We start from the raw sequence: 144179 nt of genomic DNA, 5'->3' as shown, positions 1-144179 counted from the left end.
GCCTCTGACAAAATCTCTATTTTTAAAATACTTGGTGGTTGTCAAGATAAGCTTGAGGTTCTGAACTCTTCTCCCTCAGTGTTTTTTGACAAGTAGTCTCTTTAGAAGAACACCTTCAAAATCCCAATTTCTAATTTGATTATCAATTCTCACAGAAAGGTTTATTTTCATTATTCATTTCTGTAGGCTCCTGAGACTGCTTTTCAAATTTCCAAAGAAGCAGTGCTAGAATTCAAAAAAAGACCACACATCATCTAAAAATAATAGGAAGCATTCAGTTTTACAATAATTGCAGTAATTAAATAACCAGCCTTGCTAACCTCAATTTAAATGAGATTACTTATGGATGAGTTTTTTCCCCCCTCCTTGGTCCTATCAAAATAAGCCCCATGTTTCTTTAAATGAAGCTTGCTGATAATACTTACCTGTCATGCCATTTCTTTTGAGTGCTTGGGGAAATAAAAATTCATAGCAATTGATTGCCCTGTGTAGCCATGGATCCAGATGCTCTTTCAAATATTCATAAAGATCTTAAAGGGGTCCCTGTGGATCCCATTTGTCTGCTGTATATTTATATATCCCTCCAGTCTTCAGCAAAATTGTCAAACAAAAGTCACTTTTGCAGCTAGATATTATTGACTCTTTCTACCTTGTAGATTTTTGTATTCTCATGCTGTGTATTGTGAGTGAAGAATGGAACAAGATGAAGAAATGTTTATGAATATCATATACCAAGTCTTAAAAGTCCTTCATTAAAGCTGGGGGCTTGAAAGCTGTTAGTGATCATAAATGGATGAAAGAAAAGGACAATACTGTTAAAATTGGAGTCAAGTGGAGCAAAATCTGAGATAAAATTAAAGGACAAAAATGTCACATTTGCACTCAAAGTCAGACCACTAAATTCAGACTACATGCCTGCTGAGCATTCAAAACCTCTCACTGAGATCAATGTAAAGACTGAGTACAAATACAAAGCAATTTTTTTAAGTTTAACTCTCTTTTAGAAAATATTTCCATGGTATTAAGTGTGTGAAATATATCTTATTCAACCGGCAATTTAAAGGAATCTTCCTTTCCCCCATCTCCCCATTAAATTATCCATTTGCAGAATCCCAAGGAAGTTTGGAACAACATTTAATCCCTTCTGTAAATGCTTTGTCTTAACTGTTCTATTCAGAAAGTCATGGATCAGAAGGTGTTCATCCAGCCTTACAGAAAAATCCATACCAGTCTGCAGGATAAAATTCTGGCCACATAACAATTTAGGAGTTAGCAACCAGTTTCCATTTCCATCTTTCATACTTATTGAGATTTTCATCTTCTATTTGTTTCTTTTTTAAGAGACTATTCAAAAACAATGTGCAAAAAAGGTCTAAACAGAAGACGGTGGAAATGCAGAGTGATCCCTAAACTCTTCATTCCTTACCCTGTGTTCTGCAGCAGCTGCAATTAACTTGAACGGGCCAGCACTATTGACTTTGCTCCAGCAGACCATGACAACAGGAGTGCAACAGAGAGCTAGGACCTGGTCAGGAAATGAGTCTTGTCTGCCACTAGTCATTTCCATTCTGCTGCTTAGGTAATAACTGAAGTTCAGAGTCCAGGAGTTAATCTGAAATGTAGCAGCTATTGTATCACCTATGAAGTAATGACATAGGCTAAGCTAATGTCTGTAATGCAGAATACAAGTGAAAGACAGTTATCTATCATGATACCTGTCATGAATTCCCACCATGTACACCTCTGAGTTGAGACACAAAATTTTAAGTACATCACCATCACTATATATTAGGATAGAGAGCGGTAGAGTTATTCTGAGACATAGTATTGTTACCCATTGGATTCTGTGGGCTTTTGTCAAGTGTTTTTTCACAGTCTTCAAAAATATACCCACATATTTAATGATACATGAAACAGACTTCAACAAACTTTGATAGAAGGGGTGTGGTGATATTTGTTGCTGGTTTTAGCCTTTAAAAATATGAAAAGATGAAGTTATTGGGTTTGAATTAGAGTGACTAGAAGAGGAAACAAATAGTGTATATGACTAAGTTCTATGATATAGTATGAAAGTGTCCAATAACATAATCAATATGTAAAGTGAATGTGCTGTTGTTGTGTTAATGGTAGGAGTCTGAGGAGTGGCTAGGAGAGGCCCTACCATTGAGTCACGAGGTTCAGACAGGACCCCCTTGCTTTCTAACCTCCTTCTCCGAGAGGAGTCTAGGTGCGGCTAAGCCCAGTCTTAGTCTCAGACTTGGTCAATGGTTTATTTTCTAAGGGTAGTAGAAGTAACCACTCATCAGAGTATTTGTTGTTAGTAATTAATTTGGCAGATGTTCAGGCCAGTCACATTCAGTGAGAATGATCATGGCTAGATTAACAAATAGTGCAATTTATTAAAGAAACAGATACACAGGTTCTTCAGATTACTGGTGATAAGATTGCTGGTTACATGACACATATAAATGCCAAAGATACAAGTACACTGCTAGGCTACAAGTATTCTAAACGAATATGAAGCAACTCTAATATGAAGCAAAGCAAGTCTGATACGTTAGGGATTTAAAGTGACTCTCTAGATGTTTCCAATCTTACCCAAAGGTGTCCCAGTGGGGGGGGGAAGAGAGGCTCAGCCTGTCGACTGGTCCCAGAAGTCAGAGTGGTACGCAATGGTATCTTCCCCAACACCCTCTTTTTCTTCACACATTTTATACTATTTTTGTCTTTCAGGTGGAGCTTGAGTGACTCTAGTCATACATACCTTTATTATGATTGGTGTAAAATTTCCTCGCTTTACTTTTAAAAGCATAGACTAGAAGAAATCCAAAGCGCATGCCCAGTGAGGGGTGGGCGCACCTTAGAGGTGAGTAACTTTTGGGATGGAGGTGTGTTTTGGTATTATAATGATATTATAATGAGCAAAGTTCACCAAAAGGACAGCATTTTGTTGGAAGTATGACAGACTGTTGGCCCAGGGTAACAAATACACAGCTTACCAGCTCCATGGTACCTCGAGTTCCCATTTATCACAGAGCCTGGCCGTGATGCCTCCACACCGCTCCACCTCCGAACAACTCCTCTTAGAGTCAGTACGACAAGTTCTCCTGGTATTGCCGACATCTATGGTTACTAGGGAACTTCCGTGGAATGGAGTCCTCACCTATCAGCTGCACTTCACCCTGACAGCTTTTTCAATGCTGTACCTTTTCTAAAAACATAAGTTTAATTTCTAAGTCACCTCCAGTGATTATTCCACAGCTATGCACTTATTTTCAACTTAAAAAGCAGCTGTTTGCTTATGGATGTAAACGAGCATGAAGTGAATGTTTACTGTGGGCAAATTTCCTTCCATTCTTGGAGGATTGGATGATACCACAACAGCAGGAGGTTGGTCCTTTCTCACACCCTTAAGGAAAGTCACAGGAAAAAAGTGGAGAAAACAAATGTAACACTGTGGGGCTAATTTAAACCTGCAAAATAGGGAAATGAAGACACAAATATCTCCCCATAGTTTAAAAAAAAAGAGCAGGGGGTCACCATATGGACTGCAAAACATTTTGTACAGTGATTTAATTAAAACAGAATTAAACTATCTCCTCTTAGTTCTATTGCTTTTGTGAGTTTTGTGAGTCCACATAGCATTAGCAAAGAAATGTAAGACAAAAGGCTAACAGTGTTAATCATTATCACTTTATGTGTTGAGTATGCTAATGTCCCCCTCTATAACCTTAATGGGCAAAATCCATTTGCTGGAACCAAGAAAGACTTCCTTTCTTAAGGTTAAGGCTATTAAATATCATAGAATCATAGAATCATGGAATCATTAAGGTTGGAAAATACCTCTAGGATCATCGAGTCCAACCATCAACCCAGCACTACCATGTCTCCTAAATCATGAATGAAGAGAAACGGGAACGTTATCCATAACATCAAGGGCTTGGAAATTCTCTTCCAAGTGATACCTATAGTACTGAGATTTTCAGTAAAGATTCTGGGATACATGCTGCAGGAGTTACTTTTTATGATCCAGTTCACAATCCAGTGTGAAGTCCAATGGAAGAATGTGATCGTCTCTTCCTAATGCAAATTTTAGTGGAATTGTCTCTGTTAGTTTCAACAAGTTATCAATGATTCTTTGTAATGTGTGTATCTGCAAAACAATTATTTGTTTTCTCATTATAATAACTGTGATGAAAGGATATTTAATAAATGGCAAAAAAAAAAAAAAAGATAAAATACAGAATTATCAGCACATTTGATAGATTTCACCAGAAAGAAGAAAACACCAGTCTTCTGCACATTAAGTCATAGCTCCCCATTTCCTCTCTCTACTTCTCACTTTTTATATTGCAGAAATAAAAATAATTCTAATGAAACATTTGTTGTGTGCTAGGTTGGCCTTTGCTGGCTGCTGGGTGCCCACCAAGCTGCTCTATCACTCCCTCTTCTCTACAGGGCATGGGGAGAAAATACTATGAAGAGCTCATGGGTTGAGGTAAGGATAGGGAGATCTCTTACCAATTACTGTCATGGCAAAACAGACTTGACTTGAGGAAAACAGTGAGGCACTGGAATGGGTTGCCCTGGAAATATTCAAGGTCAGGTTGGACAGGACTCTGAGCAACCTGATCTAGTTGAAGATGTCCCTACTCATTACAGGGGGGATTGGACTAGATGACCTTGAAAGGTACCTTCCTACCTGAACTGTTCTTTGATTCTATAAATCTAAAAACACCTTCTCTCCACTGAAAGCAGTTCATAACGCTTTCTCTGCCACTCCTTTCTCCTCACACTCTTCCCCTGCTCCAGCGTGGGGTCCCACCCATGGAAGACAGTCCTTCACAAATTGCTCCAATGTAGGTCCTCTCCATTGGGTACAGTCCTTCAGGAACAGAGTGCTCCAGCATGGCTTCTCCACAGGGTCCTGCCAGAAAACCTGCTCCAGCACGGTCACCTCTCCATGGGCTGCAGTTTCTGCCAGGAGCCTGCTCCAGCACGGCCTCTCTGCAGGCTGCAGCTTAGGACACATCCACCTGCTCTGGCGTGGGGTCCTCCACAGGCAGCAGGTGGATATCTGCTCCACTGTTAACCTTCATGGTCTGCAGGGGGACAGGGACAGACTTCCTCACTATGGGCTTCACCACGGGCTGCAGGAGAATCTCTGCTCCAGTGCCTGGAGCACCTCCTCCCTTTCCTTCTTTACTGACTTTGGTGTCTGCAGGGCTGCTTCTCTCACGTATTCTCACTCCTCTCCTCCAGCTGCTGTTGCACAGCAATTGTTACCCTTTACTAAATACATTATCACAGAGGCACTACCAAGATCACTGATGGGCCAGCAACAAGTTTGTCTTGGAGCTGGAGCCAACTAGAACAGATTCTGTCTGACATGAGGGCAGCTCCTGGTGTCTTCTCAAAGAAGCCACCCCTGCAGCACCCCAAAACCTTGCTACATAAATCCAATACAGTTAATTTGATGCCACATTTTGACACACAACAGCTGGAGGGAAACTGAATTTTGATTTGGGTTAAAAAATTCAGACAAAGTCTTAACAGAGACTCTTCTGTAGATCAGACAGCCAGTACATGTGTAAATACACTCCACAATGAAATACATTCTTACTAAATTTCTAAACTTCTGATTTACAAAACAGAGAAAATATGTAGATAAGATTTTCTTCAAACAAGTCATGAGAGGGAAAAAAAAATAATAAATTGGTCATTCAAATTCCTTTGATTCTGAGAAATTGCAGATTAATCAATATTATTTGAAATCAGATTTGATTTTTGTATGCCAAAACATTGCCCCGTCCAAAAATGGAAGGAAAAATAAAAATTGCTTATATCTTCTGTAGTTAACAGTGTCAGCCTAACATTATCTTGAGATATTAGGCAAGTAAAAATTAATGCTTAATCAATTATTGTGATTTGTTCTACTTAATTGCATCACTGATGGTGCTCATCAGCACCTGCTGTCACTTTAGACGTGCTCCACAAAATCAATGAAAGGAATGTAAGGTTATGGTGAGTTCAGCAGCAGATCTCTTAGACCCTTGGTTTGGTGTGACTCATTCTTTTGTGACTATACAATTAGTTTGGAATGGTCTGTAAAAATGTATTGCTTTGCTAATCAAGTTGATTTAAAGTATTGCCTAGCAGCAGAATTACCCTATAAGGAAAGAAGGGGGGAAAATGGCAAGAAACTTTTTAAATACTTTCATCAAATAAATTGTGTTTGGCTGCATGTGTGCCAAGGAGAGTATGAAAAGATGTGAACTTGAATTTGAGAGCTCCTATACATAACAACCAAAGCTAAAGAATAGTTATGTTCCTTTGCTCCAGCCAAAATGTTTCAGAGGAAATTTTAAAAAAACATGTGTTTAAATGAATTGAGAAGTAGAAATGTATGCCCAATGCGTTTCCTATGCAATCAAATTTAAATGTACTGTATCTGACACTCCTCCAGCTCTTATGTGCTCACATACTAATTTTCCGGAAGCCGTGATTGATGCTTCATTCAACACATAGATTGGACTGGGCCTTGGAGCAGAATAATTTGTCACCAAAGGTGGCAGGAGCATATAGAATGAAGCAGGGATTAGAAGAAAAGAATCCATAGTCTTACACGATAGTAAGTTAACTGCTGCCCTGGAAAATTGCATGTTTTTCTCTAAATCTGCCACTGACGTACAGTTATTAGAAAAAAGTCACCTAAAATTAAAATTTACCTGGATGTCTGGTAATTGTATGCTTCTATATACTGAGAATTCTGAACCTGAGCCCCTAAAATGTTCATGCACTGAGAAAAGAAATTCTCTTAATTGTTAATTTTGAAAGACAGATTTCAAATTATTTAAATTAGACTGTTAATAGATACTTTTTATTTTAGTCTCCTTTTTATTTTCTATTTGTAAAAATGGTCATGTAATACCCAGTACTTGGAAACTGTGAAAATGAAGTCCATGACGTATGCCAGTATAATTCAATATCTCCCCATTTCTTGTGAGAAATTCATGACTAATCTTAGACCCATCATCTCCATACTTGATACCCTTGTGTTTATCACACTGAAGCGTTTACTTCCTTGGACAGATAGCAGACACCTCATTAGCATTACCTGACAGCAATAACTTCAGTGTGAAGTACCTACTGGTGTCATTGACAAATCTGTTTCCTTTAGCTAAGGAGGTGGCTGTAATTTTACTCTGCTGATCAGGGTATACCCAACAAAATTTTATTTACCTCTTAAGGCCCTGGTTACTGACACAGAAGAAATATCTTTATATCACTGTCATGTGACATTTCTGATTTATGACTATATAATATTAACTCTCTAAGAGATGGTAGTGGCTAAGGTGAACTGTGCTTGTTGCTGTATAATAGAGGCTTGGTACTGAGAATTGTTTAGAGCAGGACTTTTACAAGTACCCTGGTATCTACCTATCACTCATTTCAACACTTAAAATCCTTTGGTAGTTCAAGATATGAATGGGAAGAAAACTGCAGAGAAAGGTGGAAGTGCATGTCTACATTTTATAGAAGACTTCATAAGAGGTAACACAGAACAGAAAAGCAAAGATTTTAATTTCAGTAAGATGAGTATATTACTCACTAGAGTTGTCAGATTTTATTGTCAGAATTTTTCTGTGCGAGTATATACATTGATTTTGTGCAACATGGTTGGTTTTATTTCTTATTCTATTGTTAGTAAAACTTCTTGTACAAATGCTAAAACTCTAAAAAAAGATTTCATTTCTTTTGGTAAATCTACTGCGACACACCAGGATCTTCAGAGCACTTGAAAGAGTCAAAAACAAAAAAAGGTCTGATGTTGGAGAGGAAGACAACATTAATAAGAGTGAGTATTTAAGATAAAAAACTGAAGCAGGAATTGTTGCACTTTTTCAAAACACATTAAAACTTTTGGCATTTAATGTTCCAAATGCCTAAGAAAACAAGAAATTGATTTGGTCTTTTACTACTACAGCTCATCTTTAGGGGATGACATTAAAACACATTAAAGACAAAATAAAATTGAAGTAATCTTTTTAAAAAATGGACCACTAAAAAGAAAATGGAAAGAAAAATAAGTCCTAGAACGCCATGTTGTCAGATACAAATCCTGCACCAGGCATTTTTCTATAAATATAATGTTGATGTAAACAATCTCTTTCCCAAGCTGTTCATTTGGAAAATTATGTTCTGGGTCCAGTGAAATAAAATAATGTTTCTTAGTCAACAATTTCACCAGGGGAAACAGACAGTGCATCTGTATTCAGCCTCTGACATACTGACTTCTGCACATCCTGAGCAAAAATAGAACTTCTATTTCCATATTTGTTCCAATATTGTTCACAGGTAAATACAATGTCCATTGTAATTAATTGCTTTGGAACATCTACCATGCCTTTGAATTTATACTTCATTGTTGCATTGATGATATCTTTTAAGATTAAGTCCATCTGAGATGAAAATTTTCAATCTTATTTTTAATTTCATTATAAAGCAGAAAAGGCCAATACCAACTCCAATATAAGGCTCTGGTTCTTCATTACAAACAAGACCAAACCAAAGATACTTGGAATATTTGTTTCAAACTATTTTACTTAAATGGAGGAAGAAGCTCAACTGACTTTCAATGCCTTACACTAAGAACTTCCATACACAATCTGCCTTGGACCTGTTCAATATCTCCACCGATATGTCCAGTAGAACTGAATTAATTTCACAAAAATAATTTTATAGTAAAGATTTCACCAGGTATTAAATTCATAATTATTAATATTGGAATAAGTACTTGAGTAGATGTGGAATTTCCTTTACTGCAGATTTTTCTGAATACACAGACCTGCTTAGATAGTCTATGAATAGTTATCCTTCCTCAAACTATTGATAAAGAGTAAATAATCCCTCTCTAATGACAATATTATCTAGCTTTATAAGGAAAATCCATTCTTTCAGTTTGGAATTTCTTGGTTCTTTGAAAGCATTGTTCCCCAGGGCTGTTTGAAAGTGGTGTTCCCCAAGGCTCAGTCTTGGGACCAGTCTTGTTTAATATCTTTATCAATTATCTGGACAAGGGGATTGAGTTCAACCTCAGTAAATTTGCGGATTACACCCAGATGGGTGGGAGTGTCAATCTGCTCGAGGGTAGGAAGGCTCTGTAGAGGGATCTGGACAGGCTGGATAAAAGGACCAAGGTCGACTGTATGAGGTTCAACAAGGCCAAGTGCTGGGTCCTGCACTTTGGTCACGACAACCCCACACAAAGCTACAGGCTTGGGGAAGAGTGTCTGGAAAGCTGCCCAGCAGAGGAGGGGTGTTGGTTGACAGCTGGCTGAATATGAGCCAGCAGTGTGCCCAGGTGGCAAAGAAGGCCAACAACATCCGGGCTTTTATCAGGAATAGTGTGGCCAGCAGAATTAGGAACATGATTGTCCCCCTGTACTTGGGACTGGTGAGGCTGCACCTTGAATACTGTGTTCAGTTTTGGGCCCCTCACTACAAGAAGGACATTGAGGTGCTGGAGTGTGTCCAAGGAAGGGCAACAGAGTTGGTGAAGGTCTGGAGAACAATTCTTATGAGGAGCAGCTGAGGGTCCTGGAGTTGTTTAGCCCGGAGAAGAGGAGGCTGAGGGGAGACCTTATTTCTCTCTAGAACTACCTGAAAGGAGATTGTAGTGAGGTGGGTGTTGGTCTCTTCTTCCTAGTAACTAGCAAGACAAGAGGAAATGGACTCAAGTCACCCCAGGGGAGGTTTAGATAGAATATTAAGAGAATTTTTTTTACCGAAAGAGTGGTCAGGCATTGGAATAGGCTGCCCAGAGAGGTGGTGGAGTCACCATCCCTGGAGGTGTTCAAAAAAATGTGTACATGTGGCACTTCGGGACATGGTTTAGAGGTCATGGTAGTGTTGGGTTTACAGTTGGACTTGATGATCTGAGAGGTCTTTTCCAACCTTAATGATTCTGTTATTCTATTATTCTATGATTCTATGATTAAGTAGTATCAGCAAACTACAAAAAAAAAAAAAAATCAAAAAACCAGTCCATGCACAACTTATATTATTGAATTTGCACTCATGCAGGTAACAAAAGTTAAGAGGGTTAAGTGCTAACTCATTTCCTTTAACTGTGCCATAGCATGAGATATGTGGTAGTAATCTCATTTACTTTGGAACAGGTTAGTTAGTTCACATTATCCATACTCTTTATATCATGCTATTGTTGACCATGTTTTCAGCAATTTCTACTAGAGTAACATTTTCTATTATTTTAGTTCTCAAAATGGATGCTTAAATCTTGAGGCGCAGAAAGATTATCTTGCTTCTCTCATATTTGTTGTGGACATGAAATTTGTTATATATAAGTATATATATCAAGTGTATATATATGTATCAAAAAGTAAAAAAATTGTAATCTGTTTTTATTATATTTTTGAAAAATCTCTTCTGTTTTTGAATGACTTAAGTATAAGCTATTCAGATAAATATAACAAAGCTTCTCCTCATTCCTGACAAAATAAATTTTCTGAACACAGCTAAGCCAAGCGAGGGAAAGTTTACGAGGGAAGCTGAATCTCCCTTTCTTGCCCTTATTACATTTTAACATCCAAGGCCACAGAGTCCCTGTTGCTATAAACTTATGAATACCCCCTGTGGTCTCTGAAATAATATAAACCTTCTCAAAAGTGAAAATCGTGATCTGAGAAGTAGCAGACTCTTCTGTTAAATCTAAGCTCTAAAGTAGATACCTGTAAAGTTAGTCTTCATGGTCAAAGATATGTATTTCATATGTACATATTAATTATGTACATTGTACATAATGTACATATGTAATTACATATGTAATTAATTGACTTGACTGTAAGGGAAAGTAGGACTTGGCATAATATTTAAGAATAAAGTAACTTTCTGTTACTTGCAAACATTTTCAAAATGATGTTTTAATAAGTTAAGCAAAGCTGTGCACACAAGCAAAGCAAAATAAGGAATTTATTCACTCCACATTGGCAGGAAGATGCCCAGCCACTTCCTGGGAAGAAAAACTCAATAGCTACAAATGCCTCTGCTTCCTCTTCCTATGCCCAAGCTTTTATCACTAAATATATCATATGGTATGGAATATCCCTTTGGTCAGTTCAGGTCAGCTGTCCTGGAGGCACACTTCCAGCCTGCTTACTGGTGGCACAGAGTGAGAAAAATGAAAAAAAAAAAAAAAAAAAGAAAACCTTGATGCTGTGCAAGCATTTTTCAGCAAGAGCCAAAACATTGCTGCGTTATCAATACTGTATTAGTCACAAATCCAAAACACAGCACCATACAGACTGCTATGAAGAAAATCAACTCCCATCCCAGCCAGACTCAGTACACTGAACAAACAATTCTGAGAATATTAGGGCTCCAAATACATAAAGTGTATCTGGAAGTTCATTGTGATCCTGTACTTTTAAAATTTCCATTAAAGAAAATAAAATGAACAAAAATTTGCTTAGATTTACACAAGCGTTCTCAGCAAAGTTAACACTAAGCCAAATGCTGAGCTCACATAAAAGGGTGCCTCTAACCCATTCCAACCAAGCCATAGGGCTGATTAGCCCCTAAAGAAATCAGGCCCCAAACACTGAACTGCTGCACATTATGCTAAACATTACGAGACAGAGGCATAGATGAAATCCAGCAATAAATTGTCTCACAACAAAGGACATTTGTGAGTTAGATTTTCAATCTTAACATTCATCGCATGTTTTTCTGGATAGAATAACTCATTGGCAGTGTGGCTATGTGTAAATGGTCTAGAGCAATCTGTCGAAGGGCTTGCTATTTCAGTAGTGTACAGTGGTGGTCAGATTATAACATGATCTGTGCATTTTCATATCCTATTCATGTTGTGCTCTTATCCATGGTCAGAAACGTTTGGTTTCCTCATCATTAAAGTGAAAGATTGCCTCTTTACCAAGGAAAAGGGAAATGACAGTTCTGGTATGTAGTCTAGATTTAATTATTTTACTAAATATTCAACAGCTAATGCCCATAATTTAAAATCTATAGAATTCACCACAGACAAATATAGACAAGCGCATACACACACCCACAAAAAGAAAAAAAAAAGGGCAAAAATAGTTTCAAGGAGAAGAAGGGGTGCCCTCAGTATTACCTGAGAAGTAGTTAGGCTGGATTACACTGATGTTAAGTTGGTTTAAGAGAGAAAACCAGCAGAATCATAGAATCACAGAAACATTTAGGTTTGAAAAGACCTTTAAGATCATCAAGTCCAAGAGACAAGAGCAGCAGAATTAAAATGCTTAATATTCTTTAGTTAAATAAAATACAAATTTTCACTACTGTGTATTATATGTCATGATATAGCTTCTTGTGGTCATGGTTTAGCCCCAGTCAGCAACCAAGCACCACACGGCTGTTCGCTCACTGCCCACTGGTGGGATGGGGGAGAGAATCGGAAGAGTAAAAGCGAGAAAACTTGTGGGTTGAGATAAAGATAGTTTAACAGGTAAAGCAAAAGCTGTGGGTGCACAAGCAAAGCAAAACAAGAAATTGATTCACTCCTTCCCATGGGCAGGCAGGTGCTCAGCCATCTCCAGGAAAGCAGGGCTCCATCACGTCTAGTGGTTACTTGGGAAGACAAACACCATCACTCTGAACATCCTCCCCCTTCCTTCTCCTTTCCCCAGCTTTATATGCTCACACGATGTCATGATGTCCTATGGTATGGGACATCCCTTTGGTCAGTTGGGGTCAGCTGTCCCAGCTGTGTCCCCTTCCAGCTTCTTGTGCACCTGGCAGAGCACGGGGAGCTGGAAAAGTGCTTGACTAGTGTAAGCGCTACTTAACAACAGCTAAGACCTCTCCACATTATCACCACTGGTTTTAGCACAAATCCAGAACAACCCCATACTAAGTACGATTAACTCTGTCCCAGCTGAAACCAAGACACCTCTTTTGTACTCTATAGTTTAATCTAAATTTAAGCATATGTTTTCTTTTTGACAGCACTAAATTTGGATCTATGGAAAGGGAATTCTGCTGTTAAAAGTTTGTCTTATCACAAGAACACATTTCACTGCAATTGCTGTTAACTTCATCTGCTACCACATACACTGAACTCCAGAATTCCCTGCATTTGACAGATACTTAAGAAGGAAAAAATATCTGCACTGTTATAATCAGAGAACAATAACAAATCAGTGCAACAGCAAAAGTCAAATAATGTGATAAGTTATTATGATGATCATGTTTTCTGTTTTCTTACAGAAGTCTCAGATTGCTGTCATTTTGTGAAGAGTTGAGCCATCAAGTTACAGGATGTGAAATGTAATTAAGCTTCACTTTTCTTGAAGAAGTTTATTAATTATTCTTTTAATCTACTGCCCAATCTGAAAGCATAAAAAGCTTTTCAGTCCAGGAAAAAAAACCCAAAAGTTATTAAACAGCAATTGCTTATATTTTACTTCTCCTAGATCTACCATTTGTCTCTTGGATTTGTTGGTTCTTTTACAATTGCTTTAACTGTCCCTCACCTCAGAATATTCTTACAATTCAGAAAATTACTCTTCCTTATAGTGGCAATGATTCTTCTCTGGGTGATTTCTTGGCATTTTAGATTATGTTAGTAGGTCAGCCAAGTTTCAGGTTTCAGAAGTTATGAATCATATAAACACCATTTGTTATCATCATGTTTGAGAATATTGACTCATCCAGGCAAAGAACAGGAGCAATGCCTTAAGTGACCAAATATGCAGTGTGAATAGCAGCTACATAATACTGGAGTAAGCAGCTCACAAACACACTAAAACTTGGGAAAACTTCCTCTAAACTATATTGCAAATATTTTGAAAGCCTGTGTTTCTACATACTAAGTCTGCTTGTTAATCAAGAAAAATATGAATGTGTAAATCACAAATAATTAAAAAATATCATAAATAAGAACTAAGCAATTTGCTTTCAGAAACTTCATCATTCAAAACACCTCTGCAGAGGAACTATTTACTGTCAGGGAGGCACCATGAAAAGCATTTTGTATGTTCAACAGTTTCATGATACGCCCCTCTCAGCCTTCTGATATACAGCAATTTTGTTGTCACTTACAATGATTGCTTGCAGCTGTGCTGTGAGTTTTCTGCTTAGACAGAGTATGAACCTCCCTTCTTCATTCTTTGTTTCAACATCTAAATTCAGATTATATGAGAATCTTTCAGCTTCTGCCTTGGAAACCATCTAGTTTCTGCATACTTACTTTTTATATGCATATTTACTTTTCATCTGGCAATATTATCTAGAATATTATTTCTGAACATATGAATATTTTTCTCTTTAATATTTTCTATTGAATATAGATTTGTACAAGTGTTTTAATGTAAATATAAGTGTACTAGACCAATTTTGAATTCCATCTAAATTTCATATTATTTCACATCAGTGATGATAGTCATTCTTTATCATCTTGCTGGTGGATGCACTTAGTAGAATATCCAAGGAAAGAGTAGGCATTTGTTGACCAAACCTGGAGCCACAAGAATAGAAGATAGAAAGACCATGGGGAAGTATGTATTTGGGAAACCAAGTGTACAGGACAGTAAGTCACCTGGAACTATTAAACCTTACTTTAAGATAGAGGAAATGTACTCTGAGATACGAATCCCCTCTTTTCACTTTAAGAAATATCATAGTTATCTGTTGTGCTGTTGAAGGGGAAAAGTGGAAGTATAATGGCATAAATACCTACAAGACAGAGCTGATGCCATGTCTTGCAGCCTTTTTTTTTTTGTCTTTTTTTTTTAATAGTTATTTTTCCACTGTAATAACATCACAGATTCCCATTTTGGGGGCTCAGCTACTTATATCATCAATCCAGGAACCATAAACTATATGTGGGGAAGACACAATCATACCTATATTGGACTTGCTTGTCCCAAGCTACTCTCCAGCTACTAGGACACATGAACTGCAAGACTCTACAGTGATAGAGCACACCTGTGTTGAATAATGTATGCAGAAAGATCTCAAATGTTTCTCTCTTCATGTAGATATCTAGATCTACTGATAGCCATAGCAAGTATATGAGCCAATGTGATCATATTTTAAATCACTAGTTTTTCAAGAGCCAAAATAACCTTCCTACAGCCATGGCTGCAAATGCAGTCCTTTGTGACTTGCAGACTATATTGGTTTGTATCTGTGGAATTAATTTCCATATTCTGAAAGTGCTAGGTCACTCTTTCTATTAGAATGAAGGATGCGGTCATACAGTAGTGGCTCATCTAACTTGACCCTGAAGGAGGAGACACAACTAAAATCATACCATGTCTTCCTGAGCACAACAAAAAAACAAGTCAGGAGCACTAGAGGTGCCAGCATTATGTCAGATGTGGTCTCATATGAAGTTTGCCTTTTCACAGTCACCTGAGGAGGAGGCTGGAAAGGCCTGTGACCGGTAGATTGTAGATGGCAATTCCATTCCGTATAGCTCATATATTAACCACTTCATTAAAATATTGGGTATTGAATACTGAAACAGTAATAAAATAGATACCATTTGGGTGTGTTCCCTGTGGAATGCATGTTGGTTGGTGCATTCCAGAAATGGTTACCCTAGAGTAACGTGGATGCAAAGACTATATGAGAGTAGGACTGGTACCTCCAAAGCATAGGCATCATAAGATGAAGCCAACACAGGCCATAAAATTGGTTTCAACTGCATCTAAAGTGGGCTGAGTTTGCTTTGTTTGCAGTATGTCTAAAGATTACAACCTCAAGGACCTAGAGAAGATTTAAAAGAATACAAAAAACAAAGAGCTCAGTCAAACAATATTTCTAGCTATATTAGAATTAGAAAGGCTGTAAAATAATGAGATTTTAAGATATCAACAGATGTTAGAACATGTAATGGCTCTTTTATGATGCATTCTCTATCACACATTAAATACCTCTGTTCAATTAAAACAATGGAAAACTGAATATGTCAAAGCAGGGGATAATCACCCTGATATATCCAAATAAAGTCATTATTCTGTTAGGAATAGCTTTGAAATTCACACAGATATAGTTTAAAAAGTTAGTCAAAATTTAGTTGTGGCTCTTTTTCATTTAGTAAAACTAAACAGTTTCAAATGATATTTTTCTTTCTCAAAAACTGACATAATGACAACACACATTTCAGCCATTATTCTGTGACTAAAGCAAAAGTGGTACAGCTTAATAACAACCCAGCAATAACAGATAACAAATAACAAGGGGATATGTAAAATATGATATGTAAAATACAAGGATGACTGGAGTTAAGATGTTTTCTCAAACCAGAACTCACAGTTTTTTTAAGGAGAAAGCGTGTGGCAGCATCTTACAGGTAACCAACAAATTGCATAGAAGTAATTTGTAACACAGAAAGTAAATGTCTACAAATTGAAAAGTAATACAGGTAGTCTTTGGCCTAGATAAGACCTAACATGATAACTGTTATAGTATTTTTAAAAGTGAGAAATAGAGATACTCCCATAATAAGCTTTAGGGTGACAGAAAGCACACCGTACTACATGATTAATACATCAGAAAAGATAGCTCAGATTAGAAGGTAACTTCCATTTTTCTGCACAGTTGTAATTAATCTTTTGTCCATCAGAGATCCATACCTGTAACAGCGATGTCATTTGGGAGATGGCAAATATGTAGTCAGCTTTTATTTTCTCCCTAAAACAGGTAACTCAGAATTCAGTAGCAAAAATGAAAATAAAAGTTTGATGCATCAAGCAAAACTAGTTATGAGACACCAGAGTTATGTTGAGAGCTTGTCAGGAAACAAATTTGTAATATGGTCACTACAGGAAAACAGAAGAAAAGGAAGAAAATAGGTAATGGTAATAGATCTTTAAGTCCTGAGTTTCCGTGTTTGCTGGTTTTTGTTTGTTTGTTTTTGGTTTTTTTTAAGAGTTTTCATCTAGTTTCTGGTGGAAGAAGATTTGCCAGAAATGCAAGAGAGGAAAAAGACTAAAGGATTGGTAGCAGCAAGGGGATGGGGAAAAGTTTGTGTGTGGCAAGGTACTGACACAGATGGGGTAGGGAGCAAAGAGAAGCTTCGTGGACCTGAAAGAACTTAACTGGATTCAAAAAATGATCTGTCACTGAATAGGGCTTTCAGGATGGTGACCCACAAGATTAGATCCATTCAGTGTTCATCAGAAAGTGTTCTTTATACAGCATTTTAGCAAAATTTTTACTTTAAGTAACCAAGCTAGAAATGGGCCTTTGGTCCCACTAGTTTTGAGGAAAACCTGCATTGTTCCTGATAAAGGAAGGAGAAGGTGAAGCTATGCAAAGATTTGTGCATCCACAAAATGGTGTTCATTTGCAGATCTAGGAGACATAAATATATACAAGGTTGGAGTGAGATATGATTGCTTCATGTGGGTCTTGTACATGTAGGTCTTGTACATCTTCATGGTTAAATTGGAAGTGTTCTGAGCAGAGAGCTGTTCCTTTTTTCTGGCCCGTATTGAAAAACTCAGCACAGTCAAAGTAGAACCATTTGCATTTTTCATTATATTTTCTATTACAAAACCAAATGCCAGCATCTGTTAATTATGTTAGACAGCTTGTTCCACTGTAGAAATAGACCTCAAACCGAAGAAGTGTGAGAGAGAGATATTTCAAAACTGCATGTCAGGATGCTATAATATCAGTTTTTTGTAAAACAGCTATTTTTATTGCAAATAAAACGTTGTTTTACTGTAAAAAAGATTATAGGTGAACTATCTATATCCCTTCCCTGGAAAAATCAATTACAGAGGCCCTATTGATATGTGAGATTTTTTATAATATATTTCTCTGTTGCTAGAGACTGTGTTATTCTGATGTTATTTAATTAATCATTGTTTTATCGTGGCAGGTGTTATCATTTCTCATGTCTCAAATTGAGAGTAGTAAATTCAGCTGAGATTTCAACTTTGAAATATCAGCTGGCCACAACTGAGTAACACCACTTCAATTTTTTAGAAAAGCAGCAAATAACCTAATATCCACTGAGTCAAAGCATCTACTGCTCCACTGGTCAGAAGTGACCCAGGCAGTATACTTTCTATACAAGAATGGTTTAATACAGATATCCTTGTACATCCATGGCGCTTGCAGCTACATCATTTAATATTTGTGGTTGATTCTATGAGGTCCAGGTTTAAGAAGTGAGAAATCTTTGTTAGTTATCTGTACATGTCAACTGATTTTACTGTGAAACAAGTAAACCAGAAAAGGAGGAAAAAGGACTTGCTGGCTAGATTAGAAAATGACAGAAACAGTGAGCTGGGTGTGTTGTCATAGGAACTGCAAGAGACAGAAATCTCTGACTCCCTGATTCTGAATGCCCAAAATAGGAGTCTGTATTTTACAATAATACTAAAAGTAATAGCAAAAAAAGGTAAAAAATGATCTCAGGTTCAAAATTCAGACCTTAGTTAAGACTTGTCAAAACCAATGAGGCTAGAATTCTTACATTCATATGTTTCAATATCATCTGCAACTGTAGCCCGATATGCTGTTTTTCACACCTGTTATTTTTCTTCCATTGTTCAATATTATTTTTTTCCTAGTATAATATGTATCTCCAGACTAATTAAATATAGTATTTAAATCCTGAGCTGAGCATTAAATTATTTATTTCTTCACACATATTTCTCCTGTACTCTCACCATAGGAACTAACCGTTTGACAAGCAATAATATATTTCTCTTTAGCATATATCAATAAGGTAAATTTCTGACTTTATGAATAAGAAACTGAATCAAAAAGAAATTAAGAACAAAGTAATTTAAAATATGCAAGAATTTGTGGTACTTGGAAACACCTAGGACTTGATATTTCAGAGAACTTGGCACTTATACATTTCCTATGTAGCTTCATTAATGTAACAGTTTCACAAAATGTGTGTAGGCATCTCCTGTTGAAAACCCAGGAACTGGGCAGTGGCCAATTCCAAAAACTTTGTTTCGCATGAACTGAGTAGCCATCTACATGAATCCTGCAACAAAAGAAAGACAAAATCAAAGTTTAACCATGAGACCAGATTTTCTGTTTCTTCAGTTGTATAAAATGTGCTTAATACGTAATACATGATGTAGACTTCTACCGCAACAGAGCATATGTGATCAAACAGCCTCTTTCACTACATACCTGAATTTAGTCCCAAAATATTTAATGCTGGGTACTGAACTACACAAGGATATTTTTAAAATATATTTTAAAAATTATCATATTTATTAAGGAAAGTATCTTACAGACAGGCTTGAATAATCACACTAAATTCACAGGCCCTCTTTTTAAAGCAATTTTTGATTTTCAAAACCAGATGTACCAAATTAGTGTCTTTAATATTGCTTAGCTCTTAACTTATTTCATTCCAGTGTAGTGTCCTAATGCTTTAAATAAATAAATAAATAAATAAATAAATAAATAAATAAATAAAACCAGTTGTACGCAGTCATCAGCCTTTGAAACTTTTGCTTCTACAGCACAGAACTCAGTCAACTTAAAATAATAACTAGCAGCAGCAGCAGTAGGCCTTTGCCTTTCCATGGACTCTCCCATAAAATGGAGTGGAACAGAAATCTCAACATCCAACTTCACAAACAGGTGCTAGTAGCAGCAAAGTGTAGATATCAGCAGTCTTTTATTCTCTTCTAGATTTCGAAGAATTTACTGCAGTGATCAGCAATCATTCAGCCCATCCCATAGCTCCTTACGTTGCCCTTTCTCTCTTTTCTGTCTTCAGCTTCTGCCCTTACACATCATGCTTACTGACATCCTACAATCCCACCCCATGCTTCTCATCTTCTCTCCTTTTGCTCTTGTGTGTTCTCAGCCTCATCCTGATTTATATCATGCTCCACTGTTTGCCGTTGCTTACTTCACAACTCTTGTCCTTGCAACTTTTTCTCCTTGTTCCCTCCAAACTCTCCATTAATCCTTTCTCACCTTTCCCATCACATCCTTTGTCTTATTCTCTATGCTCATTAACTGCCAACAGCAGCTGTAACAATAAATGAAAACAGAGACTTTTCCCAACTCTTTTCAGCTCTTTTACCCCCAAACATGGACAATTACAGCTTAGAGGAACAACTGGAAGAAAAAGGCAGGAAGACAAAGGCCTGGAAGTAGCATGCATGTCTTCTACAGTCCTATCAACACTTACAAAATTATATTTTCTTGTATTTAGCTAAGACATAAAAAATCTCTGTGCAGGCAACAAATAATTTTTGTACCTTTCATAATGTGACTGAAGCTGATAAATCACATTACTACTATTAAAACGCTATATAATTTTAAGTTTAAAAAAAAAAAAGTTTCAATGTAAAATTGAACCCTTTTTTTCCAACATGGCTACAAGAATACTATTTCCCTTACCTTGTTCTCAGAAATGTAAAATTTTTTTTATCTGGACTATTCCTTGAACCCTTCTGCATATACCAGAAATCTCTTCTTGAAAATATCTGCTTAAATTGATTAAACTTTAACGGTTATAAGGAACTGAAATACCTACAGAAAGTATCTGAAAAGTTCAAATACAGACTTTAAACCACTTGCATACACTTAAAAATAATAGAAATGGTCATATAAGAAACAAACATCAACCTGGGAATGTTTCCTGTTATATTAGTTAGAAATACAATCAACAACAAATCATAAGCTTTATCAAAAATTTTTGCATGCTAAACATCTGTTAAAACTGTGAGTTTTCCATCAGCCAAGGGAGGGAAGAAAATGCCTCTGTGGTACTTTAACATTGTCTATATACACTTTTTACTTTTTTAGGTTTATATACACCTGAGAATTTAGTAAGACTTCAGAAAGTAGACTGCAATGGTATCTTTCAAATCTAAACAAGGTGCATCAATGAACCTTTACATTGACACTGGCAAAAGAAGTCTAGCAAATTTTTACACTGCCATAGGTTAAGATGGTAAAGTATTAGCTAAATCTTAATGTATGCAGTTATGTAGATGCCCTGTCATCTTTACTATTCAATATTGATCATTTTCCTATTGATTCTTTCTCTGGGGTTACCACTGCAGCTCTGACTGTGACTTTATTGGGTTCCTGCCCCCTGCTCCTGCTGAGCCCTATCCTTTCATATATTCAGGAGGAATAAAATAGGCTGTTCTTAAATTATTTGATATGGCAGCTTCATCTTTACCCTCACAGGTTTGGAGTTGATCTGTTTCTGAGTGCAGCCTCCAGAGAAGGAAATAAAATGCTCTAAGCAGCATTACCACAGAACCCCACGCTCATCCCACCCCTTCTCAATAGATGTGGAGCCCTAATCAATGTCTTAAATGCTGAAAGTAACCAGGCTATTACCAAGAGTGCTGCGTTTTTCAACAGCTTTCAGAATGATCAGAAGCGATAAGGAAAAGTCACGTAACAACGTGGTGCTTCAGGAACATGCCTCACTTCAAACTACATAAATGATTACCAATACAGGCAGGTCATCTACTTTCTATCATGTTCATTTAGCTAATGAAATGTTTTGGCAGCTAGTCATAGACTGGCAACACAAAACCTACTAACAAAAGATATATTATGAAATAATGGGATATTTAACATATAACTGATCAGCTGCACATTGTGTTTAATACACAGGAGTTTCTTCTGACTATAATCTCATCTTATTGAAAGGCAGTGACTTTTATAAATATCTAAATGTCATCACTGCTAACTGTTTTATTGACAACAATTTCATTAAGAAACACCACAGGTATTTCTAAACTATTTTTTTAAATAGCAAATGCCAGAGACACTGTGTGGTATTGGTAAGGTACTGTTATAAAAGCAGAACAAATTTGATTTGTTTAGTAGATTAAAAGCTTGCAGTGATAAGCAACTTTTTTTTCCAACAAAACTGACAAAAATTGCTAGTTTAAGACATGAAAGGTTTAAGGAAAGATAGTTCCTATAAAATCTGGCCCTTCTAGTACTTAAATCCATTAAAATTAAAAAAAAAATCTGCAATCACAGGAAAAATAGACAATTAGTAATCAGAACTCCCTGTTCTATTTCTGACTTTCTAAACCTTCATTGTACCTGTGAAAGACAGCACAGAAAGAGGAAAAATTCTTCAGGAACCTGAAGCAGACTTGCTTCAAAGTTATCCATTCTTCATCTGAAGAATGAATTATAGTCTTCCTCCGAACCTCTGCAGCAGATTAACTCCCCTCTTAAAGTTGTGCACCATTTTAGGTGGTGTTTACCAGATTTAACAGTCCTGGAGTGAGGAGCTGTATTTACAAGGAAATATGAAGCAAAGGAGGCTTTCAGACAGTCAATGGAGAAAGTGGCCCATCAGGATGGTAGTTTGGATCAGAAACTTAAACTAGACATTGTGAATGTCCTTATGGAAAAAACTATAACAGGACACTTCTGCACCGAAGATTGCTCTGACCTGTGCCATTATCCAGTGTTTATTTGTATCTGTCAGTCACCAACACGCCTAAGCAAGCCTCAACAACCTTTAAGGGAAGATGCATGCTGATTCTGAAGTAGAGCATGAATTTGCCGGCGTCCCAAGAGCACTGAAAAATCACTGAGAGGTCTCGCTATGACATCAGCCAGCTCTTTAAATACACTTGGATGAATCTCATCCGGCCACATCAGCTTATAGGATCTAGCTGGAGCAGCAAGTTCCACATTAGTTCAGGGTGGATTAGGAGTTTATAATTCCCACAGTCATGGTTCTCTAGCCCAGAACCATGCTCTCGGGGGTCCCAGAGCCCACCATTGGTGTTGAAGACCAAGGCAAGGAAAGCATTAAACGTCTCTGCCTTGCCTATGTTCCTGTTTGTGAGGTGACCATTCTCATCAAGTTATTTCTGGCTTGTCTTTTGTCATTAACGTATTTTAAAAAGCCCTTCTTATTGTCCCTCACAGTACTGGCCAGTTTCAACTCTAACTGAGCTTTAGCCTCACGTACTTCCTCCCTGCAGTGGCAAACAGCTTCTCTGTGGTCCTCCCATGTCACCTGACCTTGCTTCCACTAGCCATATAATTTCTTTTTTCTCCTTATTTCTAGAAAAAGATCCCTGCTTAGCCAAACCAGCCTTTTGTCTCACCTGCTTGACTTCCAACATTTTGGAATTGCCTGCTCCTGCACTCTTAGGAGGTGGTACTTAAAAAGTGGCCAGCACTGATGGACCCCAGCACCTTCAAAAGCTTTTTGCCAGGGAATCTTACTAAATAGTTCCCTAAGCAACCTGAAGTCTGTTCTCCTCATGTCCAGAGTTGAGGTCTTGCTGGCAGCTTTCCTCCTGTCAACATAGGTTTTAAACGTGACTGCTTCAGGGTTGCTGTAGCTGAGGCAGCCACCAATCTCCACTTCACCCACGAAACCCTCTCTGTTAATAAGCAACAAATCAAGGAAACCACCTTTCCTGATTAGTTCCTTTAGTACCTGTACCAAGAAGTTGTTGTCCAGATGGTTTAGGAACCTTCTGGACCTGTTTGTCCCAGCTGTGTGGTATTCCCAGTTGACGTCTGGCAAGTGGAAGTCCCCCATGAGGAAAAGGATGGATGATTTAAAGGCATCCCTTAGTTCCTTACAGAATAACTCATTGGTGTCACCCTCCTGGCTGGGTGGTCTATAGTAGACTCCTACGACAACATCCGCTTTATTTGTCTGTCCCTTAATCCTTACCCAGAGGCTCTCAGCTGTGCCATCGCCAACTGCAAGCTCCACATATTCCAGCTCCTCCACTATATACGATGCCATCCCCCAGCCTCGCCTGCTCCACCTATCCCTCCTGAAGAGCCTGTAAGCATCTATCATGGCACACGAGTCACAGGACTCATCCCACCAGGTTTCCCTTATGCCAATGATGCCATATCTCTTGGACTGGGACAAGGCTTCTAGCTCCTCTTGCTTGTTCCTCATGCTGCACACATTTGTGTAAAAACACTTCAAGCGTGGTTCATTGTGACCATTGCCACATGGAGCAGTCTGAAGAATCCCACTAGCATACAGCTCCTTGAACTTCAGTGTGTCTTCCTGTTGCCCATCGCTGACTAGCCCAGTATTGCCCCTTTCACCCTTCCAATCCAGTTTAATGCTCTATCAATCAGCCCTGCTAGCTCCTGAGCAAAAACCCTTTTCCTGAGAAAGTTGCCTCCCATTGGATGTCAGCAGACCTGGTGTTGAATAGAACATATGATGATCGAAAAAGCCGAAGTTCCACCAGTGACACCAGCCTTGGAGCCATGTGTTGATTAGCTAGGCCTGCCTGTCCCATTCAATATTCTTCCCTGCTACTGACACGATCGAGGAAAATACTACTTGAGCACCTGATCCTTCAACTGTCTGCCTAAAGGCTCTGAAATACCTTTTCATAGCCTTTGGACTTCTTGCTACCTCTTCTCTGCCAACATGGAGAATGTTACTGTACAAGGAATTATTAAAAAATATAAAGGGCACTGGCAAGGTAATATCTATTTTAGAGGCGTACTTTAATGAAGTAAAAATAGCCCCTGAGAAAATAAGTGCCCTTGAGTGTCCTAACATACCTTTAAAAATAATTTTAACATCCAATTTCTTTATTTTTTTAAGTCTTTTCTCTTTTATTTGGGAGTGTAAGAGATGATACAAACAACAAAGTCTGATATTTCAGGCACTTCTAAGTAACCTTACTCATTACGTTATTCCTCTGATATCTTGAGGAATACTTAAGTGAGTCAGCTCTTTCAGTATCTTCATTGCTTCTGCTACATCCATAAGGATAAAATCAAAATTAATTTTGATGTCAGAAGAAGAACTACTTTCATGCTTAAGCTAATCACATTTTTAAGCAGGTACTAGAGTGAATTTTTAAGGATACCAAAGCAATTTTACCAAAATGTGTGCCCTTAAGACTGTGGTTAATAGTTACTTCAGTTACACAAGCTTTATTTTCAAATGGACAATGGATGTGCCTCTGTCTCACAGAGACATAATGAATGTTCCTGCATCTCTGTTAAAGTCTCTGAAACTCAGAATAATTCTTGTATATCTTTTATTTAGTTGATAATTCAAAATTTTCACACACGATCTAAATTATCTGTTATACCTATCACATGCAAAATATATTATACTTTTTCTGATAGTGTTGTTTTAACAAGATACTAGACAGTGCAAAAAAACCCCAAAGCAAAATCAGAGAAAAATTGTGAATATTACCAGACAGAGGTATGGTGGGCTTTAGATTATAAGGCTTTAAGTAAGATTAAATTTGTCATAACATGTCAAGTCCTCTTTAAAATGAGGTATTGATGTCCTCCATGGACTGGATAATGTGCATTTATATGTGGTAAATGAACTGGGTTCTGCACATGCAGAAGAACTGAAATTTGCCTATCACAAAAATATATTCATTATTACAAAATATGTTGAAATAACTTTTCATTAAGTTATTCTGCCACCTGAGCAGAATTCAGCTATTTCTAAACTGCTGGGGACACTGAATGGGTGTTGCATTGTAATAAGAAGCACAGTCACATACAACCTGTCCTTTTACCACTCAAAATCACCACATGGGAACTCACAAGATCTTGGATGGAATCCAGGTAAGAACTAGTGAAATCTGCAGGATTTTTCCTGAAGGTCATATTTTTCCAAGTGAAGTCCACACTGATTCTTTTCCTTGTTCAGAGTTTAAATCATTGCAAGGAATATATGCGCTAAGTCACCATACTCTGCCATCTGAGTCCAGGACAGATTAGAAAGTTTAATATTAACTATGAATTTACAACAATAATAAATATAAACCAAATCAGAAAACAAAAAGTACATGTAGTGATTTTGTTCACAGAGGGCACAATTAATTTAGTATGACTGCTAAAGTGAATTAAATACTCAGATACGAATAATCACAAAATCAGTAGCATGGATTTGAAAATCATGGGCCAATTTTTGACCTCAGATAAGAATGTGCCAGTGCCAATGTTATCCATTAAAGTAGTTGTTACTGAGGGAATATTCCATACACTGTATCTCCAGAATGACCACATTCGTGTTACTGTACATACAGCGGTATACGTCCACCTTCTGGGAAAACAAGTTCAGGTGTTATGCACTGAATTATCCCTTCCAGTTAAGCCGTAATATTAAAAATCACATCTATTTTTCCCACAGACATAAGATGACTTTTTAAAAGAAAGATCTTATGCCTGCTTTCCTTAAGAATATAGTCTTTTTACAGATATCAAAAACTGTTATAACTCAATATTGTCACATCAAAGAACAGTGGATATTTTTTGATGTCTTAGTTTGTTCCTTCATGTTTCATTTCACTTGCAAGTTAATAAAGCATTATTTCAAGTAAAAATATCTCTTTTTTTTGCTCCAGGAAGAGCAAAACTGGGCATTGCTTATGCAATGATCCAACTTTGAACACCTTGCAAGATCCCTGTGTTCTTACACTAAATAAATAGATAGTTCTCTCTGTAGGTTGTTGAGAAGAGAAAATTAAATCTAAAACGAGATTTAGATTTCAAAAGACTTTGAAATGTAGATGACTGCTACTGATTTAAAATTTTTGTCTTATGCAGTTCTGTGGAGTGAATGGAGCTGTCTCCCTCTGTCCTGTTAATTACGTGGAAGAAAATGAAAACAAGGAGTGGTACAGCCATCCAGACAAATTCTGCAATACTTGCAACGCAACTCTTCAGATTCTACTGATTTTTTCACCAAGCAATAATCATATAATTTTGAAGTAGCATATAAAATCTGAAAGGTTAAACAAGATCAGAGAAACCTTTTTTCCCCCAGAAATGAATACCGTATCTGATTTAGCATAGGTTCCAGGAACTGGGTGAAAACATCTAAGGAGCCCTATTAGTATACTAGCAGAACTGCTTGAAGGACTGTGTGACAGCATGAAAACAATTTTTCTTTTTTATTTCAGACACAAAGATGAATAGTCCGTTCTGTGGTAGAAGCTGATCATGAGACAGTATTTGAGGCAAAAACATACAGAAGTCTATGAGGCTGGATGGGATCCACCCAAGGGTACTGAGGGAGCTGGCAAAGTGCTCATCAAGACCCTTTCCATCATTTATCAACAGTCCTGGCTAACTAGGGACATCCCAGTAGTCCGGAGGCTAGCAAATGTGATGTCCATCTACAAGGGCCGGATGGAGGATCCGGAGAACTACAGGCCAGTCAGCCTGATTTCAGTGCCGAGGAAGGTTATGGAGCAGATCATCCTGAGTGCCATGGCACTGCATGTGCAGGACAACCAGGGGATCAGGCCCAGTCAGCATGGCTTCATGAAAGGCAGGTCCTGCCTGGCCAACCTGATCTCCTTCTATATCAGGGGGCCCACCTAGTGGATGAGGGAAAGGTTGTGGATGTTGTCTGCCTGGACTTTAGTAAAGCCTTTGATACTGTCTCCCACAGCACCCTCCTAGAGAATCTGGCTGCTCACGGCTTGAATGGGTGTACTCTTCGCTGGGTAAAAAACTGACTGGATGGCCGAGCCCAGAGAGTTGTGGTGAACGGAGCTAAATCCAGCTGGTGGCCAGTCACGAGCGGACTTCCCCAGAGCTCAGTGTTGGGACCAGTTGTCTTTATCAATGATATCTTTGATGGGAACCACTACACCCTCAATAAGTTTGCAAATTACACCAAATTGGTCAGGAGAGTCAATCTGCTCGAGGGTAGGAAGGCTCTGCAGAGAAATCTAGGCAGGCTGGATCAAAGGACCAACGTCAACTGTATGAGGTTTAACAAGGCCAAGTGCCGGGTCTTGCACTTTGGTCACAACAATCCCAGGCAATGCTACAGGCTTGGGGAAGAGTGGCTGGAAACCTGCCTGGTGGAGAAGGACCTGGGGGTGCTGGCTGACAGCCGGCTGAACATGAGCCAGCAGTGTGCGCAGGTGGCCAAGAAGACCAACTGCATCTGGGCTTGTATCAGGAATAGTGTGTCCAGCAGAACTAAGGAAGTGATTTTCCCCTTGTCGTGGTTCAGTCTGTTGGTAACTAAACACCACGCAGCCGCTCGCTCAGTCCTCCCCAGCCCTGTGGGATAGGGTTGAGAACTGGAAGAACAAAAGCACAAAAAAAAAAAGACAGCTTGTGTGTTGAGATAAGAACAGTTTAATAATTACAATAAAAATAGTAATTATAATAATAATGATTATGATAATAATAACGATATGATAAAATGAAAAAGAAAAAAAACAGAAACACAAACAATACAACTGCTCACCACCCGCTGACTGATGCTGCCCATCCCCGAGCCGCGACTGCTGCCTTCCTCCCTCAGCCAGCTCCTCCCCGTTAACATACTGGGCATGACGTTACATGATATGGAATATCCCTTTGGCCAGTTTGAATCTGCTCTCTCAGGTGTGCCCCCTCCCCTCCCAGCTTCTTGTGCACCTGGCAGAGCATGGGAAGCTATAAAAGTCCTTGAGTAGTTCAAGCACTACCCAGCAACAACCCAAACATCAGTGTGTTATCAACAGTTTTCATACTAAGTCCAAAGCACAGCACTATGCCAGCTGCAGTGAAGAAAGTTAACTATATCCCAGCTAAAAACATGACACTCCCTGTACTTGGCACTGGTGAGGCTGCACCTTGAATACTGTGTTCAGTTTTGGGCCCCTCACTACAAGAAGGACATTGAGGTGCTGGAGTGTGTCCAAGGAAGGGCAACAGAGTTGGTGAAGGTCTGGAGAACAATTCTTATGAGGAGCAGCTGAGGGTCCTGGAGTTGTTTAGCCTGGAGATGAGGAGGCTGAGGGGAGACCTTATTGCTTTCTACAACTACCTGAAAGAAGATTGTAGTGAAGTGGGGGTTGGTCTGTGTTGGTCCCTTGTCCCAAGTACAAGTGATAGGACAAGAGGAAATGGCCTCAAGTCACCCCAGTTGAGGTTTAGATTGCATATTAGGAAAAATTCTACTTTAAACTGAGTTAATCAAATTTGGTCTAGCTTGGTGAACTATACTTCTTATGGACTTTGTTATGTGATCTATCATTTATTTTTGAATGCTAATATCAAGATATTGTTCTGGTTTTTGTCGTAACAGTATGGTTCTGTCTTGATAAATCAATAATTCTGTTGTTTATTTAGCAGAATTGTGAAAACAATTAGAGGAAAATAAATCTTATGAAGCCAACAAGCCTTCTTCATATTTTTAAAACAGCAAACAGGTTTTTGCAAATTCATAATAAATTTTAAGTATTTTAGTGCATAGAAATATCAAAGAAATGTAACCTTGGAATCGCGTATTGTGTATGTATGGCTTAAGCATCCTAATTTAACTTTTAAGTTAGGAGGGTTTGGACTAGATGATCTACAATACCTCTCACCCCTTTCCAACCTATTTATTCCTATGAATGTAAGCAGCAGAGAATATAACAAGGGACGGAGAAAACACTCAAATTTACAACATCTGAAGGCACTGTAATCTTCAAATGTGACATTGTACAGGTGACTTAATAGAGTAAGGTTACTTTTTTCAGATTGCATGAAATGTTTAGTAGTATTATTTTTATATATATATTTAAATGCAAATTGGAGTTTCTAAAATGGGTAATAGATATCCTAACTGTCATGGGCTCTAAGGCTTCCAGTCATTTCTCTACAGGAAACAGTGTTTCACTGTAAGGAATTTCTGTAAACATTCAGGAAAAACTTACTCCAAAACCCAAGTGAAATTAAGGCTCTAACTGAGATTTGATTGTCCTTACTCCTTACTTTATAGCAAAAGATATGCTAAAATTAAATTTATTAATATATATATTTAATTGAAATGAGATATTAATGTAAAATTTGTAGGCTTCTGAAATGACAGTTATTCCAGAGTTTGGGGACAGCAGGGATGCTTGTCAGTTTTTAAATGTCTAGGAAATGCCTTCACCTATCCCAGGATTCCATACGTAAACAAACATATTTACAGCTGTGGTATAATCATTGGCAGGTAATGTTTGTTAAATTGATAAGAAGTATCATATGCTCTATGTTATTCACAACATACAAAACATTGTTCCCTCCTACCAAGAGAACACATGACCTACACTCTCTGAAGCCATTAGTCTTCCTGATGTTGAGCACAACAAAATGACCACAACTTTAAACAAACCAACAACACCTTGTTTTTGTGCACAAGGTATTGTGACTCATCTCCTTTAGACTTTATAGATTTTAAACCTTTAGACTTTGTACATTTTAAACTACCTCTAGCTTGTCTTGATTAACATTGATCAGAAAGAGGCATTATCTTCTGTGCTATTAGCCCCTTAATTTAGAAACCTAAACCGAGTTGGGCATGTTCTCCTTCTGGAAGCTTTCAAAGGCATTCATATCTATTAACTACTTAAGAAATTTCAGCATTATTTTAGACGTAATACCAAATTTATGATGACATTTCTGTACTTGAGCTATGTAGACTAGATTTCTATTATAAATTCCTGAATCACATTTTAGAAGACCTCATCTTGTTCTATTTGGTCACATAGAGAGATTAGCTCTTGAACCACATTTCCTTAAAGTTTAGTAGTGGACTTGTCCCTTCATTATCTTCAGAGGTTCAGTTACTATGATCTCAGATTAATGAGGAACCATCAGTGCCACCTTGTAGATCATCAGTAGCAGGGCCAGAGTGGGAGATCCCTCTGATTCTAAAAACGCAAACCTTCAAATATCAGAGAGGAAAATTTCAGCTATACTTTCTGAGACAGAATTGCTCAGCACAGCAATCAATGTCTGTAAACAAATGTGCAGCTCCAGAAAACTGCAAACAAACCTTTACTGAAGAAAGAAACTTCATGAGATTCAAAACTATGGGATTTAGTATGTTTTATGAGCTCTGCCTGCTGAACTACACATTCTGATACTATATCCTTCACATTTAACTCAAAAGTATTAAAAGCTCCCCTTCTAAATATATACTTAAAGCAGTGAGTAGTCGAACAGGTGGCAAAATCCTTTGTGCAATATCAGCACAGATGAATAACCCATCAGAATGTTTGGTTGTAAATGGCTGCCAGATGGCCAGCCAAAGAAAAAGAGACAAAAAAAAAAGTCTTATCAGCCCTGTTGTACTGCAGTTCTGTAAACAACTTACTGATGTAGCTAATAATACTAGCACCATTCTAAAAGAAAGGCCAAAACAAACCAAGAAAAAAAAGTAGACATCTAATTTCTAACAGGATAACAAGAGTTGTTCAGTTTCACAGATTTCTGAATTATTAATAAAACAGAATCTTCCAAAGCTGTAAGTAATAAACATTAATATATATGTATATGTGTTAGGTTTATAATCAGAAGCAAATAATGTGAAGTCAGTCTGAGGGTGATGAACCACTGAAAGGGAGAGAATTCAATTTCATTTACTAGTCTTTCTAAACACTGAGTCATACATGCAATGTTATAGCAATATGTAGATAAAAAATGTAATTTCTAATAATATATCACACACAAATATTCTAAACCAAATGTTGATATTCATATAGAGCATCCAGGTTACATGATAACATTCCAAGAAGTGTATGGGAGACACTGTAATGTTATGACACAGAAGATCATTTAGATGAAAGCTTTTTATTTTGTTTTTCCCAGACACAAAGATATAAAAAAGAATAAAGTAAATGCTTAATATGTTCAATTTTTCTAAATGTATAATTATCTAGCTATGAATAACTAAAATGGTCTTTGGAAACTGGTACCCTGAGAAATTAATTTTACCTACAGAATTTCAAATTAAATATTTAGGACACTATAACAGGGATTTCATAGTAAGATGAGAATACTGATATTTTTTCCTGTTTTCTGTTCATGTGTTGCTCAAGTAAAACTCTGAAAACCTCTAGAGAAATACCCAAACCTTGCACATTACCCTCCTTGCTATATAACAGTAATATCTACACTTAAATATAATGCAGATAAAGGCAGCACTTGGATAGCATCCTCTGAGGACCTCTTCTACTTAAAGCAATTATATGTGATTCTAACCACTGATGTGAAGCTGAATAGGGTCAGCTGTGTGGATTCTGTGTGTTTTCCCTGAAAAGGCAGAACTGGAGAATAGTGTCATTGAAGATGAGAAATCATTTCTCTCTGTAGCCAGAGTTAGCTACAGAGTTAGCTACAGAGGCTACAGAGTCAGCCTTTTCTGAAAAATAGTATGAAGTAATCTTAATTTCATTGAACACTTGCTCAAAAACCAAAGTTAATTACAGTATCTTTATCAACAGATCCTTTAAATTGTTTTTTTTTTTAATCTTTTGGGTTTTGTCAGAAATTCAGAATCGAAAAGGAGTAAAAATTTTTAAGATGGCATAGTCTCCAGATGAGCAGCAGGTTAAAAAGTATTTTCACTCTTCCTCTGCAGGAAAACAGAACTTGATTGAAATTTTCATTTTGTTTTAGTAGCTCCAAGAGTTTAACTACAGTTTAAAGATCCATGATCTTTACACGAAAGGGATAACTCAAATGATCCAATATTTTTAATACAATTTATTCCGTTAATTAATAAATGCTTTTATGTTCTGAAAGATTACCGCAACTGCAAGCAACAGGGGAGAAATCCACTGTTAAATTACTTCGATAACTTTGTAACAAGTAGTAGTAGAATACAGTTTTCTCCCAAATTACAGTTAAGTTCTCAAGCATCTAGCACAGTGCTTTTATATCAATAGAGAAGTCCTTCATACTGATGAAGTAAAGCTACAAGTCTCCCATTGGTTCAACAGCATTTATTCCATTTTTAGTTTTTGGATGTTCATACCATCATATTCATCTAACATATACAAGTAATGACAAAGTGAAGTGTATTTTTAGGCCTTCTGGAAACTATCTTCTGAATTAGAATGACATACATGGAAATTATTTTCAAAAAGGCATTTCTAGAAAAGTGGTAGGTTATAGGTCACAATTTTACTCTAAAAGGTATGCTTAATATAAATCCAAATAATAAGGAAAGAAAACTTTGAGAAGAGAGATAAAATGCAGACCTTTCATAGTATCATCACTGAGGCTGGGTGGTAATAAAGATGTTTTATTTGTTATGCTCAGAATTCTCTGTTGTATGCAAGTTTACCTGGCTATACAAGCAAGCTCTGCTCTTGGAGGTAAATGGTATATCTTTGGCAGTGGGAAAGTGCTGAAGTACCAAAATTCTGCTGTGGCAAAAGATTACTGTCCTTAAGAAAGATATAATTACATTAAATGTGAATACAGTAGTTAAATAACTAGAAAAGCAATGAAGCTAAATCAAGTTAAACTTAATAGATAAAATTCAGCCTTCCCTGAGACACTTAGCTGAAACCAAGGACTTGAGCATTCACTGTTATGAACTGTTCTTTACTGTCTCTTCTGCCTGATGTTAGTGAAAAGAAAGCCCTTTCTTTAAAGAGATAAGTTAAAAAATACCCAGTGGGAGTAAACAAACTGTCTAGAATGGTAAAATCACAATGACTGCAATGATATCTGATCTTCAGAAGCAAGATAAAGTATTAACAACAGTGAGAAAGAAGAAAGGGATGACACACAAAGGTAGCAGGATTTTCGTCTTCCCCAATCCAAGTCCAGTCATGCAAGTGTGGAGAGAAAAACTTGACAACAAAGAAAATAAGCTCTCTAGAATTAAAAAAAGAATATCTATACCAGAGAAATGATATCCAGCTTTATCCAAGCAAACATGAATTACATACAATAAAGCCATCTTTCCTCTTGTCTTTTGAGACTCACTTGAAAGAGAATTTGGACACAGCTACAGGTACATGACCAACTGCATAAATTAAAGCAAGTTTGAAAAATAATTGACTTGTCACTCTTCCATCTCTTTCTCTGCCCTTTCATGTCTAATTAAAAATATTTCACATAAGTGTCTTTTCTTTGGGAATGTAATTTTACTTTGACATTACAAGGATTTAATTTGCTGACTTCAAAGGACTTCACATGCTGATTTGTAATGTAAATGATAGTTTTAGCCATAAAATATTAATATATCTCAGCATTTGCCTTCCACTGAAACTTTAGGATTTACACTTCCTTATCTTTTGTTGTACAAACAGCTGTTTTTGAAATGGAACAGGAGATGCTTGAGATTAATCTAATTGGTGACATTTTCATTAACTATATACTAATTTTAAGGGACTTCAAGGGCCCAGATTCTCAGCTGCTTAATGTTACAGAGATTTCAATGGAAGTGTGGAAATTTTAAAGATCTGCGGCTATAGCTATATGTATAATAAATTTTATATTTCATGGAAGTCTGTTTCTAAAGTAGAGCTAGATATTTTACAGATTTTTTAAAATAGGACAGAGTTAAAAGTTCTTACTGAAATGGGTAAAGAAGATTTAATTTGCAAAATATTTTATAAATTAGAAAACATTTTCTTAACATTTGTATAGGTTTCTATATTCCAATCTTGAATTGCATTAGTTTGTTCTTCAGTGTGTTTAAGTTTTATGTTAATTACTAGAACAAACTTCACTGTAAATTAAGTTTATGTAGAAATGCTATAAGCAGTGATAAGCACAAAAGTATTTCTTGTAAGTAAATATAAATTAACGTTGAAAAAGTACATTTTTGTATTGCTTTATTCTCATTTTCATTTTCAGAGGCTTTGTTGTATGCATTTACTTACCAAAATTCTGTAAAACAGGGTAACTTGGTAATTAGTGTAAATTACATGTTTCTACTTGTCCATGAGTTTGCTATAACTTTTCATAAGATATCATTCCTTTGAAAAAATGCTTTTATATTCCCTGAGACTGTACAAAATAGTTTGCAGAAAACAGTAACTATACCATTTAGAGTCAAACAAATACATATGTACACAAAATCCTGTAAATATTAGTTAAGCTATCTTCAGACTACTGTCGTATTTTGCTGCGAATTTATGTCTCTTTAAAGGTGAAATACATCTTGGATTTAAGAGCAGATAAAATATATCTAGGATTAAACATTTTCCTGAGCACTGTTGTCAATTTTAGAAAAATTGTGGCTAATTAAGAATTAATTAAATTACAATTTCTGTTTCAGCTACATATGAAGATAAGTGTGAGAAAAATACTCAGAATAGGGTGAAGACCCTTCTGAAGGGTTTAATGGATAGGTGTACCATTGTATTAGAATCACAGAACCACAGAATATCCTGAGCTGGAAGGGACCCACAAGGATCATCGAGTCCAACTCCTGACTCCACACAGGGCAACCTAAAAGTTAGGTTATCTCTAAGAGTGTTTTCCAAACACTCTTGAACACTGACAGGCTTGGGACCATGACCACTTCCCTGGGGAACTTGTTCCAGTGCTTGACCATAATCTCAGTAAAAAAATTGTTTACTCATAAGTCATGCCCTCTACTCCCTTCACCATCTTTCTTGCACAACGTTGGACACGTTCTATTTTTGTATTATACTGTAGAGGCCAAAACTGCACAAAGTACTCTAGCTGAGGCCACACCAATGCTGAGGTATAGTGGGGCAATCACTTCTTTTGACCAGTTAGCTTTACTGTGCTTAAGGCACCCAGGAAAGAGTTGGTCCTTTTGGCTGCCAGGGCATATTCTTGGCTCATATTGAACTCACCATCAACCAAAACCCCCAAATCCCTTTCTGCAGGACTGTACTCCAGTCTCTTGTCCTCCAACCTATACGTATATCCAGGCATCCAGGATTACCCTGTCCCAGGTGCAGAATCCAGCATTTGTCTTTCTTTCATGTGGTTATACTCTGAGGAAAAACCTAATGCTGCAATTAAGGAGAAACCTGAAAGAAAAGTGTTTTCAACTACAGGTCATACAAAACTGTTATTAGGGAGCAATTAAAAGCAAATTCTTTGAGTTAATTCAAGCACATATTAATGGGAAAATATTTTAGCTAGCTCATCTCTCCACTGAAATCAAAACTGAGAGGACTGCATTACTTTGTCAGCCAGACAGCTTCTTCTCCCAAAGGAAAAATTAGTAGCAGAAAAAAAAGTAGTCAATTACACAGGATAGATGGCTTCTAACTATGGGAAGCGTTCACAAACGTTTAGAAGCATTCATGTAATGCAATGAGCATTGTGTTGTGCACCAAGCCCTCACTACACCTGTGGATCGGTTACGAACTTGGGGCATGCTCTGGCAGCACTTAACCATCCTACTTCCTGGCAGCAAAACCACCCATCCAAAAAGATATTTTACAGAACTCTCAAGTCATATTTTCAAAGGGGCTATTTAATGAACTGTGTCATGAAAAATAGTCTGAAAATTGCTGTGAGTTAAAAAATAACTCAAACCAAACAAAACAAGCAAACAAATAAAAACACCCCACAAGAAGCATAAGGAGCTGAGAAACTCATAGAATCACAGAATGGTAGGGGTTGGAAGGGAGCTCTGGAAATCATCTCGTCCAACCCCCCTGCTTGAGCAGGGACACCTAGATCAGGGGGCACAGGAACACATTCAGGCCAGTTACGAATGTCTCCAGGGAAGGAGACTCCACAACCTCCCTGGGCAGCCTGTGCCACTGCTCTGGCACCCGCACAGGAAAGTTTTTTCTCATATTGAGGTGGAACTTCCTGTGTTCCAACTTGTGTCCATTGCCCCTTGTCCTGTCATTGGGCACTATTGAAAAGAGCCTAGTCCCATCATCCTGACTCCCTCCCTTTAGATATTTGTAAGTATTGATAAGATCCCCCCTCAGTCTTCTCTTTTCCAGGCTAAATAAACCCAGGTCTCTCCTTTCCTCATAAGGGAGATGCTCTAGTCTCTTGATCATCTTGGTAGCTCTCTGCTGGACTCTCTCCAGTAGTTCCCTGTCGTTCTTTTGCTGGGGAGCCCAGAACTGGACACAGCACTCCAGATGTGGCCTCACTAGGGCAGAGTAGAGGGGGAGGATAACCTCCCTCGACCTGCTGGCCACACTCCTTTTGATGCATCCCAGGATACTGTTGGCCTTCTTGGTCCCAAGGGCACAGTGCTGGCTCATGGTCAACTTGTTGTCCACCAGCACTCCCAGGTCTTTCGCAACAGTGTTGCTTTCCAGTAGTTCAGCCCCCAGCCTGTACTGGTGCATGGGGTTGTTCCTCCCCAGGTGCGAGACCTTGCACTTGCACTTGTTGAATTTCATGAGGTTCCCCTTGCGCTCTTGCCTAAAGCATTTATTTTCACCATCCTTGTCAGAAAATGGCTGCCAATTTAGACACCACCTATGTCTATAAATGTCTGTAAATGTGTGTGGGGGTTACTGTTCAGAGGTATTTGTCCAGTATCTAAAGGCAACATGGTCTATAGGGACTTAATCCCAAGTGAGTCTTTAAGATACAATGTAAGCATTACAAAAATAATAACAGAAAAAGGAATTACATTTTCACTGGGGTGAAATAGGTTTTAGGGCTAACATCTTACTACAAAATTCAAGTCAGTGAAGAAAGTATAAAATGATAACATTCTGGCTGCTGCAAGATGAAATGGCTCTTGGTCCAACGAATGTGGCACCTGTCAGTGTTGAACTCCAAGGTGAGCTAGGCCAGATACAGGTGAGGGCAACAAGCTACTACTTACATGTACTTTAGGAAAATCTCTTTCCAGCAATTCATTTAAGTGTTTAATAAAATGGAAAAAGAAATGTAGAGCATAACACAAGCGTTTGGAAGACCTTAAGATGTCAAATATGAGAAAAAGTCCTTGACAGAAGTTTATTTTCATTTTTTTATTAAATAATTAATATAGCTTATTGAAAATAAATGTAATTTTAGGAAAAGTTATGCACCTCAGAGAAGGATTTGACACTAGGGCTAGACGTTAAAAAACACTGAAGAACCTGAAGTGTCTTGCAATTTTACTCTTTTTTAGGAAGAGGGTGGAAAGGCACCCATTTAAGACTCATAAACACCTAGTCATTTTTGTCTAACACATCTTTTTTGACAGTAAAGATGGAATTATACCTTTATTGTAAAAAAGATTAAGAAGAGAGGTTGATGGTAATAGTGCAATACCTCACAAACACTCCACTGATCAGCTTTATTCTCAGTTCAAAGGCATTCAAACTCATATTGTCATGCTCTGGTGACTGTCCTAGACACTTGGTTACAGACAGTTCTGCACGCCTCCTTCTGTTGAAATTTTGCTATACTAAAAAAAAAAAAAAAACCAACACAAAAAAAACCCCTGAAGAGTTATTGTGTGGGAGAAAAGGAACATAAGGGTTGTCAATCTGTTAATGTCTAGTCTGCTCACTCACAGGGCTGAGAACTAGATTCTGGTAGAGTATGTCTATATTAGCAGGTAGTGTTGTATCAGGGTTACGGCTGTGAACTGAAACCCTCCAACATCTCCCTTACCACCCTGTGGTTCATGTCCTGCAGCCATCTCTGGCACATCAACTGGGTTCCTTTTGCTTCACTCTACAGATCTGCTCCTATTGTGCTATCCTGCTTGCTAATGAAGACATATCCAAATGTAACTCATAAGCCAGTTAATTTTCTTCACTGTGGCTGGTATAGTACTGTGTTTTTGACTTAGTATGTGAGTAATATTGATAACATACTGATCTTTTAGTTGTTGCTAAGTAGTGCTTATACTAGTCAAGGACTTTTCCAGCCTCCCAAGTTCTTCTGGGTGTACAAAAAGCTGGGAAGGGAGGGGGCACAGCCGGGATAGTCGATCCAAACTGACAAAGGGATATTTTATATCATATGACATCATGCCCAGTATATTAACTGGAGGGAGTTGGCTGGGGGAAGCAGCGATTGAGGCTCAGGGACTGGCGGCATCAGTCAGCAGTTACCATGAGCAGTTACATCACTTGTCTGGTTCCTTCCTCTTGAGGTTTCACACCTCTCTCTCTCTTTTTACTTTCCTTTTCATTATATTATTATTGTGATTATTATTAGTAGTATTAGTGTTTTATTTTCATTATTAAACTGTTCTTATCTCAACCCACAAGTTTTCTTACTTTGGCCCTTCCAATTCTCTCCCCCATCCCACTGGGGTGGGGGGAGTGAGCGAGCAGCTGTGTGGTGACTTAGTAGCTGACTGGGGCTAAACCACAACAAATATTTATTTGGAGAATAGGTTTCATTCCAGCCTGTTAGGGGCAAATTTCCCTTAGAGATGGAATGTGTGTGGTTGAACTCCTCAGGATGAGGCAGTGCTTAATCTGAATTCTCTTACAGACTTACGCACTCTCACACCTTACTTATGAGAAAGCAGCACTTCTTCAAAGAAAAGCAGTGGTGGATACTGTGTTTCAGTGGAATTTAATTCTGTCAGTTTGCCTTGGTGTCATACTCCTCCCTCCATGACAGACACAGCAGAATCAAAGAACTTACACACTAGGCCACATCAAAGGTCTGCAGAACCCAGCATCCTGTCCCCAACAGAAGCCCATGGGAAATGCCTTGGGAAAGAGTATAATTATAGGACAGAAGAATACTAGTTCTTCACTCACTTGAAGCTATTTTATACCTTTGATCGTTCTTACCGCCCTTCCCTGGACAATTAGAAAGTGTAATATTTTTGAGGAGAAAAAACCAAGAATGTTGCAGAGTATAATAGATGTTAGTGCACCATGATTTTAAATAAAGAGATAGGAGTATTCCCATCATGTTTCTTTTCCTTATCATTTCTGATATCCTGACTGCTTCCAACTGCTACTGGGCACACACTATTTATTACAACTTCAAGATCTCATTCCTGAATGGCTGGTTAAGCTACATCACTGCATAGGTAAAGTTAGATTTTGGGGTGGGAGTTCTCTGTACATCATTTCACATTCATCTATATTGACTTTCTTCTGCCATTTTGTCCCCAGCTGACTCAGGCAGCCCTTTCACAGTTTCTCACAGGCTTTTTATTACTTTGAACACTTTACCTTGTTAGGACACTTTTTTACCTTACTTCCCTTATTTTTTCCCAGATCATAACTGAATATTCTGAAAACCACAGGTTCAGTGCAAATATTTGTTGGAAAACATTAACATTTACTCCTATGCTTATTTTACAGGCTTTTATGTTGTTACTTATCCATGTAAGGGCCTTCTCTTTTATTCCAAGAAGCTTAGGTTCTTAGCTGTTAGTGACTCCCTGTGAGAGAACACTTAATTGCTTTATCTTCTTTCTTCAGATGAATCCAGTCTTAAGCTTTATGCACAGAAGCAGAATTTTGGACATTTGAAATACTTTCAGGGCTGACTGTAGAGATAGTTGAAGTAAGGAACTGTGTTTGTCAGCAGACTCATTAGCTCTTACTAATGGCAAAAACCTGGAAGCAAGATCTGTGGCTGCTGCCATTACAGGCTACTGAGGCAATAAGAGATGCAGAGCAGAGACTGTATTGGGGTAGGAGCAAGTGGAGTTTTCTCTCAGTGTCAGTCTCCTTTATGCCAGGGATACAAATGAAAGCCTGACTCTGCTCTGAGTTTTCTCATGATGCTAAATCTCTTCTTAGAGGTCACATTAGCAGCTGGACTAGGTGACAGTTGTAGGTCCCTTCCAGCTGAAACATTCCATTCCATTCCATTCCATTCCATTCCATTCCATTCCATTCTATTCCATTCCATTCTATTCACTTTTAGTGGTCACACCCATCTTTTTGGTGATTTGGCAAAGCACTGAGGCCTAATTCCTAGGTAGAAAAAATTAATTTACTCACTCTTCCTATGACTTCCAAGCTACTGCTTGAAAGCATGCATAGAAAAAAAAGAAAAATTGACTCTCATTTCACTTTATGCATTTGTATAAACTTCTCTCATGTCAGCCTTTTGCAAAAGACTAACAGCATCTCTTGGTTTATTGAGACAGCTCAGTATTATCACAACAAACTCCTTTTCCTACCTGTGCTTGTGAAATTTCATTTACCTTGACCAGAAATACTTTTCTGCAAGATTACACTTCTAAAAGTAAAAGGATCAAGAAAAGCCAGAATCCTCGGAGAATGGAGTCTGGTTCAATTATCAGATAATGGTTTGGATCTTAACATTGTTTTAAACCAAAAATGATTTTTCAGTCCCCTATGCAGATAGCATTTGTTTTATTTGAGAGAGAAATACAGCGTTTATTTTGACATGTAATCTTCTAGAGCATCCAGATTCATCTGTAGTACGGTCCATTAGTATCTAACTTACCTGTCAGTCTGTATCATTAGCAGCAGCAGCATCTGCTACCAAACTGCATAGAAGGGGCTACAGATTTAATGAACAGGTGTTTATTTAATACTGAGTTTATTTTAAAGGTGTTCTGTAATCTATTGATATGCTTCCAGCAACACCAAGATGCTTCAGGAATAAAAACATCAGGCACTTAATGAGAATTCTATCTATAATGGGTGAAAAGACTGCGAAACAGGTCAAGTTCACTCCTTGGCAACACTAGTTAAAAAAGTTTTCCTAGCAAATACACAAAACCAAGGCAGCAAAATTTATAGCTGCTAATAACAATAACCCTTCATTGCACACTGTCTCAACGTAACTCAAGCATGAGGAATGCCAGGGGGGAATCTGAACTCTTTCAAGGGTGTAGAATAACTACAGAAAGCCAAAATTATTATTATCATTCTTATTCTTATTCACCTCTGTGTAATACTCCTTTATGACTGGCAGCAGAGAATATACTAGACCATTAACTCAGGTGTATAACTGGATAAAATTTGCAGGCTAAACAACTCCAAAATTAAAAAAAGGAAACATAAATTGTCTTAATGAAATTTTGAGGCAGACTCATCAGAATCCCATGCACTTATGGCCCCTCTTTCTAAGCCAGGGTTTACTTTATACCTCTTTTGACCTGGTCAAATAATAATATGCTTCTCATGTTATACAATTACAATAAAATGTGTGGTTGCCAGCAAGATGATAGGAAAACTACTTCTTTTTAGCACTGCAGTTCACGTCAATAGGAATGACATATGAAATACGTGGAATATTATTCCTTCTTTTGTATATACTGGAGAGCACAAATCTACAGAATTCATCTATAAGAGATCTCCACCTTATATGGATTTATGCAAGAAGCTGCAATTATGGTGATATACAAAGATCCTGAATTAGAGGTAAGAACAATAATCTTCCTCTACTTAAATTTCCTTTGGTGGCCATTCTTTTGCTGTCAAAAGGAAAGACTGATGGGTATGTATGTTAATGACTGTGGTATGACAAGATATGAGGTTACTACATCTGATAGAATCTCATGGAATTCTTGATCAATTTTTTAATTAATATATGGAAACAAAGGTCTTTAGTTAAATATAACAATAAAAAATGCCCATTCAAAAAATTCCTGTTTTGTCCAGGGTATGTCACAGAGAAATTTACTCATCAGTGAAGTACCTGAGAGTATATTTGTAACAAAGTGGAGGTAAGGAGGAGAGCAGAGACAGAAATATTTTTAAGGTGCCTATTTTTTGCATCTTCCTCTTCTTCTAACAGTATTTCATCCTCAGCTTTTCTTTCCTTCACACACATTTCCTGATGTAAGTTTTCTCAATGCCAGCCCAAAAGATAAGCAGTAAATAGCTTTCTTGCAACAGGATTGTTGTTCATAATTTATAAAGCATTGACACTGAAAGATGTGGGGAGAAAGAGAAGAAGAAAAGAGAGAGAGGGAAAAGAAACAGAAAACTGAACAGTAGCCTGCAGTAAAACAGTCATTCTTCTTAAGCTAATGGAAAAAACAAGGCCATGGTTCTTGTAGCCCATTTTTTGACATTTTGACATAGGACATAGTAAGCGTTAGGGGGTTAATTTAAAATATTAATTGTAAATCGGGGCTTGAAGGAGAGAGGATGGAGGAGAGAGACAGGCTCAGGACTGACTTGTAGTACTGACAGCTGAGATGGGGACTGGGAACTACCCAAGCCACATCAGTGAAGCCAACTCCAGAATGAAACTACTGTCAACTTCACTTCATCCTTACCACTGTCAGCACTGCACTCCCTCCATTATACAGTAGCCTCCTCTTCTCTCTCTCTCTTTTCTGATTGCTATTGGAGTTTATACCTCAGGGAATAACACCACATTATTTTTCACTTTGTGGGTAATCACCTGTCTCTTTAAATCAACATCAGGTGACAGCTCAGGACCTTCACACTAAAAACCTCTTACTGACTTGGTGGAAAGTAAGACTTATGTCCCAGTGCTTAATCAGGTTTTTAGCAGCTACTTTATGAGAGCAGCCTAACAGAAGGCTTCTATTTTCACATGTTTCCCTCATCCTGACACAGTTGCTTTCTGTGCGGAAGCATGCTCCTCTGACTTAATTTGCTTTACTAGCACAGAGTGCACTGGAGCTTTTTCAGTTGTTACTGACTTGTGAAACAATTACTTGCAATCACAGCAGTGCTGCATTTCTGTGGGTTTTTTTTTCCCCCTAGGATGTATGGCTAATTCAGGTTGGGAAAATCCAATATCTTATTGTTGATTATGTCCAATCAAAAAAAAAAACAACAAACCAATAAGGACAAATTAAAATCATGTCATTCCATTAAAAAAGTACTTACAGGGCTATTATTCCTTTTCAGAAGAAGGGAAACCCAGAAAGTTCAAATCTGACCATTGAGGAATACAAAATGAAACTCTGCAGATGCAGCTAGGTAATTAGCAGACAGGAGTGTTAGGATTCATGCACTGCCCCTGCCTGAGGCAACTCAGTGAATCCCAAGAACTGGCCACAGCAACAAAAGTTCAGCCAAGAAGGCATGTATTCATGGCACGTAACTAGTCAAGGGCAAAATGCTTATTTTCTCCAGGCAGACAATGGAACCTTCTCTAGATCTGTATTGCACATCCTTTTTCCACCTGATGTCACTGGTGCACTAGTATTTTACATATTAAGACCTTTCTAGTCAACCCCCAATAGGTAATAGAGGTGAAAGAGTGTGATTTCTGCCTTTATTTCTTTAGAGATCCCAGACATTCCTCTGGAAAATGAAGAAGAAAGAGAAAAAAAAGGAAGTAAGAAGCAAAACAAATTATTAGGAGCAGGTTCAGCAATCACTGTTTCCCTTTTGAATGGGTCATGATGAGGTGTACTTGTCCCGTTTTCAGCTAAGGAGTATTTGAGGTGTCTGAGAAGGTGAAAGCGTTAAGAATATAGGTAATTTAGGTAGAAAAAAAAAGTAGCATCATTTCTGCAGATAAGAGAGAGACAAACTGGTGGTAGAGCTGATAAAGGAGGGAACAGAGGGGTCATAGCTGGTACAGACCAAAGGGAAGAAATCTGCAGGTAGAGAAGGGAATTGTGGTTAAAAAAAACACGGAAAGTAAGAAATGCCAGAAGAAATAAGCTAAGTGGTGAAAGATGAGAAAGGAGTAGCAAAATGGGAGGATTATGGCACAACGTGCCTTTGGTGGAGAGGGAAATATCTATTGAGTTAATCAAAAGAGTTGTTGGCCGCAGATACCCTGTTCTGTCAGAGGTGCTGGGCTGGGTCCATGGGGTGTCTGGTGGCACAGAAGAGGCTAGTGAGAGTCAAAGTGCAGTACTTCCAGAAAGCACACCAGATCCTGCTTCATTGCATGGGGGCAGATAAAACTGAGTAGAGAAATTAACTAGGCTGTTTTTAAGGAGAGATTATTGGCATCTTTTGTGGCCTCCTTTCTTTGGGCCCTATCTTCTCTTTTTTTATTAGGATGTAGGTGTCATGGCCCAAAACAGTACCAACTCAGGGAAATTTACTTAATTTAGTTTCCTGACAGTTAAAACAAACTTTTGATGACTGATTTTGGTACTGAGGAAAAAAACCCACCAAAATATAAACAATTAAACAAACACTTTCAGAAACACCCTCTGTCCACCTTCCCCAGGCCTAACTGCAGTCCAACACCTCTCCTCCCTCCTTCCTGTTCTCACCTCCCGTTGCTTTTGCAGCTTGTTACATTCAGTCCCTCTCAACCCCTATGGTGAGACAAGGGCCAGAGCAGGAGGCTGGGGCTGTGTGCAACACGGTTTCTTTATGCCACCCTTTTTACTTCATTTTCCTTCGCTGCTCATGGCTTCTTCCTTGTTTCCTTCTCCCCCAGTGTGGGTCACTCACAGCCGTCATCCCTCAACAGTCCCTACCCTGTCAAGGAACACATCCTTCCCAGCGTGTGTCTCCAGCCATGTCCCTGGCCATGACCCCAGCAATGGCCCATCCATTTCTTCTCACCTGTTTCCTCGTATGTTCCCTCCCCACAGTGGCTCCCATTCTTTCTTAAATATGCCAGGGTCGGAGCACCAGGGATCCCGGATGGGCTGTAGGCCTGTTCCCATTGGTACTGGAGCTGGCTGGGGCCATTCATGAGTGGCACATCTGGATCACAGCCTCCCATGCAGGACACCTGCAGACCTCTGCCCAAACCCTGCCAGGTGTGTCCAACACAAGACTGGCACAGAGCAGCACACAGAATGACAAGGATACTCAGTCAAGGACAGACCTTTCTTAGCATTAAAAGGCATTCACATATAGCTCAACTGATCTCCGAAGACATATATAAACAAGAGCCCACATTCATGAGGAATAAAATCAAAGGACAATAATTAACTGAGCACCCCCAAACCAGTAGTCATTACAAAAAATACCTACTTTTCACAGTCAAGTTTGAAATCAAGAACTCTTTTATACACCTACACCGTTTGCTGTTAATTACAGGTCTAAAATGGTTATCAGTGAAAAGACTCATTCATTTCAACAATAAATAAAGACTAAATTGCAGGTTTTACTGCAAAAACATTAAATACTTATTGTTGCAGTCTCAACCTACCTCTGTCCTATGTTTAACCTGCCAATTAACTACAGTAATTATAATTTATTTCGGTACCTACATTTCCTCTACAACTAGAATTAATCTTTCCACTCTATGCTTCTTAGTGAATAACCAGTATTCTTGAAAAGATTTTCCTGTTTGCTTACATATATCTGTCTTGACAGTGAAAAAGGAGATTCCCTGTACCATTTTTTTAAAATGTAACATCATACTTTTGCCCGTATAGGTCAATATCACAGGTGTTGCTTTGGAGGTTTAAGATGCTATCATTTTTGGAGTATTAAGACACTGTCATTGAACTCCACTTGGCACAAACAGCCTCAGAGATAGTTTGGATCTCTCACCTCAGCATTTAATTCTCAGAGTTTTAGGACCAGTTACTGAAGAAATGAGAAACTAAAGGTTTACCTAAGATATACTTAAGAAACAAATGTCCAAACTACTGACTTTAATTTATACACTTACTAAATAATTAAAAAGGAGAAACTAATACAATGCCCATGCGAACATGTCCCCTGAGAAAAAATAAAGAGGTGGTTTTTGAGCATAAAATCCTTTAAAAGTGCAAAACGTTGCCTAAGCAGGTGACACACTGCCTTCAAACTACCCTCAACCACAGGACCACAGGACAGCTAATGCAAGTAGAGAGATTCAGGTGCTGTGCTCTCCAAATTTCACGTGAAATATTGCATTTCACTGAATTAGTTTAACTTCTCCCTCTTAACTTTCTGAATTTATTTCCATAGGTGTTCGTGTAGAACATGAGGGGGTAGGGGTGAAAAGAAAGGCCGTGGTCTGCAAAAGTCAGTTCTGAGGAAACATTTTAAAATTAAATTTGTTATGCTGTGCAGCGCAGTTTGTTTAATTTACATGGTTGTTTTATTACCCAGGAAGATAAAAGACATCTGAATAGTAACACAAAGTAGAAAGTCACACAGACAAACAAAAAAAAAACCTACACCCTGTTGCCATGGAACGTCACTAAGGTTTGGAAGAAACAGATTTCTTTGCAAAAAATGTTGATGGACTTCCTTGGAAACAGACGTCTGATCTGAGAGGGAAGGAATTATACAGAAACTGGAGCAGAGAAGGTGAAGGAGAAGGAATATCAGAACCGAGCATAACTTCAGCACTGTGTCTTATCCTTTGGTTGTCTGAAGCAAGTTACCCCTGACTGAATTTACTTTGAGCTACTTAGGAAAAAAACATTACTGTATTAACATTTGAGCCTTAAAGGGGCAAGATGTGCTTTTAAGTTAAAACACAGTATAGATGCACTTATATTCCTGCTTGCCAAACTATTGCTGTTTAACCAGTTTGTTCACAGCTTCACCCACTGAACGTGAAAGAACTGACTGAAGTACATATACTGTCAAGAGTGCAGGGAGAAATACTCCACAAGTAACCAACATAAAACATAACCTTGGTTATAGAACCATATTAGCATTGCCTTTTGATACATAGCTTCTGATAATAATAGCGTTTTCAGTACCAGAGTTATTCCTTGATGCAGTTTTGAAAAGGCACATTTATCCACAGACAGAACACAGAGTCTAAAAAGAATAAAAAATTGTTTTAAAAGGTTCGTGGTGTCCTGCTGACAAACAGTACAAGTCATCCTTACTTGCCAAATGACCAGGTTATTTGCTGAATGACCAGGTGATGGAATTAGTTATAATTCTGCTTTAAAACGTGACTTGTCACCCTTGCCCTTTAATTGTCTTGACACAAATTGCAGATGTTTTAATTACAAATTTCTTAACATCTGTCCTTCCCCTTGGCTGCCCTACACTACAGATTCATTCCACAAATGTGTACTCCATCTCCTGAGAGATATGCAAGCTAACATTACCTTGCTTGAACAACTGCAGCCACCCAGTAGTGAAATTCATCACAGCCCACATTGATTTCCTCATTCTTACAGTTTGCTCCAGTCCTCCAATTCTCCATTAACAGTCACTTTGACCACCTTAAAATGAGTCCAGGTTCTGCATATTCATGTATAACAACTTATTTATGGTTACATGTCCCCTTCTCCATGAGCTAAAGCCTTCCCTTTCTACTTAGAGCATGATTCACAAAAGCTGAACACATACTTTTCAGTGTTTATAAGCAGGACAAAAAGGAAACAAATCAGAAGAGTTTCACTTGAACATAAATTCTTCTTTTTCTCTCTCTCTCTCTCTTTTTTTTTTTTTTTTCTTTCTTTTTTTTTGCGGGGTGGGTGTGTAATATAAATTCTGTGCCAGCTCATTATTACCCAAAAACTGAAACAAAAAACCCTGAAAACAGATAAAAAACATCACCCACACCCACACCCACAGAGGCAGACAGAATCACACCCAGTTTTAATAACAGCTGCCTCCTGTCCCCACCCATTGCCCCTGGCTTTTTTTAATGCACAACATTGACGGTCCCTCTTAACTCAGGAAGAAATAATAGAGCTCCTTTTTATTTGACATAGAAGGTCTTGCAAAACGAAAGTGGAAAAAGTATTTGGAAGGCTTTCAGAGTCTGCAGTGCTATTTTCAGAGAGCCTTTGGAAGTGTTTTCAGAGACGACAACAACAATCTGATTCCTCGTCCTTATGGCAGTAGGGAAATTCATAACTCTCTCCTCAGGCTTCCTGAGCGCCTGCATGGCTCCATTTCACAAAACATGGTGTATTTTTGAAATTTCAACAGTTAAAAAAGAGGTAACGTCACACAAAAGAATACCATGTTCTGCGTTTGCCCACTGAGGTGCCTTCAGTCCACTATGCCCAATTCTGACAAAGTTTAAAGTTTTTGTATTGCTTTCAAAGAGTACTGGAGAGCTTTTTAGATTATATTTTTTTTTCAGCTCAGGTTTTCAGCACAAGCACATTTAACATCAAGAAGACTTGGGGCATTCACACTTGTGATAAACACAGAAATCTAGATTTTTCAAGCAGCTAATGCTTCTGATTTAAGATTATAAAATTGAGATTCACAAAACATATTTTTACATTTCTCACTTAAAAACAATTCCTTAAATTTGTTTAAAGATAGGTAGTCAACTATTGGAGCTCCAGATGGGCTTGTGAAAATTTAAGTTTCAAAATTTTGTATGGCATTACACATGATATTACACTTCAGCACTATTTTTTCTGCTATAATATACTTTATATTTCAAAATGGTGAAATTCTATCTGTTATGGTATGAATATCCTCTAAGACCATGTGTTGACAGAAATAATGGAGTTCTGGAACATGCAACTCATGGAACATAGACATTTTTCCCTCTTTAAAGTAAAAATAATTCTGTTTAGCATACTCTTTGCTGATTAGCTTTTAAAAATACTCTAAGGGTGAAACAATTTATGTATTTTCATATGGCTTATTTTCTAAGGCTTTTCTTATTCAGTCCAGGCAGGATATTTTAATTGTTTCCCAAACTCTGTTCTTCTCATTTTTTCTATAAATCACATAAACAGAATAACAAATTTTCTTTCATTTTGTTCTCTGCATGCCTGTTTAAAGGTATGCTGTATTTTATTTATCTTAACACAGTTCTTCAAAGAACAGCAGTTTACATATATATACCATAGTGGCTTACTATGAGGAGATGAAAATTACATAAACCTCCTTCTCAAGTGAATTACAAATAATGTATGCAAAATACTTTTGTTATCTGCCACTTTTTTTTTTTTGAAGGCTTGTATCTATCTACCTACTTTGCATGTGGTGAAGTTTGATTTCTGCAGAAGCTTGATTTCTGCAGAAAACATCAGAGTTAAACCAAGCATACATACATTCACAGAATTTAGTAACTGTCAAAGTTTTGCCTCATTACAAAGGACCATCCAGATGCCAAAGCAATGGAACAGAGTCTACTAGAAGCAGCATCTGGCACTTTGGCAAACTCAGCTGGCAGATGGTTTTACATTTGCTTCTCCTGCTATTCATTTTACTGCCATACTCTTGTTTCTTTTCTTGATACTACTTCATTCTCAAAAATGAGCCACTGTTCATATAACTCTTCTGTTCTATATAAATATTTCATTACTTTTAAATAAATGCTAAAAATAATAGAGTACAATAAAAAAATTGTGTTTCTGCAACTATATTGCAATTACAGTGAACTTCATGTAGTATACATTTATTTATGTGTAGGCATTGAATCCTGAATTCAGACATCCTATTGATTTTTTTAAGCAGAAGTGATACGTGTGCCTTCATACACACAGTTCACACTCCACCTCACAATGAGTTTATATCTGACAAGCACAAAGTTCTAAAATGGGCAAAGTTTACAAACTTCTAAGTTTTCATACACTTGTAATAAATAAAAAAAATCCACTTTTATCTTCATTTTCAAGAATAAGCTCATTTATAGCTACAATGAACAACTCTAAACCAATAAGTTTGCTTTTGTCCAGCACTTCATAGTGAAAATACTACATATCTGATACTTCTGTTATTGATGTTCCAGAGCAAAAATGTAAGGCCTTGCCAATCACTATGAAAAGGGGAAAATCGCGGGTCTGGATTTCAAATCCAAAGCTTCATAGTGAAGTTCTACCTCTTCCAAGGAAGGAACAGCTAAGACAGACCCTAATGATGGAAAAAGTCTACATATAGTTTAAATTATTCCAGGTTTACCTCAACACTTAAACTCGCTGAACACTGAGGTTTGTGAGCATCTTTAATACTAAAGGAAAACTAAGTGTGGTTTGCATCTGCAAAGTGGTGTGGCATTTGCTGATCTACATTGATTCATCAAAAGTCATTTCATGATACCTAAGTATGCACCCTTACTACTTAAATAGGATTGTTTTGTGCGCTATGATTTATGTCATTATATGTACGTGTCTCTACTGCCACCTACCTGTGCTAGCACTAGGAAAGTTTTCTTTCCACCTTTGAAAAGCTGTAAAGAGAATACGATGAATTACAGATGGCTTTTCCAAACTTTCTATTTAAGTTTCATCTTAATGCTCTATAAAAAAATAAATCTTAACAAAACCTATAGAACCAATGGAGGCAGCAATACAAGAAATGCCAGAGATCTTCCAAAACTGTACAAAAAGGTAATGTTTTCTACTTTCTGCCAGAGAGAAAGGACCTGCATCTAACTGTATTGTTACATGAAGGTAAAATTATCTACCTTGGCTTGCCATAAGCCTTCAATGGTACATCTTCTCTACTTCTCAGTCCTTCAGCAAAATGACATCTGTATACACAGGAAAGGTGAGTTACTTATACATGTACTTATACATATGAGTAAAAGGTGATCTCAAAGAGGAATGTAAGATAAAAATTAAAAAAAAAAAAAAGACACTCTGCAATGAATGATGACTTAAGTGAAGTAGCAGGCAATTCTTATCCTTTCTTAAAAACAGAAAGCTTGAAAGACCGTGGTGAACGATTATAGCAAGGACAACACTGAGAAGGAAGCAATGTGAGAAGATAAAGTGAAATTCAGGAGAGAATTTGGAACACAAATGGGGAAAACAAGTGAGGAAGCCCTCCAGACTTGAGAGATGTTATTGTCATGATAATGATCTGACTTGGATTCACTACAGGGGTTGTCAAATATATGTTAATTCACTCTGACTCAGGAAGTCACAGGAATGAGCCTAAGCACCTGAGAAGTGCAGTCTGAATTATGTGGTAAGATATAGAAATACAATGTGGTCATTTGCCAAGGCCAGTGCCAGCACATTATGTTTGTTCAACATGTTTGCAGCATAGACTTCTGATTGCCTTCAGAATTTTAACTTTTCCTTTCTGTGCATAGCTGAGCTCTGGCGCCTGAAAAGTTGAATATCTTTGAGAGTTTTACCATCACTATACAGAGATGATGATTACTATACTGAGGTTTCTGCTAATACCTCTCTTGTAAATAGCTGACGGAAAATGTGTGATTTCAAAACACAGCAAGAACACCAACTGCAGTAAATAAAAAGGTTCTTTCTGCACAAAGGTTTTTTTCAGTGTTTTCCCATTTCACTGGGGAATGAATTAAATGACTATACTAAAGAAGAAAGAAAACATAAGAGAGAAACACTAATAGGTCCTGAGAACATTGTAACTGGCTGCAGATATTTCTATGTGTCTATGAGACCCTACAGTCTACAGAGGTTACAGCTGCAGCATCTCTGAGCAGACCTTGTGCACAGGCTGCAAGCTCCCTGGGGGTTGGAGAGGAGGTTGCAGAGGGGAGGGTTGCAAGAAAAGGACATTACATACCAATCAGGGCAATTTGAGCCTGTCATTGCCTCCAGAACCCTGATAGTTTGGGTAGTACCTTATATATTTACAAGAAATTGTGAGGAGGGAGGTGGAAGTCAGGACAGGCGCACAGCACAGTTGAGGTGGGATGAACTGATTGCTGTGAAAGCTTTGGTGACACAAGTAGGCCTCTGTACAGTCAGGTTCCAGGTGACACCCTCTGCAGGGTGGACACTCTTAGGATATTTAGGATGTTGCAGTTTGGACACAAAAGCATTTTCCAAATGAGCTGCTACTGACAGAACCATTTGGGAAACACAGTGGTGCAATAGGCAAATCAGAGCACTTAATTACGCAGACATATAAGGCAAACTAGTTATCTAGTTTATTCCTGGGGGGAAAAAACCAAACCAAACCAAAACAAAACATGAAAAACCACACACAGCTATGCCTCCTTGTCGTTTAAAAGCTCTCATTTGGAATTTGAAATACAGCATATGAATTCATAAAAGTTTATTTGGATTATGTCTGTTCCTCAAAGGTATATCTGTAGTTTTTCAGCAACCTGGTGTTCAAAAGCTGTCACTAAAATGAAAGAAAAACAAGCAAACTTTCTGCAATCCTGGACGGCCAAGTGTTGTCAACTACAAAAGTCAGACACGGTATTTTTGTGCCCATTTGCAGGCTACACTGCATAGCAATCCCAGCCTCCAAGTGCAGCATCCAAGACTTAGTGAGGAAAATGTTTACCTCTGTTCTCATTCCTTTACCTCATGGGGACACAGTGGCACCAGGAGGGACACTACAAATGTGGCCATCTGTCATAACTGAATGTTATAATTAATCTCTAAGGGAAAAAGTCAAGTAGCCCAAATAACAGTATCCTACAATTCATATGTAGTAGAATGTATATATTTTTTAAAAAAATAATCAGAAACTAAATGTTCTTTGAACAAAATGTAAGATTTTTAGACCAGCTTAAAATGTGTTTAGGGTCATGTCCATCTCTGCCTTTAATACACCACTGCTAAAGGAACATACTCTTGAATGTTCTGTCTCTTTAAAAATGAAAAGAAATCTAAGCATCTTACAAGGTTTGAAAATCCAGTTATCTTTGACTTTCAGTTATTCTCCTAGCTGTGACTTAGCTTCTGCACCCCACTTAAGCTGATTACTAAAGTACCCAGAACACACAGAATAAAGCGTCAAATATTCCAACTTCAGGATTCTATATCAAATAAAGCAGTAGCTTAAGTAATAATATTATTCACTACAAAACAAAACCTCTTGTTTAGTGTACAACATTATATAGTCAACAGAGTTAGAAATTCTAACTTGCAGGATCTATTAAGACTTCCACAAACTACAGTATCATAAAACCACCACAACATACATGTTAAACCAGCCATTTCAATTTTATTCGTAGCTATACTGTTCCACCAAAACATCCCACTCACATCAGATGTGCAGAAATCCCAATACGGTGAACACTGGGGCTATCTTTCTTTGAAAAACTTAACTAAATATTGAATAAAAAACTGAGCAGATGATTTGTTTATTCTGCAGTATTTTACTGGTCTAAAGCTGCACAGGGCTAGAAATCAGTTGATTAAGGCAGCTGTGAGTGCCCCCAGCAAGAAGGGGAATCTTAACATACACAGAATAACATACACATAACATACACAGAATCTTAACATACACAGGTCCATCGGACCTCCTCATTACAAGAGATGCTGGGCAATACTGCAAGAGTATCAGAGAATGCAAGCACCAATTCCAGGATGTCTCTAGCTGGTGAATGATCCTTGCAGAAGCTGCCAGCTGGCATGAGCTATAGGAATCAGAACCTGAACTGTCCTAAACAGTGCTGACGATCTGTTGTCAGGATTGGGGAACCACAACACATGCCATTAAGACCTTCTGCAGGATTATTTTTCTGGTCCAAATTAAACATTTTCAGAGTACAAAACAAAACTTCCAGTATTTCTCAGAATCCTTTTTATTTTCCCCATCTGCAACAATTTGTTTGTACATTTGTCCTGCAGTTGGCCAACCATGCAGTTTTTGTCTGAGAAGGGCATGGCAGCTGTAGCTAAAAGAATGAAAAAAACTCCACCACTAAACCTGCAGGATAGAAAGTACATGGACTTTATAGAGGAAACGGTGATGTCATATCACCTAACACAAGTTAGGTGTCTAAGTTAATATAAGCCAACAGGCAGCAAAAAATTCCTGCCTAGTGCCAAGAGGAGTGTGTCCTTCCACCCTGTTGAACAGTTAGGCATATAAAGATGGTACAGGCTGTAAGCAAACATCTGTCCTGATGCCTTACCTACTCCTTGTCCCAGCTCAACCACTCTTGTCCTTTCTGTGCACATAGCAGCCTTTGTTAGCCTGCCAAGATAAAGCGTACAGAAGCAAAGGGCTGCAGAAGCAAGCTTGATCTGTTCTTTCCTCAGAGAAAAAGGAAATTTTAAGAAGGAAAATTATAGGAGGGAGGGCTGCAAGTTTCCATAGTTAAAAGCTCTATGTTTATACACTGACATTTGGAGGGCTCTGTCTGTTGGAGAACTCCATAAATCTTTTTGATCTCAGCTAACAGGCTTGGCTAACCTTATGTTAAAATCAGATTTACACTTTTCCATTATTGGGTAAACTGAAAGATTAAATTCTGTGTTTACTAGGCAGAGTTGCTTTCCAATATGAGTGTATACACTTAAAATGAAACCAATTTATAGCATCACAAAATGGATATGTACAGATTGCATGTGGTTTGTGCATAGCGTGGTATGTAAACCCCATTTCTCGTACACTGCAAGAGAGAAGCCAATTCCAGAACTCCCAGCTGGGTCCCCAGTCCCTCAGGCGACCTTGTTAGCAGCCTCCCTGCTGACTCAGTCCCTCACCCTGCACTTCCCAGTCCTTCTCTCTCTGATAAATACCAGGTATCCTAACAAAACACCGATTGTCCACCAGCAGGGAATGTGAAACATTGCTTGTCTTCATTTTACACTTTAAACACATTGCTTGTTTCATTGTTTTCCTTCTCCTTCCCAGTCATTACCTGCTGTCATGTCATCCTGTCTGTTCTTCCCTGGTGCTTTATGTTTCATTGCTCTTCTTTCACCTTCTCTCCATGCTCCACTAAGCACCTTGGCTGCAACTAGCTTAAGGAGATGCTATCCCCTCTCTGCTAGCTTAATAACCACTATGCCAAGCCCTGCTCAGTTTCACTGGGTGCTTTGGGATTAATAACCATTTGTTGCCTCCACACCTTTTTACTCCATCACTGATTTCATGAAGAAAAAATATTTTTTACTGGAAGATAAAAGCTGTAGTAAATTACATAATTTCTTATGTATATATACTCAGGTATAGCATTTCACTCCATTAACTGCAAAATATATTCTCATTTCATTTCACATCTGCGCAAAATGTTCTGTGTTAATGTGCCTTAAAATCTACATTGGTCTTAGGTTGAAATATATAGAAAATCAGGGATGAAGATGATAAGAGTGGAGACCATTTTGAAAGGATAAGACACAGATTTTGGGTATATACATGGAGAGGCAAAAAATGAGGCAATATTTTGTTTGCCAGTTTTTGTTTCAACCATGCTTCCACCTTCTTCTTCTCTTGGCAGTACATCACACTCAAAACCGGACATGCAGCATGTTCAGCTTCTCTGCAGCTGTTGCTGATCTCCTATTTGATGACTCATCTCAGCTACCAGTCTCTTCTGAGTGGCATTTACATTCCAAAATAGAAGATATTTAATGCATGTCATGTCCATAAAATGGAAATATTTAAGGTGGTGTTACACCCTGTACTTCCTGATGCTTATAAACTTGCCTGGGAAAGTAATGCTAACTTCAGCCGTGCCTTGCTGTGCTGAGAGGGAATATTGACATGACCTTTTTTGTGTTGGCAGGGTGTTCCCAGTGTCTTAGATATCCAGTCTTGACACTTAATAGTTTCTTGACCTAATTGTATAGGTTTAAATGGTTCAAAAATGTACACCATATGTTTTTTTTCAGGTTTGCGGTTAAATGGTATATTATATATATGTATTACCAAATACTTAGTTTATTTTAGGTTCTTTCTCTCAAAAAGCAGTTAGAATAAGGAATTAATCCTGACAAAAATCATACAGGTTTGTGTAGCTCAGCAGTTATTATGACTGATAAGCCCTTAACTTGACTGAAATCATCTTCTCTTACTGGAGCATAAGCTCAATGCATGGCATAGGCAGTGCTTCCAGCTGGTGAATGAATATGTTTGTAGCATTTCTCAATGGTATGCTGAAAGGACGCAGCATGACACAGTCTGTTATGTGGAGGATTGATAAGGAAAAACCATGCCTACTCAAGCAGCCACCGACCACTGCTTCTGCAATCACAGTCAGCAGAGAACCTAGAAAGCGTTCAAGGAAAGATATATTTCATTCACCTAATATTTTGACATGATGTGAAGGTGACAGCAAAACCAAGTATGGACAAAGAACTGCCCAGCTGACTACAGGCAGGGGCCTTTGGGAATGCATTACCCTAGAGGGCATACAATGCCCAGTAGTGCAAGATCACTGTGTGATACATACACATATGTTTACAGCATTTTGGGTGCATTTACACTAGAATTATGGGACAGAGAGGTTCTTTTAAAGCTAATCTCTCAAATCTCAATTTTGAGCTTTGGTTTATATTTCAAAGTCACCTTAGAACAAATGAACAGCATTTCTTTTGGGTGAGCTGATGTGGAATAACAGCTCCACCCACTTACATGCACTATTGAAGCACATATTCTTGGGATATTGGATCCTCGGCATCAACTTTTCTGCTTTACAAATTCATTCTATTTAATTCCGTTGATATGTAGACGTACTTTTTAGAGCCAAGGGGAAAGTTAGTGGGCACAATGGTCTATACAGGTTGTACTCAGTGAAGCTTCTTCAGTACCCAGGGAGGTTAGTGTGCTTCTTAGAAGGCAGCTCCTGTTTCCTGATACCCCAGTACAGGTCTACCTGGAATAGGAATAATGCAAAGCATCAGTTGCTTTATACTTTTTTTTAAATTTCAGAGTTGCATGAAAAATTTTCAGTAGAATAGTTCATTTTGAGTAATTTTTAACTTACTGTTATATGTACTCTTGATTTGTCTTAATTAAATACCATTTTTCCTGTACTGGGTGACTGCAATTTTTATAAGCAGAGGAAGGACCTTGGAAAGGTTCAAAGATGGACACCAGATATCTGGACTAAGTTCATAATGGCATGGACATTCACAATAAATCCTTTCTTAAATATTCTGAGAATTAAAAATTGCTTGTAGTGTTGGTTTTTTCTGCATTTGTTTAAGAAAAATAGTCACAAATGTTATCCAAGTGACTCAGACTCACTTATTTTAATAATATTTGCAAATACTTCCTGCTCTCACTTGCCCTACACATTTTATTAGAGAAAGCATTCAGATTATTCTGACTACTTGCCTGCACACAGAAAAACTAAACATTTCTGAGGAGCATTCTTTGATGGTTTTATATATTCTATACAGTAAAACAGGCATATAAATTTCTAATTACATAATCCTATTTACTATGAAAACTGATATTAGTAATTCCTTGACGGAGAGTGGGGCTTTGTCTTTCTTATTTTTTGTAAAGAAATCTCCTATACTATTCAGGTAAAAGCCAAAACAATGAGTCAGACTCAGAGGAACGTTCAAATAGATGTTGTGGTGGTAAACACACTCATCAAACTCCCTAAAGCACAGAGCAGGCACTACCAACAAAATGATCTTTATGAAGCAGGACTGTTACTAACTGCATAGGTATCCTGCTGGAAAAAAAATAAAGCTGTAAGTTCTATTAAAGTCACAGATATTCTAAGAAAACAGAATAATACAATTATTTGCCTGCTGAGCTTCATTTCATGCATCTTCTCATGAATATGTGTCTATTACCAAAATCCATTCATAAATAAATAACAACAGGATCATTTTAGTGGCAACTATGTTTATCTAAATGCATTCCTCTACTATTCCTTCTTTTGTTCATTGCTGTTGTGTAAATTATAGAATTTATAGAATTCTCTAAATTATAGAACGGACCCTGACTACCATGTTTAAAAGGCGTAGCCTTACACAGCACTTTCATAACTATTTAATACGACATAAACCGGCTCAACCGTCAAAGAGTCATCCCACCACCCCCTCATTCCTAAGTGCCTATTTCTCCACCCACAACTGCAGGCACATGCAATCATACAGCCATGCAATGACCTACCTCAGGGAAGTAATCTGAGATAATTAACCTGGGGGGAAAAAAAAACCCAACAACAAAAAAGACATTTAAAACTTCCTCTCCCAACTGGGTTTTTTTTCAAAGAACCATCTTCAGCCATCTAGGTTTTTTTTTTACTTTTTATTTTTGGTAGCACAAGGGAAAACATTTTGGGCAAGAAAAAACTGCCAAGAATTTCAGGTAGCAGTGTCATCTTATGCAGATTTAAACTAACATAAAATGATGACATCATCATTCAGTCGATTCTGTGCACTCCAAAGAGCTGTTAACTAAAATGAATACAATGCTACTCAAAACAAAGAGAAAATAAACTGGCTTAAAGTAAACCAATAAAATCTGAAGTGAAAAAAAATGTGTCATATAAATTGCTTGTCAGATAAAATCGTAAAATACAATGACAACATACATATCTATGGTATAAAAAAAAAACAGGAGGAAAACTGTTAAGATTTCATATATGAAAAAGCAAATTAGTTGTGTGATTTTGCTAGCCAGCTTCTGTTTCCTGCATAAGTAAGGAAATAGAGTTAGGTATCTCCCATCATAGGAATTATCCTTAGCATTGGTTATTTTTTCCTAAAATAAAGGTGAATTTCACAATGGGTTTAAGCTCTTAAAGTGAGATATTGACAAATGCAGGCACCTACATGCAGAATTCCAAGGACTTTATCTTGGAGGCACTGTAATTCGGTATGTGCCTAGTTTGTTCCTTTACATTTGCCAAACCTTGCAGTTTGCACATCCCACTCTTGCTAGCTGAGCAGTGTAAGCAGCTGGTTTGTGCCAAAACCAGGTCAAGATCCACAAGCTAAACATTCTTTAGCACACTTGGTGCTGATCAGGTTGATCTTCCTATAAAGTGCAGCTACTGTTTTCCTTTAAGGGGAAGGAGATGACGTTATCTCTTTTATTCCATAGGCTATGGGTTAGCTCATCCTCACAGGAGACAGAAATATCCTGAACCAGCAGAATGTTATAGCACTTCATCATAGGTTATTTTGTGCAACATACCTTTCACTTCTTAATTTGAAATTCAGCTATTGAAATAAAAGAAATGCAAGAGCTATGAAATTTCTGAGCTATAAAGTGGCAATGAGTAACCAAATGTTTAGGATATTAACCTGGGAACAGAGAAGCCCTGTTTTCCTGTCCCCACTCCAAAACTGTCTTCTGTTTTTGCTTTTCTTATATACTTCAGCAGCTACCGGGTAAAATATAGAGGTGGTACTGAGGACCAGATGTCCCCTCCACCTTAACATCTACATTGTAAGATCATAGTGTATCTCAGTCTGAGTCACCTATAGTCCCCCAAAATTTGTTCTTCTACTCAGTATTTCCTACTAGATAGTTCCAGGGTCATTTGATACGCTGAGTTTGATGGGATAATTTTGAGACAAGCGATTTCCATTGCTCATTGTGTGGGAACTTACTTTATTGTTTTGGGTGCTTGTTCCGTTTGGGGAATTAGATCACTAAAAAATCAGCACTGAGGCAGTCTGTCTATCCAGGAAGGGTCTGTCCTTATTCTTGCTGTTTTCTGTAAATTATCTATACTATACATTGGGAGGCCTAAACTGCCAGATCATAGTAATTAATAATAATAGTTATTAAATAATAGCAATAATTATTACTGTTCTTATAGTCATAATAATAAAAGTAGTAACTGATTCACAATTTAAAAGCCTAACCATTACTATAGAATAAAGTTATGGAGGGACAGGAAAAATTATTTCTTTAGGAACTTCTTCCTTTCAAGCAGATAACTATATTGTTCAACAGAAAATATTTGTTATACAAGTATAGGTCACTTCAAGTATAAAATCAGCTTATTATTTTATCTCAAGTTCAGTCTTTCAAAAGTTCTACTGCATGCATTTTTAGTTTGATGCATATTTGCTCTCTCAATATTTATTGTGGGTAAGGCTGTGACTGATATTTATTCTTCACAGCCACACACAGAGTTTGAAAATTTATTGGAGGTAAGGATGTTAACATTTCATTGCCAAAGCTCTATGTTATCCGAATTTTCCAGGGATTTTGTCAGTAATTAGTACAATTCTGTGTCAATAAATCATTTGTATTTTCATTCTGAAAGATAATTTCAGCCCAGAGAGAGACTGTAATAAGTACTTGTTATGTACATGATATATTGCTAATGAAGATGATATATTGCTAATGAAAAAAAGAAGATGTATTTTGAAAGCCTTGCTGAAATATAGGTAGTGAATATTACACTTAGCATACAATTTTTCAGGTGCTCAAACATTATTTTTAGATTATATACCCCCTTCATACACACCAAGCTCATCCCCTAAAAATCCACAGGTTTCTTCCTGCTCCACTGAATCCAGCAGGACTTTGGAACACTGTCATCTGTAGGAGCCACATCAAGCTGTGGATTAGTTGAGGAAGGATATCTAACATAATTTTACATGTCAGCAGGTTGTTTCACATGATGCCAGGTGTGAAATAAAAGCAGATCGTCCAAGTAATATTTGGCAAAACCAGTTCTAGGAGAAAATGGGAGGAATTAAAACCCTGTATGGAGGTCAGCGTGCTTGTCACGGAGCTGTGAGGGAAACAACAGCAACAGCACTGCCAGGAGCACAGGGACTTCACCAGCATGGGAGCTGGTCCCACAGCTCCAGAGCAAGGTGGGCAAAGCAGGGCCAGAGCAGCTGTCACAGCCCCCGGGTGGCTGGGCAGGAACATGGGGATGGGGACGGGCTGAAGCCAGGCTGGGATGTCAGCCCATGGGTGGCAGTTAGGGTCAGGAATGGGGAGGTAGGAGGCTCAGGGGTACCTGCCACCTAGTTCACACAAGAACAAGGGCAAGAGCTGCAGCTCCAAAGCAGGTCCCGAGAGAAGCCAGGAAGGAGCCAACCTCTCTCTCTCAGCAACTTGCACGCAGCTCTACTTCATGGCTACACAGCTGCACCAGGCTGGAGCCCAGGCCAGGCCAAGCCCCTACAACTGGATGGGTGCGGGGAGATATGCACACAGGAAGGTTTTGAAAAGTTATTACTTCTTGGGGTTTTAGTCATATGGTCATAAACTATAAGACAACATTTCCAGAGTGAAAGACCAGACACTAAAACAATTACAGAAGGCCAGACAACTAACATCATCACTTATATTCATGTAATATTATACAAATTAAAATTTAAGATTCTAAGAATCTTAAGAATCTAAGATTCTTAGAAAGCAGAAATATTGCCAGTGAACATCTGTCAAAGGAAGAGTTTGATGCTCAGTTCAATAATATTGGAAATAAATAACATAAAATTAAGTAAGACTCACTTTTAATACAAAATCCTTAATCCAGCAAACTTAAAACCATGGATTTTAACATTGACAGATGTTAGCCAAGGTCAAAAATTGGAGCCCGAGTTCTGCATTAGCTGAAGAGCTCGAGCAGATTTTCTTAATGGTAAATCAAGTACTTTCAACACAAATTTTTACTCTTTTGAGAGTATGTGCACTCTACCAGCCATTGAAAGTAGATGACAAAATTTCTTCATTAAAAGAGGCTATTTGAGCATCATTGTATTCTCGTCTTTGAAACTAGGAATGTCCACAACAGGATGTCTGTTATTTCCTCCCTAATAGCTTACTTCGATGTTTTGATGAGGCTTCATTTTCAGGTCTTTCACATTCAAGCTCTAAATACTTTAATATTACAGTGTTATTCCTCAAAATGTTTTTAGACAAAAATACACATCTTGGTCCTGCCTCCCAAGTCCCTTGGACTTCTGAATCAACACAAAGGATGTTTTCTAGTTAGAGCACAATAAAAATACGTGAGTATGTTACCTTTTTTCTCTTTAGTGATTATTTCAGTCAGACTTTGTGCCATAAAAATTCTCAACACATGGCATTTTTATAACATACTATATTGCTTTTAAACAAAACCAAATAATATTTTCTTCCAATCCAATATCATTAGACACTTACTAATTTCCTTTCAATATCTGAGGCATATGGTTTAGAATTCGAATGCGCTTACTTCACTCTCTGTCAGATACAGCATTCACACTTTATTTACTAGGGGTTTTTTTAAGCCATGTGGTGAATAGCAGCATTACATCATGTAGTACTCAGTCAAATAATTAAGCAGTTGATGGATTTTTAATGCAGTTTGCAGTCCCAGTGAGACAGGGGAAGCTAATGCTTACTACCTTACTTAAACATTATCTTACTTAAGTGTACCTGACACAGATTTATAAGACATATATCCTGATTTGTAATAGCAACTCAAATCCAAATAGTTATTTGCTTAATGTCATTATCTTTTAATCAAACATAACATTGTGCCAAATAATTTTTTCCCTAATAATAATATAAGGGGTTTATCAGCTACAATATACTCTTTAATGGTTTATGACAAATCTATTTTGCACACATAAAAGCTTAGCAAAAGCATCTTAAAATTTGCAATCCAAATTAAGTTTGAATTTTCATTTTTTTTGTTTAATGCAGAAAAAGTCTATTTTTGTTAAATACAGGTTGTCAAATTGTCTGTTATTCCTACCTGAATCCCAAGATGACAAAAATTTACACTATATCCAATCTGTATTGCTGGACACTTGCATGTTCTTAGCTCTGAAATGCTTTAAAATGAACTGATAATAACAACAACAACAAAAAAGTACACTCTGCATTATCTGCTTTTATATTACAATTAAAATATTTTATTTTTTCATTCTTATTTTCAGATGTTTGCTGATTCACAAAAAAAAGTCAGATAATTTGACAATTTAAAATATTCTTTACAAATTTAAGGGGAGATTAACTGTTGAGGCAATACTCCATTGAAGAGATGTCAAATAATTCCTTACATTACAACAGAGATTATCATTTTTCAACTTTTAAAAATTTCTATGAAAAGGATTTTAGCTCCAATATACCAATATATGTGTGTGTGTATACTTAAGAAAGGAAAATCATCACAGCCTTAGCCCTATTACAGTTTATTTTCAAACTCAAGACCGAATTGAGTAGAACTAAACTTTTTAACAAAAGTTTGTTAAAAAAATAACAAGCTTTGAAATTAACTGAAAAACATCATCCACACATTCAGCAGTTGACCTACCTTGCTTTTATTAGTACTAATAGCATTATATACTAATACTCTTAGTACTACTAGTTCTACCAGAACAAAAAAACAGGTTAAAATTAAAGCTACCTAACTGTTCCATATAACTGAAATAACATGAATGTAAACTGTTTAATACACCCACCACTTGACCTTGAATACAAATTCCTAAATAATTTCAAGTAATTATCCCCCAAATTTGCCTGTTCTCCAGATATGATACCTCTCTGTCCAGAATACCAGTCTGCATGTTCATCTTTTAGCCATGGCAGTAGCACGAGCCACAGAGCTGAAGGCATCTGTAAACCTTCTGTACCTGATCGAGACTCTCTGCTGCACTGACTGAATGACTGCAGACTGCTGCTGTGAGGAAATTTTATACACAATTAACATTTTTCTACTGAATGTTACATATCATAAGCATGGAAATACCTATATATATATGTTACTATAAAAATTATTTCACCCTGAACAACAGCACCTGACAGAAGTTTTTTGCAATATTTTTCCTCTGTCAGCTTTCTAAGCCTCTACTGGCCAAGATAGAGAAATTAAGTATTACACCTGAAAGCAACTCAAAGATGTTACCTTTTTACAAACTAAATCTTCTAGTAGACAGCATCTTGCTTAAAAGCAGCATACAGGCCAAGCTTTGAAATAAAGCAACTGAGAGATTAATATATTTAGGACAGAAGAGCATTTACACTTATTTATATTTATTATTTGCATTTGCACGAACACTTCCATTTGCTTGAAAGTCATTGTTGCTTTCATACTTCATTGACATGAAATCCCTTTCAGATATCAGAGTTGTTGCTATGCTCATAAAAGAATGGGTGATAGCTTCATCGTTTCAGGGTAGCCACGGCTTATAAGGAAAAAGTTCAGTAGTTAAGCCAATCTACAATGACAGAATTGGGCAACCTTCCTCTGTGAACTTCACTCAGTAGAATGTGAATAGCTGTGTTATATCATACAAGGCTTGGATCAACAAAAATGTCTTCTTTCCCTCCACAAAAAAAAATCATACAAGCTTACTTTTTGCCCTTCTGGAGAATGCATTTTCTTGGGATTAAGGAAGCAGGTTTAAATTCAGTAAGTATGAGGAGAACAGAACAGGAAACTTCTACTGAGCAGGCGATGCCTTTTCTACATAATCACTGTAGCAACAAATGTTTAGGAGCTTTCCCCCTCATTCATTCATTTCCTTCTAAAATAAATCAAGAATATGATGCCATGTGGATGGTGAGAGCGTTAGTGGCCCAGACAAAGAGGCAGTGAATGCTGGCAGGTAGCCAGAACAGTTTGTCTTCACCTCTCTAGAGACAGCCAAGAATAAATGCCTGTTTAGCAAACAGGCATTGGGAAAAACTTTATGCTATGGGGATTATGCACCTCACTCAGAGCAACAGACACATCCATCCCTCTGGGAATCAGCAGAACAAGGCTAAACCTTTCCTATAAAGTGCAACCAGCATCAAGTGCCTGGAACATTTATATCAAAAAGTAGTTTTGTATTTGATTCTTTGCTTACTGGAACTGAATGTGTCCTTTGTCTCCAGAAATGCCCTCCCAAGAAAGACAGAGAAAGTTACTGTCTCTTTTATAATGGGGAAGAGAAAGACAGCAGCCTTCTGCTACAGCTGGGAAAAAATAATATATGTATACAGTGGGGAAAAGCAGAAGAAAGTAAGTCTTTTGGCATCTTGATAAGGCACTTAGCTGTGTATGTAAGTCCTAGGTTTTGGGTCTAGCCTAGAACTGTGCTTGCATTTTGCATTAAATTATAGATGAACATTAAAGAGTAGATAAAATACAAAAGATGAAGGCTATTTCTAAACTTTGTGGATATGCTTATATTATATGCATTCCGACGACCTCAACGATTAGACCACTAAGGGAATTTAGGCTGGAAATACCTAGCTTCTGGACACTGATTCGGCTTAAGGTTAATGAGAAGCACACCAGGATCAATCCAGGAAAAATCTATAGGTATTAGGACACAAATCTAGGCACCTCAAGATTTTAAAAGAAACAGTAAGGTTCCTGCAGGGTTTGGACGTTACCAGGATTAAGCAGTATCTATCAAAAAAAATTCAGAATTTTATTTTTGGGCATTCAGTGCCTAATTTTTGCCTAATGTATCAGATAACTCTTCTACATTATTTCTGTGTGATCCATAGTCTTTGAATAAACTTCACACTTAGTTTTGGAGGAGCATATGAAGTTTTGCTGTGAAGTTGTTATAAACCAGGTTTCAATGAAATCTGTTTATCATTCCTTTTGCATTGATATTGTCCTTGGCAAATGGCCTCAGTCAGTGATGCAGAAAAGTGCACATGTTAGTATTCAGCTAATGTGCAGTTGGGACCCCTAACGACTCATGCTATTATATAATTGACTGAGATCACCTAAAGGAAAGAAACAAGATCATTACAAAAACCTCAGTATTCTCTCCATCTTATAATGTTTGTGCTCTGAAGATAGAATTCCCTATTAGAAACTGAAACATCTATTGAAGGCTGTTGTAGCAATTTTGATGATATTTGCATTTGAGTAGCCTCTAGCTATTCCAATTGCTCCACCTGCGTGGAAGAGAGATGAAGGCCAAAAAAGGTCAAAATGAAATTAGAAGATAAGCAAAATTAGAAGATGAAGATGCTACATTTAGCTCAGCAAGAATTATAGAGTATTTTTAGGTCAGGGTTAATATCCAGTGTCTGAGCTCTATAACCAGAAACTGCTGCAGCTGATAGATCAGGTTTACTGGCACACTTTAATATATTGAAGCAGCAAAGATTCCTGGTAATATTTATCTCAAACATCAACATTTTTGTTAATATAATTGATCTAAAGCTAACTTGACATACTGTCATAGCTTTAATAAAATTTGAGGTTTGTTATTCAGAAAGGGGAATCAGAGAACACCAGAATCACAGAAAAGGTGATCTGAAAGGAAATGGCATATAGCGGTGACATTTCTTTACACCGTAAAGACTTTCCCTTCTTTACACATAACTCCTGGTTTTCTACATTTGATTTCATTTTACTAATTTTTGCAACCAATTCATATGCATCAATGAATGCTCTGTACTCAAACCCTGTAGCACTGATAGATAGCCTGCACTAGACAAGCCTTATGGAGAAAACACATGCAGTTCAGGTGTATGATGGCTGGAAGTGAACATATGAAAAAGTACATTTTGCTCAAATAGCTATTTTAGTCTGCTAAGCACCATCAATGGCAACTTTTCTCAGGAGTGAAGAACAGGAAAAAAAATATGGTTAGTTGAAAAGTTAGACAGGTGTGGCCAATTAGTATATCTGAAAGAAATAGATTTAAAATCCAAATTAACATGGTAGCAGACTTAATTATTACCATAAACAAGCCACAGAATAGTAACAAGGGCTCAGCTGCGCACGTACACTGCATTTGATCCCTGGGCTGGGAACACATTCTGTTTTCAGTCCTGCATTGGTCTCCTACACAGAACTTTCATTCCGGTGTTAGAGAGTCAGAAAATTACCCAATACAAATGCGTATACGGGCACATTACATAACATGCCCTACAGTTCAAAGACAAAGGATTTAAAAGTTTCAATAAGATCATCCAGGAAGAATATACATAGGCGTGGAAGAAATTCCTCCCATCTAAGACATCAAAAGAAAGAAAGAGCTGGGATGCCTGTAAAATATTTGGATAGGATTACCTTCTACAAATAAAGATCTTCCCTTATAAAAACATTTCTGCAAATGCAGTATGAAAAAATTGAGTTTTGAAAATTCAGATACAACGGAAATGTACAACAGATGACATAAAATTGCTGCATAACAAAAAGACAAATCCTTGTCATCTTTTGCATTTTGAATATTTTCACCTTTTCCTGGTCAGCATATTCCATTTCATTACTTTTATACACTTCATAGTAAACATTCCAAAATATTTTGTTTTTAACACTAAGTAAAATGAATATAGTGTTTTCCTTATTTAATCTTCTTGTCTGCTACAATATATCAAATTAAATTTACCTCTGTGACTATTGCTTGGTAGGAAATTGGTTCACTGAGTTATACATTTCAATATTTTTCTTGCAGGTAAGGGAATATATAAAAACATGTCACTCAGGCATTGTATGGTATGTTTCCAGCAAATGTCCAAAGAAGCACAAACCTTAAACATTTCAAGTTTGAAACAGTTAACTTGCAGCTAAATCTTCTTAACCTCTCTCAACTTCTCTACAAAACTCAAGTTTTGTAAAGGCCTATGAACTGTTAGGGATGAGAACTCAAAATTATCACATACTAGATTCCTCCTCTAATACATGTCTGAACTGAGATTAAAATTAGAAATGTAGATGATCCCTGAGGTTACTTCCAACTTGTGATTCTGTGATTCCTGTAAACATAAATATGATAGTACCCTATTCAATATCTGATGAGTATAACTGTCATGCTTGAGTTGGCCTCTGATTCTCTAAGATAGACTTCTTTATGTATCACACCATGATACAGAATACTGTTATTCCTCAATATGTAAAATACACTGGCAAAAAAAAATTAATTTCTTGTAGGTTCTGCTTCAAGAAAGTCTATTTGATACAGCCAAACATGCCAGTTTTGGAAAAAACAAACAACCAACCAACCACACACAAACAAACCAACCCCCAACAAAACAAAATAGAACAGAAATTTTGTGGAAATTTAAGCCATGCTTCCTGTGATACAAGATACCATATAAAACATAGGTTGGAGCCTTTCACTCATAAACATTTAAGAAGGAGATAATTTAAATCCTGTTGTTTGGGGGGGATTTTTTTGTTATTGGTTTTAGGTTATTTTTTTGTTTAGGGTTTCCCCCCCACACCCTGCCCCGAATGAATATGAGGCTGTAAAATGGACTTTGCTAGGACTTACTATTAGGACATATGTGACAACAACACATTCAAGAAAATTTCTTTAGTATTAGAATAATTTTGAACTTTAAAGGATTTCTATAATCCTCTAATTATACTGAACTTGCCACAGTTTTTAAAAGCAATGTGTATTCAGTGTACCTGGCAAGAAGAGCAGGGGGTAAAGTTTGCACACACTCTCAACAACCCCAGTGTCATTAATAGATTGGGACCAAATCTTTGGAGTTTCTGAAATATGGAATCAGGCTTACTCTCAGAAATGAGGAAAAACAGAGAAGCCGAACTACTACTGGGAAAAGAAATCTGAAATATTATTTGGTAATGATGTAGGTGCCAGGTACTGTTAACACTTCCTCAAAAAAAAAAATCATAGTTTTTCTTAAGTACATAGTTAGTATCCTTTGTATCTCTTCCTCTGTGACCCAAAGGTTTGTTCATTTGGCACTTCTGTGGACTGCAAGTTTTACAGATCATGAATGCAAAGGAAAAACTTACGCAGCATCTGCAAGTGGAAGGCTTTGTTGTGAGTAAAGACGGTGGCTGAATTTTTCCTCTAATACCAAACTAAGTATTTTGGGTATAGTAGGAAATCTATAGATTTTCCCTAACTTCAGATATTATTTTGAAGCCTTGGTTTCAGACTTTAAGGAAAGGAAGAAGAAATATAACACAAATGGTGTGGAAGGAAGATTTCACATTCCAGTGCACCTGGAAAAATTTATTCCCCACTTCTGAAGAGGTATTACCAAAAAAACAAAACAAAACAAAACAAGAGAATTACAGGTGTTTTTTAAATTTCTGTTTTTATTTTCAGTCAGACAAAGAAATTCTCAGCAAATACCTAACAGAGACTATTGAAACTGCGTAAAAAATGAAGTCACTGAATTATGACCATTCTACTACAATATCCAGGCAAATATTTCTTCCACCATGCTCAGAATTACTATGTAGTTGATAATGTTGGCGTGTTCATAGTAACCATCTGACACCACACCCTTTCAAAATCCCTGGCAGGTTACTCAGTCTCATCACAGAGCATAGGGGTGTGAACTACAGTGATACTACTGAAATACTATTGCTACATGACTGAAGATTCTGCAGCACCAGCAAAATTATCTTACCACAAAACCCCACTAACACTTGCTACTAAAAATAATGGAGCACTAGAGCAAAATAATGGAGGGATGGGAGGTGTTGTCAATAAATCAAAAATTGTGAGCAAATCCAAAATTTGGGGACAGTTCCATTACGAAAAAGTATGATTTCAATTCCTAAAAGTCTGGGAGAAAGCAGTGAAACAGTACTAATTATCTGAAAAAGACGCAATACATTTTCTAATAACCTCTTAACCTTTCAGCTGGAAGGGCTGGGTGTTGGAAAGAAAGGATAATGTTATCCTTCTCTAGTTCAGGTCTGGTGACAGAAGTTTCCTAGCTATATTGATTCAAAAAGGCACAGCCTTGGAATCAGAGTGTTCCCATGAACCTAAATGCATGCAATATATATGAGAAAAAATTTTTGAATATGCTACATGAAAAACATTCAGTTGTGAAAGCCAATAAATTGGTATCAATCGTTCATCAGGTTTTGCAGCCTTTCTAATCTGACCTTTGGATTCCTGATACTGGAACTGTAATACATCAAGAGTAGTAATATTAACTTTATTATAATAGCTTTTTTTTTTTTAAACTCTTCAGTTGATTTGTAACAATTTAGTTACTCCATGACCTCCACAGTTTTCATTGCCTCATAACTAAGGAAATATGAGTGCATGCAGAACTGACCTGAACCACAACAATACCAAGACTCAGGGGCCCAATGTCTGTTAGGGAAGATGTAAGGCAGGTCTGCTGCCACCTCTTTGCAGAGTAACAAGAACAGCACATTTCATGCAGGCAGAGAGATTTGCTACAAGTGCCGTAGCCCGGGGAGATCTGAGAAATACGCATTGCAAGAAATCAAGAGAAGAGAGAGTGAAAGCACATCATTTATAAAACAGCTTGACTGAGCAAGTAAGTCTGATTACCTGCACTGTGCAACTATTGTCACGATGGCTCCATGGGGAGCACGTTCATTTGTTACTTCCACCGTATTGTATCTCAAGACATACGAGTATTACATCAATGCATCCCTCAGCAGTTGGCTAGCAGCCTGCTTTCTGGCACATCTCAAATGCATGGATACTCAGGACTATGCACGCTGCTCTCCATCATCCTATTTCTAACCTCTTTCAAAGCATCTGCACACAGGCTTTAATTCACTGGCTTTAGCTTTTTCCCAGGTTATTCTCTATTACAGATACTTGCGTTTGAAGTAGGTGAGAGTGCTCCTCCCAGGGCTCCAGGGAGTGCGGGACCCTGCCTGGGGCAGGGTGCTGCTGGAGGGGCGTGACCCGGAGCGGGGCAGGGTGGCATAGGCAGAGGGAGAGGTGGAACGGGGCAGGGTGGTGTAGGCAGAGCGGGACAAGGTGTTGTAGGAGGACCGGGACAAGGAGCTGTACGGAGGGCGCGTGACTGTGCCATAGGCAGTGCGGGACAAAGGGGAGTAGGCCAACCGCCCCGTGGGCCTCCACTCTGAGCGGGAGGTGGGACCCCATGTGGAGTGGGAGCCTGAGCGAGTGGTGGTGTCACACGAGGGGCCCCACTGAGGGCCGCACACCGAGCGAGACCCCGGGGTGCCCACGACCCGGGAGACTGAGCGAGAGGTGGGGGTGCAGAGGGAGCGGGCTGTGGCAGCTGCCAGTGGGCGTGGGGCTGGGGGGCACGGGAGGCAGGCTGCTGACGAGTCCTCGGGGCGAGCAGTGGGCGAGCTGGCAGGGGGGGCCCCGGTGGCCCCCAGTGAGATGGAGGTGGGGGAGCACAGTGAGTGGGCAGCGGGGGGCCCCACTGGGCGGGGGGCTGGGGAGCACAGCGAGTGGGCTGCTGGTGGCCCCACCGGACGAGGGGCCGGGGAGCACAGCGAGTGGGCTGCCAGGGCACTCTCCATCTGCAGCCCTGCTGGGGTGGCGCTACGGGCGGCAGAGCGGGGCACCGGGGACGCCGCTGGGCAGGGGCTTGGGGAGCACATGCCTTGGGCTGCCGAGGCACTCAGGGGTTGGGAGGGGAGGGTGGCCACTGGGCCACACGGAGGCTGGGTGGTGGGAGAGGGCGCGGAGCTGCAGATGACATGCGAGATGGGGGCAGCAGGCATTGAAAGGGGAGCTGGTGGTGGCATGGGACTGCTGATGGCATGGGCTACCGGAGGGCACACAGGGTGGGATGGTGGAGCAGATATATGGGTAGGGACTGCCTGGGTTGCCACAGTGGGACTAGGGCCAGCCATGAAGTGGTTCAGCAGGGCACTCACTGCATTATTTGCGGGGACAGATACTGAGTAGGACATCGGTCCCCCTCCAGCTCCAGGTTGGTGCACGGGAGCAGGACCTGTCTCGAACACCACATGAGGCATAGGGGGGCAGACAGGGTTGGGTGTTGGAGCAGGCATGGAACCGTACATGGATGGAGGCATCGGGGTGCATGTAGCAGGAGGCACAGTCTCACATATGACACGGAAGCCAGGATCACCTTCCACGCCGAAACCAGGATTGGCACTTGGGTTGAAGCCTTGATTGCAGATGGAGTTACATAAGGGATGGCCCGCAGGGAGGTACACAAAGTCATACACAGGCTGGCCCCCTGCACCGCAGTTTGGATTGCACACTGGGATACATATATATTCACACATGGAGTTGAATGCAGGATCCGCCACAGGGACAGGCCCAGAGCTGTTCGTGGGGAGGGAGCCATTCTCACACACTGGTAGTGACCCATTCTGGCTGACGGGCAGGGTGCCATTCTGGCCTGTGGGGCAACACACTTCGGCCTTGGCGCAACCCTTGCAGTAGGCAAACTTGTGGCACCCAAAGTTGGCCAGGAGGCGGTGGCTGCCAAGCCTGTAAGGTGTGAACTCCACAATGGTCCGTGCCTGTTGGTTGGATGCTAGCGTTCCCAAACTGGACCAAAAGAAGAAAGACAATTAGGACCCTGGGTAGCTCAGAGACCTGAAGCACTACAAGATGAGTGCACATAATTAGGTTTGATTTGCTATGACATTTTCAAAGATAAACTGTTATGACAACTTTGCTATTCTTGCTTTCCTCAAAAAAAAAAAACCACATTCTGTTGTGAAAAGTGATGTAACAGTTTCTGTCCCAAAAGAAGATTCGGAAAACTCCCATAGCCAGTTCTGTAACTGGAACTGGAAACTCACTCATCATACTATCCTCAATTCTTCAAAAATGTTGCACCCTTCTGCATCAAAGATGTGTTTACTGCTTCCCATTTTCAGTAGTGTAAGTTGGATTGGGCAGCCTTGTGGAATCAAGTTCATTATTATTCAGCAAGAACAATTCCTAATTGCTTCCCCTCAAAACTAGTCATACTACTGTCAGTTCTCCTTGTCATGAAGAACAACAATGCATATTAATGAACAACTACTTTTCCTAGGATGTTATAGCATCCTGGGAGTTTTCAGCTTCCTGTGATTAATGTGTTATGAGCTTAGAATGCATATTGCTATTTCTCACCATCGTTTTCTAATTGTTCACGTATGTGGTGCCAGTTCATGAATATTTATATGAATTCTGTTATAAACTCAATAAGATTATAAGGGATGGAGAGGCCAGCTAGAATTTCTTGTAAAGAGCATACTCCCTTTCAGAGAGAAATCTGAAACACACACTTAAATTAAATCTTGAGAAAAATGAACCAGCAGCATATCTTGCCAGATCTAAATAATCTATCATTTTCAAGAAGAGAGGCTTTTAATGGAATCTCAAAGTAATAAGGGGCAAAAAGTCCTGTTCAGGTCCTAAACACCAAAAAATCAGAACTATTGTCTTCCTCAAAACCTGCTCTGATCTAGCACACCTTAGTCAACCTCCAGTATTATCCTTATTTAAATAATTGATGATCTTACTCAATGGTCATTGGCTCTTTGAATAAACCACAGCCTTCTAATGTCATTACGCAGTTCTTCATGTCTTCCTGGAGAGGATTGCAGAAGGAGATCTCTGCAGTACATGGTACCTTCAGCCTAGGCTGGCTCAGTAGCTAGTCAGAAAATAAACAAACACATTTTAAGTTTTGTAACCCTTACAAAATAAACAATGACATAAATAAATCTAAGGGGGAAAAAAAGAAAAAAAAGATTATTCATACACATTTGTTTCTGATTTACTTCAATGATCTCTACATACATCACTGTAAGTCAACTGTTATACATTTAAAATCACACTGATCTTGCTAAAATAAAAACTACAAGGAAAGGGAAGGGGAAAGGGAAAGGGAACGGGAAAGGGAAAGAATTTCAAGTTTATCAGCATTGTACCAAGCAAGTGGCCAATAAGAGTCCCTAAGTCTGTTCCTTAGATCACACATCCCATAATTAAAGTTCTTTACCTTTACAATAACAGGTGGCCTGTTGATCACAATATCCCTGCTCACCATCAGAACTTCTCCACACTCTGGGTCTGAGACAGCAACTACTTTCATAATGTTGTGATCACAGAGATAAGGTCCATATTGACTATATGATATACACACTGGAATTTTTTTCACTGTAAAACAAATTCATTTTAATTATTTTTTCTGATTTTTTTCTAATATTTCTACTTTCCTTTCTCCTAAAGTTTAACTGGCACTTACAATGGTTTAATTAAATACTAAGTTATCACAGCATCTTTGAAAACAGATTTTTTCTGCTTAGGGTGATACATTGCTATCTTCAACAACCAGCTTCACAGTTTTCAGTTAATATAACTATATCGGTGTGTTTACAAAGAGGTTGGGGCTGTTTATTATTATTATTATTAAAAATTTGGAAACTTTCATTCTAGTGTAATTCTTAAAGCAATAATTCAAATATAGGCAAATTAAAGTTTGGTAAAACAGAATGTTAATATCAGGTATGAAATTTCCTCTTGTAATGATGTGTTTTAATTAAAGGGATTTTTCTTCCAGAAAAAGATATTAATCACGAAAACAAGTGTTTGTGTTCTGATACCTTTGCACTTCCCAGCATATGGCATATCTAGAAATAATTACTTTAGTGGTCAAAAAAAGGGTTTTACACTAGCTGATATCTTCTGGCCAAAGGAAACAAATTGCTTTTCTGATAGACAGCTGCAACTTTATCTTTGTATTGAATATAGAATCCAGAATTGAACTTCTAGTGGAAACAAGTTTTTAAATGATCATAAGAATCTCCAAGCCTCGAAAACATAAGGAAAGACTATGATTTACCTGTTACTATACATGTAGTATTGACACTGTATTGATTTTTGAGTGATCACCCTAAAGTGAACTCAGCTGTCAATGTATTCATTGTACATTGTACACTGTATTCATTTCTCTTCCCACCACTATTAGGAAGTCCCCACTAATCCTAAAAAACAAAGTATCTCCTGAAAAGAACAGTGGACAAAAGAGTATTAGAGAAGTTCAACTTCTTACCTTCCCTTGGACCCAATGTGACATTCACACTGTCTTTCCAAAATTGATCCATTGGGCAACCACTGTAGGTTATTATTTGTGCACACAAATTAAACTTCAGGGTTTTATTTTCATTACGCAAATTTTCAAGCAGCCAGTGCAGTTGGACATCTTCACCGTACATTGGGCAGTTAGCCATCTTTAACCTCATGTTAATACCAGAGTCGCTCAAAAATGGGTTCTTCAGAGATGATAACTCTCTCTCAATATGACAGTTGGAAGCATTGCAGTACCCTGGGTGAATTCTTCTGTAAGCCCGGTAATAGGCTTCTTTGTTTTTCACAGATCCTGTTGAAGAAGATACATGATAATGAATCTCTTGGAGGCACAAGAAGTCATATCTACCCAAATAATAAATAGAATTAAATTTTTTCTTTCTCCTTCCTGAAACCTAATCTAGTGGCTTGGTGTAGAACTAATCCGCTGCATAATGAAACACAAGATACAGTAGTCTGAATGCACAGAAGAAAATAAGCATTTCAGAAAAACATTGAAAAATTTTATTTTACTTTTATTATTTAAATATAAAAATGGTCATGTAAATCTCAAAGTATATAGTTAGTGAATAAAATTAAAATAACTCTTTATAAGGGTTAGGGTGAATATGAAATGCTATCATGTTTCTCAAAAGGGAAAATACACCGTTCAAAGAAAGAAACTATCAATTGTTTTATTTTTTGTTCCTGTTCAAAAAAACCCCAGCTGTTTACAGCAATTTTACAATCAATTGTAATCCACTCTTAATTACTTTAGACAATTTTGCTCGTTGAACTCGTTCCTACTACTGGAAGATGAAAATCAGTAACTGGTAGCCCAAAGTATGAACAGCAGAATATGTTATTACATGAATTTAGTAACTAAGCATATTTTCTGACTGACCTGGTACAAGAAGCAACAACTAGGGTTTTTAAGATTACCTAAAGTTTACTAATATTTAAAACTACTGTACAGCTGAGACCAAAACATGTACATATGAAGAGTGGTATTAGAAGGGCTGGAAGGCATGTCCTGTGAGGAGCTGTTAAGGACTTTGGGTTTGTCTAGTTTGGAGAAAAGGAGGCTGAGGGGTGACCTCATTGCTCCCTACAGCTTCCTGAAAAGGCGACATGGAGAAGGAGGTGCTGGTCTCTTCTCCCTGGGATCCAGTGACAGGACTTGTTGAAATGGCTCAAAGCTGCACAAGGGGAGGTTTAGACTGGACATTAGGAAGCATTTCTTTACTGAGAGGGTGGTCAGACACTGGAACAGGCTTCCTAGGGAGATGATCAGACATGCCATTCCTGTCAGTGCCATAAAAATAGGCATTTGGACAATGCCCTTTACAACATGCTTTAATTTCTGGTCGGCCCTGAATTGGCCAACTAGATGACCGTTGTAGGTGCCTTCCAACTGAAATATCCTAGTTTAGTCTGTTCTCTTCTATTCTGTACTAACAGATGTAATTACTCTGTTTTGCTTGAATCATCTAAATCTGTTCAGAAGGATCAAGGTCTTTGAGCAGAAAGGCATCTTTCTCTTTCTCAAAAAAAGAAAATTTCAGGTTGTTCTACTCATTTTAACACAGGACAGATTACATTAACAATATTATATGATTACTATTTAAAATTTCCTCTAACCCATTTAATGACTTTTCATCATACCTAGTTCATACTTGTAAGCCCCAGTGATATCTTCGAACTGTTCACTGCCAACACTCTTGGTGATTAGATGTTGTCCACATGGCCAAGTGTCACAGAAAAATTTTGTTTTTTTGCCACTGTTTTGGGAAAGCCAGCCAACATAATTTGAATTTACTCGAGAAAACATATGATGACCATCATAGTCCAAGTCCAGTTCCCCTTCTCTGATGCTTCGAACCCATGTAGGACCACTGCAAGCTGAACCTAAGCCAGATAACACAAATGTTATAATAAGTTATAATATGAGTAGTAGAGAAACTCAGCAACATAAGCTGAGGAAAACAACTGCAGTTACAGCAAACAGTTACCTCTGCCCGTTTCCAAAGGTGTGGGATCCAGACACTGCCAATCACCACAGCATTGATTTAGGTCTCTGCGAGCCATCCAAGATTCATTCCAGCAGTGGTATCGCCTGTAGGATGGAGAAATATAGGATTAAACACATCTCTTGGATCATCAAGCTCAATGCCTTATGATTGAGGACAACCTTTTGATCAACTGAAGACTCTCTATGTCTTAAGACTGTTAATGATGTCTGGGGACAGGAGTTGTTTTGCTTTATATCACTTAGGCTGGAAATTTGTTCCAGGACCCTGCAGACCTGATTGCAGAACATTCTTATAGCCCTTTTTTAAGTCGATAACATGCCAACACAATCTTTTGTTTAAATAATTTATTCTCCTAACATTTTCCTCCTGTTTTTTTTCAGAGGAAAATCACATACTGTCTTAGTCTTCTTTTTAATGGCTTAACAAAGAATAAACCCTTAAGTCTTTTGTGCTAAAATAAGATCCTCATTCCTTCAGTATTTCAGTTTCACCTCATCTTTTTGGCAAGTGAAAGGGCAGAAAATTCATTAAAAGCTCTCACAGATGAGATTTGGATACAAACAAAATTCTGGTGCAGTGAAACTATGAACATCCAGGCCAAGGGTGAAAACATGAAATTCTGCTATGACGAGTGATGATGTCATATGAATATTAATTGAAAGCTTTACAAGAATGAAGCAATCCATGATAAAGAACCTCAGGAAGACAACATAATTATCAACCAAGTGATTATGACTGAAGACAATAGTCCTAATTTGTGATAAATTTTCCTTTGCATTTCATGATCTACTTTATATTTTTACAGCTACTAAGATAGATGGCCTTATTTTTTAACTGAGAAGGATAAAGCAGGTAGCATCAGTTCTCACAAGTGGGAATTTTTGTTGTTGTTTTTGAAAAAGTACATTGAGCAGACTGCCTCTTCAGTAATTTCATGTTTTTGAAATGCATTATTAGGAAACTGAACAGCCTTGCCACATTAAAAAAAGAGATACACTGATCTGCTAGATTTTTACTAGTCTCCCTATACTTTAATTTTTGACAAAACCAAAAGAGCTTGTTTATTTCTTACTTACCATAGCTTGTCTTTACCACACAGGTTTTTTCCAGTACAGTCAAAAATCTCATTGATGCCAAGGGGATTCTCAATTGAGCATGGAAAACAGAAGTTCGTGACAACACGGCTTGGAATCCCCAAACACCTCATCACTGTAAGGAAAAATTATTCATTACACAGTCATTACAAATGGCAATTAATCAAGCAAATCCTTCGCTTATTTTATAAATAATACTCCTATATTTTACTTTGCAATTATATAAACACAATGCATAGGAGGCAATATTTGAGATGCAGTGATTCTGCAAAAACTTCTTTTTAGTGGTTGAAAAGTAGTCTGAAAAGGGCCTAGCAGGAAGGAATGGCTTGTTACTCTTCCACCTTAAAAAAAACAAACAAACAAAACCCAAACCCCAAAACAGATCTGTTGCAAGTTCAGAAATAATGAACCTGATCCTGCATTAATAAAACACAATGATTTTTTTTGTAAACAGAGTGTAGTACATATAGATTTGTCTATGGAATACCAGTTTCATTTTCTTCAATTCAGAAGCAGGTTCAGTAACTAAATAGTATAAAGTTGGAACTCAATTTTTTTGTCTGTCTGTAGGGTTTAGTTCACTATTATCTCATCCTTCGCAATAAAAGGTAGTAGCCTGCTGCTTTTATGTTTTGGAGGAGACATTGCTAGAGGTCTTCTTCCTGCTCATAACTTAGTGGTTTTTTTCCCATCCTTCAAACCTCATCCAAAGGATAAATTCTGGCTCCATGATGCTGCACTTGCTCTGTGTTTTACTAAAAGCTGCAGTATTGATAGCTGCATGGTATAAAGGTCACAGAAAAGACAGTACTGGTTTTCTTCTTGCTTTTCATGCTGCATAGGAAAGCAATAGGTTGATAATAAACACTATGTTAGGAGCCATGCCGCATCATAACACAACAATAATATTCCATTTCTTTTCTAGTAAAATGCTTATGAGTAATATTCTTCCAGTGGTTTATAGGGTCAAGGTTTTGATCCTGGTTTTCTCTCTTCCTTTTTGGATAACTGGGTAAAGGCTGACTGAAATATCATACCTGTGCACATTACTGAAGCAAGAGACCCACAGTACCCATATCTGACTGGTCTGCACCTGCCATTGTACCACTGTTGAAGAATAGGGACACTTCCGTTCCAGCAAAATGGTTTTGTTCCTTTCAGATAATCATTGTTTTCTGGAATCTTCATGATACTGTTAGTAGTATGGCTGCTTAACTAGACAGAGAAAAGAAAAACACCCTTTTCAAATATCTGACCATGTCTTCACATCCAAAGCATATCACAAGATCATCAGAGATTAGTGTTACAAATTAGTTCTTCCTGTGAATCTGAGCACAGAAAGGATTTTCCCTGCTACTCATATAGTTTTACATTACAGTGCAATTTGTCCTTCTATAACATAATGAAGTGGGACCCAATCTATTCAGAGGTCACACACCACTAGAGGTCTTACCATGTGATTTACCACCATGCTGACATGCACAGGATCATTGCGCCAACAATGGTCACGATCAGAGCCGTGATGGTAACTTGCACCCATGTCTAGGATCTTCAAGCAGATATCCAGAATCCCATCTTCAAACTGAAAAAAGAAGTTAACACAGGTGTCATGGTATTCTGACATTGATAATGTTTCTTTCTTGTCAATAATCCAGTCTTTTTCATGTATATAACCATCCCTCTCCCCTCCCCTGCCCTTTTTTTGATCAAGCATGGCTCCCAGTGGTCTGCATGGTTTTGTCTATCTGCCTGAAGGAAAACCAAAGGGAAAAAAACACACCATTTTTGCTTATGTTTGACAAATTGAATAATTTTCCTTCAGAAAGACAATATTCTGTTTCACCTTTTCCAAGAACATTCCGCAGTTTCCTTAATTTTACTACAGAAAAAAATCCTTCCAGTTGTTTGGGCTACTTGAGATTCTCAAACATTTTGTTTTGTGCATTCACAGTCTAGACTGGTCCTAGAAACCTTTCACACTCTGTAACATAGCATGCATTTCTGAAAAAATATGGATAACACTTTGTTTATCCATATATGGATGACATCTACTTCTGAACAAGTCTTCAAAAAGTACCTGTCCAAAGTGCCATGGTCGAGAGGTAATATGCTTGTGAACTCCTTCGTACAGTATCCCATGTTCATTCAGAACATATTCTTCTCTATGGGCCTGATTGTCCATATATACAGGATCATCTGGAAAAGATGCAGACCTATCAGTCAGACAATATGCACATTTCTAGCACTTCTGTATCTTCTACTTCACTGGATCCCTCTTTCTTTTTCTACCTATTTTTGATTTATACTTTTAAACATGTTCAAGGGTGCGGGCCCTTTAGACGTTGACAGACAATTCATTTCTGCTTACAGCTAGATATTATCTTTATTAAGTCTCTCCCTGCTGTAGTACACCTGAATTACTGAGCTTGCAATTTATCTTCACACCAAGCTGTTCTACAAGTCAAACACTCTGCATTTAGAGTTGGGTATCTGATTTTGATCAAATCAAAAGCACAGACAATGTGAATATTTGCCAGGTAATGATTTTGGCAAGGTCCTACAGACTCCAGAATTTCTTGCTACCAGAAGCAGATCTACAGAATTTCATTTGTATTTGTACTATATTATTTCATGGTGATCCCACAGAATTCATAGAATCACAGAATGGTTGAGGTTGGAAGGGACTTCTGGAGGTCATCTGGTCCAACCCTCCTGCTCAAGCAGGGACATCTTGACCCAATTGCCCAGGACCAAGTCCAGACGGCTTCTGAATATCTCCAGGGATGGAGACTCCACAACCTCCCTGGGTAACCTGTGCCAGTGCTCAGTCACCCTCAGAGTAAAAAAGTGTTTCCTTCTGTTTCATTTATTTCAGTTTGTGCCCATTGCTTCTTATCCTGTCAAGACGTTGTAAAAGTGTGGGAAAAAAATTACACTACATCCCTACTACCATTAAGAAACCAAATCAAAACACTGGCTTGAGACAGTCTTGAGCTTGGAGGGGAAAAAAAATAACAAACCAAAATCTCTCCCTGTTTCTCATTATTTTTGTGACTCCATCCCTTACTTACCAGCTAAGTAGTAAATACGTTCAACATTTTTACTTATCACTAGCATTTTTCTTAAAATATCTGATCATCACTAGAGTTCTTACCTGCACACCAAGGGTTAAAAAGGACATAAAAATCTCCAAGACATCGCTGATATGTGTGACCACAAGATGTGATTTGCATATTGAGAATATAACGGCCAATGCAGGCATTGGAGGGAGGAAACACACTGACACTGATGCATTTTGGCTGATGAATTTTGTAGGAAGCACTCCAGCAGGTTTGATCTAGACATCCGCCCATTGGGAAGGTACATTTTGTCTCATTTGATTCACAGGGTCGGAGGCCTTTTCAGGAAAATAAATACAACTTCAGTCAGACTAAACAAAGCAAAAAATAAAGGCAGGTAATTTCCTTAGCCATCATTTGCAATGCAAAGCTCCCAAGGGTAGATTTTTCACTTGTCACTTCTGTAGCAGAGTGAGAAAACTTCACGTTAGCAGAACCGCCTGCATTAGGGGAAGGTAGTCTCTTCCCACAGAAGATGAATGAGTAGATGCTGTTTGTTACTAAAGACTATGGGAAATATTACTTACCAGCAAAGGACTGGGAAAGACTACAAAGAGTTTGGGAATGACTACCTGTCTCCACAGTGAAAACGGCCTGGTCCACGGAGTCATCCCATTCCCGATTTTGGAAGCGAGCATAAAAGCTGAAGGCTTGTCCTCTCCTTATTATCTGTCTGTCAGTTCCGAAGAAATGGGTGTTATGAATTTGGCAGTTGGAAGGACAGTTCAGGTCGACTTCTCCCAGCTCAATGACTGCAGGATGGAGAAAGGAACACAAAGGAAAAAACAGATAATAGAGTTCCCATCATTGGCTGAGGTCAAGATTACATGAAAGAGGAGATGATGATGAAAGACAGAGATAACTGTTCTGAAAAATTCATTCAAAAGTTCATTCAAAATTCAGCAACGCTGAGATTGAGACATACATCCTTAAAAGTTTGCTTACAAGCTCACCACTTCCCTAGCTTGCAGGTGGAACTTTCATAATGCTTTGATGTATAAAGCTGTGCTACAAGTTTCACATCTTTTATATAGTGCCTTCTTGCTTTATAAATACCTGATGCTGAGGGACGATATTAGTATCTGTACTTGAAAAATGGATTTTGCATTGTAATATTCTCTCCATATTACAACATGCTGTCTACAGACATTTACTTTTCAACCACAGCTAGACAGAAAATGTCTTGCACATGCTATCAGTTGAGAGCTGTTTTATTATACAAGAAACAAAATAATGCAGTAAATTGAATAAAGAAAAGATTTGATAGCAGAGGTAGGTGTTTGAAAGCTTAAATTGGACTCCAAATGAGTTATGAATAAAATAGATACAAATAAATGTCCTTCAAAATTGTAAATACTGTTAAATGTGTATACAGAGGTCTCAATCTGTATTTCCCAAAGTCATAAAAGGTTTGTGGACATCTCTGAGGAACTTAAAGGAGTGGAAAATATTCACAAGTTGTGACATTTAAAAAAAACATGCTGACAAACTATCCCAAGTACTATGACTGGCTTGACAAAAATCTTAGCTGGTGTCCCCTTAGGCACCCTGCCTGGATATCAGACATTTCATAGGCATAATTATGATCCTGGTGCCGGAAGGATGGGTGGCAACACTAATTTTTACTTATTTGCATACAACTTTTTATTTTCAAAAGTGCCTCACACTAATTGAAGACAATAAGAACCAGAGATTCTCAGCAGTTTTGGAAACTGGGCTTACTGAAATACAAAGCCCTGTATATTATTTTAATTCTAAAGGGTTAAGTTTGGTCCTGTTGAGCCTGCAGAACAACCAAACAATGCAACTTCTCTAACTATATTAGAACCAAAGTGAATACAGAGGATTTAGGGGAAACTAATTTCTCCCATCCAGAACCAAGGGTGTACCCACATAAAAGGAGACTCATAGCTAAGCCCATGGGACTGGGACACGTTTACATAAACCAGTGGAGTTTCCCAGGATCGCATCCTTAAGTAAGTCATAATTGAAATTAATTGGGAGGGGAGGGTGGGTAGGGAAGAAAAAGAAAAGCAGCTTTTTCTGATTTTTTAATTTTTCATCTAACCATTTAAATTTGGTAATGAATTGGACATTTAGCTCTTCAGCAAAGATCGGCAGATAAATGCAGACCTGGGTGTTACCCATGTTAAAAACATGCACACTATCGACAACAACCAAAAAATACAGCAATGCATTGCATCATTATTGCTCATGAATGTATCATACCTGCTGACAAGAAAGAGTAACAGAATTGAACTGAAAATCTCATATCTTAATGAGAGTTGTCAACCATAACACAAAGTATTCTGGTTGAACAGAAAGGATTAGAAGTGCTTATAGCACATATGACGAATTCTTGTGGTCAAGAACACTGAACCTGATAGATCCTCACCCATCCTCTGGAGGCGTTTATAAACCAAGACAACTACACTTCATCCACCCATTAATCCAGTTGAACCGGAACATCAGGGAGTTGAGATATTACATGTTTCCCAGGGAAGTTCTCTAAAGTCAGCCAACAGTTTGCTTATCAGAGCCAATTATCAGAACTGGATCACAAAGGAGGTAACAATTGCCTTCTTAAGCAAAGGCAGCCCAGAGAAAATACTACAGGCTAATCAATTTCACATCTCTTGCTGGTTTTCTCTCTCCCAACCTTCACTACCAGTCACTTGGTTTTCTCTATCAATTCACATTTTCCCTTCATTCCAGAGAGAATACTTCAGGTGTCCATTGTGAAATAATTGCTTCTAGCATGGGATACCGAAAACTAATACTTTGTAGTTTATTCTGGAAATAAAATGCATTCTTTTCCATGCTCTTTTGTATTCTCAGAGTTGGCTGCTGTTTCACCAATTCTTCTCCGTAGCCCTCTTTTTCCTCTATAAAATGAAAGGTTTTTTGCATAAGTTGTTTTTTTTCTTTCTCACTAAATCATAAATAAAATTGAAACCATAGAAGTAATCCCTACACTTGATTCCACACAGCAATATGTACAATATTTTTTTGTCCTTACACCTGACCGTTTACTTATTTCAGCTTTCAGTACTGAATCAAGTGATAGTAAAGTTTCGAGACACTCACCTTCCATTTTTCTTCTACATGAACTAGTATCTGAAGTACAGAATTGGTGGAGGTAGCTGCTCCTCAGCAAGATGCACTGCAAGGTCTGGCTGATCTCCTCTGTGAACCAACCTAATTTCCTCTCAGTAACATTTATATTCCGAACTAAAAGGCTGTCACACATATTGCATCAACAAAATACCAGTTTACAAAGAAGCCCCACCCATGTGTCTACTGATGCTCATAAATGATTCATTTTAACTTCCAGCATTATTTGGGAGAGTCCTGCAGCTGAAGGGAGGGAGAGATCTTGGTACCTCACCTATAGCATAGTACTGTCAACATCCCACAACTTGCCATGTCTCAAAAATATTGTAAGACCAGGATGCATCGAAACACTTTTCAGTGTAAGCCATTATTTTTAGCCATTTAAAGTTCCTATAAATCCCAGCACCTACTGTTCTCTTCTGGCTAGACATCTTCAATCACCTACAGGAAAACGACAAAGAACATGAGTCTTAAGCTGAATATAGACTCTCTGCATATGATCACCAGTGGACATTTTTATTATAATATATAATCACAAATCCCAGCTTTCAGAAAGTCTGCATAGCACTGCCTCCAAGTGGAGGTCAGTGTCAAAGGAACAATTACAAACTTTCCCAGCTACACTGTAAAATAAACAGAGGACATGCATTAAATACTTTTGAAGTTTACAGTAAAATTTAATCTAAAAATTACAGAACTTATTTATACTTTGTATGTATTTATGTTCTAGCACACAAACTGTTCTGTAGCTTCTTAGCTTACTCCACCTCACTTCCCTCAAAATTCTGAAAACCATTTGAAATTTTTCTAGTAATTTCTGTGAAGAGAAAACATTTAAATATTTTGACACAAAAAATGTATTATTTTATTTAGGTTCCAGGCATATTTAATAAAATAAAACAAAACAACTACAACAGGTTGTCTCTGCACACTCAGTGATAAGGACATTGGCCTGCAAATAGGAGAGATTAACTGAAATTTTTTCTGCCAAAAGCAAAACGAACTTTTGCTACAGTTGCCACCTAACCTTCTTACACCTCTATGCCAAGCTTTACTCCATATGATAACCTTTGAATCCCTCCAAGTTATTCTACTTTGGATTAAAAAACCCCAAACCCTAAAACTAAAAACCAAACCAAACAAAAAAAAAAAAAACCAAACAAACCCAAAACCAAAAAATCATTCGTTGATACAGAAAGAACAAGATGACTGACGTTCAAGTGAATTGCATAACTGCCTGGATTCTAGACAGTGCTTTAAGAACTCATAAAATGAAACAGCTTAAATAACAGTGAAATAACTTAGTAAGCATAACTTCACAGCTCAGGTATTGTGAAATGACTTCACAGAAGTTAAAGCAAAAAAAAAATCAGCACATCAACAGTGGTTTTGGAAGAGAGTGGTTAAAATAGTTGTATGACTGATGCATATGAAAGTGAACATAATATTCAATGTGTTCATACTTGAAATTTTTAAATATTTGGCTAGTCAGTAGGCAGACATGAAAAAATATGTAAATCAAATATTTCATTCATTCTGTATAACTGAAAACTTTCTTTTTCATATTTGTCGTTTGACTATTAAAATTCAACTAATTGAAAAACAAAACATTAAAAACAATACTATTCTGTAACAAATAACTTAGCAGCCATAAACATATAATCAACTTTAAATCAGTCTATAAAATGGGAATGGTAGTGGTCTAGTCACCCATTGGAGACCTGCCTACAAGCATATGCCCACACTAGTGTCCAGAGAACAGAACAGAAGAGTTGGTCACGATTTCCAAGAATAGATTAAAATCCCCTCAAACACCTCAAGTTCAATCACCTGCCTAAAATATTTTGGTAAATGAAAACCTGTGACAAATAAAAGAAAACAAATAAGCATCAGTAAGCAGCTGCACCTGTGGGTTCAAAGAGACTTAATTAAGAGTTCAAAATAATAAAGGTCTGAATCAGGAGCAGAACACTTTCTGTATGGATGTGAGTCACTGACTTTAGTAACCACGCTTGCTTAAATCCTTGAAGCTGTCCTGGTGGTGCCTATCTGTCTCTGCAGGATCACTACATAGATACCCAGCCCCAAAGCAAAGCCTCCCAGATATCCAAGTTCCTGCCTATCAGTGTTTGCAAAGCCATCCAATTGTTGTTGCCAGCTCACAGCTATCAGACTGGTTAGTCTTCTCACTCAAGTCGAAGTCCCAAGTGCCTAAAGTAAGAATCTTTAACAGGGTAGAAAATCATAGCATGCTAGCTCTCTAGGTGCACTTAGTCTATTCTTACCCCTCTTTCCTTCCAAGCCTGGCATCTTACGAGTTGGACTCAGGTAGTCCATGCAACAGGGCCACCACCCTGAAAAAGAGGCGTGGGAGACTGAGCCCAAACAGGAAATAGAGATATGGTTCAAAGAAAGGTTTTGCCTCTCAGCTTATGGCCTATCTAAACAACTGATGTGTCCTGATTGCTGACCTCCAAGGCAGGTTGCTGCCCTCTATCCAGGGAGTCTCCTCCGGGACAGAAACCGTTCCCCTCCCTGCCTGACAGTGGGGTACGCCTAGCTAAGGTTGATAGTCCCTTGGTCCCAGCTTTTCCCCTCTGCCTCCATCTTTTCCCCTAACACTTCACTCATCATTCACTCAGGCTGTTCTCTCCGCATTCCTATGTTATCTTATGCACCCAACACTCCCTGAAATGTACAAAGAAGCCGATATGCCTGATGCAGGCCTGAAAATTCTGCAGAACAGCACGTTTTTGAGGATTTAGGCACTTGCAGAATTTAAGCCATTTAGGTTATTAAGTTTCCTTAAAGACCTTGACTTTGGCCCTTACTGCACAAGCATCTATGCAATAATAGTTTAAAGAGGATTTTTTAATTTATAGAGTAATTAGTACTTACAATAGTACAGACTAAATTTACCTTTTACAACTTTTTTTTTTTAAAATATTAGTTGCATTAAGATAGACTGACATGATGAGCATTGACAAAGTCAAGTGCTGTGCCTCATAAGGCTCTGAGCTCTTCATAGCTTTCATTTGCCCATCATGTCACCACGGAAGGATAGGGATTGAAGAATAGGGCAATGCAATCACAGAAAGAACACCTATGAATGGCACCTATGCAGTTCCACAGCATCACTAACATATTCAGGAACAACACAGAAGTCACAGTAATGAAGGATCCAAGGAATGCTTTCAAGAAAAGGAACACAAAATGACAGTTCAATGGGGGATAAAGAAAAGAATCAGAAAATATGTAAATTGAGATTAAAGTGTTTTGGTGAAAGTGTCATCTAGTGGAAAGGTGGGGTAACTACAGTGCTTAAAAAATATTTTAGGTACTCAACTTACGCATGTGTCAACAGGCAGCCCTAAAGTTCACTTTTTGCACTTGGTCATATAGTTGTATTCCTTTAACCACTGGACCTGGAGTTCATCTTATTAACAAACTTACAATTTCATAGAAATAGCAATCAGTGATGGAGTAAAAAGTTACCTGTCAAGTTGTGATGTTTGAAGTCATTAACTGGCATCACTATCAGCTCCCAAGAGTTCAGGAATGTTCACGTCTAACAAGGAAAGGGGATAGAGAAGAAAAGAATTGGATGCCATAGGTTAACCCTAAAATAAGCAAGTTTGTTAGGAATCCACATCCAACATTCAGAAGCTTCATACGACAAAAGTAATAGGCTGGCAAACTAACATGAACTCTGTCACAGAACACACCCAGAAGTTTCTTAAAATACATAAATCAAGTTGCAGTGAGGGTGCCTTTCATTAAAGAACCTGAAAGCACTGGCAGCTACTCTGTTGAGTGTAAGGAAGTATTACAACACCCTATTTACAGATGAATTAGGACAAAGAAATGCTTCAAATGAAATCTTAAACAAGAAGCCTGTGTGTTTTAAGAAGTACATGGCAGCTTTGGCTTTCTATAAGCTGGAGGAAATTAGTAGCATTAAATAATTATAGGTGGCTTCTGACACAACAAAACTACCAGTCTTCATACAAAGAAGCCAAAAACTGCTTCAAGGCAGCTCCCATCCAAGCTGGTCCATAGGACTTGCTTCATGTTCTGATGGAGGTATTTGCTCTCTCATCTCTTACCCTTTTACTGAGTTTCCATTAACTGTGTAAGACACCTTTTTTGCTCCACTTAATAGGATGTTTTTTCCCAATATCCACAGTGCCGATGAGAAAGACACACACCTATAATATTGCAGTATATGCAGAACGCAGAAGGGTCAAACAATTATAGGATGTGTACCTCACAAGAGCAAGCAACAACATCATTTGTGCTTAAGGCATTTTGTCATCATATTTAGAACAGAACCCAGGTAAAATGCTAACCTGAGTTATACTGTAGGCCTTACTTCTGTACTTCACCTTTGCTCTACAGCACTTCCATAGTATTTTTTTTTAATTGGCTCTTTTTTCATGTAGTTTAATAACAGTAGCAATGGTGGCCAGGTTAACTTAATAGAGTAAAACTATGAACATTACATAAATTGCAATTAATAAATTTCAATAAAAAGAAAAATTTGATTTGTCTACAAAAAAAACTGCAACCAAACCCTTTTCACAAACTGAAGCCAGAATTTACAGTCGAGTAATTTGCCAGGTAACCTACTCTGAGTACTGTAAGTTCATTTTCAAATGAGCTTGTTCACAACTGTATTTAAAACCAGAAGTGGAATAAGCAAGCAGTACTGTAAATTCAAATCTCAGCTTACTGAGCAGTAACTTTCGCATACAGAGAAACCTATGAATCACCAGGCCTGTGATCATAACCCACCAGTCTAAATGCCCAAACAGTAGATACCTCAGATCTTTTACCTGGACAGGCAATGCTAATTGGAAAAGATTCAGTCTGAGCAGTGTGAGCTGAAAGAATAAAACAAGGAGGGACATTGGCTGGGTTGGATCACAGGAAGTTTGACTCTCTCAGGAAGAATGCAAGTTGGCTCCTATTCCGTTCCTTAATTTAAAGCTTCAACTTTCAATGAAGCCTGCTTGTTCAAAAAAAAAAAAAAAAATCCATTTTCTTCTCTAATGCTTTTTTGTAGATATTAATTTGAAATTTCTTTATATAAAAGTAGAGCTCAACATCTTCAGCACAGGTCTACAGTATAGATCTCCACGCCAACAAAAAAGTAAGAGTCTTGAGTACTGATATTTACAATATAAAGAGCTCTTTTTTTACCTGGGACCTATCTAATGCTAGAAACAGAGATGAGGAAATATTTTGGTTCTCACAAACTGAGTTTAATACCTGCCTGACGTAACTTTTTCAAGATTTCTAAAATTTCCTATGTGATGCTTATTTTGAAGTTAAAAAATATGTAGCTACATTCTATTTTGATTTTAAGCAGTTGGGATTAGAAGACTCATAAGCTAAATTTAAAGAGGGACAGACTCTTAAAATTCTTGGCCATTTCAGATCCCTGTAGTGGGTATCTTACCCGCATATACAAGACATGGTATATAAAAAAGATAGTATTGTGTATGAAGAGTAAGGAAGACCCCATGTATCAGAAATGCAAACCCCAAGTTTTAGTCTTTTTAAAATATACGTACAGACACATGTTTTCTTCAATAGAAATAGCATAGTAACTCACTTGTAGGCTCCATTGTCACTTTTTTTTTTTTTTGCGGGGGTGGGAGGGAGGGCGGGGAGGGGAGAAAAAATACATTTCAATTCATTTGCAAACTTTAAAAAGTTTTTTCAGATTATCAGGCCTGACAGCTGGTGATTTCTCTGCTCATTCAGGCATGATTAGACAGCAGGTTTGGGCAGACAGACAAACGTATTTGCTGGAATGCCAGGCAATCACATTGCTGTAATGGTATTTGCCTCAGCTTTCAGACCCTTCCCAATAGTAGTGGATCAGCAACTGATTTTAGTGAAACATGGAGCTCTGTTTTCAGCTGTATTAATACAGCACAAGACATAGAATGAAAAGTGTCAAAAGGGGTAGGGAGCTGGAAGCGCTGTTTTAGATGAGGGCAGGCAGCAGTGCAAGCCAAAATGATAGCTACTCTTCCCTCGTGTTTGAAGTATCTTCATGGATTGGTTTTAGATGTGTAATAGGCTCCATTCCACTTCTGATTGCTCATCCAACTCAAACTCTGCTCCTCCAACAGATTTTTACCCCTAGTTTATTACTGTGTCATACAGGACAGGCAGCTCAACTCAAACACTAATGGCCATGTATGAAAAGAGGTCAAAACATAAGCTAGAACTAGCATGAAGGCAGCTGATGTCTCTCAATATGAAGCAGTAAATACTTCCAGCTCCTGTACAAGCATGGTGTACAAACGTAACCTTAGAATGATGCAGCAAACACTTCCAACTCTTTTACAAACACAGCTGTAAGTGTAGAAGTTCCTGAGTCAGTAGGATTTCTTTGGCTTGCTTTCAGATCTCTCCCTTTTGGCAGGTTGATCCTTGATGTGTCATTTAGCACCTTAATACATAGTGGCCACAACTAGATTTTTAACAAGAACATTTCATAGTATTTTGTTTTCTACAATAATTTCTGATACACACTTCAGTTTATATTCCTTAAGCTTTACTAAGCAAAATACCCGTTAACATATTCTATAAAAGCTAAAAAGGTGCTACCACCTTCCAAATGAAAAGATATCATAACAAAAGAAATTACCTTAGCTTAACTTAGATGCAATATAGAGCTTTTATTCATCAGGCACAGAAAAGCCGTAGTACACACAGTGCACATGTTTTGGAAAAACATTGTGGCAAAACATTGTGTAGTTATTCTTGATTCAGCATCACTTTATGCTACCAAAAGATATTAGAGATTTCAAAATAAGATAGATGGTTTGTTTGTTTGAGTTTTTTTAGCAGGATGTAGTACATAGTGTCATTATGCTCACTGGACTGAATTTTAAGTAAGTTAATATTCTAAGTTACGACAACTGTAAGGTGCTAGTTTCATCTAACTGTGCTTTGTTTTGTCCTGAGAATTGGCATGGACAACTTGTTTTTGCAAGTCTTCGTGAAAAAAAAAAGCACAGAACTGAATATGCATCCTTTTACACCAAGATGACCAGTAATTCAGTTATGATTGGCTAAGTTCCCCATTATACATAGGCAACTTCTTCACTTAACACATCTGAGCAAAAATTCATGGTGCTGAATTTCTTGTGCATTGAATAATTTTCCGTAGAAAATCCAGAGTAAAATTCTCCTTTCAGTGACTTTTATAGTTGTTTTAATACATTCCTAAGTGCACCAACTTTCCAAATTTCAGCTGATACACAGAAAGAAAATCCAGCTTACACCTTTCTTCTTGGCACTTCACTATCAGAACGTTGGTAACTTCGTTAACCCTGTAAAAAAAAAAAAGAAGGGGGAATGACAACTTAACTGCATCATGAAAATAGGCCAGGAGACATCTACACACCCAGGTATCACATATTTCAAGCAGCACCTTCCAGTTTTTCAAGTCAGCTTTTAAATAGGACTGTATTTTAAGGATATACTAAAATGCTGTGGGCTAATTTACTACTTACAAGCATGGATTCTCTGCATGCTGAAGTTACAGTAGTCATAACCTTTGTTTGCTGCTGTTTAATCTAATCCAGCTGTCTTCAGTATTGTCTTTGTCTAATCCTCTTTCAATTACATTTTAAAACTTTTTTTTAACATAATTTCTCAGTTTCTGTGCAAGGAAACTGAATATTCACAAGAGCTACAGCAAATAATTTTGCTACACTTAGAAATCAATAAGAATATCAAGTTTATTCTTTGCTGGTTTCGAACACCACACATTAGAGAGTGCCATCCTAACATCCTATACAATAATGTGAAATTAGTTCTTTTTTCATAAGCACACATCCAGCTGAGCAATAATTACAGTGAAATGTGCTGTCATCTTTCCAAAGAATAGTAATTAGGGAAATGAGCCTGGATGTCTTATATGCTTATGGAAACATTTTTTCTTTCCAGCTAATGATCATCCAAATAGTAAATCATTAAAAAGAAAATGGAAAAGGGCGTGGATAGTGGCTGTCAGCAGCCTTGTGCACCAGCTCCAAACTCTGTCATCTTCCTTTGGAAGAGAAAGCATGACGATGCAAAAGTTAAAATTCTTCATGCTTCTTTGGAGAAAAAAAACCAAGTACAGGTAATTAATCTTGATATTTATTATTGGTAATACTTAAAGAGAAATCTCCCATGTTTCTCTCCCTTCATTGATCTGGGAAAACATCTTTATATTAGACTATCCTTATTATGTGGGGCAAAGAGAGTCAAAGACCATCTAATACAAAAAGCAGCTGTGTATCTATGATCATTACAATAATTTAAACCAACACCTAAGAGCACAGGCATGTCTGAAACCTCTCTGCCTGAAACCTTAGAATCATCATCTGCTTTCCTTTTTCTAATCAGACCAGTTTTTAATACTTATACTAGTGTGAACTGATTGCCAAGAGGAATGAAAAAGACCTCCTGGGCTGTATCCCTGCTCCATTGCGCTGGAAACAGGAATCATTCCTGTTACATACATGGGTAACGAGTACCTAATGAACAAGAATCCGGAGCTCTTTTTTGTTTGATGTCTCAATGTCAAATAAACATTTAAACAAAGTAAGTACTACCAACTCTTGGTATTATTTGATATTGTTCAATTAACACTACAAGGGTAACTGATCCACCTTCTTTGCAGTTTTTCAAGTGATACACACCAATCTGTTATATGACCAATGCACCAATAAAAATAACACTTTATTGGGACTTAGGACAACTAGCTTCCAGAGATATAGGAGAAGCTAATTCAAACCAAACAGCATAGGTGTGATTGTAACTCTTACCTCTCAAATCGTATGAGAGCTAATCTTAAAGCCCTTACGGCAAAGTTTTATCCTCTCCACCATTTAGGTGAAAAATCATAATGTTCATTAACAATAAGCACCTCTTTTTTTTTTTCCCCTCTTTTTACCTCAAATACAGAAAATCTCTGTGAATTTCCCCTCAATGAGTGAGCACATTCCAATGAAAACCATTTTCTTCATCTACAGCTAATTTTGAACTTGTTCAGAAAAACACTTTTTAGAACATAGGACACATCAGCACTGAAAGAAAGGTTGATAAAAGTTGTGAAGAAGGAGACAGCAAAGCAGGACTAAGAGACTCTTGTTTACTTAAAAAATGCTTCCCTCTCTTCCAAATACTTTGACCCTTTTTCCCTTTTTTTTTTTTTTTTGTAGAACAAGTAAATGTCGTCAAATCTATTCAAAATTATCTCCTTTCCAAGTTTTTGTTTTACTTCCCCCAGGAAAAATACATTTCAGGTTTTGCATTTGTTAACCAATATACTGCATACAAACCACAGGCATGTTAAGACAAAAAGCAACACATTATATTTCACCAAGCTCACCATCATGGAGTAGGTTTGTGTATATTCCTGAAGCATGTCATTGCCCACTTCGAAGAAATTCCAAAAGTGTGATGGCTGTTACTCATGCTCAGGATATAGAGAGTTTTAAAAAAGATAATGCTCCACAGCAATATAACTTAAACAAAAATTCAGTAAAATATTGGAAAAGATAGAACACAATGTTAGAACAATAATGTGTTAGGGCATTATGCAAGATTTACAAACACCTTAGTTATGACCTGCATTAAGAACTACAAACAAGCTAATAACGCACAGCTCATGGTTTAATCCTAACACAATAACCAGAGATACATATTTTTTTTTAAATGTTTGATGTTTGACATACAAAAATGTAATTATAGGGATATTCCCATCTAGCTGTGCATAAGTAATAGCAAACACTCTATAAAAGCCTCATGCACAGAAAGAACAGGCCTAACAGCACCTCAAAGAGCATGTCTGTGTAACATTTGTTATTTACCATGGTCAACAAATCACTCTTGCAGAACAGGTTACACATTTGTACTGAAACTCCACTGCCTTCATTATGACATCAAAGAGCTTCTAATCTAGGAAAACATTAGGGCTGATCTGGATCTCAGAACTGGTTTGTCATGACAGTATTTTTCTTTGACCATTTCTATTTTTATGGACAAATATGTATCATAAATTACATAATATACGTTATACTAGGATAGATATAATATTTAACTCTCTTTTTTATACTGAATGTATGCCTAACTCCCTCATCACCTTTTTTTCCCCTTTTGTGTAAAAAAGTTGCAATAGTTTTTCTACCTTGAAAAACAGAGATTTATTAGATCTTTTAATTATGTAAATCCAACACATCCTTTAAATTCTGCCTATATACCTTACCAAAATATATTCTTCCCATGATTTTCCCCATACACTTTCAATTTATGATTTGGGGGAAACCATGATGAAATTATGAACCATACTCATTTGTTTTGTAGTAATTTATAACCTGCTGAAAATTGGATAAAGCTTTCCTATGCTTCAGTATTTATTGACACAAATTAATCTCGCTTATATATCAATCCTTGTTTATACCATGAAAAATCTGTATTTAAATCTGTGTTCTGCTACTGTACTGACCTTTGAAAAGTATTTGTTCTGACAATTCATCAGTACAATACAAAACTCACAAAAGTTTGGCTGTATATGGCATGTTAAACACTTAACTTTCTGAAACACTCAGCTGACACGTTTCAAGTTCATTTTAAAAAATATATTCAGAAATTCTTGGAGTAATAAGAGTAAATAAAAATGACAGAACATTAAAGGAAAATAGCATTATTCCTTACCAGACATATTAACTTGGCTGTGACTTTTCCTTCCCGCACTAAAGAAAAGAGAAATTTAGACAGATTAAGCATTCATTTTTTAAAACATAAAAGCTCTTCCATTAAACAGAAAAAAACCCACATGACTTTAATGATTATTGAAAAATCTAATGCTAACTGTATTCTTAAGGTACAATCTAAGTCTAACTTCTTATTTTTTATTAAACATCACTGTAAAACACTGGCTTTAAAAGGTAATCTAAACACAACTGGAGTAAAATGCCTGTTTTTAAAAATGCCATGACACAATAAAAAGTGTTCATTATAAACAGAAGTGCAAAAATGTAGCCAAGTGAAGTATATATGGCACATTGTTGAATCTTTTGGTGACTTCTTTGTCCACCATGAATTAGTTAATTTATATTAATTTCAGAAGAAATAGGCAAAGAGTAATGATAACTCAGCAAATGCATTATCAAACCCCTGGGGTATTTTTTTTATTTTCTTTTTCCTATTAGTGGAACTGGCACAGAAAATAAGTGTTAAAAATAGAAAATAATGGTGAGAGGGGGCCTACTGTAGAAGTTTTTATTGCCTTTTCAGCAGTTCCTACAGGAAAATTATATACAGCCCACAGTCAGACTACTAATATTTATGTATTAGATACTAGCATATATTAAATACTAACATTTATGTATTATAAACATGATACAGACATAAAATACATTGTATGAACAACATTCAAGCACCTAAGCAGCTGAGACTGTTGGCTTCCTTTACATTGGCTTAAAGATCCTACATACTGCTCTACTGAGCTCTCAGAAAAGGAATTCAAAAGTACTGTTGGAAAAATGGGTAAAAAGTAGTTCACACTCCATTGTCTTGAAGTATATAAAAAAAAATTAGTAGGCAGCTCTAAAAGTTGCATTGTAGTAGAAAACATCATGTAAGAGTCCCAGAAATTCAGTTATGTGGTAATTTCATAGTGTATCACAGTAGAAATATTTTTAGAATAGGACAGAGTATCTTCATACTAGAAACGCATGCATTCACAAACTACAGTTGAGTAGAATAGCATGAGGGGAAAGATACCAAAACTAATAGACAGCTAAATATAATCCACTTTGGTTTGCTGGCTCTATCCTAAAGACAGACAATTGAGGAGCATCCCACAATAACATATTCATGGATGGGCCACAACAGTAAAAACAAATACATTGAGTTACAGTAGTTATATGCTCAAAAAAAAAAAAAAAAAAAAAAGGGTTGGTTTGGGGTTCCTTTTTTTTTGTTTGTTTGTAAATTATATCATCCTCAAGATTCTGTAAGCCTACGTGGAATAGCAGAGTAATTTTCGAGCAAATTCACCATTTTAGATGGATGCGTTCAATACCTGTCTACAGTAAGGTATTATTTTGGATTACTCAAAAGACAGCTCAAGATGGTAATCAGACCATTTTAGAAAACTTGTTCATAAAAATCAGACAAATGGTTTGTGGCAGATAACTTAGCTCTACAACTGATATTACAACTTTAACTTAAACCTCTAACAGTTAAATGCAAAATGCACAGAACTATTTTAGAGCTGAATCAAAGCCATGATTCATTGCAGCAATGCAGTGTCTCTTTTGATAGTAGGGGATTTTAACTGACAATTATCTTTCTCTCAAACATATATGTTAGAATTTTAAACTGTGTTGACCAATTATTTTCAAATATAAAGCATTAAAATCCACTTCTGGGTTTTATTACTCAGTTGTAACTAATAAGTCAAAAAGCGCTTTCTGAGTGGTGGGGATCATGAAGGGAACGTGGTAGAATGTTTGCAATGAGAAAACATTAAAGGAAGAGACTTGAAAACATTATTTTTTGAAAATTCTTTTGAAAAACACTACAATTTTTTCCACTGAATTATTTCTAAATATGTAATTATATTTCAGTGCCTTCCAGTGGCCTTGCACTGGGAGGACTGGATTAGGCTGTTAATTATTAGGATCCTACATTAACACACAGAGTTTGATTCAGAGACTTGGCATTTAGTAATATTACCATATTAACAAAGAGACACTGCTAGAAGATTAAGACTTGAAATCCCAATTAAATTACATGATCTGTTTTCATAAGCAACTGTCCAGAACTGTCTTAATTTTTGTTGAAAAATGCATAGAGTTAACTGCAGAGGTGTTCTTTTAATTTTCTGTGAACAGACCACCCATGGTATTATAAATCTATTTTTCAGGGAAGACAATCGACATTTTCTCTGTTAACCTCCCCAGTAATTGAGTCACATGCTGTTAAAAAATTGAATTATACAAGTGATTGACAGTTATAATGTATTTCTCTTTTTATTCATCAGTGTGATTTTTCTTCCTGGATCTCAGAAGACTTAGAGAATGGAAAATTAAACAATCCTTTAATATTGCCCTCATGTGAATATATGAAACTGAAAAAACATAGATATTAATTTAAATAAGCATATTGTCTTTGTTACCTGTGTGATCTAGTAACACCTATTTGATCTAGGTAGGAAATTTTATTTTAGTAATGATAAATTTATTTTGAAGTTTTATATTTTATGTCTCATTAGGATTCTCAGTTTTAGAGATGGTTCAATTGTTTCTATACTTATGCTGTCCACACTTAAAGACATTTAACAGCGACAGTGTAGGTACATGGAGTCTATAAAATTACAAATTTAGACTATTTATCATTATGCAGCAAGTTACTCTAGAATAGCATAAAGGTGCTGAACAACCTGATAGTCAATGGAATGCAAAAGCACTGAGTCAGAAGTAAATCACCTTAGAATTCTGTTTTGTACAGCTGTGTTTCAGAGTTGACAGGGAGAGGTTATTTTGCTTTGAACAACCTGTAGATCGACTTCTGTTAGAATTAGGTATTACCTTAGCCTTTCATCTCCAGAGACCAGGGTTCAAATATTTCAGTGAACCTCAGTTTTCCAGACTCCAACTACGGTGCTGTAGGACCAGACTAATACAATTTTTTCTGGGAGACCTGAGCTGTGGCATAGCCTAAACAGCACCATATAAAAAAATCAAACATTTCAGCTCATTGCAGCAGACACAGGTGTCAGAAATTACACTAACTAGCAATCTTAATGCCTAAGCTTTAATAATCACAGGCAAATTAACACTTAATTTGTGATGTTTGGGGGTTCATTGTACAAGAAAGAGTTTGCCAAATCAGCATTTTTCCTGCTCCATTTCTGTAAGCTACACAGAAATTTAGAAATTGCACAACTAGAAGTTTGCTAACATAACACCACTGACAAACAAGCAATTCACAGAAAAATTACCTTGCAAAAGGTAATAAATTACAGTGTTAGAAAGCTTTGAAGAATCCATAGAGATCTCATATTTCTGGTTAAGCATAAACGGTTTGGACTAACTGAGAATTATTCTTGTGAATATTACAGAAGCACTGGTCATGTCTAAACCAAGGTATTTTCATTATGAAAACTACCCACACAGATTATCAGTTGCACAGGATCTGGTAGTTTGTTTCTGTGTCGATATTTACATTAACAAAGAAGAGGAAGGAGAAAGATGTCTCCATGAATACACCTTGGCTTGATGAGAATCAGAGCACTGTTACGGCATTCTGGAAAAACAAAGAGCATTAGTTATGCTCAGTTAAAACAGTTTTTCCAAGAGAACAAACATATCAACCACTCTTCAACAGCAGTCATTGTGTTTTCCATGGACATGGTGCCATTATATTAAAATTATTCACCTCTAGGTCACATTATTATCTGCTTTCTCCAGCTTTCACTCAAAAATATAAAAACAGGAGACTGGGAGGAAGGAAAAGCCCTGTGATAAAAAAATTGGTTTTTTCAATCTGAAAAATACATGCTCGGCATCCATTTTCTAATTAACTAGACATCAATTGCTGATCCAAAGATTAACAATATGAAAAACAGGAGTAGCAGATAAGGTTGTATCTACAGTATTTAATCACAGAAATTAAGTCAGCTAGAGGGAAAGAAGCAATTTGCAAGACCATGTTTATCATCTGAGGTCAAGACAAAATTAATCAGCAAATGCTTATCTGTATGGTCTTTATTGAAAAGAAGCCTTAAATTCGTCATTACCTGTAGCAAAAATTCAAAAGAGGCAAATCTAAAATTCTCTTTTTTTCTAAATATAGAAGTGAAATATGACAACTCCCAAGGGGAAGGCTGTCAAATCTCAAAACTCTAAGTTACCTGTAACAAACTTTCCTTTATTTTAATAATAAAATATCCTATTAATTTCAACTCAGCCAGTCAAGATGAATGAACAAACCTATGTCAGATACCAGAATATTGAGCATAGTGGGACACTAAGGAAACATCATTCTGAAAGGGCCTGAGAGGTCACACAGTAGCCTGAATGAAGACTTTTAAATACAGCTGGTTTCATCATTATCTGACATTTTCTGTACATTTCTGACTGCTAATATATAGGGAGGGAAAGAAAGGAGAACCAAAAAAAGCTTGGAAAAGGGCAGGAGAGACTGAGATGGTAAAAGAGTTAGAGGGTACAATGCAAAAGGAAATGAGACAATGAAAATTAGAAAAAAGGAAAACAGGGAGACAAAAGAGAATAAGTTAACAGATATAATATGCAAATAACCAACTGCAGCAGAACTAGGGAAACAATTGTCCCCCTTTACCCAGCACTGGTGAGGTATCACCTTGAATACTGTGTACAGTTTAGGGGCCCTCACTAGAAGACATCGAGGTGCTTGAGTGTGTCCAAAGAAGAGAAATGAAGCTAGTGAAGGGTCTGGAGAACAGGATTTATGAGGAGTGGCTGAAGGAACAGGCTGACTAATCTGGATGAGAGGAGGCTGAGGGGAGACCTTATCGCTCTCTTTACCTGAAAGGAGGTTGTAGCAAAGTGGGTGTCAGTCTCTTCTCCCAAGTAACAAGTGATTGAACAAGAGGGAAAGGCCTCAAGCTGCGTCAGGGGACTTTTAGGTTGGATAGTAGGAAAAATTTCTTCACTGAAAGGGTTATCAAGCATTGGAACAGGCTGCCCAGGGAAGTGGATGAGTCACCATCCCAGAAGATATTTAAAAGGCATGTAGACGTGGCATTCAGGGACATGGTTTAGTGGTGGACTTGGCAGTGCTAGGTTAATGGTTGGACTTGATCTTAAAGGTCTTTTCCAACCTATACAATTCTATGATTCTATGATCTGCTACTGTATCCTCTGTCTCTCCAAGGTTACAACCACAATGCTCTCATCTAACTTGGGAAAAGCACTTCCAAAATAAAGCACTGCAGACATTCAAGATTTTCATTTGACCTTCTCTTGCAACAGTTCTTAAATCTATTCACCTCATAAAGCTCTTAGATTCTCATACGGAAAATTCTACCAAAAAATTGTAATTGCTACATGCCTGACAGATTAGTCTAACATTCACATAGTTATCTTTCTCTACACATGACACAAATTTCTCTCCTAAAATCCTAGTCTGAAAACCCTGTCCCTTTCTCTAAGGTACCTCCTGTTTCTCTTAGCTATTTGCATAGGGAGTCATGCACAAATGTAAAGGATTGCTGAGTCTGGACTCAGACTTCAAGCATTCTGTGGTTTTAAATGCACATGCAGAACTGTAAAGCAGAATTTATCTACAAATGTATAAAACGTAGTGAGTCATCCTATCTCTATGACAGTGATTGCGCACAGTTACACTCTGAAGTGCATCCTTCCCATTCTTACTTAGTTATATCCTGTGCAAGATGTATTTTGCCGAACATGACAGGACTTAAGATTTTTCCTCTTCCATTTCAACTGTCTTCTAGCAAGGAGAGGTTGTGACACATTACAAACAACATTACTGCGCTACTGAAAGAGGGATCACAGGATAGCAACCCACAGTTTCTTCACTGTAAGGACTTGGCCAAATCACCTATGTTTTCTGGAGGAAGGAAGCAAAGGGTGAGATAAATACCTAAGTCAGCACAGCCAGCTTGTCATGAAATATCCTTAAAAAGTTTGCCAGTCTGCTGCTGCCTCCAAACCCTTGTTGCACTCTCATACCCCGGCATGCTGTTCTGTCCAAAGAGCTGTATCCACCTGAATCAGTTCATTTATCCACTTAGAGTGCTGCTTTTCCAACAGATTGTGTAGCCATAATTTGAAGGGCAGTGTAGAAAGGTACAAAGGTGAGGACAGAAACTCCTTAAGCCAGCACTGTCATTAAAGTTGCAGTATAATGAAACTATGGCCTAAGTAACTTGCCTAAAACTGCACTCCACGTCAAAGGAAGATGGCCAGAAACTGAACTTAATGCTCCATGGCATGTCTACACTCTAATTTAAACATGACAGGGCAAGTTCACTGCCCAAGGACCAACAGGCACGGACCAACCTACATTTGTGATCGTGAACTCATTTTCCCCAAAATACAGTGGCCTTGTGCTAACTTCAGCCGAGTGTGCATGGGCCTGAGCAGAGGAAATACCCCACAGGCTTTTGCGTCTGCTCACCTCTATACCTCATACATTCTCCCTCACTTTATGATACAGCATCACAGCAATGCAATGATGACTTTTAAAGTCTTTAGAAAGACTCCTTTCTCCTGTGTCTTCAGATGGCCATTAAAACTATCCACAGCAGCACACATCCTGCACGTCAAAGCTGAGGCTCCTGAGGTCTCTGCTAGTGCCACTTTTCAGGCTCTTGTTCATTGTGGCTATCTCCCAACTCTTTCTGAAAACCACTGGGGCTAACCCATGTGTGTGTGGCAGAGGCTACCAGAGACACTGCTCACCAGAGACTGCTCTGTGCAGTCGAGCTCCTGCTTCTGGGGAATGACGTGGGAAAAGAAACTGCTGTTGGAGCTCAGCTGTGCTACTTCACACCAAGGGTCTGCACTGAGCAATTTTTTTTCTTCTAAAGGGAAGAAGTGACAAGAACTGCCAGTGCTATGGAAACTTTTCACTTTTTCTTACCAATATGATGCGTCGTATCCTGATATAACCTCAGGTTTATCAACACTCTTTTAAGACTGGTGTGACAGAGTAGCATATTACTTGAATGTGAATCTTACAAGCTTCGTTTTTTTATTATGCATTTCCTTTATAACTCTTTCCCAGCCCCCATTGCACATTAACATGAGGAACAGACTGACTTTAAGATGATCATGCCTTTAGTCCTCATTCCAAACTCCATTCCCCTATGAGCCTTGCTGCACATTTCTTGCCAAGATGACACCCTTTGGATGCAACAGTTAAGGATGTCAGGAGAAATTCCTCCCACCTCATAACCATTATTTACAAAAGTGAAAGGTGGCTTACAATTTCTTTCTTGGGGTTGTTTAAGCCATAGATAATCCTTCTCTATTAGCTAACACACAACTCCTCCATTTGATTAATTTTCCACACATGGCTTGAGCCTTATTTCTAGTATGTCTTAGCATTTAGATTTCTGATGTAATGGTTTTAGCTGGGATAGAGTTAATTTTCTTCATGGCTGATGGCATAGAGCTGTGCTTTGGACTTAGTATGAAAATAATGTTGATAACACACCGATGTTTCAGTTGTTGCCGGGTGGTGCTTGTACTAGTCAAGGACTTTTCCAGCTTCCCAAGCTCTGCTGGGTGCACAAGAAGCTGTAAGGGGAGGGGGCACAGCTAAAAGAGCGGATTTAAACTGGCCAAAGGGATATTCCATATCATGTAACGTCATGCCCAGTATGTTAACGGGGACGGGCTGGCCGGGGGAGGGAGGCAGCAATCGCTGCTCGGGGAGCGGCAGTGTCAGTCAGCAGGTGGTGAGCGGTTGTCTCATTTGTGGTTTTGGGTTTTTTCTTCTTTTTATTAGATTATCATTATTGTTATTATCATAATCAATATTATAATTATTTTATTTTCATTATTAAACTGTTCTTATCTCAATGCACACTTTTTTTTTTTTTTTTTTGCTTTTGCTCATCCGGTTGTCTCCCCTGTCCCACAGGGGTGGGGGGAGCGAGCGGCTGCGTCGTGTTTAGTTGCTGACAGGCTCAACCACGACACTGACAACTGAAGCTGACACAGAGTTACAGCCCACTGAAAGAACCCGTGCTTCTGCATTATGCCTGAATTCCAGTGCTCTCTGGAAACTAAAACCCAACATATTCACATGAACGCACCAACAGCTTTCCTCTTGAAGACACCACTTAAATTACAACAATGCATAATGCAAAGCGTAAAAATAGAAATATACTACGTTCAGGTCAAGATTCGTATCTGCATTTAAATCCTGTTCTAAAAATCAAGTATTACTTACTCTCACTCTCCTAGAAATCCTTCTATTTTAAACCACGACAATGTGATACAAGAACTCCCGGCTACTTAAAGATCTGTTCCAAAGAGTATTTTTCACATTCTGGTGTATCTGCCTGTCAGAGGCACTCAGAGAACAATACTTCTGTTTACCTTTTGGTAACACACTACTACTCTTTTTGGGAGGTTTTTGATACTTACTTCACAGTAGGATCAGATAAATCTTTAAAAGTTAACAGCACAATTTAGTGCATCATCTCTTGCAACCCGTGGCATTTAGGATGTGGTTGAAATTCATAAATGAGCCATGAAAAATAAAAATACGCATTCCTTCCATATTTGTGTTTTATAAAGTATATGAATTTAAAAGATGAGGAAGAAAAGGGGGAAGATATGCACCATAGTATTGCCATCTCAAGGTTTAACTCAATTCTCAAGTGTTTTTTATTTGCATAAAGCATAATTTTGCATGAAGGCACAGCATAATTTATGATTATTTTCTCCACTGAGACTCCGACACAGCTATTAAATGATAAATCTGCTGAAGGCAATTAATCTCTCTCTAGCTCAGAAGCAACTAATACATTATCAAGGACTTGTCTGGGCCAAAAGTATTTCTCCCATCTTCTGCAGGAAACACTATGAAAATGAAATTTGAGGGTAACTGAAAAGAAGGAAGCTTTAGTTTTCTTCCACTTTACGTAAAAGAAGATCTCTTATTTCAAAGGAGAATTCTGTTCCTAGAAACTTTGTTTCTATACACGGAAAAAAACACTGATATTTTGATAGCTTCTAAGTGGTATCCTTTTTTTTTTCTCATGTGCGGAGTCTACTTTTAGAAAACGTTATCTAATAAATTTTAACATAGACCTGAGGACAACAGCATATGTTTAGTGAGTTGTGTGATGCTACAAGAAGTGCTAAGTAGAAGCAGCTCAACTAGCTCAATGTGCAAAGGTAAGATTAGAAAAAAAAAAAAAAAGACATATGTTACAAAAGCAAAGAGGAAATAAACAAAATTAGCCAGTGGCCATCCAAAACACCAGTCTGCATTTCAGTCTTTACGTGTACAGTGTACTGTCAGGATATTCACACAAATTCTTTTTGAGAAGCATACTACGAAAAAAGTTAGAGATTAACTAAAAAGTTACAGTCAGTTCTAAGTCAAAATGACTCGATGATAAAAGAAGAAAAATAACTTTGGGAGGGGATTAAAAACCTAGGTACTGAAGTCCCAAAGTCTTTTTGGTTTTTTTTTAATATTGAGTCACTTAAATTTTTCACAGTCTATGAACAGTAAGTACATTGACTGCTTTGGATTAAGAGTCAACATTTACTGCTCAGGTATAAAGAATGAAATTGCAACTGTTGTAATATTTTTATTATTTAAAAAAAACCACAATTTACAACAAAAACAAATCCTACATAATTGATTAGCTCCCTAATTCCTGAAACCATTAAGACTACAAGTTGCCACATTTGCAAGAATTTAAATATATTCTAAGTTATCATTCCTTTAAAGTAGCAGTGAGCAACCTGAGATGAAAGAGAGTTGGGGTTTGGTTTTTCTTTCAAACAAATTATGACTATTAGAGTATGTTATTTTGAGTGACTTGGAGCATACGTTTCTGCTGAGAAACAGCAAAAAAAAAATCGTCTATAAATAATCTTGATTGGGTAGCAACGCTACTTGCTCTATGTCAGGCAAACATCCAGCCAAAGGCCCTCTGTAGAGTAAATGGAGATACAAGATTCCTTTTGGAGGGACTTAACCTCCCCACCAGCTATGCATGTATGTTAACTATAGCTCTTCCATATCAAAACATAAGACACAGATATGAGAATACAAGGCCCTGCTCCATTCCTCTCTCCCATTCCCATTTCTCCTGTCTATGCATTTTAATTCCCTTCATGTGTCAGCCTTAGTTTTACCAACATTTCAATCCCTTAACTCAAGACAGCCTAAAACCACCCACCATTTTGGTCAGTCATTAACCCAGCTGAAGACTACGCCAATCTTGAAACGGGCTGCTGAGTACTAGAAGTGATGTGGTGAAATTGAAGTGACAGAAGCACACGCTGGAAAAGCAAAATTGTTTTCAGTACAAATAAGCTGTCAAGTTACACGCTCATTCAGTGATGTTTTCTCTCTTCTCCAGTCTAAACTTATGGGGGAACTGAGCTACAAAGCAATACTATTCCTCTCATTAGTAATCATCTTACAGGTTTCCTTGCTCCTCTTCCAAGGACCTTCTAGATCTTGCAGACTTTATTGTTAAAAGCCATTTAAAAATGCTTTATGTAAAATACTTCTAGTCTACTTATCCTTGCTAAACAACTGCAAACATATCTATTCTCCATGGTGTATAAGCAGAAGGCAGTTTGCTAACAACACGAGAGTTCACATCAGCTGCTAAATGGTGCTTTATGTCAGTAAATTGATATACAGGATGGTAGCAGTAATCCTTTAAAATGGTTAAAATTTCAGAAATCAGAGAAAGAAAATTGTTTTGGGAATGCGTACACTGCCTAGGCAGACTATGAAAACCTTGCAAGTCAAGAGTTCAACAAAGCATTCAACACAATATTGTCAAAATTGTCTTCATCAGTTACAGCAATATAACATACAACAGCTTCATATGATTCCATCTGTTAGAAATGTACCCAGTGATGAGAACAAAAGAGCAGAAAGCTGCTTTGCTCCCGAGAAGATTTGAGAGCCAGCACCATTCTGTCACAGTATAACACAACCTGAAACAGCTGTAGCCTCATGAGATTTTAACAGCTTAAGGGAAGTACATTCTGGTTTGCACCCTTTTCACCGACTTGAGCTTTTCGACTGTCATCAGAATGACTTGCCACCTTCCCACTCCCCCAAGTACAACCACTTCTTCGAACATGCTGACAAAAGAGGAACAGGGTAAATTAGTTCTGGGCCAAAACAAAGCAAGCTAAACCTTTTACTTAAATACTTCATGAAAATTAAGGGCTTCTGTGCTGTCCAACGCATCAGCTCTACCAGACTGTCATCATTCCATCCTTTAAGCCGTGAGCACCACGGTGTGGACAGTATCTGTTAAAACAGCCTAGGTAAATAATGAAGCAGTAAGATATTGCGTATGTCCAAGCGTCAAGGCTGCTCAACAGTCTCTAGGAGGAGACGTCTACTAGAACAGTCTGCCTCAGGTTCCCTTTGCTACTGAAACTCTTGTAAGAACTTGAGAGTATGCTAATGGATTGAACTGGTATTTTAAAATTTCTTTTCCAGAAATGCATTTGTTTTATACTGCTAGGATGCTCACTAAATAAAAGACAAGTAAATATTAACTCCTAAATCTAGACAGTATTTTCAAAATATTGACAAGAAAGGACCAACAGGATGAACTAATTTTTCTTCCTAAAAGCTACCAGCTTCCTTTATGTACTGCCTTACTCGGGGCCTAAAATACCTTTACAACGAGTGCCCCAGGAGACACAGCTGCCTATACAATGTGTAATATCTAAGCTTAACACAGTGTAAATGAAGCACAGGAAACAAGCTCTTTTAAATGGTTTTATTACAGAAAAACAAAAGGCTTACACTTGACTTAAAAAAGCAGCATTTTTTCGTGAATTCAAAGTTATTACTGTGAAGTTGCTTGAAGAAATTTAGAGACTAAAGAAAAAAACTAAAATGCCAGATCCCCCCTCAGACAGCATCTAGATTACTTGCATGACCACAGCAAAACCCTTAATTTCACATCACTTCTGACAGCCAGTATATGACTTGTATGCTTTTCTTCTCCCTGTGTCTTGTTGAATATGGCTGGGAGAAGGATTTGGTGAAAATAGCAGTACATTTCAAGTCTAATTTTCAACAGTTCAGTACACATCTGATTGATATTACAGTTCAGAAGTGACTGGGACACGTTTTCCTAACTCTAGCAGTTGCATTACAGTTTTAACAACAGATCCCTGTGCGACCTGTTTCTTACACAGCATTTATCATATTCATGTCCATATCTCGGAAGATTTCTCAGCAACTTATTTGGCTACTAGTGATTATAAACAAAAATAACCACCAAAAATGAAGGCTCAGTTGAAACAGTTCTTAGCAGTACAGTAGAATTCAGAATTATTTTTATTACACACCATAGAAGGAACAGCAGTGTTCCCGTGACCACTTCATTTTTTTTAAGTCAAAAGCTGCAGGTTTCCAGCCTGAGCTAAAATTAAACATGTAACTGATATGTATTTGAAATCTTAAGAGACAAATCAAGAAAACATATTGCTACCTTAATAGGCCTACATTTTCACTATCAGCACTGAATTGTGCTAAAGTCCAAAGAAATTTACAGGCCTGTCATTAAGTGATTTATAAAAAAATGAACCAAAAAACCCAAAACCAAAAAACCCCAAAACTCAAAAGCTCTACACCATGTTAAAACACAGTTTCTAAACACATTTTTAAGCAGCTTACTCTTCAAATATATGGTATAATAACACCTCAAAGATTCTGCCAAAGGAAAAAAAAAAGAAATAAAGCAAGAAAACTCACAATGTACAACTAGCTATAATGACAAAAAAATGAAAAAAGGCCAAAAAAAAAGGGGGGGGGGGGGAACCGTATCAGACACCTTCTACTCAGTATTCTATTAACTCATTTTTCTCCCCTCCTCCTAGAAAGGGAAAAAGGTTGGACTCAAAATCAGACATGGAATTTTTCTGAAAAAAACTTCCTAATCTCCTTAGCTGTCATTTATACTGTTTAATAACAAAAATCTTTGAAGTCAGGCACCTACTTACTGTATTCTGCACTGCAACATGAAGCCAGCTGTTACCAAGCTACCTAAAGAACAATAAACAAGTTTCTTTCCTACAAGGAAAAAGGATGCAATACATTTTCCCTGGTTATGATTTATATCATCATCAGGTTTATTCAAACACAGAACTTGTCTATTTAAGCTTACCCACATTTTTTATTTAAAATTCCTTAATTTAGTGCTCTAGCATGGTAGTTTCTTATGTGATCAAGCTGCCTTATAAGGAGGACATTATAATCTGTATTATACAGTCATAGAGCCTTAAAAAAAAACCCAAACACCCCTCAACCCCCTCCTCCCCAAAAAAAACAAAAACACAAAACAAACAAAACAAAACAAAAAAACCCCACATAAAACCCGGCATGAATACTAAGAGGAAGAACAAAGTAAGTTTTGTTTCTGTGGTACTCTCCATGACATCAATGCCAAAGGCTGCTTTATAGCTTATCCTTGGCGATTTTAACTCTGGACACAAATTAGTCCTTTTCAGTCACGGGGTTGTATTAAAAGTGACTTTTATGATTAAACAGGTAACAAAAATGCATGATATTTACCAATCTCTATGAATGTTAATATTATGCTCCATTAACTCCCTCCTTCAGAGTAGGTAACAGTCTCAAACAAAAGCATCAACACCAACTACCTCAAAAATATACAACATTCTTAACTAAACACTGTAAAACTTTTACATCATTCAAAAAGCTTGTCATTAGAGAGTTATGCAAAATATGAACACCCTCTGACTGTTTATGTCTGTCTTCATCAAGTTGCACTGTGGATTCAGAAAACTTAAAGATCATTTGCACTGTAAGTTCATGTAAGCACTCATACAAAACAATTTACCAGGCAATTATGTTCTGAAAGGTTTATAATGTAGTTTTCCAATATTTTTAGCTGCTAAAGTGCTAACAAAGACTTAATTTAGCATATAACACCCACATCCTGGATCAAGTAAACATTCTTGACTGCAAATAATTATATTATTACATGGTAAAACAGTCCTCCAATTCCTTGCAATTTACATTTAACTTGAGAAAATAGAAAAGTTTGGTTTTTTTTGCCCAAAATAATGTGCAACAGGTAAAACACGTGACTCTTGGAAAACTCTAAGTTGTCTTTAGCTATCAGGCTCTGAAAGACTTTCGGATCTCCTAATCTTTCTTAGTTTTCAGCCTTAATTTTATATGAATGAGAGTTTAGCTGGTCTATAATAGTAGTAGTTCATCACATACACCCCGGTCAAGTAACATTATCTTTATCTCCCTATGCTGAAAACAAAAAATTCAAAACTCTTCAAAAAAAACAGTGTAGAATTGGACCTGCAAATTTCTTCAGTTTAAATTGCTCTTTGTTGATCTATTAAAGACAATTAAGAGAACATCCATAATTTTTTTCTGTCAATTTCTGAGAAGATTTGAATACATGCAAATCAAAACTACCATAACGCAGACAAAAAGGTCCTCTTTCATGAAGATCATCGATAAATGACTACCTTCAATAAATAAGTCTATTTGGAAATTCTAGAGAATTCTTTTGCTGAACAAGTTAGTCTTTTTTCTTTTCCATTATGTCTTTCTGTTTAAATTCTCCATCTGAAAGTTCTGCATATTTTCCGTTCTTTTCCTCCTCTTGTTCTTCCTCACTGCCTTCGTCTGTGAGCTCCCGATCACCATTTTCCTTTTTAGCTGCCTCATGTTCATCTACCCCTCCATCTGTATCAGCTGTGCAGATTCCATAACACATAATGCTGATGACCCCCAGAGGCAACCCAAAGAGAAAGCATCCCAGAAGTGGTGAACTCTTGAACACAGACTGTTGAAACACAAATTTGTAGTAAAAAACACTTTCAGTGAGTATACAAAATTATCGCATTACTTCTCTTGTTACCCTGTGTATTTATTCAGAAACATCCAAAATGACGCAGTCAGGTTTTTTGGGTGTTTTGATTCTTTTTTTTCCTCTCCTCCCAGAAAGGAGGAGGCTTCCTCATTTTAACATTTCCTACTCTAAGTTCATAAAAAAAGACAGAAGTTCAAATCTTATAATGTTGCATTTGGATAGCTAATGTTAACATGCCAACTGTATATTCTATTCATTGTTTGAAGCTTGTGACACAATTGTTCTAACAGTGCTAAAATAACACTTTGAAGCGACCAGTTTAATCTCGTGTCTCATTCTGAAAAATTAGTTTGAGTAATAAGGGATCTGCAGAAACATTCTGTTATTAGACAGCTTCCTACTGAACAGTAGTTTAATCGCACAGGAGGAAGGACTTTTGGTTTCAGAAACTGATGGCTAAATGTTGCACATTCACAGAAGTTTGAAACCCACTCATACAGAAACAAGCGAGCTTCAATTTAAATTCACAGCACAGGTTTTCTGCTTGTGTAGGACAAGTGAAGAAATGAATTTGCGTACATCTTCCCAACAAAATGCTGTTAAGCATAATTAACCTATGAGAAAGATGATAAAAATATTTGCTTTAAAGCTACACCAAGTGTAGTATTTAATCCCCTTATGCTCTAACTAATTAGACTGAAACCATAGCATTTATCAGAACATGAAAGTGCTATCAATTTCAGTAAAAGGATGTCAAAAGGGTCAAGGAAAAGATTTTGAATTCTCCCTGTTCTCTCCCTTAAAATACATGTCAGACTAATACAGAAAAGGAGTGAAAAATGAAGAAACTAACCTACACTGAATATTTAGCACACTGGAAAATATTATTAAAAACTTCAGTCAAGAGGTTCATTTGGGTTAAACCTAATGTAGATATACCTATAATATATGCGCAATATACATATAATAGAAACAAACTTATATAAAAATATTTCTAAACCCTCTGGAAATATTTGTATCTTGATTGACAAGGGCACCATCTAATTCAACGGAAAATAAAACTTACCACTACAGTAGACTTGGCATCATAGATTATTCTCTTGATTCGTTGCAGAAGTCCATCACCACCCTGTGCCTGAAATTTCAAATGGAACCATGTCAAAACTGCTGACACCTTTCAGTTATGATTCCAAAAGTTCATTCTTCAGACCTTGCAATCTTAAGTCCCTTTAGAAGGAAATGAAAAGTAATTATTCTTGCATCTCATGATGGCCAGACACTCCAACTTCTCAAGCATGGATGAACATTTCAGTCTCGTAAAAATTCTCTCACGATTGTTTTAAACAATAGGTGCAAACTTTAACAGTGGACTGGCACTCCACTCTCTTACCATAGAGGAACACTAGCAGAAACTGCCCTGATGTAACAATTATAAAATTGCAGAGATCTTCTGAACTTCCCTGCAGCTGATGGATACCTATTTATGGATTATGACAGAGGCAGTCAGAAAAATCTAAGAACTAAGTAACAAGAAGTTATGAACAGGTTAAAGAAAACTTGTGTCAAGCAGTGACAGGCTATACCTACACTGCCACCTAATTTAGCAGTCTTCAAAACAATCACATGAATCCAAAGGCAATTTGTCTGTTGAACAGGACTAGTTTTCACCTGTCTTGAGTTGCCAGAGAAACAAATGGGAAGATAACCTACATTTTAGAAGTCAACTGATCGGCACTGATCACAACCCCTCAAATTACAAAAAGTCCACAAAGATGTAACAGACTCACAGAAGGCTACCTATAGGGCCTTACAGAAAATAACAAGAAAGTCAAGGTGAAAAATCCAAGACTTCCCAATGAAGGGGGGGGGTGGGGTGCGGCGAATGCTAAACTACTCAGAAATTTCACGGTGGTTCAGAAAATCTGCATCCTATTACCTGTTTATCAGCATTACGGTGAAGACTATCATTCCCCAACAGCCGCACAATTTCTTGGGCCTGGGCGTAGCCAAAGTAGTGCCATTTTCTGCCCATAGACACCATTTAGCTTAAATGAAGTCACATCCTGTATTGTCTGTTTTGTATTAGCACTCTCACACACATACAGAGATGTGAGTTTAGACAGACCTTTAATCATTCTGGCTGAAATATGGCAAAAAGGTAGAAAGACCTAAGTGACACAAAGCATCACAAATTAATTTCCTCAAAGTTAAAAACCAGAGAGAAACCAATTTCATTTGTTGTTTCAACCAGAAGGATATATTTAAATAGAGTCAAATAGATGTTGATAACATAATTCAATGCAATTAACAAAACATGAAAAAAAGTGAGAATTGAAGAGCAAAGAACTACCAAATAAGTTACAGGAATACCCCTCACCTTGCAGCTGGAAACACGGCCAGTAAAGTCATGAAGAGCAAGCAAATTCACCTACATTAAGTCACTACATCAATTTGTCAAATTCAATAAACCAAAGAACACCATATTACCGAAACTACAGCATTATTTGTCATTACCACCTGATGACCTAAAACTGCTGGCATAATGTAAAGCAGGATTTAACTAACACAGTAAGCATTCAATACACAGTGACTGGGGCTTAAACCAACACAGGCTTCTCCCAGGAGGCAGCCAGATGATTTGTTAGCACTGCTCCCCTTCATGGCAAAGTCTTCTTGCCCGATAAGAGCAAATGAAAGCTCTGATCCATGATCTCTTTCCTCTTCCATACAGCACAGCCTTCTGTCCAATTTACAGAACAGTGAGGGAATAAGCAAACCTGAGTTTGTTTTGCCAACTTTAAAAAATTGACCATCAATTCCAGATGGATTTACTGATTTAGTTGTTTTAACAAAAGACAGCTCATTTTTAGATTGCAATATGCAAAGCAAGATTACCACTGGTTTTTGAATCTGAACCTATCATTCATCAAGCTACTGGATTTATTAATTTACTGCCCAAAAGAAAGGGTAGAGTTGAATTATGCACTGTAAAGAAAATTTTAAACAAATGCATTTAAAGCAAACCAGGAGATGAATTAAAAGCTCTCAATTTACCAGTGACACCAGTAAAAGGAATATCAAGAGAAGCTGGCTAACATCATGCTATAAACAAACAAAAGCTTGCTTTCTACAAGAAGTTCTGCAGTCAGAAAAGCAAGCATTGGCACACCTCAGGAATTCACAATCACATTCACTGACAGCACTGACAGACAGGACAGGAAGACAAAACACATGGCACAACAATCAGAGTAACCTTTTTTTCCCTACTTTGGCATCTAAGGAAATAAACACCAACCGATATATTCAAGTCAAAAGACAACTTACTTCAGCTGTACCATCCAAGATATTGTTAATAAACTGAACCATGTCTTCTGTGTTCTCAATGTGCCTATCTGGTAGAAAGTACTGCTGATTGGAGGTATTCAATACAACAATAGTAGGGATTGTCAAGTCACTGGAAACATAAAAGAGATAGTTTATACATTTAAAGAACTACTGAGTAAAACACGACAATTCAAGTAATGCCTACATCATTTAAAAGGGTATCCACTAATCTTCACTTTGTCTGCATTCCTTAAAGGCAAGAGGGAAGGGGGAAGAGAATCACCTGAATGGTATGAGCATGTGTCTAATATATTTTCATTCACATCTGTGTCAGTGATGCTATTGAAGCTTATTGCATTTTACATACCCATACACATCAGGTACCCTATGACTTGACAATTAGTAAGTTACCACAGATAGTTGCCTTGTATATGAAATGTACTATTAGCACAATGCATTAAGTGTTTTAGTGGACAAAGGCAAAAGTATAATCCAAAAATTCACTCCCACACAGTCATGGTCCAACTGATCAGCTCTATCAATCAACCTCTACCTGTTAAGTCAAAAGAATAAGCCATACCAAAGTTTTTCTACATCTCTTTTTTTGCTATGGCAGATAAGCTACAGAGTTTTTAAACAATTATTACTCAGCAGCTGACCTCCACGTGCATAAGCGTTGTTTAGTAGCACAGAATCAGAAAGAAAGAAAAAAGCAAAGAAAAAGAAAAACCGAAGAAAAAAAGAAAAACAGAAAAAAAAAAAGAAAAAAGTTAGAAATTATCTCTGGAGATATCACTATAATCTACTGTTCAAAGTGGTATTAAATTCAAAATTAGATCAGGTTTAGGAAAATTTAATACTGCACAAGTACATTGTTCAACAAGATAGATTTAAAATACATTAAATAAGTAAGGTGAAAAATCTCCTCTACCCTCTACCAATTTTATACAGTTCTGTCAATAATGAATTTAAATACTAGGTGGCTTTCCTTTACAGAAGCAATGCAAACGGGTTTTTTCTACATTTTCACTATTGTCTAATAGTGCACCACCCATGTATGTTTGTAGTCCATGTAATAATGATGATGATGATTTTAGCCTTAACTATGGCTATCAATCCATAATCAATTATTTCATGAAAATATTGTTCAGCATTTATTCAATATTCCCATTTTTCTTTTAAGTCATAGAAATTACTCTAAATTTTCTCACAGATTTTAGGTGTTTTGTTTGTTTTTTAATTTAAATTCAATTCCAAACCTAGAAGTGAACAAGTCTAATACATGAAAATTTTCTAAACTCCTATGAAGCTGAGTAATATAAGACTAAAGTTACAGACCACGCTCCCAGACTCAAGCTGAAAGTATGGTGGCACCTCTAGAAAATGTAAGACTTACCAAAGTTACAGAGATAAAATAACTTCATCCTTTGAAAGGAACTTTAAAAAAACCCAATCAAACAACAAAACTTTGTCAACAGTGACAACCTGTAACATAAGATTCTCTATATACAATTTTCCCTTAACATTTTTATTCTCTATTTATTAGGATGAAACAAGAAGTAAGTAGGAGGCAATCAAACCAAGTCAGGTGTTTTTACAAATGCCTAGTAACAAAGTTATCAACCTCTACCAAAATACCTCATTCCAACCAGAACAGACCAAGTTTTATTACTTGGATGCAGAAAAAGGTCACCCTCCACCCAAAAAAGTGCTTCTACTGCATTTGACAGTCTGGTAACTGAGGTTCTTGGAGTTGGTTGTAAAGCAGCTGAAAAAAACTCCATATACAAATTTTATATACTATATAGAGATCCATAAAAATATGCGTAAGGTTTCTTCCAAGAGCTGAGGAATTAATACTCTATATACACCCACAGCTGACATTCCATTGATGTTGGAATATCAACCTTAAGCTATACACGTTAGCTTACACAAAGATGTATCTTTGCTTTCAGTAAAATACATAATACTGTGTTTTCTTTTGTGCAGTTTTATCTATACGATTTTTAATCAACAAAAGCATGTTCATCCACTGCTAAAGACACATAAATTATAATGTCTACTAACAGAGTTACAACTAAGTTCGTAAGTGTACGTCTATCTTCTATCAGGGACTACTACTTCTATCCCCACGAATCATACAATATTTTGTCCTTTGTGCAGAAACAGAATTTGTTCCTACGTGCACCTAGCACAGTAAAAAAAGTATTCTGCAACAGAGATCTCTTCAGGAAACTTTTCTATTTCCACTTGCTGCCACCTAGTGAAAACTGAAAATCTTGCAGTATGGTTTCCCTCCAATTACTCAAGTAGCCACAGGAAGAGCAGCAATTTACATAGCACTGAATGTATTTTGCTGCATTCTTTTGCTACTTTCCACTTATGCTGGAAATGTATACACTCTGTTTAGAAAATAATTAAAAGCCTGTGAGTACTTTAACAGCAGCTTCCCACATACTATAAATTATAAAACCAGGCATTTTGCAGATTAAGTCAAACAATCCAGCTGAACCGATTTTGCCACTAGATCACTACTGTTGTAAGTGGCAGTTCCGTCCTCTTCCCCTTCATTTTCTTCCTCTCATGAACGTCACCTCCCTCCCCTGGTTCTTTGCACATCAGTTCTGTTACTCAGCAGAATGCACAGGAAGATATTTAAGGGTTTTGTTGGATCAACAAAATAACTCCCCTACTCGCCTAGCTAAAAAAGTAAAAATTTTTCTGCCAGAAAAACAGACTGAAACAGCTCAGCAGACAGTCAGACATAAGAGCCTGCACAGAAGCAGCAATTAATGAAGTAAGGAAGGTCTCACTTTTGGCAACTATAAAGCACTAGATCAATCACGACACTTCAGTTCAATTGAGAGCTGTTTTTAAGTTAATTGTATTCAGGTGTTAATCTACAGACATCCTACAGAAATACAGGCTTTGTGCCCGCTGAGTCTCCTTGAAGCTCCTAGAACCTTTAGGGGCACAAACACATGCTTTGTTCACGTTTTGATCCCCAAGAAAGAGGTTTAGAAAACTTACAGAGCTGGCATAGACCTGTTTCCCCCTTCTTTCACTCAAAAGGCCAGAGGAGAACAAGTAGTTAACAGTAAAAGCCGAGCAACTTAACTCCCTGATTATGCATTTTTAGACAAGGATCATAGTAAGGGCAAAAATCAAGCACCTTGTTAAACTACTTATTATTTCAAAATGTAACATGTACATATCAACTGCAGACAGCATCTTCCATGCATTTTATGCTGCTTCACTGCAGAAGCATAGCTCTATGCGTGTCTTAAAAATGCATCAAGCATGAAATGTGCCTCTCCAGAAATAAAAAATAGATAATACATAACCATTATTTACATTTCCTGTTACAAATTGACATAACTTTTAATTTGTCTCGTGCCCTGCAAATTTAACGGAAAAAAACGCAAACACATCACAGTTCTGACAGAGTAATTAATTTAACAAAGTAGACCTAAAATATAAGCTTCGTCAATCAGCATTATCAGTGACCCAAACTTCTGACATTATATTATGCAGTTTAGCAAACAACTGGTCCTACGTTACATGCTGAATGCTGAGAACAGTGATTTTTTTTTTTTAACCCATGAAAGGCAGGAATTCTTCATAAGATTGTTTTCAATTAAATATACTTAGCAACAAATATAAGAGAAGAAAGAATATTAAAATAACAATTTACTTACTCCATTAGTAAACTATTAATGTAATCGTTTCCATCCATATGGCCAAACTGGAAATCCCTGTGAGAGAAGAAGTGAAAAACAGAACAATGAAGAAGAAAACAGCATAGTGGGTTTCAGCAAAAGTTATTCCTTAAATATTTTTCCCATAACTGAAGATGCAAGTGTACATTCAGCAATATAATTCAAAAATTTACAATCTGCGAGACTGTATCGCAAAACACACCCAGTTAATGGAACGGTGTTATTAAATACCAGTATATGAATATAAAAGCAGGCACTATAACATTTTTCATGTAGAAAAAAATGACTGCTGTCTTAGAAAGATTAGTGTAGAAGTCTGTTTAAGATATCACCATACCATGTGTGCCCACCTGTGAAAGTGATCCCGATAATCTCTAGCAACTTCCTGAATAATAGATTTTAGTCTGGAGAGGAAAAAAAAAAAAAACCAGTAACATTGATTATCCAGGATATACTGTGAAAATATAAAAAAAGTTGAGATTTCCCCAGTAAGCAGCAAAGAGTACCTCATCAGCAATAAGGATTCCCTATTCCATTAATAAAAAACACCTCATTCATTGTGCTTGGTTTCTAAGGCTTGAAAGGCTATCTACCACATAGTCTCAATATGAGGAAAACACAGTCAGTCAGTCTGCTTCACTCCATCTATTGCCTTCTGAAGATGCAGCACTGTGACTGAAGAAAATCCAAAGAGGTCTGGAAAAATACACAGTACTTAAACAATATTTTCTTAGTCTAATTATGTATGCAACCAGAAAGGGTCAGGGGAAGGTCTTGTTCCTCTCAGTCTCTTCAGCAAACTCCAACCCAACCGAAAACACTCCTTCTTTATATAAGTTCCACAGACAACTAACACATAAGCATCACTAAATTCATTTTAATGCAACTGAGCTGAAGAAGAGTAATTTCTTTAAACTTAGTTCATCCCAAAGTCATCTGAACTCAAGATTATGTTTAAAAGATCACATAAGTTTTAAGAAGCTATGCAATCGCTGTTCACTCCTGTGATCTCATTAACAAATGGCAGAAGAGTGATAAAGGAACTCCCATCATCACATTGAACTCACATGCACTTCAACAGAGCCATAAATTCAGTAAATTCAGTAGGCTGTAGTCATAGAGTAGAGAACATCCACAAGCTAAAACCATTAATTTAATTTAATTTAGCATTTCTTAATATTGAAGAAACTTCCGAAGTTCTCTATGCCATTCCAGCACATTTTTCCTGTAGTGTCACCAATACTCAATTCTGTACCTGGTATGTTCCACTGAAGAGTTTTTATCATCAATGACTGCAATAGCCACAAGTTTTCCTAAAATAAGGAATAAAACACTTAAAACCGTTTAAAAAGAAACGCACTTTCCCCATCCTAAAACACTGCCTAGTGAATACACTAGGAGATGACTACTTTTCAGACTGGAAAAGATGTAGATAAATTCCAGGTACTGTGTATTAATACATAAAGCTCTTAAAAATAAATTATGGCTTCTCCAGTCTATTCATGAAGTTTTTTTGGATTTTTTTGTAATTTGAGGAATTATAAAATCTAACAGGAAGAAATATGCTACATTTAAGCAATTTGTAACAGCACTTCCGTAAATAACCATTTAAAATGTAGTTTCACAAACATATAAGAACCTAGATGTGTCATAACCTTTAAAACCCAGAAGGACTCAATGTTGCATTGAACACAAACTTCTTTTGAAATGGAATGGAGATTATAAGGTATCCTGCCCTGGAAAAATCAACACTTACAGCATTTCTTCCGCTACTTCAGACTATGCACACCTTAAGAGCAGGACAAGTCATTTGCCCTCTCCAGAAGTCACTTGGCTGCAAAGTTTTCATTTGGCTTGCAAAAACGAGCATCCACTTTCATACACGCTCTCTTCCCTTCCTCACCATATCTACTTTAAAGATATCTGAACCCCTTAGACGTAAGACATATCTAAACCCATCCGTGTTTGATACAGTCATAGAACTCCCTGCAGGTATTCCAAGAATTAATGTCATTTATGCAAAAACTAAGCTGCTCTTGAATTAAAACTCCTACTAATTTTTTGTGAATACTACAGGACTAGACATACTAATGTTTATGTTGTGAGGAAAGGACTATTGTAGGCTTTGGATGAAGCCTCTAGTCAATAGAGCAGGACTCACCAATACCAAAAAAGACTGGCACTATTAACTCTAACTCTGAGTTGGTTTTTTTTGAGGTTTAAAAGACATTCTTAGTACTCTCTAATTTTTCTCAGTGTTAAGTACAAGAGATGCTGAAGAGTTTAGGGGTAGCAGCATCTCACCTGTATCTCCAAGTTCATACAGCGTAAAGCCATCTACATTAAGATAAGCTTGAAACCTTTCTCTATTTATCCAGGATGACAAATCACCATCTTCATACTCTAAAAAAAATAAAAGAGAAAAACGCATTATAATTTTTTATTTTTATAAGGTGGGCAGATTTATTTCAGTACTACAGTTAAACATTATTTTTTCCCCTTTTTTCCTTCTACTGTTGTTAGACAAGATCTCACACATTTCCAGACATTTCTCTGCAGTTTTAAAACTTATAAAGCTATTTTCAATTGTTGAAAAAAAAGTAAGCGTATTATAACAAAGCACGAAAAGCTGATTTGGTGACTATTTTTTCCCAAATCAAGGATAAACAGTACTATTCTAGGAAAGAACTATGACCCAGTGCAGAAAGGAACAGTTTCAATCCCTGTTTTTAAATAGGGTAGTCTAGTTTCAAAGTAAAGAGATACAAAAATATAGAAAGCAGTATTTGTGGAAGTCCTTAAATGAAACAGAAAGAAATCAAGAAAAAGTAGATGCCTTAACATCACTGAACGTAAATGAAAAAATATCTATATATTATTCAGTTATCAGAACTGAAGGCTACATTTTCAGGTACTAGAAACTAGACATTTTAACCCGCAAAGAATCAAATTCTAACACACACCACCAACACCATTATAATTAGATCTTAACCACAAGAAAAATGTATCTAAATGTATATAAATATAATCCATATATATACACATACAAATGCACACTAAAAGAAATTTGTGTTAAATCCTATTGTATAGAGTGAACGATCAATAACTTTGGGTTATCAATTAATCGTCATAGGATTGTAGCATGCAATTGCAGGCACAAAGCTTCCCATAGATCTGCATCCCATTCCCCTACTATGGGGAAGGAAAAACAAAACAAAACAGCAGACAAGGCCAGAGCATTGAAATGGATTTTCCTAAACCTTCTCCTTATGGTGAGCTCTTCAAATTTCTGCCCAGTCATAAGACTTGCACATATAACCTTATCTAGTCTGTTATACTGCATCTTCATAACTTGTTTGATTTACAATAATGTTTCTAGTACGTTATAAAAGAGTGAAATTTTTTACAAGGTAGATTAGAAGCCTGGATCACTGAGTTTGAGGTTTGTTTTGAAAGGTGTGGAAAATGCAAGTGGGTCATACAGCAAAAAGCAGTTCAGAAGTGTTTCTGTTTGACAGGCTTTCCTTCTCCAGGCCCATTCAAAAAAAAAAAAAGGCAAATCAAGGAGGCTGTAGAGTGAATTTTTATCTGGAGTATGATTGGCAAGGCAACAAACTGAAGAGGAAGACAAGCACAGCCCTTACATAAAATTACAAAGAATATCCTTGATGCCCCACCTGGAGTATTTTGCTGTGGTACTACTGATCCTCAGAAATTAAGACAGCAGAATAATCTTCTGAAGTGGTAAGTTTTCAACTTGAAGTAAAAACATGCATTTAAAGCAACCTAGATCAAGAGTAGATGTTTCTGTGACTAAACGGTGTACTTATGTCCTGGATTTGGCTGGGATAAAGTTAATTTTCCTCCTAGTAGCTGGTACAGTGCTGTGTTTTGGATTTATGAGAATAATGTTGATAACACACTGATGCTTTAGTTGTGGCTAAGTAGTGCTTACAGTAGTCAAGGACGTTTTCAGCTTCCTGTGCTCTGCTGGTTGCACAAGAAGCTGGGAGAGAGCAGAGACAGGACAGCTGATCCCAAGTAACTGAAGGGATTTCCTATACCATACAACATCATGCTCAGTATATAAGCTGGGGGGAGTTGGCCGTGGGTCAGCGATCGCTGCTTGGGGATGGGCATCAGTCAGCGGGTGGTGGATAATTGTATTGTACATCACTTGCTTCGTTTATTATTACCTTTACGACTATTTTACTTTATTTTATTTCAGTTATTAAACTGTTCTTATCTCAACCCACAAGTTTTCTCACTTTTACTCTTCTGATTCTCTCCCCCATCCAACTGGGTAGTCAGAATACACAAGCAGCTGTGTAGGGCTTAGTAGCTGGCCAGGGTTGAACCACGACAACCTATAAGCCAGCCTATGATATGCAATATAAGTATGTGTGTGTACATGCATCTAACAGAGTATAAAGCATGGGCTTTACAGTATTGCCCAAGTATAATCTAGCACTCACATACAGATATCAAACATACACATATACATGGATATATGATATCCCCATATACATATGGGGCTGGTACTCTTTAATCTCTTCATACATGACTTGGATGCAGGACTGGAAGGTCACTGGAACACTAAGTAAGTGTGATTATGACACAGAATTGGGAAGAGCTGTTGACACTCTCAAGGGCAGAGAGGCCCTGCAGAGAGATCTGCACAGACTGGAGAGCTGGGCAATCACCAACTGTGTGAAGTTTAACAAGGGCAAGTGCCGGATTTTGCACCTGGGGCATGGCAACCCTGGATGCACGTACAGACAGGGGAAGGAGAGGCTGCAGAGCATCTCTGCAGAGAGGGACCTGGGGGTTCTGGTTGACAGCAAGTTGAACATGAGCCAACAGTGTGCCCTGGCAGCCAGGAGGGCCCAACCGTGTCCTGGGATGCATCAAGCACTGCATTGCAGCCGGTCGAGGGAGGGGATTGTCCCGCTCTACTCTGTGCTGGTGCGGCCTCACCTTGAGTGCTGTGGGCAGTTTTGGGTGCCACAGAACGTTAAGGATATAAAGACACTAGAGAGTTTCCAGAGGAGGGCCATGAAGTTGGTGAAGGGCTTAGAGGGGAAACCCTACAAGGAGTGGCTAAGGTCACTTGGTTTGTTCAGCCTAGAGAAGCGGAGACTGAGGGGAGACCCTCATGGCAGTCTGCAGCTTCCTCACAAGGGGAGGAAGAGGGACAGGTGCTGATCTCTTCTCTCTGGTGAAGAATGATAGGACCTGAGGGAATGGCAGGAAGATGTGCCAGGGGAGGTTTCGGTTGGATACTAGGAAAAGGTTCTTCACCCAGAGGGTGATGGAGCACTGGAACAGGCTCCCCAGGGAGGCAGTCACAGCACCAAGCCTGACAATATTCAAGAAGCACTTGGACAACGCCCTCAGAGACATGGTGTGAATTTTCGGGTTGCCCTGTGCAGGGACAGGAGTTGGACTCGATGATCCTTGTGGGTCCCTTCCAACTCAGGACATTCTATGATTCAATCTATGATATTCATATGTATGGATATCACAGTTTTTACATAAATGGCAGGTGTACTGCCATCAGTGGTGTTATGAGCCACTACTAGTCTCAGGTGGCCACCCTACAGTCTACACACTGAACAAGTCTGTTAAAGTAGTTTATCCAGCCTAAAATTGCATATCATCTCCTCCAGTTTAAACAGTCAATGTCTCCATAACCTCTTTCTGTGAGGGACACTTTCAGGAAGGGAAAAACAGCCTGAATGGTCAACTGTCCTATATATGCATAGTAAGCGTCATCAGTTATATAGGGAGGGGTTATGCTGTCTGATCCTTCCCATTGCCAATATCCAAGTAACACAGATGGGAAAGTCGAATATGCTAAAAGCTATCACTTAAGGCCCTCCAAATTTTAATATTGGAAATAAAGGAAGAATCAGTTTCCTTCTCCTTCAGTTTTTGAAGGAAGGCTTGCTGTACTAAGAAAGTATACAACCTGTATTGCCAGGGCACAAAAAGCTCAAACTGGACCCTTTTATGCAATCCCTGAGCAAAGCACACCCCTGGAAAAAAAATCAAGTTAACTTCGAGAGAGAGATATCTGACTGTCAGAAAAAGCACTTGAGAGAAGATCTGATTAACTGTTTGGAACTGTAAATTCATCTTATGTGTGACCCCTCTTCAGCAAGAGTTTTGTTCTATTTTGTATACGATGAATTTGGACAGCGAGTGAAAGGATAACTTTTATAAGTGCATTAATGCAAGCAAAGCAATATAGAAGTTACATCTTACTGATAACACAAAGCAAACATCATCACTTCTTCAGTACTGCTAAACCCAATTCCTTTTCAAATGCATTTTGTTCCATAAGAACTAATTAGTTTTTTCTCTTCTCCTTCATGAAAGAGCTGTTCATTATGAAATTGGGGAATTTCCCAGCACCCCAACACAACCTTCAAAAGCAATCCCAACTGTTCCAGTCTCTCCATATATACATTAAATATCTTAAGGTAATGTCCACTTTTACTTACCATCATAAACAAAGTAAGTTCCATCTTTGAAGACTGCAACAGCAGGCAATTCAGGCAATGTCACATACTGAAAGAAGTGGTTTTCAATTAATCCACTGAAGATTTAAAAGATTTTTAAACAAACAAAATCTTAAAATGTGGAAACATAGTCCATCTCAAAAGTCCCAAATCTTTCCCTCTCTGAAGGAAAAATCTCAAAGTACATTTAAAAGTCTTCTGTCTACATTTACTAAAATACTTTTTAATATGCAGAAGCTGATAAATTTAACACAACAAACATTTTTGAGAGGTCAGTCTCACAAAGTGAAAGAGAAGCAGGATTTTACTAGTATCTATATATGCATGTTCATTAGTCATGAACTTTAGATAGCAGATCATAACTTGAGGGTTTTATCAATCATGTTCTCTGTTCCCAATATGTGCTGCTGTCAGCATACCCGTCATACCATTATTTCTACCAAATGGACAGTCAATATTGTTATCGATGTTACTATTTTACTCTACATGTCCCACTAAATCTGGGCTATTTCCTGTGGTTCAGGCTGATAGGAATATAAAGACACAGCTTCAGATGACATGGTTGCAAATAGTCCTTATTTAGGCAAACAGAACAATGAATGCCTGCATTACTATCTTCAACATGATACTTAGGGCAGTCAGCAATACACTGAAAAAATATCCAAGCTGTAGAAACCTTTCCCTTGGAACTTAAAAGAATCTTATTCAGCTCATGTTTTCAGTAAACTGCCACAGAAGAAATACTGCGTCTACTCCTTACTGCTTACTACCATCCTAAGTTAAAATTCTACTAGCATTTGTGGTTAAGAAAGGACTGTATCATAAGCTTAGTTTTGATGATGATATTGGCTGAATTGTCTAACATACTGATATGTTTGGGAAACATAAGAACGGTATCATGAGTGCATTTCCAAATTACATGTCCTCTGTAATCATTCTGCATTTACGTTTATTTCCAAGAAGGATAAAGCATTAGGTTTAAAATGTAACAGCTCACATGAATGAGCAAGAAGATAATTCTAGATGACACTATTCTTGTATTTGCCCAAAATATAGTTTAGCATCTTTAAGGGGTAAATCAGTCTATGTAGAGCTTATGGATTGCATAAGATGGCTGAAACTTGGAACAAGATCACCTAACGTGACAAAGCAAAACCTAAGTCTAACAGTGAATACTGTCATGCAAAGCCTCATTACAACTAGCAACCAGTGATTTCATAACATTTTTCCTTCTCTCGATAAAATACTGTGTACTGTCACTACTTCAGTTCAAATAACATATGTGGGAAATGACATTCAGTAGGAAAAACAGCTCAGTGCTTACATCACTATAAACAGAATCTCAGTGTGTTCCAGCCTTTTACACTCCTTCCACTGCATGAATGAACAGTACTTTTCTTGCTCAGTGGGGTGAAGTGCAAATAGCTATATTTAAATTGAGGCAGCTTTTGATACAAGGCTTCTGGAAATTCAACAATACACTATTTATAATGAGGCCAGTTCTACTTATGATGTTGGAAAATACAGGTGCCTGAAAAAAAAAATTATGCTAGTTCTCACCCTGCTAATCCCAAATTCATTTCAAAGTCATTCATTATCAGGTATGGAGTAGACTTAGGTCCCACTTGGAGATAACAATACATGAAACAGCCTCTTGATTTTCCTTCAACATGTTAGCAATAATGATTAGACTAACAGTAGCCACCATTTTTCCACCCTTGTGACTAACTGTAAATAATTTCCTTGTTACAGAATCCTCCAAAGAGCCACATGAGAATTCTGCAGCCAGTAGACTGGATCAGTTGATCCCTGGGCAGACTAATGTTTTGATCAGCTGTATTGCACAAGATGAAAATAACTTCACTTTCACTTACTTCTCTGATTATTAGGGTACCAGTGGTACTCCGTGTCAGAGACCCCCAAACTGGTTATAAAAGCAGTTGGTGAAACACCTGTCAGGAGCAACAAGAGCTTCGCATTGGCTAAAAATCAAATTATCTACCTTTTTGACCAGGTTGTACAGTCCACATTAAATTTTGCATACCTTCTGTTTAATTTTATTAATACGACTGAACAAGTAATTTGGCCAATAAAAAGCAATGACAGACTGAAAGAATTCAGTTTGTATTCTTTCCCCATATAGACTCAAAAATCAAATGTTTCAGTGCAATTAATTTGGAATTTATCAAAGCCAAATATATTGTAAGAAGCCATTACTGTGCCATCAAAATAGCAAAATTACATATATGAGAAGAACTATACAATTTCTGTGGAAATAGTAGGAACTGAAACAGCTTACCTCAGGCAGCACATCTTCTGAGGCAGAAAAAAAGTAGGTATAAACTATTAGTTCTGAAGCAACTTCAATGTATTTTTCCTGCAAAAATACAAACAATGTTTTTAATTTCTGAACTTTTAGTATGCTTCAAAAGAAAGTTGTGACATACCATATCTTCAAAGAGTAATTAGAGAATATGATTATGACACAAGATTGTAAAAACATTTCAATAAACCTAAGAACAATGAGAATTTATTACAAGCATGCACTTCAGTCTTTTAGAAGATATTTTAAACTACATCTGCGAATATCCAACAGAAGTAACTTTATCTAAACAAGCTTCAAACCTTTAAAGGAGATTCACCACCAACATAGACAAAAAGTACACGATGCCTCTTTTGCACATGCTCAAACATATGCTGGCTAGGAAGTGGCCTGATAAGAGGTCTGTGAGAAGGGAAAAAAAAGAGAAAGGAAAATCTCAGTTTCTGCAATCTGTGAAACCCAAATAAAATCCCCCCAAAAATGCCACAAAAAACTGTATGGGTTTTTTCGTTGTTGTTTTTTTAAAAAAACTAAATTCCCCAATGCAGATTCATTTAACATTTCCATTTATTATTTCAGTTTCAACTAAAACAAAAAAATATAAAAATCCCCCCAAAATAAACTTGTTATGTACCTCAAATAGCACACTTAAATTTGAAATTAAAATTTTAGTACAAAATGCTGCTATGATGTAAACATGCATGCCATTTACTGGCCACAGAATCACAGATTGGGTTGGGTTGGAAGGGACCTTTAAAGACCATCTAGTTCCAACCCCCCTGACATGGGCAGGGACACCTTCCACTAGATCAGGTTGCTCAAAGCCCCATCCAGCCTGGTCTTGAACACTTGCAGGGATGGGGCATCTGCAACTTCTCTGGGCAACCTGTTCCAGTTTCTCACCACCCTTGTAGCAAAAAATGTCTTCCTTATGTCCAATCTGAATCTACTCTCTTTCAGTTTAAAATCACTGGCCCTTATCCTGTCAGTGTGGGTCCTTTAAAAAGTCTCTCTCTATCTTCCTTATAACCCCTCTTTTTATAGTGAAAGGCCACAATAAGGTCTTCCCAGCCACAATAAGGTCTCAATCATTTGAGAAATAAAATTCTGAATGTAAGCACAGCAGTTAGAAAATGTGGTCTTACAACTAAATAATCTTTTAACATTCTGGTAAATTATTAGAGATCACTGATATTCCTGAACTACAGAATTCTGAACAATTATGTACCTCCATGAATGCTTCTTAATTAAAATTTAAGAATGACGGAAAGAAATGTGATTCTTTTTTCTCCCTAAAGATTACTCTCTGTAATATTTTGAGGCCACAGGCCACTGTAGGGAAGGACGAAAAAGCAATCAGAAATTGTTATGAACAGTTCCGTAAAAGCAATTTCCTTATGGTGCTAACTGCGGAAACTTTTCAGATGCATAACCATGTATTAAACAGATATTTCTAAGGTAACTTTTGAGTATTAAACAGATTCTGCCATAGTAATGATGTCTGTCTATCAGCCAACATTTAGGTCAGTATTCTTATTTCTGGCTCCCATGAGTTACATTTGTTCATAGTTCCCACTATTTTGAAAGGCCCTTAGTTCTTGCACTGTAAAGAAAGGATGGTGACCAGCCCGGCTGTACTTACTTCCTCCATGCCAATCACCACCAGTCTCACATGCAACCACATGTATAGTACATACCATTTTTAACTTCATGTCAATGTCTTGTTCTTTTTTAAATAATTTCTGCCCCACCTCAAAATCCTACAGAATTTTTAAGTCAGCAGAACCAGTCTCACAAAAGAGTATACTTACCCTGCCACTCTATTAGCAAATTCAATTATATCATCTTTGGTTCTAGGTCCTCTGTAGTTGTATGCCAAGTCACCTTTTAAGCTAAATGAATAGCAAAGACAAAAAAGAACAGAACTGAAATCAACTAAACTCTATCTGCACATGTAGAATTCCTTAATCTTCACACGGTTATTACAGTGACTTCTTAACAAGCGATAAATAAGGTAATTTTTCAAATAGATAAAAAGTGGTCAGCAAAATATAAAACTCAATAATGCAATACAATTATGGAGTAAAAACTTGTTTACACCATATCTGATTTATTGACTTTTAGAAATAACTAACATTCATGATTACTTTTTTCTAGTGCACAGCAGTCATTTACTTTGTAAACACACAAATCATGTGGAACATTTGCTTATGACCACACAAAAAAAACGCACACACCCAAACCAAACACAAAACATTCAGCATTTTTACAAGGACTAATCCCTAAGCAGTATAAGACAAACATATAAACTTCTTTAATGCTTTTTTATAATTGAAAAATACCAAATGACCTGCAAAACCTTCTGAATTTATGAATTAAATTAAGCTTCCATGAAGCGTTGGCCAGTTTACTGTGCTCTGCTGACAAGGGATATAGCACACTTGCACTACAAGAATATTCAAGTAAGTTTTACTAATTCTAACAGGCTTTTGTTGAATCCATATAGATTTAGGAAACTCACAGGAAAAAAGTAATCATAAACACAATTTTCTATGCCTCTATATGCCAATAAAGTTTTTAATTCTTAAAGATTAGCAAACTAAACACCTCTGACACCTTTCTGAGAAAAGTAACTTGACCAGGTTTATTAAATATTATGAATAGTATTTGCTTAAACAATAACCTACTAACAAACTCAGTAAGTTCACAATAAAAAGTACTCCAAATTAAGTATTTATTTAACATGACCTTGTACAGGACTATACATGTTACAGTAAGTACATTAATATCATTACCGATGGGTATTTTCCTATAAATTTTGTCGTCCGTTTATTTTTTTTTTTTAATTACTTCTCGCACTTCACCCTATAGTCACCTCTACTGTCATTTACATAAGATTTTCAGGTACAGTGAAGAGAAGAGAGGTAATTAACAATAAGAAAATGCAATGAGCAACTCACAAAAAGTTAAGAGGAAGACTCAGATATGCACTTACTGCCTGAATCACTCTAAAGGTGTCAAATCAATTGGTGCATGAAATTCCTTTTAATAATAATGATTTAATATATATTTGAAATATACATTCATATACACACACTTTTACAAAATTGCTTAGAGAAGAGCAGTTAAATAAGTTCCAAATTTGCTAACCTGCCTTTAAAAATTCTGTTTCTAAATAAGTTTCTAAATAAGTATTAGTATGACTGAATTTCAAAGCAAACCGTCCAGTAGAATTCAAAGATAACGTCACAACAAGATGAGGAAGTATTTTTGTTTGATTCTATTTTGAGGCTTTTTTGTGGTTTGTTTGGGGTCGTTAAGCAGAGGGGACTGGGCTTGTGGTTTGTTTTTTGGTTTTTTTTTTTTTTTAAACTGTCATGAAATCAGTGGTAGGATAGGTGACTGTTAGAAATTCAATGGGAAGCATCAACTTACAGCTTAATTGTTGGATAGCCGCGCACTCCAAATTCAGATGCAATACCTGAAAGAAATGTGTTAATGCCAATGTGAACCAAGACTTTCTTGCTCTTTTACCTTAATCTTTAAACATAGTTTACTATTCAAGCAACATAAATGAAAAATCTGGCACTTAGTTCAGTATAAATTATTTTAATTGCTTCCAAGGAGCTGCTGTTATGATGCTACATCATTAAATTTTGGACCTCTTTCAGAGGTATTGCTGGCTCCCAGCATAGGCTCTCCATTCATATGCCACAAGTCAAATGTCACGAGAATCCTCTAAATAGGTCTGATCGGTCAGTTTTCACCAAAAGGTAGTATGCATTTAATATGCACATACAATTGGGCTCTGAAAATATCAGAGGCAAGAATTAAGCATCATGGGTATCGAGCTGTAAATACTAATGCTTAAAAGAAATACAAAAGACAACTATTAATGTGCTACAATAACAGGTAACAGCAAAAGTGCAATATCATACTGTAGTAGTTACAAAAAAGTCCGTTTTTAAAGCATATTCTGCAGAGGTAAATGTCTATATTCATCAACTTCACCAGAAGGAAACACTTTCTAAGCAATCAGTTACTCAGCTGCTGCTTACTAAATTGGTAATAACCAAGAGAATTGCAGAACTTTTTCCCCCACCTCGGGTTTATTGAAAACCTTGTACCTTGCTCCCATCAATTAAAGGAGTACAATTTGTAATCGCCCTTCCAGTTGTGAACATAGAAACTGCCACCTTAAACTAAACTTACCAATCAATTCAGTGTTTTCCAAAAGTTAGACTGAGTAGTCCCAAAAAAGGCTAAATATAAGTCTAAAATTCTGACAAATGCTCAGGGAATTCCCTACTGAAAAACAACCCCTGCACTGAAAATGCACCAAGATTCAATACTTTTAACAAACATTCTGAAGTTGCCAACCACATACATGCCAGAGAAGCAGATGTGGGAGGACCTGTGTGCAGGGTTCTCAATAACAGTTTAGAAATTGTGACCCTAAGATTGGTTGCCCAGATCAAAACCCTAACTGCGCAGAACTACAAATAATACAAGCACCTTACCTACCAGCACCTTAGTTAAAGGAGACTGATCTAAGAAATATGTGTACTAGGATCAATTTAATTCTGATCCTTTTCTCTCATAGCTTTACTACATAGAACTAGAATGCTTTAAAAAGTGTATTAGAACATTCAAACACAAGAGCTGTTGACAGGCAGTTAATTTCTCCTTGTACAGCTCTCGAGCACATTCAGAACTACAAAACAGACTGTTTTGGGTTTTTTTTCTATAGCTTTTTAAACATCCCAGCCTTGGAGATTACTAAAATCCTCTCAACAGCATGGAAGTGACTTACTTATTTACATCATCACCTCCATTTGCTGATATGAAGAATGCAGTATAGGCAAACAGCAGCAATTATGCTAGCCCCGGGTGTGACGTATTTCTACTCTGATCACATCCAGTGGACTTCTGAGGTTAACCCCATGAATATTCAACTGATCCCACACCATGTGCATGTTCTGTTGGTAGAACTAATGTATCCTCATTCCACACAGCTACCAAAGGCAAAACTTACTGGATCCTTCATACGTTCAGCTGTGATCTCAACTCTCTGATGACAAGCTACCTGACGTTCAGATTTTTCACAGAACTTCACATTCCTATTAGGAACATGAGCTATGCACAGCCAAGCATTCACGTTCCTTCCTAGTTACATTCTGTGCCCAGCTGTATTTCCTTCTGATATTCTCAAGACTTAATTAATTTGCTTTCAGAGAATCTTTGGATTGGGAAGACATTAAGCAGAGTTGACTGAGCTTTTCATATCCAGATGTTGTAAAATTTCCACTTTCAAACTAAAAGCATTAAACTATTTCAAAAGATTTATCAGACTCTATGCTTCATAAAACTGGTAACAAATCTGAGAAGAAAAACATTTTCAGGGCACAAAGGAACCCCTGCAGTTTTTAGTAATTTTTAAATATGCAAAACTGCAGTTCAGAACAAAAACAAAGTGCCAATTCTGTTCTAGGTATCAAATACAAAAATTCAGTGTCAGGATGAGAGATGCAAATATTTCAGGGTAAGAGTTTATACAATTTATATGATTTAGAACTTTGTATACATGACTGGAATGTTGGGGATCTACCAACTCTATTCCCAATTTTGAAGTTACCTGGTTGCATGACCTTGAAACTTAATTCTCCAGACTTATTTTCCTTAAGCGAATAAGTATCTTTAAGATGACACATGAGGTCAAATTTATGTGGTTTTACAGAAAAAGCTACATACAATAAACTGGTGTTTGAGACAAGATCATTTTGATCTCAAAACACCAAACTTTGCCATACGTATGCACAAAAAACCAGGAATATCACTGAAATAAGTATTCTGCATAATGTTTTATGCAAATATAACAATCCTGAATAATCAGGTTTAATCAGCATGAAATACAAACATTACATGTATTAACAGAGTTTCATTAAATACAGGTCTCACTTGAGCCCCACTGCTCCCTATGCCTTCCCTGTTAAATATCCTCCTGGTTCAACATATATTTAAGCGAAATGACAATAAACAAGCACGCTAAAGCTAAGAAAATACTGTTAAGCATAGAACAATCCTTTCGTGTCTACCCAATGCAGTTCTCTGAATACCTGAAGTTTTGGTGTTTCTCTGAAAGTGTCAGTACGTTCGAAAGGCATCATCAAAATGAGAGCATTAAAACAGCTTCTTCAAGAAGACATTTACAGAGAAACGTGGGGAAAAATTGGCTGAACACTGATGTAACAACTTCAATGATTTCAGCAGGCTTTTGGTGTAACATCTTAAGGACTGATTACCTGAAAAGAATAACAGCAAGAACACAAGCACTTGTCCAACAGTAATACAGGAACCTAAAATTGGATGCTGTCAAGAGACACACCACATAAAGATGCTTGTATACCAGTACTCTAAGAAGCGTATCAAAAATGGATCTTTGAAAAGCTTTTACCTTCCATTTGTCAGGAAGAATTCCCTATACAAGCAGTAACAAGTGTGATAAAAAACACATGCTACAACAGGTTGTCACTTCTAGAAAGAAAAAGATCAGGAATTTGTTCTCCAGTGACTGTCTGCACACATTTTATGACACAGAAGAATGACTTAATGAAAAAAATTAAGAACAGTTTAAAAACAGAGGCTGTCACAAAATTACCCGTAACCAAACCACACTTACTAGAAAAGGAAGTTGCATCCATCTTCCCAACTTTTACAGGAGAGCCCATGTTTTTCATTTCCATACCCACTTCATTCCACACAGGCTCCAGTTTCTTGCAGTGGCCACACCAAGGTGCGTAAAACTGAGAAGCAAACACATTTGATTAAAAAAAAAAAAGATAAGTTAAAAGTAATAAATAAGAGAAGCTGATTCTATGATTAACCTTCAAATACATCGGCAAGGCTTACCTTCCAGTTGTGGTGTTAAGTCTTAATAAAACTGCCAGTTAATTAAAAGCTGGAGGGACAAACACAGCTTTTTATGACTTGGTGCTACTTTTAATTTGAAAGCATAAGTTTTAAAAGAATACATTCAATTGCTTTACTATTAAGTGATTTCTTATTTAAAAATACACTGTGCAGTAATATTTAAAAAACCTATCTCTTTTGGAATATTTTCTTCTTTTTTTGAAAGAAAGTTAAAAGATCACGTAATTAATCTATCAAGGAATATGAATTTATTTGCCAATAGGGGAACAATATTCTTTGAAAGGAAGGGCAATATATATGTATACGCATACTTCCCCAAGCTGCCCTCTGGATTTCAGTTCTTCAGCAACTTTTATACAAGCTCACTGTAAAACTGATCCTGTTTTTCTCAGGGCCAAGCAGAGCCGAGAGACTTCATTTCATCTTGCTGCAACATCTCAATGAAATTAATAGGGAAGATATCAATATTCTGGTATAACAAGATCAGGTCACAACTTGTGAAACTGGATTTTGTTTTCCTTTACATTACTGATCAATTCTGAATCAGCGTATATAGTTTTACCCACCCAAAAAATCACAAATCTATATTAAATGATTTGGGAATTTCAGTTCATGTTTGGGCGAGCTAAAGAATTTTATCTCATTCCCAAACAAGCTCAGCCTTTTTAATAATTCCTTGCCTCTGAGTAAGAAGCACTGAATTTTTCCAAATATGTTAGAAAAGTAAAAGAAGCCTCTCATATTTGATGTCATAGTGCTAAATGTCTAGAACAAAAATTGGCTGGTATAACTGGAGAATGAAACCTCTGTTCAAAATTTTTACAGTTATCAACTCCTGACTGTAAGTGTTAGGTAATCTGCTTTCCTTTTCTAAGGACTATAAAATATAGGATGAAGCCTGTCTGCATCCAGTACTCAGCCTAATTCCTGGTTCATCCTGAACAGTACAAACAGATTGCTTATCCATCCTGTCAGAAGGATTACTCTCATGCAATTTTTCTGTACCACATACAAACGATTTTCCAAATGATGAAGCAGCCTTACTACAGAGTGTAGCAGTGTACATTTTGTGTTTTGATTTCCACTAGCAGGTCTTCCCATTTTTCTCATATACTCACATCTACAAGCCAAATATCATCTTTACGGTTTTCTTTAAACCTAGGAGGGGAAAAAAAGGAAATCAATATATTATATATATGAAAATAAATAAGTGAAGTACGTGTGTGAAACAGGTAAAATCTATAATTAAGTTGGTAAAAAATTATAAGAATTCTGTCTTGTTTCTTCCCTTGGGGGTGGAGGTAAGGAGGAAATAGTTATTTATTCAGTATTAAGAATCCACCTGCACGTCATACTACATACACAGTTGTACCAATAAGGTTCCTACAACTATTTGCCTAGACAAAAGAAAACAAACAACACACACCCCACAAAAAAACACCAAACAAACCAAAACAGATGAACAGTAAGAAGTCAGAAAATGCACAAGAACACGCAAAAGATTTGGTTAGGATATCTAATCTAAGGGGAAGAAGTATTTTGCAGCTGTTCTAGTTATTAAATACTGTTGTTGACTGTTTCGAAAATGTTGCGTTTTTATAGATCAACTAAGACTCTTAGAGCATTCGCTTAGTCAGTTAACCTTAGCTTTGCTGAATGTAGACTAACTAAATTATCCTTAATTTTAACATGCAAAGCAATTTTAGTTCAACTTCCTTCAATGTTCCACTACAGGTGTGTCAGTTTATGTTTTTATCAAAGGTGCACCCAAGAAACCAACTTACTGGAATAAAAATATTCAAGTTATTGATAAAAATCCAAGACAGTGAGGTACTACTGAATACTCTTAATGCCAGACAATTGTCATCTCAGTGAACTGACTACCTTTAATAACCATAAATCTGTCACTAAGTGCTAAACCTTCTAAAAAAGAGAACATGATAAAGACCCTTGGTACCTCTTGAAATGTTGCTTACACATTTCACTGAACTGTTGTCACTACAAGATTGCAGAAGTCATTGCATTACTTAACTATTTCTATGCTAAGAATTAAATAAGCCAGGCTTTTAATTAAAGGTTTATTTTTGTGAAAGATGGGCTTCGTAAAAGTGACTAGAAATGGGAGTGATGTCACACACTATAAAATACATTATACAATATTCTTACTGTAACATTCTTATTGTGAGAGATGAATCTATATATAATTGCACAATAAGTGTGTGATCTACACTCTAAGCTAAGACCCAATTAATAAAAGTTATTGCCCAACCCATCAATTCCCAATATGCAACATGCCTATAAATGGCTCACAGGCAGTAAGCAGAATCAGACAACATTTATTATATTTTATTTGAATAGATTTGTAATGGTCCATAATGGTCTTGAAGAAATACTGACGCTGGTCTACTGTTTGAAAGAAAGAATACAGAAATCATTAATATAATCTAAGTACAGCACTGAGCATTTGAAATTTAGGATTGCAGCATTTCACTGGTAAATTCAGGCCCTTTCTTGTTTTATTGATGGTTGCAATGCTTGTACAGGAGAAATGGTATTTGCAGTGACTAACATAAAACTGCTACAGGAAAGCAGCATTTTTAAGTCACAAAATTGCTTAGTCAACCACCTCACTAAAAATTTACTTCACCACCTTAAGTGCTACAAAACTAAAGAAAGAACTAGTTAGAGTCAAGGATCTCTTGAGAACTCTAATGAAGCTCCAGCCAACTTCCAATTACAACGTCAAATAATTGGTTATGATGCAAGAGGCAGAAAGGAGCTACTGAATCATCAGATCCTGGCCCATGCTTCAATTCAGAACATCACCTTTGGTTTGCAAAAGAAGAATTTAAAATTAAACGTTCTCCTCCTGCTGCCACAGTATGATTGCTATGGGAGATTGCAAAAAGCATTAAAGCACTGAGAAAGGCTGAAATCTTACAAAAACAGTATGCAGCAAGGAAAAGAGGGAAAGAAAGGGAATGTCTGGAGGCAGAACATTCCAATGGAATTTAACAACTCTGGCCTAATATATTATAAAAAATACTGTAGTTTTTACAATAATAAATTTCAAGTTTTACCACTTATTTACAAGCACTTATTTAAACAACTTTCACAGAAACTAAAATCTGAAGTATGACAAAAACCAACTATCTAAACTCATTCTGGTTTTGGTAATATCAATGATTAAATTATTAGGCAACATTAAGAAAATTCAACATACTGTTGAAGAAAAGAGAAATCTGTACAAATGGGTATTTAAGCTTTTTCTGAAGGTGCTGTTTCCAGGCCCTGTAAATACATTTCCAAGCATAAAATTTCAGTGTCTCTTTTTAAGGGTCCTATGCAATCCTCTGTCAGCTGACACAGGCACAATCATACTGGTGGAAAGATGACATAGGGGTTACATACCCTTGAATCAAAATTATTTGTCTCAAATACATACAACTTCCCAACATTTGGCCCTGCATGATCAAACATTGTCTCAACTTCCACTTAATCCATGCGCACCATGTAATCATTAACAGTTAAAAGAAACCAGCGTGAAGCAAAGCTAAAGACCAAGGCCACAACTGCAAGGGCCTTAAACCTACCCAGCTCTTGTTTCTATTCCTCCTGTCTCCCTTCTCACCCCCCCGCACTGTTTCTTATGCTTCTAGTCCTGGGTTGAGCCACCAATGCATCCTCACAGACAGAAAAGTATTTCCTTTTTTAGTCAGGTTACTTATCTGCACTGTTATCACACTGGCACAAGTCAGCAAACATCACAAAATGATTACTGATCCGAGGCAGCCAGCAGGTTTGATCTGCATGAGCTGATAGGAACCACAGCTCTCATTTTGCATCCCTTCCCCAGCCCAGTTGGGTGATGCTGGGAAACTTGCACCTGTTCTTCCCTGCTACTTGCTTTCCTATATCCTGTAAGCTTGGGAAAGGGACCTCTACCTTGTGCTAGCAGGTATTTTTTGCACCTACCAAAATTCAAATAAAACCCAAAGTTTTCAGCAACAGCAAAAACTCCATAAAGTTTAGGTATCTATAAAATGGAAAACTTGAAACTTTCACCAGTCACTGCTTCCAATCTTTTTTTTCCCCAAATTTTTTCCTGACCTTATTCACCATTTGCCAATTAGCTAAAAAGAAAATAAAACAAACAAAAAAAAACAACCAAAAAAAAAAAAACCCATAATTGTCCTGAACAACTCACCATTTAATTCTTATTCCCAATTGCAAATACAGGCCTCTACATAGTTTTGTAGTTGAAAAATCCAAGTGTTCTAAAATAGGATTTTCTTTTATCAGCCAATTCAAAAAAGTTATGTGACTACAGAATTATGCTTCTTCACTCCCAAACAGCAATTATATTTAAATTTACACCTATGGAAACATGATATGGGAACATGATGTGGGAGCACAGATACACACTCTTTTACTCACTTTGTCTTTTTATCTTCAGTCCTTGAAAATATGAGGCACGTTTCAAAAACAAGCTTTGAAAATCAAGTCCAAACAGTTCATGTGACTCAGTTGCTTTTTTCACAATACTTTAAACACCAGAGATGCTGATGTGTCTCTTTTCACTACCCCTTCCATACCTTCCCATTCCTTCCCCCATAATTCCACTGCACCTCATTTGATCCTATGATTATCTGCTCCAGCTGAATAAGCAGTATGGTAAAAAACTGAATGGTTTTCTGAGTGCTTAGCTCTATGATTCAATTTATCACATATTGAACCCTCACGAAAAGATTGCCTTTGACTGGCTTAAATTTATCATAAAGCAGCCACCTAATGCCACCTTCTCCTCACCTACCAGAGAGTATTTTCTACGCCTCCGATTTCAATTCTAATAATCGTGCTGCTCCGTAGCACTTTAGATCAACCTGCTGATCTGACAAAAAAAATTAATTTCATCTTTGGAAAGTTAGTTTTTACTGGGAACAGCAAGTACATAGCCATCAAACCGCTAAAGCAACCACAAACAATTACACTATTCAACTAAGTTAGGGGCAGGACTACCCATTTCAACACCTCCAGAGTCTCAGGGCTGAATCTGTTGTAAAAGCACATTTTTACACTGCAATATAATTGGCACCTCAAGCAGCCATGAACTAGTCCTGCAGGCCTCCTTCTCCCTTCCATTTCTGGCCATGCACGAATACACTTATTCTCCCAACTCCTTGGGGCAGCTACACGGCAAACTCTAACGAAGAATTTAGTTAAGCGCAATCAGCTTTTATTTGAGGCAAGCATCAATCCACCAGCAGATTTACTCTACCAAAAAGAAAAAAAGTGCAAGGAAGCCTGAGAACGTTTTTTGGAAACAGCACCCGTAAAAACCGCTTTAAAGAAAATTGCAAAATTAAAGTGTTCTTCAGCTTCACTAATTGCACCTACTTAATAGAGACCACAGTATTTCTGCTAAGAAAAAGACAAACTTTTCCAGTGTGGCTTTCTTGACCACCACACTCTGCACAAAGCTGTCAGTCTGGGATCATCCCCCCCACAAAAAACATAAACAATATTTAAGTAATAAGGCAGGACACCCCAGTACTTACGACTCGCCTAGATCCTCCACAAAACCCGCACTTGACGCCACCACATGCGCAAACACTGCGAGGTAAGGACAGGCGCACCGTGAGCGACCGCCAGCCCAGCCCAGCCCGGCGGCGCTGCCCCCCCGCCAGCCGCCCGACCGGCCCGCCGCCAGCGCCCCCCTACCCCGCCCCCCTCTCGCCTCCAGCGCGCCCCCGCGGCAGCCCCCGCAGCCCGCCCCCGCCTTCCCGGCCGCCCCCAGCTGCCGCAGCGCTGCTCACGGCTCTCCTCCGCCCTTCTCCCGCCTCCGAAGCCCGCCGCTCTTCCCCCCAGCTCCGCCCGCCGGCCCCCAGCCCGAGCGCCCGGTGGTCACCTGCCGCCCAGAGAAGGCACCGCCGCTGCCCGGCGGCCGCCGCAGCCATGTTGACTGGAGCCCCGGCACGGCCGGAAGGGGAAGTGGCGGGCGGCGGCGCCGACCTTTCCCCGCCGCGCAGGCGCGGAGGCCGCGGGCGGATGGGCGGGCCGGCGGGGGGGCACGCGTTCCGGGGCCGGGTGGAGGCGGTGGCTCTGCCTGAGGGGAGCGAGGGGAGCGGCTGCCGGGTGCGGCCCGGGGCGGTGTGTGCTCCGCCGGGTCCCCGCGACCCCGAAGGGCGGCCGTGGAGGCGGGGGAGGAGGGGAGAAGGCGGGCAACCGTGACAGCGTGACACGGTGACAGGGACGCGGCATGGGTGGTCGGCGTTGTTACCTCCCCAGTGGCCTCCGGAGATGGGGCACGCCAAACTCTCCCACTGAGTAAAATCAACGCTCTGATTCCTGAGGAAGTGAATTTCGGCAGGAAAACGTGTCCCCTCCCGTCGCGTTGCCGGCTGTCTTCCGCCGGGGGAGCCCGTCCCGCACCCCTGACGGGCACCGCCGTGCCAGCCGCCCGCCTTCCGCATGGCTGTGGGGAACACGGGCTTGCTCCCAGCTGCTTCATGTCCGTATCACTTTCTTCTGCTTTCCTCATTCTCTCAAATCTGTTAGTCTTTCCTTTCTTCGACTGGCTTGTCTTTTTTTTTTTCAGTACAGATCTGCTGGTCCTCGAAGGGCAAGTAATCCAGCTGAGAAGCCTTTTTTTAAAAAGTTCAATTAAAGCAGGTCTGGGACTATTCAGCTTGGGGAAGAGAAGGTTCAGGGGGATCTTATTAATGTGCGAAAGCACCCGAAGGGAGGATGTAAAGAGGACAGAGCCAGGCTCCTTCTAGTGGAGCCCAGTGATGGGGCCAGAGGCAGTGGGCACAGCCTGAAACACGGGGGGGTTCCCTGTGAATGCCAGGAAACGCTTTTTCACTGCGTGGGTGACTGAGCACTGCCCACCAGTCTCCCACCTTGGAGGTGTTCCAGAGCTGCCTGGGCATGGTCCTGAACAAGAAGCTCTAGGTGACCCTGCTCGAGGAGGGAGGTTGGAGCAGGTATCTCCAGCAGTCCTTTCCAAACTCAGTCGTTCTGTGATTCCATGAACTGTTCCTTTCAGTTTTTTACTCCTTCAGTATAAGTTCTCACATATGCCTTTGTCCCCCATACTGGAGTTACTTTCCTCATCTACACATGCACATGTTCTTTGCTGGAGAAGGATAGTTTCTTTCCAGTGGCAATTCAGTTCCTCTGACTTCGGTGTTCAAGTCTTCTCATCTACCACCAGCAAACATTGCAGCTGCCTCACTTTTGGGCTGCAGCTCTGTGCTTGCACTCACGTGTGTATTTACATGTATGTAGATAACATGTTCTTCTCTAGCAATAAACACGAATGGGCTATTCATTACCTTCCTCACTAGGCCATGCTGGACATGGTGAGGACCTCCCCTTCACTTAATGCTTTGTGGGTACAGCATGTTGGATTCATCAAATGATCCCCAGAGTTGTCCAGCCCTTAGGAAAAGCCAGCTACCATATATTAGGTTTATTGGCTGAGAAATAGGTCAGGAACTGAGAATGTATGCCATAGCTCACATTAGAATTCAACAATGTCTGATTCTGGCTGATGGCAAACCTATCTTTTTCTTGCCTGCATTTCTCTGAAAGATTGTGCAGCTTAACACCTCTTCATAAGGCTATTTAACTTTTTTTTTCTCCTCTGCCCTGCCCCCATCAATAGGAGAACTAACAAGGTGCTAACATCTGTATTGGATAAACTATGAGAATTATTCATTGAATACAGAGAATTGCTGTTCCACAGCATTTCGCTTTCGGTATACCACAGTTAGCCAAGTGGTGTCTGTATGCCTGACCAAATGAGAGCTGGCATCTGTTTTGATCCTAATCTAGCTGCTGTCTAGACTGAGACAATGAAAACAATTTACCCATCAATCCTTTAGTGGAAAATCCATACGGGAGAAAATGGGAATAGCCAAGTGACTGTTAAATTAGTATAATCCTGTTCTCTTGCTCAGACAGTTCGTTGTTGGCTTTAAATAACTTTTGAAGTGAAAGGAACATTTTATATAGTTTCATGTAGATTTGAATAAAGCTATTTGCACATCCTTTAAGTCTTTATTTGTCAGCTTTGAAGTTTATTCTCTCTGTAAATAATGGAGTATGATTTTTCTGACATTTGCATTTTGTGAGCCAAAGTCATCTTCTGCAAGCATGTACACTATTCTTGAACTATATTATTTTGAAACTGAAGGAGTCACTGTATATTTACTTCTTTGTAACTAAATTTATGTACACCCATATACACAACATGATGCTATATTTATTTATACAATTTATAGTGCAGCTAATGCCTAAAATGCATTATACATATAAAAGATAGTTCTTGCACTGAAGCCAAGTAACAAAGTATCATCAGAAAAGCATGTGACATGCAAAAAAAATAAATAGGATAATGATAGATGAGGTGCAGAGAAATCTCAAGGGTTTTTTGTTTGTATTATTTCAACTATGAATATGTCATTTGAAAAAGTTACGGGATTAACTATTAATAGATTACCAAACTCACTGGAGTTTAGTGTAAGAAACATAATTAGAGGAGAAGAGGGGTGACTTTGGTAAAGCGTATCTGTGGCACCATGCTAAAGGAGACTTCCCACCACTACCCAGCAGGCATAAAAGGTTGTAGGGAAGGGTCAGACAAAGTGTAGAGAGAGGATGGAAGAGTAGAAAGAAAGAAAAGAAGGAAGGTGGGGGAAAAAGAGGGGAGAAGACAAAATGAGAGCTTGAACAAGAAAGAGAGACATAGAAGAAGATGGAAGAGCATTCTGAGACAGAAGTTTTGGAGCTAGATTTGGTGGTGATAAAACAACCTACATCAAGAACTTACAATAGGGAGCGGACAAGTTACAACTTATGAAAAGCCACAAAGCTGAGATGCTGAAGAGAGAATGGGTTCTACCTGATGAAGAAGGCATACCCAGAAATTCACATGCCTTCTAGTTTTGCCACCAGTAGTATCTCTTGATGCTACTATTTTGGGGTATATTTTACTACTTGTTTTATATAAATTTTACATACATTTGGACTTCATTGTGTATTATTTACTAAATGTATTTGCTATTATAGAACATGAAATGTGTAAATATCAAAATGAAGTTTACAAAATGCAACTTCTGAACATCTACACAAAGATTTTACACAAAATGTTTTCCAGCTATTCATGTTTTCCTTGCTGTTGCGTGAAATCTGAGAATGCGTGGAAAAAAATATATTTTAATTTTAGTAGGAGGAGTCCCAGAATTAACTTTCAAATTAATTAAATTAAATTTCAAAATTAAATGAGATTTCTTTTTGAAAGGATAGAAAAACATGTTTTTTATTATTTACAAGGAACAGGTGTTCCATACTTGGAGAATATTTGCCTCCGTGGCATTTACCTTTTATCAAACCGTTTAGATTACTGTGCTCACAATTAAGAACTGCTGTCAGATGTGTTAAGCAAAACAAAAATCTCAATAAATACTACTCAAGTAGTTTTTTGCATAAACCAGATAGACTGTAGCAATGAAGGGGAAGGGAGGATATGTACTTTACTTGAAAGTGGTAAGTGCACATTTGTGACCAAACGCTTCTTGTGTTGTTATATTTTTACAGAACACATCTATGCACTCTTCTAAGTACATGCCAGCTACCGAAGTGTTTGTCCTCATGTGTAAGACAAGTACTATTACAAACAACGGTATCGGTAACTGTACCATTCAGTACTGAATTTTGTCATAGACAATGTGCAAAGTTATGCTGCTATACAGAGTTTATATTAGTGCTGTTTATTTCTCTTCCATTACAGGAACAAGCTGTACTGATATGTACTATCTTCCTGTAGTGACTGCATCCATGATAGTGGGTTTGTACCACTTTAACTGTGTCAGTACCTTCCTACAGATACAGCCTAAGTCTGTTTCGTAAAATGAACTAAACCAGTAATATGGTTCTCATTAATCATACTTAAATTCAAAGTAGTGATAAACTTGTAGTGAAATAATTTCACGTCTAATTAGAAGAACAGATAATTGCATGTGTTTTGTATACCTTAGGGATTTTTTTACATGATTTGCACAAGAATGCTTGCAGTTCTTGCAAGGCACAAAATGAAGTAGAATCTGAATTAAAAACATAATTGTGGTGGCATTAATACTGTTGACACTGGCAGCAGAATTTGGCTGATCTTGTATTAGCATTTCACCTTTCCATATAACTAGTTTTCAGAACAGCTTGAACTGATCCTTAGGGTTATTTGTGGGTTGGAGATTGAATTTGGTTTTTTAAGCATCACATTTTTACATTCCTTTTTTAGAGAGATACCTGGTCTTTGGGTGTATTTTCAAAAATAACATTTTCCTTTTTATGTCTGGGCTTATTTTGAAGTTTGCTTTATCATTTATAATATATCACTTACATTTAGAACCCCCTACATTATGGTACTGCATCATTTGAAAATTAAATTGAAAGTCTTTTCATATTATCCAATACATATTGGATACTGATTTTCATGGTTGATCATGGGTGTTTTTCTTGCACCTCCCCTATTAGAGCTATATGGAGGAGAGATATGGGCATATTATAGGCTAGGTGAAGTAAAAATTTATTTCTTCCGACATTTAATGTTAGAATGATCAGTATTTGGTTTTCATGTTTTTGGCATTCAGTTTGTGTGTTTCGTTTCCGAGTTGCCTGTTTTAAGAGATTAAAATAATGACCAAAAAGTTATGTCAGAACCAGTTTAATGTCCAGGTTGACATGTTAGTACATAAACAAAGTGCTTTCTATACTAGAAACACTGACAAGAATAGGACTATGCTACCATAGAAAAGTTTTAATAACACACCATGCGTATGGTATTTTATAAATAATAGGCAATTACAGGTAATTACACCACATAATAGGTAATTACCAAGATACTAACATTAGATCTCTTCTCACACCATGCCCAGACTGTCAGGCAGAGTCAATTGGATCCTGGAGCAACGCCTCTGGTGTTACAGCAGCCTCTTCCCATTTCCATCCCTGCAGTCATCCTGCCGCAGCAGCTCCTGACACTCACCCACAGCAGGGCCCTGTTTGCACAGCTCCAGCAGATTCATGTCTTCCTTGTAACACAGCTGGGCACGGCCATAAGCAGCTGCAAGCAGGTGGACAGGCGCTGTTATCCAGCCACGGCCTTCTTAACCAGCAGCTAGGTTTGGCTTTTAGGTTAAAAAGTCCCCATCCACTCTTTCCACATGGGCATGTCCTGCAAAGTTTTAAATGCTAGGTATCTGTATGTTACTCAGGGTGGGGTGGGTGAGAGTCAAACTGAATTTCTGCAGCTAAAATTAATGATATTCACTGCAAGCAATGCAAGTAACATGGGAACATTCTTATCCAAACTTAGAATGTGGTTTTACAGCTTTTACCATAGTGAAACAAAATTGGCATTGGAGGTTGGGTTTTTTTTAAATTATCTTTGTGGATTGTTTTGGTTTTTTTTTAATTTGGCAGTTATCAGACCCGTGCCCATCATGTCATCTGACAGTCTTTAAGGGCATTAATGCTTACAGTTGCACTTCAGTTGAGGAGTGGTTTTCACATCTGAATTTCTGTTGTGCTTAGTGTAGTGATTTTCTGTATGTTGCAACACTCATTTCATATACTTTGAAACTCCAAGAAA

At 37.7% G+C, this 144179-nt stretch overlaps 2 protein-coding genes across 6 annotated transcripts; both read right to left on the bottom strand.

The window, feature by feature from the left end:
• Positions 1–69025: 69025 nt before the first annotated feature.
• LOC142053259 (protein-glutamine gamma-glutamyltransferase 5-like) lies at positions 69026–84212 on the bottom strand. Its single transcript, XM_075084601.1, has 13 exons — positions 84050–84212; positions 81535–81714; positions 80998–81240; positions 79921–80039; positions 79297–79425; positions 78881–79058; positions 77823–77955; positions 76726–76829; positions 76379–76621; positions 74700–75026; positions 73647–73804; positions 73165–73298; positions 69026–72199 (listed from the first exon to the last, which is right to left on the bottom strand). The coding sequence occupies exons 1-13, from the start codon at positions 84210–84212 to the stop codon at positions 70501–70503; spliced, it is 3810 nt and encodes a 1269-aa protein (XP_074940702.1). The 3' UTR covers positions 69026–70500.
• Positions 84213–84347: 135 nt separating this feature from the next.
• Positions 84348–138554, bottom strand: TMX3 (thioredoxin related transmembrane protein 3). Of its 5 annotated transcripts, XR_012659152.1 has the most exons (19): positions 138432–138541; positions 138082–138136; positions 133642–133681; positions 132273–132396; positions 129029–129074; positions 127405–127485; positions 125896–125995; positions 125570–125647; positions 123253–123319; positions 119051–119149; positions 118002–118059; positions 117097–117150; positions 116726–116782; positions 113028–113157; positions 110770–110838; positions 94805–94842; positions 91379–91428; positions 87572–87644; positions 84348–84517 (listed from the first exon to the last, which is right to left on the bottom strand). XR_012659152.1 is itself a non-coding variant. In XM_075084603.1 (17 exons), the coding sequence occupies exons 1-16, from the start codon at positions 138478–138480 to the stop codon at positions 94813–94815; spliced, it is 1137 nt and encodes a 378-aa protein (XP_074940704.1). In that variant the 5' UTR covers positions 138481–138541; the 3' UTR covers positions 90226–91428; positions 94805–94812. The 5 variants fall into 5 exon arrangements, 3 of the variants coding, with proteins under 3 accessions (XP_074940704.1, XP_074940705.1, XP_074940703.1); XM_075084603.1 differs by lacking the exons at positions 84348–84517; positions 87572–87644 and having other exon boundaries at positions 90226–91428; XR_012659153.1 differs by lacking the exons at positions 84348–84517; positions 87572–87644; positions 91379–91428 and adding an exon at positions 98271–98404 and having other exon boundaries at positions 93306–94842.
• Positions 138555–144179: the final 5625 nt, after the last annotated feature.

Source organism: Phalacrocorax aristotelis, chromosome 2 (genome assembly GCF_949628215.1).
Source record: "Phalacrocorax aristotelis chromosome 2, bGulAri2.1, whole genome shotgun sequence".
Lineage (NCBI taxonomy): Eukaryota > Metazoa > Chordata > Aves > Suliformes > Phalacrocoracidae > Phalacrocorax > Phalacrocorax aristotelis.
This window is presented reverse-complemented; position numbering and strand designations above follow the sequence as displayed.

Coding starts and splice junctions, on each gene's coding strand:
- LOC142053259 (XM_075084601.1), bottom strand. CDS start 84,212: ATGTGTGACAGCCTTTTAGTTCGGAATATAAATGTTACTGAGAGGAAA. Junction 77,956..78,880: donor TGCTTCAGTAATGTGCACAG/GTATGATATTTC, acceptor TTTTCCTTACAG/TGATGAGGTGTTTGGGGATT. Junction 75,027..76,378: donor GGCTTACAAGTATGAACTAG/GTATGATGAAAA, acceptor CTTCTTCAACAG/GATCTGTGAAAAACAAAGAA.
- TMX3 (XM_075084602.1), bottom strand. CDS start 138,480: ATGGCTGCGGCGGCCGCCGGGCAGCGGCGGTGCCTTCTCTGGGCGGCA. Junction 132,397..133,641: donor ATGATATTTGGCTTGTAGAT/GTGAGTATATGA, acceptor TTTGCTTCTCAG/TTTTACGCACCTTGGTGTGG. Junction 127,486..129,028: donor GGCTATCCAACAATTAAGCT/GTAAGTTGATGC, acceptor CTATTCATTTAG/CTTAAAAGGTGACTTGGCAT.